Raw genomic sequence first — 144179 nt, 5'->3', positions numbered from 1 at the left:
AAATGTTGATGCATTTAAACGAGTATAAACTTGAACAGGTTTTTTTGTATCTTCATTTTGTATTTTTGCAACAAACCTACATGCAGTGAAAACCCAGTGAAAAACACTCTTTACTCTCGGTATACCCCAAAATTAACACTACCCGCAGGACAAAGTCAATGCAAACAACAGGCAGGAACAAGTCATATTCTTCATTATAAACGCATCATAGATGTGCAAGCAGTACAGCAGTATTTCCGTGGCGGCTCCAGGAATTCATAACTGGTGGGCATGACCGTAAAAAAACGATATGTATAACGCTCCAAGTGATTTAATTGTGAGGGTATCAATATAAGGTTGAAAATAAACATATGTCTGCAGACTGGGAAGATGTGGAGTTTGGGGGACGGGCCCTTGAGTCCCAGCTTGGTCCTCCACTGTAGTCCATACTACTGACATTACAAGTTTCATTGGGATGTGAAATCAAATAAAATAGTGCGTCATTATGTACGTGTAATTACGCGTCTTTTAAGTGATTAGCGGTAATGTACATACTTATATGATTAGAAGTACTTATTTTGACCCGGTAGGTCGTATTCGAACTTTCTTTAATATTGCATATATTTTGATTTTTACTATCCTAGCGATCGTGAAAGATCAAACAACGCTCGGATCAAAACGCAGGAGTTCTATTGACGGCCCTTATATATTGCTCGATTAGTAAAAATGACTCGAACCGCACTGTAGCAATCGTTGCTGTAGACTTTCTTCCTATGTAATTTATTATTAAAATTTGTCTAAAACATAACAAATGATTCCGTCCATACAAATTTTTACAAAGATCTACATGAAACAGTACCGGAATGTATTTCCTGTTTACTCTGACGTTAAATACCACAGCCTTCCTCCAGTCTCCGGAATCATTAAAACCAATTACAGCGGCCGCACAATTGAAATGCGCTTTATCCAAGCCTATTGTTCGGATTACTGCAGTTATGGCAAATTAAAGAAGACAAATCACTCCTGTCGGCATAAGAACAAAATGCCTCTAAACTCCATCCAACAGACGGCCCAAAACGACAAAACTGTTCACTATCATAGCCAATAAATACAACGATTTCCAATTAAAACTATTACCTCTTCTAGCGTGGTGTAATTTGGGTGCCAAGCAAAAGTCTTCTAGTCATTATTTTGGAGATTTCCATCTGGTTTTGATCAATATTGTGTATCGCTTATCCAGTAATAATAACGCAGCCTTATTTAGGCGGACATATCGCATTTATCTTGAGTATAAGTGCGGGAAAAGTAAGACGGAGTAGTCTCGTTCATGAAAATCTCTCAATATACGCAAGAAAGCAAAACTCCAATCTTTGTTAGGTTTTTCAAACTATTGTTAGAATATGTTATTGGTCATTTGTACGTCGTAGTGAGAATAAAACGTTTTAAGCGCAGCTAGGCGAACGTTTAATTTTCAAAATGACCTCCAAATAACTGATAACGAATTTAATGGTTTGAATAATTCTTGTTTACTGACAAGGCACGCCCCTTTCAAACCAACACGTTTCCCCCCTGCCGCTGAAATATATACGCGTAAAAAACGGAATAAATATGAATACATGCAGGTACTATGTTTTATCTGTTCAAATCAAAGCACTAAAAGTGCTGAACGGCGTGGAGCGATGATAAGATATTCATAATAGTTCATATGTTTGATAGCATGGCACTCGCTCGCTCGCTCGCCACCACCAAATCCACCATCACCATCAACACCGCCACTGAAACATAGTGCTATATACAGTGAAATGATATACCGAATATTTTATGCAAACACATCAATTTGTTAAATGAAAAAAGCTATTATCTTGTGAACATCTGCATTTATGGTGACAGATCATCCTATCATACTAAGCATTGTATATATTTTAAGACATAGATGTTAAAGACATTATCAATACAAATATATTCTGTTTGACCATGAGCAGCAGAGTTAAACGGACAGCATATCAAAACGTGGTATTCATATTCAACCATACATGTGTTATTATGTTATGCATACCAACTTGTAAACAATACTGTTCCCATTCTGATCATAGCGTTAACACAGAAAGTATTAAAACAAATTTCAAAATGTACATCAGACGCGTAGCTGACTGTACGCAAATACGCAGTTGCTTAGTGAAATTTTGAAAGGTCAAAGTTGTTGTCATAACAAAACCCCCAATAATTAAATTAAAGGGTTGACGGGGTTAGGCATCGATCGGCGTAATCTCAAATTTGGCCTAGCTACGCGCCTGTACATATATAGACCAATTATTCGTAACAATGTAATAAGGAAAAAATAATCGTTAAATGTTCATTAGCATAAGACTTACATACGCAAGGGATACTTTTTAAATTTAAACATTATACATAGCAATGCAGAGGAAAATGATTCTGGTTAAATTTCGTCCATTCAGCTAAATCCTCTGCTAGAGCAGTGCAGAAGGACGAAAACCGCATTGAATTAATTATGTATTGTATATCTGAATGCCCTCCTCTGAAGTATCTTATTTACCCAAATATTATGCAAAATAGTTAAATATATAAAACCAGAGCTACAAGGAGTTTTCCAGTTATAGGAATATCCCTTTCATATCCGTGTTTTACAAGTATTTTTACTCTTAATATATTCAAACTATTACACATTCTTACTTCTGAATACACATGAATTCATTTTGTAAATCAAACATTATTCAAGGTATGTTTCTCAAACTGATTTTCATTTCAATATTGTACTTTCGAGTATGATTTTCAACTCCACATGGACTCAGCTGAATCTTGTGGTCCATTACTGACGTCCTGAGCTTAACCTCAAGCATAAGCACCTTAAGTAATTAACATGTTGATTTCTTCTTTGTTAACTAAGCTTTAGTAATAATTATGTCATTGAAATAAATTTTGTTTTAGATTAAATGTCCTATACTGCATTTAAGATGATGGTGATGATGTTTTTGTTGTTGTTGTTTTTGTTGGTTATTCTTCTCAAGAAATTATCCGAAGCTTGACTTCCATGAATACCAGCCACGGTGGCGTTAAACTTTGTTGTCATGAAACGATGCTGAACACTAATTTATGCAGTTAAGACCACTCCAGAATTTTAAAGACTGACGATACCCTCTTCATTGTTTAATTATACAGTAACAGGCCAGTACATGTTGAATTGTGTCCTTGATTAACGGACGGATGATTTCATCCGCAAGCAAAGCTCTTGTTTTGTGATGATGCACACGTATTATTAAAACTCAGTTTCACAACAAAACGAATTTTGCCTTTTAAAACAGTGTGTGATATAAGCAGAACCACACATACCCGCGTATTTTATTCGGCACTGATAAAGAAGTTTGCTGTTTACGTCCAAACTACATTGTATTGTGTTTGAAACTGACTGTGAACGGCCATGGCGCATTAACCAATTTGTACGGTACGTCAAACGTTCATCAATATGGAATTTAAAAGTCATATATTGCCATCTGAGTTGTTTCAAAAATGAATGACCATTGTAATCGAAGTTCAATGTTGTGTTGTTTGGTAAATCAGAGCTTCCATTAAAGGATCTTTGGAAGTATATAACTGCCTAGAAATGGGTTAAAACTTCCAAAATTGATTCCTTGGAAGTACAAAAACTTCCATTATTTTTAAGAAAACTTCCAAAGTTGAGCTTGGACGTTTAAAATATCAAAACTATTTGTCCATATTACTTTTGTGGTCATAATTTTAATCAGTCTTTAAGTAAAATGATTTTATAATAATGAAGTGAATAAGGCAAGTTAAAGTTGCAAATAATTTCATTTTGAACATACATGTTGAAAAATAGTTGAAAAAGATATTGTATTTGGGAGACTTAAACTCCCTCATTTCAGTGAAAAACTTGATGGACAGGAAGTTCATACTTCCAGTCTCAGATTCCTAATGGAACCCCTGATAAATGTTTTGGATGTTCTTAGTGTTATCAAAGAGGATAAATGCAATGTGCTGCTTTGATGCTTTATGCGTTTCATCCTCTTGTTCATTTTCATTAAAAGCATTGTAATACGATATTAATATCCTCATAATAACAAAACAATTTTTATGTTCAGTATTCTTAACCGAAATGTCGAACGTTCTAATAAGTCATTTATCTAGCGAAGGCTAAACGCCTTAAAGATTCACTCTTACTCCCAAATAAGATTTAACACAATTAGTACAAATGTTTAAATATACCAAAAATGAAAACAATAGTTCTTAAGAAAGATAGCGAGTTTAATTTAAAATAAAGATAAGGAAAACACGGTATTTCTTCCTAATGAGACGATAGTAAATCACCATAAATATTTTAGCACTCACCAATCATTTAATATTTTTGCGTGTTAAGCTATTAAATACTTGGTTACAATCGTGTTATCAGTAATTTATATTTTTCATAAATGCATTATTTAGTAAGTAGTTTAAGTTTTATTACTCAAAATATATGTTTGTTAGTCATGTGTATGTATTGATTTTGAATAAGAGTGCCACATAAAGCAGCTCAATTGCTCATTTTACATGGTCAGATATGAAACAAAATAAAATTCTTGTGAAATGTGACCAGAAAGATATTATAAAATATGATGTTGTTAAAACCATTTAAAATATGACAGAAAATGGTCAGTTTTGCCGGTCAGTATAGTTATTGGAATTTAAATTATTTAAGCCTTGTATTGTTAGTTGGTGTGTCTTCATAAAAGTGACCAAAACATTCAATATCAGCAATGTTTAAAACAAAATTCATTGCCGATATACAATGTGTACACGAATCAGTTTAAACAATATTATTTCAGGTTTAATAATCAACAAGCACGAGTACAAATGTGTTTCAAACCTTTTACGACTTTACGATCAGCCGCCTATTTTACATTTAACATTGACTGTTCGAACTCTTTACACCACAGTCGTACTGAATCATTGTAATTAATGAGAGTTTCCCACCCAAAGATTGATGTAAAGACGGTCTCACTTGACATACAGAAGCCAACAGACTGGGACGCTGCAGTATTCGTGGCTTCGACCTGTTAACTTTTTCAAGCAGTTAAACTTTTTGAAAAGGTTCTAAATGTCAGATTAAACGATTCAATTGAACCAGTGTGTCAGGTTTAACGAATCAGTCTGAACCAATCTGTCAAGTTTAACGCTTTCATTCTTCTTAGACAGGAAATACAAAATAAACTGTCGCCAAATTAGACGAAGAATTTGATATTAATGATGAAAGTTTTAATGGTTATTCAAAACCAAACGCTTGACAAACGCTCGTGTTTTTATATCTTCGTTTGATGAACATAAAGGGTATAATATTAGTATGGTATTTGTGGAAATGGTATGCATAGTGTTCATTTTGATTAAGCAACACGTACAACAACAGCAACAATGACGACGGCAGCATCAGTTTATTATTTCAATAATACTACATGTAAGCTTACAAAAGGTATTATATCCAGAGGAAGTTGTGTGTTATCATTAGTTGGTCGTGCTGGTTGTTTGTTTGTCTGTCATTTGACTTTTGTAGAGAAAGGTCCGTGTGCTACTGAGTGGATTGTGTTGGTAGTTTTTTTTTTCATTTGCCTTTTTGTAGAGGAAGCAATGTGTCGTCATTACCTGGTCTTGTTGGCTGTTTGTTTGCATTGTTTGTAGCCCGGGTGGTTGAGTGCTGTCTTTAATGCGTCTTGTTGGTGGTTTCTTGGTGAGGTGGATTTTGATGTCTGTGTAACATAACAAGACCACGTTTATATTAAGTTGATGGCCTTTTCGATGTAGCTTACATGTGTTGTTTTTTTGGTTTCGACAACAAGGACCCCTCATAACTCCAACTAATACACAAAACACGATAATGTTACCGCGGATATGGTATTGGTGGTTTTAACGTCGTCTGTGGGTTTTACAAACCTTTTTCAGGCAGACAGTAACGCTTTTCACTCTTTTTTCCAGAAGCTTTGAAATGCAACACACGTAAATGCATGATAACCGCGAAGAGATTTATGTGGGGACATTCTTACTAAATACTGGCATAGAGCGTGAAAGCGGGATAAATATATTTAAAATATCACCATATTCACTCGTCTAGCTTACTTGCTACTAATCCTGCACATGTAGCATGGTTTTTGGATTTATTTATTTGTGACAAAATATGTGAGAAACACTCAACATGTTCGAATAGTCAATTTTATGTTAACATATGCCGAAAAGAACTAGTGATATTTACATGGAGAATATACAGTGTACTTTTGTACACGGCTCATTTGGTCTTTCTTCAATCTCGAATTCACCCTAGCTAAATTCACGGCCTCTAAACGACAGCTCCACCACTTTACGGTGGTGCAAAGAAAAATAGCTGTCGACACTTCCGTGGTGGAGCTGTGCCCTATGTTTACATGAACAAACGTGAGTATGATTTATATTTTATTTGATAATTTCATTTAACGGACATATTTCGAAAATCGGAGAATGTGGTACCGTGTAAGAACACTTCTACTGTAGGCTGGTTACTATTTCGTTTCAATATTGTGCAAACTGTGGTGTCAGGAGCTTTTCTCCTGAATCGGACTTGTGCATATTTTGAGATCTGATTGCATAGCAAGTACATTTCGGTGCTTACACACTCCGTAAGAACATTCTCACGCATGCAAACATAACTGTTATGTATAGTACCTATGCCGGAACACAACAAAACTGATAATCACTATTTAAAAAGGAAAAATGCACATTTTTATAAAAGTGGTGGCGCTGTTGCCCTAGTGGTGGCGCTATCGAGTATGTTTTGCGCTTGAAGTAATATAAAAAGTTAACGCTTTTGAATGTCCGTTAAATGAAATAATCAAATAAAATATAAATAATACTCACGTTTGTTCATGTAAACATAGGGCACAGCTCCACCACGGAAGTGTCGACAGCTCTTTTTCTTTGCACCACCGTAAAGTGGTGGAGCTGTCGTTTAGAGGCCGTGAAATTGCTACTATATGATCTGAGTAAACACTTGCCTATTTCAATACTAGTGAAAACTTTGGCACATGACAGACTACAGGCCAAGCAAAATAAACACTTACCGCTTTCAATAATAGCGAAAACTTTAATAACGAATTCATATTATTGTTATTATAAATACTATTTTGTTTGCGGTACAGGTCAGGTTATGGACCAAATAAGATATACACTGCGCAAGAACATGTTATTTATAAAAATAGCAATGTTTTGTCAAATGAAACTACCGTATTCAGCGATCAAGTCCAGTTGCAACAAAAAGGAAGCACATATATGTTTGTAATGAATTGATTCTCAATACACATCTAGGTTATCGAGGTTAATGCTTAAACTAGACCTACCCTAATAAATTAAGTCGGCTTAAACAAGACCTGCCCTATTTGGTCAGCTTGAACTCGACCCGCCCTATTTGGTCGGCTTAAACTAGACTTGCACTATTTAGTCGGCCTAAACAAGACCTGCCCTATTTGGTTGGCTTAAACTGCACTTGCACTATTTGGTCGGCTTAAACAAGACCTGCCCTATTTGGTCGGCTTAAACTAGACCTACCCTATTTGGACGGCTTAAACAAGACCTACCCTATTTGGTCGGCTTAAACTAGACCTAACCTATTTAGTCGGCTTAAACTAGACTTGCACTAATCGGTCGGCTTAAATTAGACCTGCCCTATTTGGTCGGCTAAAATGACACTTGCACTATTCGATCTGCTTAAACTGGACCTGCCCTATTAGGTCGGCTTAACTAGATCTGCCCTATTTGGTCGGCTTTAACTACACCTGCCCTATTTTGACGGCTTAAACTAGACCTGCCCTATTTGGATGGCTTGAACAAGACCTGCCCTATTTGGTCTGCTTAAACTAGACCTGCCCTATTTGGTTGGCTTAAACTAGACCTGCTCTATTTGGTCGGCTGAAACTAGACCTGCCCTATTTGGTCTGCTTAAACTAGATCTGCCATATTTGGTCGGCTTAAACTAGACCTGTCCTATTTGGACGGCTTAAACTAGACCTGCCCTATTTGGTCTGCTTAAACTAGACCTGCCCTATTTGGTCTGCTTAAACTAGACCTGCCCTATTTGGTCGGCTTAAACTAGACCTGCCCTATTTGGACGGCTTAAACTAGACCTGTCCTATTTGGTCGGCTGAAACTAGACCTGCCCTATTAGTTCGTCTTAAACTAGATCTGCCCTCTTTGGACGGCTTAAACTAGACCTGCCCTATTTGATCGGCTTAAACTAGACCTGTCCTATATGGCCGGGCTGTGTAAGCAAACAAAACGAAATCAAAGCTGGTGCAACTTTTAGATGAACGTGTTAGTCATTGCTGGACTTCATTTCGGTAATCTAGCCCATGCAGTAATATCTCGTAATCTACCTCGTAGTGGTCTCTAGCATTGCTCACGTCATACATTGGAACCGAAAAAGTACTACTAAGTATGATGTTCATAAGGACACGAACCTTTGTTGCCAACCCAGTCACTAAAAATAAGAACGCATTTTTTATTCACCTATTTAAAATTGACCTCCGCAGGACAAACGCAATGTATTTGAATTTCAAGTTAAAGTAGCGCGATTTTTTCCTACCACAAAAGGTGAACCAAGCACCGGTCTAAATGCGCACATCATTATCACGAATATGATGATATTTAGTATTGATAACGAATGACTTCCAAATCTGTATTTAGAAACTTTCCTAAATCCGGGTCACAACTTTAACCCCTGGTGCTTGGTAACATTCGCAATTCAAAAGCATTCATAATTTATGTTCCCCTTTATATCCAAATCTCAGGCATGTTTTGTACTTATCTCATGTCTGAAATATGTTTTACGTCCTTATATGTTTTTTTTTTGTTCATTGAGTGAAATGCGTCATACAGCCTCTATCAGCATGGTACATGCCAGCAATTACATCCTTGTTATGAATCATTAAACGAAAAGATGAGAATAGTTATTCTTAAAAGCATTTCATATTGTCAAAATCATTGCATTTTCATGGGAACCCGAACGTTTCGCACTCGTACGCTCTTAACAATACATATATTCATTCTTTTTTAAATGAAATCATTAACTCCGGATCTTCCATTATGTATTGAAATGTATTTGATTAGATGGATGGATGGATGGATGGATGGATGGATGGATGGATGGATGGATGGATGGATGGATGGATGGATGGATGGATGGATGGATGGATGGATGGATGGATGGATGGATGGATGGATGGATGGATGGATGGATGGATGGATGGATGGATGGATGATGGATGGATGGATGGATGGATGGATGGATGGATGGATGGATGGATGGATGGATGGATGGATGGATGGATGGATGGATGGATGGATGGATGGATGGATGGATGGATGGATGGATGGATGGATGGATGGATGGATGGATGGATGGATGGATGGATGGATGGATGGATGGATGGATGGATGGATGGATGGATGGATGGATGGATGATGGATGGATGGATGGATGGATGGATGGATGGATGGATGGATGGATGGATGGATGGATGGATGGATGGATGGATGGATGGATGGATGGATGGATGGATGGATGGATGGATGGATGGATGGATGGATGGATGGATGGATGGATGGATGGATGGATGGATGGATGGATGGATGGATGGATGGATGGATGGATGGATGGATGATGGATGGATGGATGGATGGATGGATGGATGGATGGATGGATGGATGGATGGATGGATGGATGGATGGATGGATGGATGGATGGATGGATGGATGGATGGATGGATGGATGGATGGATGGATGGATGGATGGATGGATGGATGGATGGATGGATGGATGGATGGATGGATGGATGGATGGATGGATGGATGGATGGATGGATGGATGGATGGATGGATGGATGGATGGATGGATGGATGGATGGATGGATGGATGGATGGATGGATGGATGGATGGATGGATGGATGGATGGATGGATGGATGGATGGATGGATGGATGGATGGATGGATGGATGGATGGATGGATGGATGGATGGATGGATGGATGGATGGATGGATGGATGGATGGATGGATGGATGGATGGATGGATGGATGGATGGATGGATGGATGGATGGATGGATGGATGGATGGATGGATGGATGGATGGATGGATGGATGGATGGATGGATGGATGGATGGATGGATGGATGGATGGATGGATGGATGGATGGATGGATGGATGGATGGATGGATGGATGGATGGATGGATGGATGGATGGATGGATGGATGGATGGATGGATGGATGGATGGATGGATGGATGGATGGATGGATGGATGGATGGATGGATGGATGGATGGATGGATGGATGGATGGATGGATGGATGGATGGATGGATGGATGGATGGATGGATGGATGGATGGATGGATGGATGGATGGATGGATGGATGGATGGATGGATGGATGGATGGATGGATGGATGGATGGATGGATGGATGGATGGATGGATGGATGGATGGATGGATGGATGGATGGATGGATGGATGGATGGATGGATGGATGGATGGATGGATGGATGGATGGATGGATGGATGGATGGATGGATGGATGGATGGATGGATGGATGGATGGATGGATGGATGGATGGATGGATGGATGGATGGATGGATGGATGGATGGATGGATGGATGGATGGATGGATGGATGGATGGATGGATGGATGGATGGATGGATGGATGGATGGATGGATGGATGGATGGATGGATGGATGGATGGATGGATGGATGGATGGATGGATGGATGGATGGATGGATGGATGGATGGATGGATGGATGGATGGATGGATGGATGGATGGATGGATGGATGGATGGATGGATGGATGGATGGATGGATGGATGGATGGATGGATGGATGGATGGATGGATGGATGGATGGATGGATGGATGGATGGATGGATGGATGGATGGATGGATGGATGGATGGATGGATGGATGGATGGATGGATGGATGGATGGATGGATGGATGGATGGATGGATGGATGGATGGATGGATGGATGGATGGATGGATGGATGGATGGATGGATGGATGGATGGATGGATGGATGGATGGATGGATGGATGGATGGATGGATGGATGGATGGATGGATGGATGGATGGATGGATGGATGGATGGATGGATGGATGGATGGATGGATGGATGGATGATGGATGGATGGATGGATGGATGGATGGATGGATGGATGGATGGATGGATGGATGGATGGATGGATGGATGGATGGATGGATGGATGGATGGATGGATGGATGGATGGATGGATGGATGGATGGATGGATGGATGGATGGATGGATGGATGGATGGATGGATGGATGGATGGATGGATGGATGGATGGATGGATGGATGGATGGATGGATGGATGGATGGATGGATGGATGGATGGATGGATGGATGGATGGATGGATGGATGGATGGATGGATGGATGGATGGATGGATGGATGGATGGATGGATGGATGGATGGATGGATGGATGGATGGATGGATGGATGGATGGATGGATGGATGGATGGATGGATGGATGGATGGATGGATGGATGGATGGATGGATGGATGGATGGATGGATGGATGGATGGATGGATGGATGGATGGATGGATGGATGGATGGATGGATGGATGGATGGATGGATGGATGGATGGATGGATGGATGGATGGATGGATGGATGGATGGATGGATGGATGGATGGATGGATGGATGGATGGATGGATGGATGGATGGATGGATGGATGGATGGATGGATGGATGGATGGATGGATGGATGGATGGATGGATGGATGGATGGATGGATGGATGGATGGATGGATGGATGGATGGATGGATGGATGGATGGATGGATGGATGGATGGATGGATGGATGGATGGATGGATGGATGGATGGATGGATGGATGGATGGATGGATGGATGGATGGATGGATGGATGGATGGATGGATGGATGGATGGATGGATGGATGGATGGATGGATGGATGGATGGATGGATGGATGGATGGATGGATGGATGGATGGATGGATGGATGGATGGATGGATGGATGGATGGATGGATGGATGGATGGATGGATGGATGGATGGATGGATGGATGGATGGATGGATGGATGGATGGATGGATGGATGGACTCTTTATTAGATACAGCCATTATAATGAGATGCTTACATTATTTTGAGGAGAAGAGTATGAATGTCAACTGTAGGAAACACCTTAGAAAAATAACAAAACAAATACATATTTGATTTACCACTTTTATCATCTTCTCGTATGGCATAAATACCACTAGTACAACCATAAAATTCCTGACACATGACCCCATAAACAGCGGATGGGTGCCTTTAAATATGGTTTAAACACTTTCTATATCATGTCGCGGCTTTAGAAAACTCGGTCTTAAGGTGTGCAGCGACACGTGTAATCTACTTTAAGCCAAGAACACATGATCAATAGAGTTAATTGGACTTAAAATTGGACTATCATCCATCTGCAAGATTGTCGAAAATTGCTTTTAAAAGCAATTAGTTTCAAAAGCTCGTGTAAAATGACAATGCTGATGATAGTCACTGACAGTTGTTAACATTTGGATGAGTACATTGCAGTCAGATAGATAATAAGCAATAATGTAGGAAATTAGTAACGACTTAATTTGAAAATAGAAGTTTTATTAAAGATATGATTATATCAAAATGTATTGAAGTATATTTATCTGTTTTTGAAACATGTTTGTGACGTCATCCATTGTTCTTTTTGTACTTTATATGGGTTATTGGACTGCGTTCCGTACTTTATTTCTACTAAACTGTACATTTTATGAAGAATTAAAAGTTAAATATTTTAAACAGTAGTATGGTGTTGTTAAAATACAATAGCATCATGACGTATGTTGACAAACTTTTATGTAAATGCTATTTATATTGGATAGATCTATGCACTACTTTGAAGAAAAATAACAACATTTAGGTTTTTCATTTAAAATCTTGCATGAATTGCAGGTTTTACATTAACAGAAGTGTATTTTTACGAAATCTCTTTAAACATTTAAGATCACATATTTAGGACATTTAACAAAACATTACTGCACTTTGTTGAAAAAAAAAAAAAGTTAGACATTTTTGGCTTTTGCTTGAAGAGTTCAAACAAATATACCACTCGCTCAAATCTCGTAAATTGCGAAATTCACCGAATATGTTTGAACCAGCTCGTCGTCGGATATTTCCGAGGAGGCAAGAGTGTCGTTAATTCCATTATTGTCATTTTCCTTGCCAGCGTCAACACCAAGAAAACCACTTAAGATACTGTCTATATCACAAAAAATAACGTGCTCACGATATTTAGACAGTGCGATGCAGAAATATTGTTATCCGACATGTAATAAACAATTATCAAAATATTATTTTTTCATAAAATAAATCCTTAAAGAGTTACAAACAATCACGAAGTTTCCGTGTAAGGCAAATATTGTAAAATGATAACACAATTTGAACGTGCTATACATTCAAAGAAGTTTCATTTAAAAAAAATGTGTGTCCCTCGTCGAGTGTCTTGTATTTCTAGATAATAACCATAATAATTATTCACAATTTTTATATATTAATTGTATATATAATCAGCGCAAAATTATTTTGTTTTTCTTATGAGATTCACTCGGATTTGTATCTTTTCAATGGGCTGTTCAGTGTCCAATAAATTGACAATAACGCTATGACATTCATAATTTGGACCTCCCATTTTTACATGTTTTAAGGAAGCGAAACGCCTCAAACTGTCCATGATGACTGCGTTCTTTCTCTGACATAATGAACAGTTTTCGGTATTTCACCCTTTCTTAAATGATGCCACATAATGCAATTTACGATTTCAGCATTCACTTGAATATTGGTAACTTTTTTATGCTTTAAAATTTCTTTAAGTTTAGGCTAATAACCGCCCACGGTAGCCTTCTGATTTATTTTGTTTCCCTGTTGCATCGTAGCACATAAACTTCAAGCGGGTAACCAAATCGTAAACGTAAGCCTTAAACACCTAAAAAACAGGGCATTTAAAATGAAAGATTAATTTATATTATCAGAGAAATTGTAAACGCCAACGTCTAGATGTGATAGAGACTTGATTGGAGGCAACCGTGAGTTTGATATACATTTGGGACAGTACTTTGGCAGCAATGGCGAGAAAGATAGAGACAGTACTTTGGCGGCAATGGTGAGAAAGATAGAGACTACTTTGGCGGCAATGGCGAGAAAGATAAATACTGTACTTTGGCGGCAATGGTGTGAAAGATAGAGACTGTACTTTGGCAGCAATGGCGAGAAAAATAGAGACTACTTTGGCGGCAATAGCGAGAAAGATAGATACTGTACTTTGGCGGCAATGGTGAGAAAGATAGAGACTGTACTTTGGCAGCAATGGCGAGTGCGATAGAGACTGTACTTTGGCAGCAATGGCGAGTGCGATAGAGATTGTACTTTGGCAGCAATGGCGAGTGCGATAGAGACTGTCCTTTGGCAGCAATGGCGAGTACGATAGAGACTGTACTTTTGCAGCAATGGCGAGTGCGATAGAGACTGTACTTTTGCAGCAATGGCGAGTGCGATAGAGATTGTACTTTGGCAGCAATGGCGAGTGCGATAGAGACTGTCCTTTGGCAGCAATAGCGAGAACGATAGAGATTGTACTTTGGCAGCAATGGCGAGTGCGATAGAGACTGTAATTTTGCAGCAATGGCGAGTACGATAGAGACTGTACTTTTGCAGCAATGGCAAGTGCGATAGAGACTGTACTTTGGCAGCAATGGCGAGTGCGATAGAGACTGTACTTTGGCGGCAATGGTGAGAAAGATAGAGACTGTACTTTGGCAGAAATGGCGAGTGCTATAGAGACTGTACTTTTGCAGAAATGGCGGGTGCGATAGAGACTGTACTTTGGCAGCAATGGCGAGTGCGATAGAGACTGTACTTTGGCGGCAATGGTGAGAAAGATAGAGACTTTACTTTGGCAGCAATGGCGAGAAAGATAGGCACTGTACATTGGTTGCAATGGTGAGTGCGATAGAGACTGTAAATTGGTGGCAATGGTGAGTGCGATAGAGACTGTACTTTGGATGCAATGGTGAGTGCGAGAGAGACTGTACTTTGGCAGCAATGGCGAGAAAGATAGAGACTGTACTTTGGCAGCAATGGCGAGAAAGATAGAGACTGTACATTGGTGGCAATGGTGAGTGCCATGGTTGTTATTGTTAGAAATAAGCTGCTCCTATACGCCGATGATTCCGCAATTTTAGTGTCAGGCAAAAGTACAGAAGATTTAGAGTCTAGCCTTTCTGAAGAATTAGAACTTGTTAGTGAGTGGCTTATCTGTAATAAGCTATCTCTGCATTTGGGTAAAACAGAAACTATTTTATTCAGGTCAAAACAGAGGCTTAAATCTAAAGGCAATCTAAACGTGACTTGCAAAGGTTTGCCAATTGAATGTAAAACTTCAGTAAAATATTTAGGCGCAACCATTGATAATTGCTTATCTTTTGAGGACATGGCTAAGTCGGTCATGAAAAAGGCAAATACAAGGTTAAAATTCTTATTTAGGAAGCGTGAGTACCTTACCCAGCACACAAAAAGGTTACTGGTCATGTCCCTTATTCAGTGCCATCTAGACTTTGCCTCTACCATCTGGTTTTATTCTGTTAACCAAGACTTGCGTAATAAGCTTCAGGTCACACAAAACAAACTAATGAGATTTGTTTTAAATTTAGAATCTAGGTCCCACATTGGAAAATCTCAGTTTAATTGTCTTAACTGGTTACCTGTGGACAAAAGGGTTGATTTTATAACTCTTTGTCATGTTTTTAAGATTCATTCCAAATTGGCCCCTTCATATCTAAGTGAACATTTTAACCCCGTTAGTGTGGCACACAATTATAAAACTAGATTCAGAATGTCCGCTACATCTCAGGGCACTGATTTTATGGATAGTAGGCGTTTTTCATATCCAAAGGTCAATAGTTTTGGTAAGAAATCCTTTGCTTACCGAGGATGCTCACTATGGAATGATCTCCCTAAGGAAATAAGGTTCAGCAAGTCTTTGAAGTCTTTTAAATCTTCCCTTAAAACATATTTGTTGGACTAGGGCTGTTCATATATCATGTATTTTATATTGTAATAGATAGGTTCATGTCCAAGGTAATCTTACATTTTTAATTTAGCATACCTATTATTCATGGATATTTATGTCTTGTTTTATTGTCCATTGTTGAATACATTCTGTTAATCTAGTATTTGAACAGCACTTCAATTGTGATACACTGTGATATTTCTTATTTTACCTAACATATTATTATTTATATTTAAACATGCAATACAATTAATACATAATCAGTCTTCAACTGTGATATTTTTTTTTATTTTTATTTTTAATTATAATTTCTTAATAGCATGTCTTCCTATGTCAACTAGTTTGTTATATAAGGACCACAATGGAAATAAGGGATTATCAATCCCTTTTTTGTGTTATCCTTAGATATATAATGTAGTTAACATGGATATATTTTATTCCTGATATTATTTATCATGTGTTTAATTCCATGCTATGTACATTTTATGCTGAAATAAATCTATCTATCTTTCTATCTAGTGCGATAGAGACTGTGCCTTGGCGCCAATGGTTAGTGCGATAGAGACTATGCCTTGGCGCCAATGGTTAGTGCGATAGAGACTGTGCTTTGGCGCCAATTGTTAGTGAGATAGAGACTGTGCCTTGGCTCAAATGATGAGTGCGATAGAGACTGTGCCTTGGCGCCAATGGTTAGTGCGATAGAGACTGTGCTTTGGCGCTAATTGTTAGTGAGATAGAGACTGTGCCTTGGCGCCAATGGTTAGTGCGATAGAGACTGTATCTTGGTGGCAATGGTGAGTGTGATAGAGACTCTACATTGGCGCCAATGGTGATTGCGATAGAGACTGTGCCTTGGCGGCAATGGTGAGTGTGATAGAGATTGTTCATAAGTGACAATGGTGAGTGCGTTAGAGACTGTACATTTGCACCAATGGTTAGTGCGATAGAGGCTGTGCCTTGGTGGCAATGGTGAGTGCAATAGCGACTGTACATTTATGGCAATGGTGAGTGCGATAGAGACTGTACATTTGCACCAAAGGTAAATGCGATAGGGACTGTGCCTTGGTGGCAATGGTGATTGCAATAGCGAATGTACATTGATGGCAATGGTGAGTGCGATAGAGACTGTATCTAGGTGGCAATGGTGAGTGCAATAGCGACTGTACATTGGTTGCAATGGTCAGTGCCAAAGAGACTGTACCTTGGGGGCAATGGTGAGTGCGATAGAAACTATGCCTTGGTGGTAATGGTGAGTGTGATAGACACTGTGACTTGGTCGTTATGGTGAGTGTGATAGAGACTGTGCATTGGTGGCAATGGTGAGAGCGATAGAGACTGTACATTGCGGCAATGGTGAGAGCGATAGAGACTGTACATTAGTGATATTGGTGAGTGCAATAGCGATTGTACTTGGGAGGCAATGGTTAGAGCGATAGAGACTGTAAATTGGTAGCAATGGCGTGAACAACAGAGACTGTACATGGGTGGCAATGGTTAGAGTGATAAAGACTGTACCTTGCGGGCAATTGCGACTGCGATAGAGACTGTACTTTGGTGGAAATGGTGAGCGCGATAGAGACTGTACACTGGGGAAATGGTGAGTGCTATAGACACTGTACATTGGTGGCAATGGTCAGAGCGATAGAGACTGTGCCTTGGCGGCAATGGTGAGTGCAATAGAGACTGTACATTGGTGGCAATGGTGAATGCGATAGAGACTGTACACTGGGGAAATGGTGAGTGCGATAGAGACTGTACCTTGGTGGTAATGGTTAGAGTGATAAAGACTGTACCTTGCGGGCAATTGCGACTGCGATAGAGACTGTACACTGGTGGAAATGGTGAGCGCGATAGAGACTGTACACTGGTGGCAATGGTGAGTGCGATAGAGACTGTGCCTTGGCGGCAATGGTTAGAGTGATAAAGACTGTACCTTGCGGGCAATTGCGACTGCGATAGAGACTGTACACTGGTGGAAATGGTGAGCGCGATAGAGACTGACACTGGGGAAATGGTGAGAGCGATAGAGACTGTACATTGGTGTCAATGGTGAGAGCGATAGAGACTGTGCCTTGGCGGCAATGGTGAGTGCAATAGAGACTGTTTATTGGTGGCAATGGTCAGAGCGATAGAGACTTAGCCTTGGCGAATATAGTCAGAGCGATAGAGACTGTACATTGGCGGCAATGGTGAGTGCGATAGAGACTGTAAATTGGCGGCAATGGTGAGTGCGATAGAGACTGTATATTGGCGGCAACGGTGAGTGCGAAAGAGACTGTATATTGGCGGCAACGGTGAATGCGATAGAGACTGTACATTGATGGCAACTGTGAGAGCGATAGAGACTGTACATTGGCGAAAACGATAAGTGCGATGGCGACTGTACTTTAACGGCAATGGTGAGTGCGATAGAGGCTATACTTTGGCAACAATGGTGGGTGCGATAGAGTTTGTACACTGGTGGCAATGGTGTGTGCGATAGTGACTGTGCCTTAGCGGCAATGGTGGGTGCGATAGAGTTTGTGCACTGGTGGCAATGGTGTGTGCGATAGAGACTGTGCCTTAGTGGCAATGGTGGGTGCGATAGAGTTTGTACACTGGTGGCAATGGTGTGTGTGGTAAAGAATGTGCCTTAGCGGCAATGGTGGGTGCGATAGAGTTTGTACACTGGTGGCAATGGTGTGTGTGGTAAAGACTTGCCTTCGCGACAATGGTGGGTGCGATAGAGACTGTGCCTTCGTGGCGATGGTGGGTGCGATAGAGACTGTTCCTTAGCGACAATGGTGGGTGCGATAGGGACTGTGCCTTCGCGGCAATGGTGGGTGCGATATAGACTGTACCTTGGCGGCAATGTTGGGTGCGATAGAGTTTGTACACTGGTGGCAATGGTGTGTGTGGTAAAGACTGTGCCTTAGCGACAATGGTGGGTGCGATTGAGACTGTGCCTTCGCGGCAATGGTGGGTGCGATAGAGACTATGTCTTGATTGCAATGGTGGGTGCGACTGAGGCTGTACATTTGCGGCAATGGTGAGTGAGATAGATACTGTATATCGGCGGCAATGGTGAGAGCTATAGAGGCTGTCTATTGGCGGCATTGTTGGGTGCGATAGAGGCTGTACATTGGCGGCAATGGTGAGTGAGATAGATACTATATATCGGCGGCAATGGTGAGGGCTATAAAGGCTGTCTATTGGCGGCAATGGGGGGTGCGATAGAGGCTGTACATTGGCGGCAATGGTCAGTGCGATAGAGACTGTACGTTGTCGGCAATGGTAAGTGCGATAGAGACTTACATTGGCGGCAACGTTGAGTGCAATAGCGACTTACCTTGGTGGCAATGGTGAGTGCGATTTAGACTGTACATTGGCGCCAATGGTGATTGCGATAGAGACTTACCTTGGTGACAATGGTGTGTGCGATAACGACTGTACATTGGTGGCAATGTTGAGTGCGATCGAGACTTTCCTTGGCGGCAATGGTAAGTGCGATAGAGACTGTTCATTGGCGGCAACGGTGAGTGACATAGAGACTGTGCCTTGGTGGCAATGGTAAGAGCGATATAGGCTGTAAGGCGGCAATGGTGAGTGCGATAGAGGATGTGCTTTGATGGCAATGGTGAGAGCGATAGAAGCTATGCTTTAATGGCAATGGTGAGTGCAATAGAGACTGTACTTTGATGGCAATGGTGAGTGCGATAGAGACTTACATTGGCGGCAACGGTGAGTGCAATAGCGACTTACCTTGGTGGCAATGGTGAGTGCGATAGAGACTGTACATTGGCGGCAATGGTAAGAGCGATATAGGCTTTAAGGCGGCAATGGTGAGTGCGATAGAGGATGTGCTTTGGCGTTAATGTCGATAGCGATTGAGATTGTATATTGGTGACAATGGTGAGTGCGATAGAGACTTACATTGGCGGCAACGGTGAGTGCAATAGCCACTTACCTTGGTGGCAATGGTGAGTGCGATAGAGACTGTACATTGGCGGCAATGGTAAGAGCGATATAGGCTGAAAGGCGGCAATGGTGAGTGCGATAGAGGATGTGCTTTGGCGTAAATGTCGATAGCGATTGAGACTGTATATTGGTGACAATGGCGAGTGCGATATAGGCTGTACTTTGGTGAAAATGGCGAGTGCGATAGAGACTGTTAACTGGTGGCAATAGTGCGTGCGATAGAGGCTGTACTTTGGCGGCAATTGTAATTGTGATAGATAATGTGCCTTGACGGCAACGGTAGGTGCAAAAGAGGCTGAACTTTCGTGGCAATGGTTGGTGCGATAGAGAATGTGCCTTGGCGGCAACGTTGTTTTTGATAGCGACTTTACTTTGGCGGCAATGTTGAGTGCGATAGAGGCTGTACTTTTGCAACAACGGTGAGTGCGATAAAGGCTGTACTTTTGCGACAATGATAAGAGCGAGAGAGTCTGTAAGGCGGCAATGGTTATTGCGATAGATGCTTAACTTTGGCGTAAATGATGAAAGCGATATAGACTGTACATAGGCGGCAATAGTCACCATAATAACCATAATGATGGTGAGTGTGATAGAGATTGTGCCTTGGTGGTAATGGTGAGTGCGATAGAGATGTGCCTTGGTGGTAATGGTGAGTGCGATAGAGACTGTACCTTGGTGGCAATGGTCAATGCGATAGAGACTGTGGTTTTGTGGCAATGATGAGTGGGATAGAGACTGTGCCTTTGTGGAAATGGTGGTTGCGATAAAGACTGTGCCTTGGTCGTAATGGTGAGTGCGATAGAGAGTTTACTTTAACGGCAATTGTGAGTGCGATAGAGACTGTACCTTGGCGGCAATGGTGAGTGCGATAGAGAATGTACCTTGGGGACAATGGTAAGAGTGATAAAGGCTGTATATTGGCGGCAATGATAAGTGCGATAGAGACTGTAATTTGGCGGCAATGGTGAGTGCGATAGAGACTCTACCTTGGCGGCAAAGTGACTGCGAAAGAGACTGTACATTTGTGTGTATAGTGAGTGCGATAGAAACTGTACCTTGGCTGCAATGGTGAGTGCGATAGAGAATCTACCTTGGCGGCAATGGTGAGTGCGATAAAGACTATGCCTTACCTGCAATGGTGAGTGCGATAGAGTCTCTACCTTGGTGACAATGGTGAGTGCGATGGAGACTTACATTGGCGGCAACGATGAGAGTAGTAAAGACTGTACATTGGTGGCAATGGTAAATGCGACAGAGACTGTACTTTGGCGGCAATGGTGGGTGCGATAGAGACTGTGCCTTGGTGGCAATGGTGGGTGCGATGGAGACTGTACATTGGCGGCAATGGTGAGTGCGATAGAAAATGAACATTGGCGGAAATTTTGAGTGCGATATGGTCTTATCTTGGTGGCAATTGTAGGTGCGATAGAGACTGTATTTTGGCGGCAATGTTGAGTGCGATAAAGACTATAACTTGGTGGCAATGGTGGGTGCGATAGAGACTGTACTTTGGCGGCAATGTTGAGTGCGATAGAGACTGTACTTTGGCGGCAATGTTGAGTGCGATAGAGACTGTACTTTGGCGGCAATGTTGAGTGCGATAGAGACTGTACTTTGGCGGCAATGTTGAGTGCGATAGAGACTGTACTTTGGCGGCAATGTTGAGTGCGATAGAGATTGTACTTTGGTGGCAATGTTTAGTGCGATAGAGACTGTACTTTGGAGGCAATGGTGAGTGCGATAGCGACTGTGCCTTGGTGGCAATGGTGAGTGCGATAGAGACTGTACATTTGCGGCAATGGTGAGAGCGATAGAGACTGTACATTGGCAGTAATTTTGAGTGCGATAGTGACTGTATCTAGGTGGCAATGGTGAGTGCCATAGAGACTGTACTTTTGCTGAAATGTTGAGTGCGATAGAGACTGTACTTTGGCGGCAATGTTGAGTGCGATAGAGACTGTACTTTGACGACAATGGTGAGCGATAGCGACTGTATCTTGGTGGCAATGGCGGGTGCGATAGAGACTTTACATTGGTGGCAATGGCGAATGCGATAGAGATTGTACTTTGGCAGCAATGGTGAGTGCGATAGAGACTTATTTTGGAGGCAATGGTGAGTGCGATAGAGACTGTAGTTTGGCGGCAATGGCGAGTGCGATAGAGAGTGTAAATTGGCGGCAATGTTGAGAGCGATAGAGATTGTACTTTGGCGGCAATGTTGAGTGCGATAGAGACTGTACTTTGGTGGCAATGTTGAGTGCGATATAGACTGTACTTTGGAGGCAATGTTGAGTGCGATAGAGACTGTACTTTGGTGGCAATGTTGAGTGCGATAGAGACTTTACTTTGGAGGCAATGGTGAGTGCGATAGCGACTGTGCCTTGGTGGCAATGGTGAGTGCGATAGAGACTGTACATTGGCGGCAATGGTGAGAGCGATAGAGACTGTACATTGGCGGAAATTTTGATTGCGATAGTGACTGTATCTAGTGGACAATGGTGAGTGCGATAGAGACTGTATTTTTGCGGAAATGTTGAGTGCGATAGAGACTGTACTTTGGCGGCAATGCTGAGTGCGATAGAGACTGTACTTTGGCGGCAATGGTGAGTGCGATAGCGACTGTGCCTTGGTGGCAATGGTGAGTGCGATATAAACTGTACATTGGCAGCAATGATGAGTGCGATAGAGACTGTATATTGGCGGCAATGTTGATTGCGATAGAGACTGTACTTTGGCGGCAATGATGAGTGCGATAGAGACTGTACATTGGCAGAAGTTTTGAGTACGATAGTGACTGCATCTAGGTGGCATTGGTGATTGCGATAGAGACTGTACATTAGCGGCAATGGTGAGTGCGATAGAGACTGTACTTTGGCGGCAATGTTGAGTGCGATAGAGACTTTACTTTGGAGGCAATGGTGAGTGCGATAGAGACTGTACTTTGGCGGCAATGTTGAGTGCGATAGAGACTGTACTTTGGCGGCAATGGTGAGTGCGATAGAGACTGTACATTGGCGGCAATGGTGAGTGCGATATAGACTGTACATTGGCGGAAATGTTGAGTGGGATAGAGACTGTGCCTTGGTGGCAATGGTGAGTGCGATAGAGACTGTACATTGGCGGAAATTTTGAGTGCGACAGAGACTGTATCTATGTGACAATGGTGAGTGCGATAGAGACTGTACAGTAGTGGCAATGTTGAGTGCGATAGAGACTGTACTTTGGCAACAATGGCGAGAAAGATAGAGACTTTTCTTTGGAGGCAATGGTGAGGGCGATAGAAATTGTACTTGGCGGCAATGTTGAGTGCGATAGAGACTGTTCTTTGGCGGCAATGTTGAGTGCGATAGAGACTGTAAATTGGCGGCAATTGATAGAGCAACCCTGCAAACCCTCTCCTATTAACCTGACCCTTTTTTACGTTCACAATTAAACACATGTTTAGAAATCTGATTTGTTTTCATCGACTTAAGAAAGTTTTTAAAGTATTCTCGTTTAAAGACATCATTTTATTTACATCATTGTTTTTATTCTATTTATTATATATATATTATTTTAACGTAAGCTTATGAGTAATTGCATTGCAAAGATGCGATTTAAAAAAAAGATCTGTAGATCACATGAATGAATAAACTGCGAGTGTTACCCCGGTGCATTAAGGAGACCAAAAAGCAGTTTATGATACCAGGTAGGAACAGTCAAATCGTCAACTTGACAGTCTTGTATCTTTCATTGCTGTCAATGAATATATTCAGTAAAACCTAGTCTTCATATGGATATCTCGTATAAGATATATTTAGCTTACGTACTGCATTATAATAAGGTTACGTATAATAACTCTACAATTGAACTCATTATTGGTTCATTACAATTATTATTTAAGGTTAATATGTACCATGTGTCGTTAAAATTGATAAAGGTATGTTCAAGTATAATGGGGCAAGATTATATCAAAGCAGTGGCATATTTGAATGTAATTTACTGCCCTGGCACATGGAGGTTTTGTTGATCAACATTGCACGATACTTTATACAAATTCAGTTCCATTTTAAAGTCAACTAGTAGTGATAAAGTCCGTCTTGAGCCTAAACCTATAATTACGAACAGACTCAATGATGAATAGAGACTCAGACTCAGAAAACGCATTTTTTGATGACATTTTTGTCCATTTCCTTTTACAAAATATATGTCAAAAAAGGAAACACTGTCAAATAGCAATACAATTTAGCCAAGTTTATCATGGATGTACTGCTAGAAAAGAAATTAGAAAGAAATGAAGACTAACATATTTTTAGTCATGAGTGGGAACTCAGACATGAGAGTCTGTCCGTAAACATTGGTGTGTTCTGATATTCCAAAATAACAAATTTTCCTATATAAGCGGAGTAACAGACGTCTATATCTCTAGGCCTCTATAACCTTATACATATCCATAAAATTATCCATGTTCAAGTGAAATGAAACATTATATTTCAATTATCAGTGGGCGAAGGGATTGGCAATGCATCGTCACCAATCTTTAAGAATCATTTATTTACTTGTTTGATCATAATTCAATAATTAGTGCGAGGTTATTTCATACTTAGCAGAATAATCGATGATCTGTATAATGTACAAATAACACATAACCTTGTGAATTAATGCGTTTTTGACGACTACAATATACGAATGATTCAGATAAAAGTGTCAAGTGGCTTTGAAATTCATAGTTGAGATTGTTGACTAACGCTTTATTTTAAATTCATTTTTGACTTTTCGAGAAAAAGACGATGTTTACTTATATGTTAAACAACGACGTAGGTAGGTAGTAAGCAGTTGTTGTAGTAGTAGAAGTAGTAGTAGTAGTAGAAGTAGTAGTAGTAGTAGTAGTAGTAGTAGTAGTAGTAGTAGTAGTAGTAGTAGTAGTAGTAGTAGTAGTAGTAGTAGTTGTAGTTGTAGTAGTAGTAGTAGTAGTAGTAGTAGTAGTAGTAGTAGTAGTAGAAGCAGTAGTAGTAGAAGCAGTAGCAGTAGAAGTAGCAGTAGCAGCGGCAGCAGCAGCAGAAGCAGTAGCAGCAACAGCAGACGCAGCGGCAGCGGCAGAAGTAGCGGCAGCAGCAGTAGCAATAGTAGTAGCAGTAACAGCAGCAACAGAAGCAGTAGCAGCAACAGCCGCATCAGTAGCAGTAGCAGTAGTAAAGGTAGCAGTAGTAGTAGTAATAGAAACAGCAGCAGCAGCAGCAGCAGGAACAGGAGCAGGAGCAACAGCAGCAGTAATAGTGATAGCGGTAGCGGTACAAGCAGTAGCAGCAGCAGGAACAGTAGAAGCAGCAGCAGCAGCAGTAGCAATAGCAGTAGTAATAGGAGTAGTAGTAGTAGTAGTAGTAGTAGTAGTAGTAGTAGTAGTAGTAGTAGTAGTAGTAGTAGTAGTAGTAGTTGTTGTAGTAGTTAGTAGTAGGGGTAGCGTTCACTTATGTTTGCTTGCTTGTCGCCTTTAACCCAATACACTTGCTTCTCGCTCCAAAGACTGGCGGTATTCAATGACAATACGGTGATCTCGCTATCGTAGAAAACCACAGCCGCGCGTCTTAAATTGAAAAATCACTCACAAACACCTTAGAGCGCTTAAGCGTATAACTTCTCGTACAGTGCATGCTTACAATGCATGGAAAGATATGTATTTTATGCGATAATAAAATATGGCGAATTATGAGCAAAGATGAACTTGAAAGTGACAAGATGAAGCAGGGAGAATAATTAAACTTGCAACATGTTCTGGTGATTTTATTTAAAATCTTTATTAATTTTTTGATGAAAAACAAAATGCTCACATAATGAAGAGTTATCAATGGGGTTGGTATAACGTAGCGAAGTGTTCTTTCAAGTATTTGTCTCTTTTATGAGAGACAAAAAGGTTCGTTCTATTTGATTTTTGTTTAAAGACATATTGGAATGGGAGTTTGCTGAATGACAAATTACGAATGACAAGATACTTAAAATCACCGTGCTGAAACAATACCCAGGGTGTTAGTGGGTTTTGTTAACAAGGAGTATTGTTACTAATTTACGGGCCCTGGCAGTCAATTACGGGCGATTGTTATCATGTACAAATAGGTTTTTAATTGTATAGCAAATCTAGAAGTCATGGACTCTGTCATTGCTACTTATATATGACGATGTTAGGCTAAACACGATTATAACTCTGAAAATCTGGATTTTATCAACTTTCTATGTACGTGAATTTTGCGCTTTCGTTATTTACATTTATCGTTACGTAATTTAAGTCGCGTCGAAAAGTTAATAGTAAACCCTATCTCGTGAGTGGGAATATATTTAAAGAATTAAAAGAAATGTAGCTCAGTGTGAAACTGTGGTTTTGAGGATTTGGTCGCAAGAGTTTGTGGTTAACCATATATGTAAGTTTAAAGCCATATATTGAGGAATGTCACATAATGCTTGAAACTAAGGTTCGAACCTAGCCCTGGATAGACCATTGGATTTTAAAAGAAGTATGCAAACCTGAAAGGTTAAACGTTTGGAAGCGTTCTAGAAGAGAGGAACGAAATGGCAGTTTCGGATCTAATACACCTGCACGTGCAAAGAGTCTTTCACGTGGGACTCGTGTTATTAATCTGTCACGTGGGACATACCTGGATCTTTGCGCAGGAATTGCAGCCTGGAATGTGAGTACAGCTTTCTTATTTTAATTCAAAACGTACAGGTGTATACATGTGTATAAACAATGATTGAGATAATGTTCGTTTGAATACCATTTGAGCGCGAGATATATTTCGTATAATAATATTAAATATATCGACGTAATCATGTATTCATTGCACGATACGGCTAAGCTATTAAAGTTTTTTGAAAGACCTCGAAGTGTACATTTCCTGAGAAAAGATTGTACGAATGTTAGCAAAGTGAACAATGATCGATTAAGAAAGTATTTTGGTAATAAGCGCACAATAAGTCCTACGTTCGACTAACTTATGGAATAATCAAAACGGCTGAATGGTTTTTATTATATGGTTACAGGTGATTTATAGAGATTTTTCACTGAATTTAATTGATATTTCACTGAAAAAAAAACAAATACCGCGCACAGGACTGCGACAAAATTTCATGGACGTCAATTCCGAAACGACGTTACGTTCACGTACAATTTGGCGTGCTTTTCTGAACATTTACAATGAACTGTTATTTCGTGTCTTTGTTTTAGCATATTATAGAATGAAAAATTGTTTGTTTCAGTGCAAAATATTATATAACTTGCTTGCGAACACCGAAACTAAATGTAGCTTTTGGTGTTTTCTCGGCGAAATATATTGCAATCTTACACTATAACAAACTAGAATCCTCTATTAACAGACGACGCGATATTAACTGTTGAATGGACATGGTTTTGAAAATGAAGTGCATATGGCTAGAAACATGTTAAAAGCAAATGTGTGTTTCAATCTCAAAACTCTCTTTAAACTTCGCGGCCTCCGAAACTAACTCGGAACCAATCCATACAAATGTATCATTAACTCTGAAACTGCTGTTTATATCTTTGTTGAAGATTTATTTTTGTTGTAAAATTTGCAAACGTGTTATTACAACAACGGAATGCCCTTATCTTTATTCTATCAGCAGACTTGCATTTCGTAAGAAAAGTGTTTACTTAGAAGAAAAAATAACTATGTTGTTGATAACGCTGTTCAAACTGTTCATATTGAGAAGAAAGGAAGTTCTGCCTTTTATCTCAATTGCTGTGTAATCTAATGTTCTTTTCACACAGAACTAAATACCAATCTTTCAAAAACAAAATCAAACATAACAAGCTTTATTATATTTTTTTCATTGAGCTTAATTACTTAATTAAATTTTATTTTTTTGAGAAAAAATATTATTTATTTTGATTATCATAAAGATAATTTCCTTAAAATGACACAGACTCTTCAAAATGAGCAAAACAGTACACTAACTAAACCAAAAGTATTGTGCTTAGCTTTATCCTGTTTTAAGGAATTTGAGAAAGCTCCGATCTCAATAGCTGCAACACGCTTTTTTATTATTTCTTCTTTGGTGAGGTATTCGTGTATTTTTAGTAAGCTACAGCAGTACACTAACTATAAATTTTGACTTACTACTAATATTCAATTATTTACATATCTTCGCGCATAATCGCATAAAGTCCCCTTGATTTAACCGATCGGTGTCTACAGGTGTGACACCTTGAGAAATATAAATCTCTTTTGAAATGATATGGGTAAAAAATAAGGCAAAGAATATTCCATTTATCGCTGTTAAATTACAGGTTTACATCGTTCGAATTCTTAAGTCATTTTTTATTCTACGTTTACTTAAAAATGTGTTTTGTTTGTTTTTCTTTCGTGATCAATTTGCAATGCTGTCCTTGTACGAGAGTTGTCTTAACGTTATGTAAATATTGCACTCGTCTGCATCTAAGTAGGCATTATGTGCTGTCAAAATGCTTATTAAATTTATGATTGAGATTATACACTTCGTTTTATGTATGAATTTTATACAGCCACTTGCTTTATTATTGCTGAATGACTATTTGACTGTAAAAAAACACACAGTAGTTTTGTATTTCACAATACAGTAATCACCGTGTTTATATTTAGGGTGCACGATAGTGGATTTGTTTGAGATTTTATCAAATTTAGCAAATACACAACATGTACATTGCGCCTTTTATATGATGAAATTTACATCCGGGGCATATATGTGCATTTAAACGCAGATACTGATTGGGGCTAGTTGACCCTCGGGGTCAGATTTGCCCCGTGTCTGAGGCTTGGGTAAATTTGTCCCGCGTGGGTATTTCCTGTCATATAAACGCAAAATCCTGCGTGGGTATTTCGATATGTGCAGAGGGTTTTCCCTGGTTGTCCACCATATCTGCAAAATCAGTAGGCAGAAAATTAGTATAAATAAATATCAATTTATTAATTATTATCCAAATCCTTGTCGAAAATGTTTTCTAAAAAGCGACTGATATTTTGGGGTTTAGCTTTTGGGTCTCGTTTGAGGTTTGATACGAAATTGAGTGCGAAAACCTTTCAATATACATTAAGTTTAAAGCTACCGCTCTCCATTCAAGATATACATTGAACAAGTTGTCTGACACTATTACAATAATTGCATGAGAGAACACAGTATATCTTAATATTTTTAGCTGTATTTTTTTCATATCAGCATATATCATTACGTATTGTAATAATTGTATATTTGATTATACTCAGACATTTGAAATCTGCAATTGACGACAAAAAGGTTTTTGTTTTATTGAAATTGACTTGAATAAAAAAGACTTGTTGTATGAGTCCAAACCATAGGTAAATGTGCTAGTTAATTGTTAGAACAAAGTGTTGTTATTCGTCGTAATAAAAACATAGCGACATGGCCACTTGCCTAAAATGTTACCAATATAGTGTTTGAGGCACAAAGTGCAAAAGTCATACAAACATTATAAAACAAAGCATATGGACTGTTTCCCAACTAAAAAAACAAACAAACAAAAAATGATCTAAATGCAGCTTACAAGCCAGAAACCATGCATTTATTCAAAGCCACAAAGTAAAGGTCTTAAATACTCTTAACAGGAGATACATTACGTCACAAAACAAGACGCTAGACATAGTATCAGCTTCAGGCTTCCTCCTCATTTCTGTCATGATTGTTTTGTTTTGTTCATATATCACTTGTCTATATTCACATATTATTACCATAGTAAATCATTCAAATGTGCGTTAACTTTGAATATCTTAAAAAAATAATGACATAAATTTTGCTTAAACCAAAACAAGGACGACAGTCTAGAGATACAACAATCTGCTTTATTGATGGAGACATTTTGTTCCATCGTCGACAAGTCATTTCGTTCCAACGTCAACAAGTCATTTCGTCCCATCGTCAACGATTCATTTCGTTCCATTGTCACAGACTCTTCGTTCCATCGTCAAAAAGTCAATTCGTTCTATCGCCAACGAGTCAATTCGTTCCACCGCCAACGAGTCATTTCGTTCTACCATCAACAAATCATTTCGTTCCATCGCCAACAAGTCATTTCGTTCTACCATCAACAAATCATTTCGTTCCATCGTCAACAAGTCATTTCGTTCTACCATCAACAAATCATTTCGTTCCATCGCCAATGAGTCATTTCTTTCCACCGTCAGCAAGTCATTTTGTTCTATTGCCAACGACTTTCCGTTCATCGTCTACAAGTCCTTTCTTTCCATCGTGAACGAGTCATTGCGTTCTATCGTCATTAAGGCATTTCGTTCCATCGTCAACGAGTCATTTCATTCCATCGTCATTAAGGCATTTCGTTCCATCGTCAACAAGTCATTTCGTTCCATCGTCATTAAGGCAGCTCGTTCCATCGTCAACGAGACATTTCGTTCCATCGTCATTAAGGTATTTCGTTCCATCGTCAACGAGTCATTTCGTTCCATCGTCAACAAGTCATTTCGTTACATCGTCAACAAATCATTTCGTTACATCGTCAACTAGTCATTCGTTTCATCGTCAACAAATAATTTCGTTACATCGTTAACAAGTGAGTTATTCTGTTCTTTGGTCGCTGTTTAATATAATTTAATCTAACACTCGGACCAGACATGTAATGTTGTACAGACCAAAGTGATCTGCAATGCAGAATCGCGAATGATATGGGTAATTAATAATTGGTGCACTTCCAACGTTCAGATACAAAATAGACACACGTGTGATCGGATTTAGTCTTCTGGAATCAGATTAAAAATTTTATGCCAATACATTCCAATACAACACAATACAATAGTAGTTTAATTCGCAAAAAAGCTAACAAAGTTTAAAGCGATAACAAACATGATGGTAATGAAAATATAACATTTTCAAAGGAATACGAAGAGCTGCGTTTAGCATGTGTAAGATTTATTACCATAACATATTTATATTTATTAATAAACTGACTATAATCCTGTGTTTTTGTATTTGATTGACACATTTATTGACTGACTGATGTACACCAAGCTTATTGACCAGACTTACCGCTGGAATTACAAATAAAAACAATTTCTATTTAATAATATAAACGACAAATGAATTAGATTATTAAAAGCTGTTTTGCATAGATGTAATTGACTAGTATGTAACAACACTAATAAGAATACACGTCTGATTTTGTGTTGAAAATGTTTCAGCCAATGAGATTGTTTTCTAAGTCAGTTAGGTGATCTGAAGTAATATTTTAATGATAGAGAAGGGCTCGTACGCTACGCTCACTCCACCCATTCATAATCATTAAGAAATTACTTCATGTTATCTAAATATTACATATAATTTCAAGATATTGTAGATTTTTCAAGAACCGCGTCAAGTTGCGTTCGGGCGAACTTAACGTCAGATCGGTATACGGCGTCGTTGAATGTTGTACCAGCACTTTGCACACAAACATTTTATTTGAACTTAAAAGCGGCTAAATTTTCAAAACAGTGAAAAATCGTTTATATTTCACCGATGATTTTCTATAAATCTGCCCTAAACACATATAATTAACATTTCTATTTTATTGGCCATAATGGCACCTGGTTAGTAATTAGCAAGTGGCAACGTCTGATAAAAATAGAGATTGTTCCTTTATCGATAGTAATGTCGCTGTGTGTTCTAACCAATTAAGATGTTGCCAATGATTATTGCATCATAGTTTCGTGGGCGGAGAACAAAGTTTAATTACGTACTTCGAAAAGGTAAAAAAGTTTCAATGAATATGATGACGAAAAGAAATTATTTAGAAAACAGCTGTGAGGTTTAAAATGATAAAGAATACTGAAATGTAATTAACATTTTAAACAGTCATGATTTGGCTCATTTTTAAGATCTAATGATTTTAATCATACATCTCCGTGTTACGAAATGTTTTTTTTTTGTATTATATACCATTGATTAATTATAGATATATAAACATATTTTACCCAGATATATTCATCACAAACTTCAAAGGTCAGGGTTAATGGTTTTAATTGAAACCTTATCCCGATTTCAGCCAATTATTTGATCATAAATTGAATTATTGATAGTCGTATTGATACTTTTGGTCTGATTGAAATATGTGACTTGCAACAGATATTATTCATTACCTTTAATATTGATATAGTTATTTGAAGGGAGATCATTAATAGGTATTTGATGATAGTTCATTGATCAACTATCCACACGTATTGATTACGTGTTGTATTTTGGGTTGCTACATGTACTCGGGTTTTGGTTGAAACAGTAATTATTATTTTTTTATCAGGATTCACACAGTTATGGCATAATCAATAATTAATGGTTTTCTGGGGTAGTAATACATGAAAGGTTAACAATTGATATATGCATGAAACAAAATAGTTTCGACAGGATTGAGAAGAAAGCTTGGTGGCTTATGCTATGCCTTTTCTACTCGAGCTTTGTAAATGTGGACAAGATTTCGGCTGGTAGTCAGTAAAGGGTATGTCTTCAATGTAAATGTTAAAACCATGTCGTGTTTCGTAGCATTATATACTATACAGTTCGTGTTTCCATTTGCCACCATGCAAGTTCAACCGTATAACACGTACGATTTTAGCGAAGTCATACAGGCTTGAAAAGTACCTTGATATAACCATGAATGATAAATTTTGAATGTCACTATCTAGATGACGATAACATGCGCATTAGAAGTTGGAACATATGGAACTACTGATATTGTTGTATCTAGATACCACGTTATGTTATATTTTCCATTTTACTCTCAATAATCCATACAATACAACATATCACCATTAAGCAATACATTGAATACATATGTGTTGATAAAATCAATAAGAAAAATATTATTTAACTATAAGATGTTCATCTAAGTATATTTGCAATGCTATGTAAGGACGTTCCATCAGCATTGTAACAGTTGCTTCGAGGTTTATATGAAATAGTCCACGACATATGTCGTTTTATATACATGCATTGTTTTCTTGTCAAGAGTATTTTGGGTTATTCACCTTTACAGTTTGTATTCATCTCATTCTATATGTTTTGCTCATGGCAAAGGTTTGCGTATTGCCGATATTGCCAAATACTACTTGAAACATGGTAAAGACGTTTTGTATCTCCTTATTCACCATGTATGAAAACATGAAAGGTGTACCACTAATAAACACATAGTTGAAAATGTATGAAACGTTTAGCACGCATGTGAGAACCATTTAATAGATAGGAGTCATACATTAAACACATTTTGGCAACATTTTATACACACAAAAAACATCTTGATACACACAAAGGTCTTGATGACCACCATGTCAGTGGTGTGACCTTAAACTTATCTCATAATTCTGATTCTATTCAGACGTTGTCAATTGTCAGTGATACATAGTGCCTTGGCTGTCCTCTGGATAAAACACGAACAGGTGCATGCAACTTCAGAGATAATACCAGTACCAGAGGTTTTACCGTTGGTTAGCTTAGTAATACCAAGAATGAAAAGCTAGCAGTTGAACCTGTTTCAAAATACAACGTTTGATTGATATACAATAGCATGGTAAAATTTGTATCTGAGTGCAATTTGTTAACGCAGGTGCGCCTTTTGACACAAACAAGCAACAATGTCTGCCTATACATTGCTTTAACTATTTACTATTCTATAAAGAAAGTACATTTTCTACAGTTTCATAAACAGTTGACAAATTAACAAATGTCCATGTTTATTTCCTACCGTATTTGTGGTGAAACCCTTAAGTTCCGGTTAAAGTTCATACTCTCACTTCATTGGAAAACATTAGTTTAAATTGTACAACCGTCTTACATTTGATTGGTGAAACCCAGGTCAGAAAAGTGGTGAGTACATCAAGGCCTATGTTATGAATTGACTCAGTCGCGAGCACCAATAACCAAATACTCGACACTGATTAACCTGTCTATAGCGATGGAATATAAATCTCTCTTTAAGACGGCAAGTCACTTAACTTTGGAACACAAGTTGTTGTTCTTAATTTTACACATCCGAATGGCAGTTTGTGATCAAGGTCACTCGCACGTGCAAAGAGTCTTTCACGTGGGACTCGTGGTATTAATTTGTCACGTGGGATAAATTGTAACACGGAATGTGCGTAAAGCTCACTGATTGTAATTGAAGTGTTCAAGTGTATCACAACAATGATTGAGATCAGCGATGTTTATTTGCACTTTATTTGAGCACGTGATGTACATTGTAATGATCAAATCAGAAGTTTATTTCGACTCATGCAACAAGCATCTCGTCGAACAACGTAGACACATTTTTTACATGTGATTATCGTGACAAGGAAGTCAATTATAATAACGATTTAAGTTTAGTTATGGAATATAGAGAACGTTCATCTATGACAATATTGTTATTACAAAAACAATGTATAGATAGTTAATGGAAATGCGGCTGGTTAATTGCTATGATAATTGGTATACAATTAAAACTTAAACAAAATCACCGATTTAAAGGATTTTTCTTCTATTTGCCAGTCACAAGAATTTACGTAAAGTTACATCAGTTGATTTGTTAATACCACTCACATGCCCAATAAATATAAACATGTAATGATCATGTTGCATTTAGCGACACAACCATGCAAGCATTAAACGAGACTGCATTTAGCGACACAACCATGCAAGAATTACACGAGACTGCATTTAGCGACACAACCATGCAAGCATCACACGAGACTGCATTTAGCGACACAATCATGCCAGCTTCACACGAGACTGCATATAGCGACACAATTATGCCAGCATCACACGAGACTGCATTTAGCGACACAATCATGCAAGCATTACACGAGACTGCATTTAGCGACACAACCATGCAAGCTTTACACGAGACTGCATTTAGCGACACAACCATGCAAGCTTTACACGAGACTGCATTTAGCGACACAATCATGCCAGCATCACACGAGACTGCATTTAGCGACACAACCATGCAAGCATTACACGAGACTGCGTTTAGCGACACAATCATGCCAGCATCACACGAGACTGCATTTAGCGACACAACCATGCAATCAATTCACGAGAATGCGCTTAGCGACACAATCATGCCAGCATCATACGAGACTGCATTTAGCGACACAACCATGCAATCATTACACGAGACAGCATTTAGCGACACAACCATGGAGAATTACACGAGTCTGCATTTAGCGACACAACCATGCAAAAAAATACACGAGACTGCATTTAGGGACACAATCTTTCAATATTTACACAACACTGCATTTAGCGACACAATCTTGCAAGCATTACACAAGACTGCATTTAGCGACACAACCATGCAAGAATTACACGAGACTGCATATAGCGACTCAATCATGCAAGCATTACACGACACTGCATTTGGCGACACAACCATGCAAGCATTATACGATGGCACAGTCATGCAAGCATTACACGAGACTGCATTTAGCGATACAATCTTGCAAGCATTACACGAGACTGCATTTAGCGACACAATCATGCCAGCATCACACGAGACTGCATATAGCGACACCATCTTGCAAGCATTACACGAGACTGCATTTAGCGACACAATCATGCCAGCATCATACGAGACTGCATTTAGCGACACAACCATGCAATCATTACACGAGACAGCATTTAGCGACACAACCATGGAGAATTACACGAGTCTGCATTTAGCGACACAACCATGCAAAAAATACACGAGACTGCATTTAGGGACACAATCTTTCAATATTTACACAACACTGCATTTAGCGACACAATCTTGCAAGCATTACACAAGACTGCATTTAGCGACACAACCATGCAAGAATTACACGAGACTGCATTTAGCGACTCAATCATGCAAGCATTACACGACACTGCATTTGGCGACACAACCATGCAAGCATTACACGATGGCACAGTCATGCAAGCATTACACGAGACTGCATTTAGCGATACAATCTTGCAAGCATTACACGAGACTGCATTTAGCGACACAATCATGCCAGCATCACACGAGACTGCATATAGCGACACCATCTTGCAAGCATTACACGAGACTGCATTTAGTGACACAATCATGCCAGCTTCACACGAGACTGCATATAGCGACACAATCTTGCAAGCATTACACGAAACTGCATATAGCGACACAATCTTGCAAGCATTACACGAGACTGCATTTAGCGACACAATCTTGCAAGCATTACACGAGACTGCATTTAGTGACACAAACTTACAAGCATTACACGAGACTGCATATAGCTACAAAAACTTGCAAGCATTACACGAGACTGCATATAGCGACAAAATCTTGCAAGCATTACACGAGACTGCATATAGCGACACAATCTTGCAAGCATTACACGAGACTGCATATAGCGACACAATCTTGCAAGCATTACACGAGACTGCATTTAGTGACACAATCATGCCAGCATTACACGAGACTGCATACAGCGACACAAACTTGCAAGCATTACACGAGACTGCATTTAGCGACACAATCTTGCAAGCTTTACACGAGATTGCATTTACTGACACAATCATGCAAGCATTACACGAGACTGCATATAGCGACACAACCATGCAAGCATTACACGAGACTGCATTTAGTGACACAACCATGCAAGCATTACACGAGACTGCATTTAGCGACACAAACTTGCAAGCATTACACGAGACTGCATTTAGTGACACAATCATGCCAGCATTACACGAGATTGCATTTAGTGACACAAACTTGCAAGCATTACACGAAACTGCATATAGCGACACAATCTTGCAAGCATTACACGAGACTGCATTTAGTGACACAATCATGCAAGCATTACACGAGACTGCATTTAGCGACACAATCTTGCAAGCATTACACGAGACTGCATTTAGTGACACAATCATGCAAGCATTACACGAGACTGCATTTAGCGACACAATCATGCAAGCATTACACGAGACTGCATATAGCGACACAATCTTGCAAGCATTACACGAGACTGCATATAGCGACACAATCTTGCAAGCATTACACGAGACTGCATTTAGTGACACAATCATGCAAGCATTACACGAGACTGCATATAGCGACACAATCATGCCAGCATCACACGAGACTGCATTTAGTGACACAATCATGCCAGCTTCACACGAGACTGCATTTAGCGACACAATCTTGCAAGTATTACACGAGAATGCATTTAGTGACACAATCTTGCAAGCATTACACGAGACTGCATATAGCGACATAATCTTGCAATCATTACACGAGACTGCATATAGCGACACAATCTTGCAATCATTACACGAGACTGCATTTAGCGACACAACCATGCAATCATTACACGAGAATGCGCTTAGCGACACAATCATGCCAGCTTAACACGAGACTGCATTTAGTGACACAATCATGCAAGCATTACACGAGACTGCATTTAGCGACACAATCTTGCAAGCATTACACGAGACTGCATTTAGTGACACAATCTTGCAAGCATTACATGAGACTGCATATAGCGACACAACCATGCAAGCATTACACGAGACTACATTTAGTGACACAATCATGCAAGCATTACACGAGACTGCATATAGCGACACAATCTTGCAAGCATTACACGAGATTGCATTTAGCGACACAATCTTGCAAGCATTCGGCTTGGGTGGTTTGCTTAATTTGATGAATGTTCTTAATTGTTTGTTTTTCTGCAAAAAGATGACAATATCAATGCTGACAAAATGAACAATAATAACATGATCGATTGGCAAAATATTTTCGTATTTATCGCGCACAAAGTCACACGCTCGACTTTTTATATGTAATAATCAAAATAGTTTAAATTAACGGACGACGTGATATGAACGTTTTAGCGTGGTTGAGAATTGAAGTGCATATCGCTAGAAACATGTCAAACTAAAGTGCATATCGCTAGAAACATGCCAAACTAAAGTGCATATCGCTAGAAGCATGTAAAACTAAAGTGCATATCGCTAGAAACATGTAAAACTAAAGTGCATATGGCTAGAAACATGTTAAAAGCAAATGTGTGTTTCAATCTCAAAACTCTTTAAACTTCGCGGCCTCCGAAACTAACTCGGAACCAATCCATACAAATGTATCATTAAATCTGAAACTGCTGTTTATATCTTTGTTCAAGATTTATTTTTGTTGTAAAATTTGCAAACGTGTCTTTACGACATCGGAATGTCCTTATCTTCATTCTATCAGCAGACTTGCATTTTGTTAGAAAAGCGTTCACATTATTAATAGAAGAAATAACTACCAAAATATGTCGATGATAACGTTGCTCGTATTGAGAATAAATCGAACTCAAAATAAAAACAACAACATATTTTGTTTTGGTTTTAAGATGTGGTGTTATGGTGTTTCAAACTTTCTGAGTAACTGACCTAAACCTTAAAGAACTGGACAAACAGTTACGGCTGCTGTATCATTAAAATGATTAAAAACAAAAAATGCAAATAATTAATGACTTTTTATTTTGGCCTTTTTTGTAATTTAGTAGGCTACTGCAGTACACTCGTTAATCACTTATATTTCATGATTCACATTTCTTCGCTCGTAATCACATGCAGTCCTCTTGATTAAAATGATCAACGTATACAGGTGTCGTCCTTGCTTTGATCAATATAGATTTCTTTTGAAATTATATAAGTTAACTATGAGGCAAAGAATATTGCCATTATTAAGGTTTACATCGTTCGATGACTTGTGTTCAATTTTGTTTCGCTCGAGGTTTAATCAATGTGTTTGTTTGTTTTTTTCTTTCGTGATCCGTTATCCATAGCCTTGAGCGAGATATGTCTTAATGTAATGTAATGCAATGTAAATATTGCACTCGTCTGCATCTAACTATTGATTATGTGCTGTTAAATTGCTTATCAGACCTTTAATTGAGATTATACACTTCGTTTTATACAAACACTTGCTTCTTCATTGCAAAATGGTTGTTCAAACTGTCAGTTTGTTACAGTGAAGTTATTACACCGCTTTATATTTGAGAGATCCTATTTAAATTTCATCGACATCGACGTGATAAGAGATACTTTGTAGATTGTGTCATTTTCAATGAATATATGTCTATATTTCTTTTTATAGTAGTAAAGTATATCATGTAAGCGTTGTATTTTGTATTTTTTCCAAAAAAAAAATAAAAAAAAAATAATAATAAAAACTTTTATTTAATAAAAAAGTAATAATTGGGAGTCCAAATCATGGTTTTTTATAATTACATGATCTAGTATAAATAGACCGTCCATGATTGGACGAAGAAATAATGCATTTCATATAATAATTATTATCTTGAATACAACAATGGAAACAGGCACAAGGTCAACTAACACTAAACGAGGGACACATAACGTCGGCCCTGTTTAGAGGCACAAGGTAAACTAACACTAAGCGAGGGACACATAACGTCGGCCCTGTTTAGAGGCACAAGGTTAACTAACACTAAGCGAGGGACACATAACGTCGGCCCTGTTTACAGGCACAAGGTTAACTAACACTAAGCGAGGGACACATAACGACGGCCCTGTTTAGAGGCACAAGGTTAACAAACACTAAGCGAGGGACACATAACGTCGGCCCTGTTTAGAGGCACAAGGTTAACTAACACTAAGCGAGGGACACATAACGTCGGCCCTGTTTAGAGGCACAAGGTTAACAAACACTAAACGAGGGACACATAACGACGGCCCTGTTTAGAGGCACAAGGTAAACTAACACTAAGCGAGGGACACATAACGTCGGCCCTGTTTAGAGGCACAAGGTTAACAAACACTAAGCGAGGGACACATAACGTCGGCCCTGTTTAGAGGCACAAAGTCAACAAACACTAAACGAGGGACACATAACGTCGGCCCTGTTTACAGGCACAAGGTTAACTAACACTAAGCGAGGGACACATAACGTCGGCCCTGTTTAGAGGCACAAAGTCAACAAACACTAAACGAGGGACACATAACGTCCGCCCTGTTTAGAGGCACAAAGTCAACAAACACTAAACGAGGGACACATAACGTCGGCCCTGTTTAGAGGCACAAAGTCAACAAACACTAAACGAGGGACACATAACGTCGGCCCTGTTTACAGGCACAAGGTTAACTAACACTAAACGAGGGACACATAACGTCGGCCCTGTTTAGAGGCACAAAGTCTGCAAACACTAAACGAGGGACACACAATGTCGGGCCTGTTTACAGGCACAAGGTTAACTAACACTAAACGAGGGACACACAACGTCGGCTCTGTTTAAAAGCACTAAACGAGGGACACATAACGTCGGGCCTGTTTACAGGCACAAGGTTAACTAACACTAAACGAGGGACACATAACCTTTAAGCACAAAACAAGAAAGAAATAATTTCTTTACCATATTTTTATTAATCAATTTTAGGGTGAGACTATGTGTTTCGTAAGCCCAGTCATTTCTTTCCACTATCGTTGTTTAAATTGTCTTCATGCACCTGAATGTACAATTTAACTTTTGAACACGATAAGCCATAAATACTCAGACTGGGTAATCCAATCAGACATGTAATGGTCTACATACCAAAGCAATTTGCAATACACTGTTGAAAATGATATGGGCAATTAATTATTGGTGCACTTCCAACATTGAGATACGAAATCGACATAGATGTGATCGAATGTAGTTGTTTTAGACTCATGTCAATTAATTACCATAACAGATGATTAATTAGTATAATGACTATATATTTGTGTCTGAATGACATAAATAGCCTTATTGATTGCTGTCTGTCTTAAACATTGCTTGCTATTTTGATTGATTGGTTTTTATTTGATGGATTGATTGATTGACTTATTGATTGGTTGGTTGATGGATGAATTTATTGATTAATTTATTGATTGATTTATAGTTTGTTTGATTGATCGATGAATGATTGATTGATTGATTGACCAATTGATTGATTGATTTTGATTGTATAATCGATCAATTGATGATGGATGGATCGATCAATTGATTGATTGATTGATTGATTGATTGATTGATTGATTGATTGATTGATTGATTGATTGATTGATTGATTGATTGATTATTGACTTATGTATTGATTGATTCATTCATAGATTTAATTTTGTATTTATTAATACATTTATACATGTGTTTCCAAAATCATTCATCGATCTTTAATATGTATTCTTTGATTGATTAATTTAGTTTATTATTAAATTATTGATACATTCAAACAGATTTTTTATATCCTTATTTTTTCAAATTCACTAAATTTATGAACACAGACGCACGTTAATACTCATGAGTATGGATTGTTGAAGGAAAAGAAAATTATCAATGCGGGAATAATAGTTTATGAAATCGGGTACACGTTGCATTAGTTTCCACCAAAATAGATACATATATAAGATAAAGCAACTTAACATGGAACCGGATTATTGTCTAATCACGTGGTTTTCATGACTATTTCGTGAATAATACGAGTTTAAGGATGATCCGGATAAGTGTCTAATTACGAGGCTAGGTTTCCAATGGCAATCAGAAATCATGTTTTAATGGAAGTTAGAAGTGCATTGTTTGCGAATTCCTATTGATGTAAATTACCTTTTCTGCATGTTGACTGACATGTTTGCTAAAACCTTTAGTGAAACTGAATATCACATCGTATAAACTGCACTATATTTGAATATGGAATGCAAAAAGAATATTTAAAAAATCACACCGATAAAGTATTTTGCTAAATCATCTTTCCTAAAGTTTATATTACCAATCGTTTTGACAAGCAAACCAAACAAGTCTCATATCAAACATTTAACGTTCCGTTTAACATGCTCATAGCTATAAACCGGATTACTTTACGACTTGAAATTGTCTGTACTTCATGTTTCATCCGTCTAGCTCAAAAGCAAAAAGTCAAAATTATGTTTTGCTATTTAAGAAAACTATAATTTTATGCCATTTTTAATACCAAGTGTCGTACTATTATTTACCTCCATGACTATACCTGACTGATGTTAAACGTCTGTCTACACTCGGTAATATACGACAAGAGATAGGTCTTAAATAGTTTTAATGTGAATGCTATTCAACTTACCTTACACATTTTGATATCATTTATACGTCTTTACAATTAACATGACTGGCGGAGGCAGGTGGTTTGATTTACGGCCTACGACTAGTATTGCATACATAAGATTAGTTAAATGTGTTACGCCTCAATTTCAGATGTTAAACTACGCATTTCTTTTTTAAATATGCCTACTACATGCTTTAGAACGACACGAATGATGGATTCTAATAAGGAAATCAATCGGAAGCATGTAATGAATCCAACGGATGGAGAAAGCAGTCTCAGTTTGACAAAAAATGTTCATTGACAGTTATGATAAGCCCAGCGCTTTTATCATCCTCTAACACCGAATTTTTTTGCAAAGGCTTTTAAACGGTATTCTATTTCAAAAAATCATCAAGACATGTTAAATGGTCCTAAACAACCTCTCCATGAAAAGAAGAGAAGAGGCGACAAATACAAGTAGCGGCCACATTTCCTGTTTGCCAAATGGAGTTATTAATTATGTAATATAGTTTCTGTCAGTACAAAATACACCCCGTGCACCAAAAAAAGCAGTCGTGTGGAGACTTTAAACTGAAAACATAGAGATCAGTTCAGCAGCGCCCAGCAGCGCAATGAGTTCTTTATAATATTAAATATATGGCAGTTCAATCAAACATGTGTATCAAGTATTCATGTAGGGAGTACTCGAAAAACACCATGTGAGTTCATTGACCCTGGGCGGTAGCTGCGTCCTACTGATGTGATTGCGGAAGTTGTCTTGTGGGTAGCATGTGGTTCTGTTTTGCTGTTTGCGAACGTAACGTCATTGTGGAAATGACGTCGTTGAAACTGTGTCCCAGCCCTGTGCGCGCTGTCGTTTGATTTGGAAGTGAGAGCGGGATAATTATATAAGACAGCGAAAAATACATAACTGTTATTTCACTGTTTGTGAAATGTAATTTTATCTCACTGATAATTCTTTTTCAACCACTGGAAAGCATATAATGAAATATGTATTTAATTATATAATTGCTGGACTTGCCCTTGCGTCATCTTATGCATACTCAACACAGGCTTATCAACGCACGACTCAAATTAAGTAATATAGTAGTAGACGCATTGGCTTAGGCATATCTCAACCTGTCCACGTTAGAAGACAAGCACGTGAATATCATGTCATCTTGCATATTAATTATCGTCTGTATTTAAGCAAGAAGAATAGTCATTTAGAAAGAGTAAAAAAAGTAAAAATAATTAAAAGGCCAAAATGGTTAACATGACAGAATAGCTGACAAGTTAACAAGCTGAAACAGTTGCATCATTTGTATTAGCAAATTACTGGCGTCGACTCAATGCGTTAGTTAATTAATGAAGACAATCCTAGTGTATCTCGGATTTACTGTACAAATAGAATTTTACATTGAAAAGATGTTGTTTTAAAATGTAAACAAAATATCCATTAGGGGCTTTGATTTAGTAGACTGACAGTGAAACTTAACACGTTTATACACGTTACCGTCATTTATAACATACAATGTGTCAAGTGACATCTCGTTTGATTTAAAATAGCTTCAAGTATCCTGAAATGGTTTTGACTGCGATTGTAATTGAAAAGTTGTGTCACAACCTAAATAAACCTATATTTTGAAGTTATGATATGAGATGCTTGAAGTAAACAACCAAGAGGGCATTCATGTTAGCTTTTAAAGTAGTTCCTTTATACACCAGTCATTTGTAACCACGCACCCCAGGTCCGGGGAGTAGCGGAGACTTTGACTTTTGGTCCAGCCAAGCCCGGCTAAAATCCCCACCTTGCGGTGACGATCTGCTGGTAAAACCCCCGCCAAATGCCCCCGCACCCCAGGGACCCTAGATAAGGCCAATTTTGCGCTATATTTGGCATAAGTATAAAACCACCGCAGTCACCCGGCACTGCGGGGCCACCTTCCAGGTAAAAACACGGCCCATTTCCCCGCCTATCCCCGGTATACCCCCGGACCTGGGAAGGGGGGAGCGTGGTTACAATTGACTGGTACATTACCTATGCCCTAAATTAGCAAACACATTTACAAAAGACTAAACATATGCAATTTTCTCTATAGCACGTACTGTCCTGAAACCCATACGTTTCATATCTTTAGTCGGTATATGTCCTACTTAATCCGAGACTTCTTGTTGTCGTTCCAACGTTACATGTAAGTTTATGAATAAAAATATGGCATTAAACACACACCACTCTTTATTGCCACATTTTATTTTTTACGACACTGAACGTACACTTCCATGTCACTAAGCAGTTCCTAAGTTGAAAAACGTGTACACTAACTTTTTTAATTGACGTCAGCTTTCAACTATCCCCGTCCAACATTTAACATAGCGTGATAAACATTTACATATACTCCGCCTCCGTGGTCAGGGAGTCCACTTATGGAGCGGGAGAATCATGGTTCGAGCCCTAAACGCGGACCCAGCAAGTGTAGCATACGGGTAACCGTTTGCCTCCCTGCCAGGTAGCCGGCAGATAGGAAAGCAAAAGGCAGTAAAGATGTTCGATAATCTGGTGTCTCCGACTAATTGGTCTTTAATTGAGAGGGTTGACACTTTAATACACACTCACTTGTCTTACTTGCTAAATAGAAAGTATCCTGTTTTAAGCGTGGATGTTCTATTGGACACTTTCCTTGAGTAAGAACTGTCTGGAAGGGTTTATACCATCACACGGTGGGTGTTCTATTGGACACTTTCCTTGAGTAAGAACTGTCTGGAAGGGTTTATACCATCACACGGTGGGTGTTCTATTGGACACTTTCCTTGAGTAAGAACTGTCAGGAAGGGTTTATACCATCACACGGTGGGTGTTCTATTGGACACTTTCCTTGAGTAAGAACTGTCTGGAAGGGTTTATACCATCACACGGTGGGTGTTCTATTGGACACTTTCCTTGAGTAAGAACTGTCAGGAAGGGTTTATACCATCACACGGTGGGTGTTCTATTGGACACTTTCCTTGAGTAAGAACTGTCTGGAAGGGTTTATACCATCACACGGTGGGTGTTCTATTGGACACTTTCCTTGAGTAAGAACTGTCTGGAAGGGTTTATACCATCACACGGTGGGTGTTCTATTGGACACTTTCCTTGAGAAAGAACTGTCTGGAAGGGTTTATACCATCACACGGTGGGTGTTCTATTGGACACTTTCCTTGAGTAAGAACTGTCTGGAAGGGTTTATACCATCACACGGTGGGTGTTCTATTGGACACTTTCCTTGAGTAAGAACTGTCTGGAAGGGTTTATACCATCACACGGTGGGTGTTCTATTGGACACTTTCCTTGAGTAAGAACTGTCTGGAAGGGTTTATACCATCACACGGTGGGTGTTCTATTGGACACTTTCCTTGAGTAAGAACTGTCTGGAAGGGTTTATACCATCACACGGTGGGTGTTCTATTGGACACTTTCCTTGAGAAAGAACTGTCTGGAAGGGTTTATACCATCACACGGTGGGTGTTCTATTGGACACTTTCCTTGAGAAAGAACTGTCTGGAAGGGTTTATACCATCACACGGTGGGTGTTCAATTGGACACTTTCCTTGAGAAAGAACTGTCTGGAAGGGTTTATACCATCACACGGTGGGTGTTCTATTGGACACTTTCCTTGAGTAAGAACTGTCTGGAAGGGTTTATACCATCACACGGTGGGTGTTCTATTGGACACTTTCCTTGAGTAAGAACTGTCTGGAAGGGTTTATACCATCACACGGTGGGTGTTCTATTGAACACTTTCCTTGAGTAAGAACTGTCAGGAAGGGTTTATACCATCACACGGTGGGTGTTCTATTGGACACTTTCCTTGAGTAAGAACTGTCAGGAAGGGTTTATACCATCACACGGTGGGTGTTCAATTGGACACTTTCCTTGAGTAAGAACTGTCTGGAAGGGTTTATACCATCACACGGTGGGTGTTCAATTGGACACTTTCCTTGAGTAAGAACTGTCTGGAAGGGTTTATACCATCACACGGTGGGTGTTCTATTGGACACTTTCCTTGAGTAAGAACTGTCAGGAAGGGTTTATACCATCACACGGTGGGTGTTCTATTGGACACTTTCCTTGAGTAAGAACTGTCTGGAAGGGTTTATACCATCACACGGTGGGTGTTCAATTCGACACTTTCCTTGAGTAAGAACTGTCTGGAAGGGTTTATACCATCACACGGCGGGTGTTCTATTGGACACTTTCCTTGAGTAAGAACTGTCAGGAAGGGTTTATACCATCACACGGTGGGTGTTCTATTGGACACTTTCCTTGAGTAAGAACTGTCTGGAAGGGTTTATACCATCACACGGTGGGTGTTCTATTGGACACTTTCCTTGAGAAAGAACTGTCAGGAAGGGTTTATACCATCACACGGTGGGTGTTCTATTGGACACTTTCCTTGAGTAAGAACTGTCAGGAAGGGTTTATACCATCACACGGTGGGTGTTCTATTGGACACTTTCCTTGAGAAAGAACTGTCTGGAAGGGTTTATACCATCACACGGTGGGTGTTCTATTGGACACTTTCCTTGAGTAAGAACTGTCAGGAAGGGTTTATACCATCACACGGTGGGTGTTCTATTGGACACTTTCCTTGAGCAAGAACTGTCAGGAAGGGTTTATACCATCACACGGTGGGTGTTCTATTGGACACTTTCCTTGAGCAAGAACTGTCTGGAAGGGTTTATACCATCACACGGTGGGTGTTCTATTGGACACTTTCCTTGAGTAAGAACTGTCTGGAAGGGTTTATACCATCACACGGTGGGTGTTCTATTGGACACTTTCCTTGAGTAAGAACTGTCAGGAAGGGTTTATACCATCACACGGTGGGTGTTCAATTGGACACTTTCCTTGAGAAAGAACTGTCAGGAAGGGTTTATACCATCACACGGTGGGTGTTCTATTGGAAACTTTCCTTGAGAAAGAACTGTCTGGAAGGGTTTATACCATCACACGGTGGGTGTTCTATTGGACACTTTCCTTGAGAAAGAACTGTCTGGAAGGGTTTATACCATCACACGGTGGGTGTTCTATTGGACACTTTCCTTGAGAAAGAACTGTCTGGAAGGGTTTATACCATCACACGGTGGATGTTCTATTGGACACTTTCCTTGAGTAAGAACTGTCTGGAAGGGTTTATACCATCACACGGTGGGTGTTCTATTGGACACTTTCCTTGAGAAAGAACTGTCAGGAAGGGTTTATACCATCACACGGTGGGTGTTCTATTTAACACTTTCCTTGAGTAAGAACTGTCAGGAAGGGTTTATACCATCACACGGTGGGTGTTCTATTGGACACTTTCCTTGAGAAAGAACTGTCAGGAAGGGTTTATACCATCACACGGTGGGTGTTCAATTGGACACTTTCCTTGAGAAAGAACTGTCTGGAAGGGTTTATACCATCACACGGTGGGTGTTCTATTGGACACTTTCCTTGAGAAAGAACTGTCTGGAAGGGTTTATACCATCACACGGTGGGTGTTCAATTGGACACTTTCCTTGAGAAAGAACTGTCTGGAAGGGTTTATACCATCACACGGTGGGTGTTCTATTGGACACTTTCCTTGAGTAAGAACTGTCTGGAAGGGTTTATACCATCACACGGTGGGTGTTCTATTGGACACTTTCCTTGAGTAAGAACTGTCTGGAAGGGTTTATACCATCACACGGTGGGTGTTCTATTGGACACTTTCCTTGAGAAAGAACTGTCTGGAAGGGTTTATACCATCACACGGTGGGTGTTCTATTGGACACTTTCCTTGAGAAAGAACTGTCTGGAAGGGTTTATACCATCACACGGTGGGTGTTCTATTGGACACTTTCCTTGAGAAAGAACTGTCTGGAAGGGTTTATACCATCACACGGTGGGTGTTCTATTGGACACTTTCCTTGAGTAAGAACTGTCTGGAAGGGTTTATACCATCACACGGTGGGTGTTCTATTGGACACTTTCCTTGAGAAAGAACTGTCAGGAAGGGTTTATACCATCACACGGTGGGTGTTCTATTGAACACTTTCCTTGAGTAAGAACTGTCAGGAAGGGTTTATACCATCACACGGTGGGTGTTCTATTGGACACTTTCCTTGAGAAAGAACTGTCAGGAAGGGTTTATACCATCACACGGTGGGTGTTCTATTGAACACTTTCCTTGAGTAAGAACTGTCAGGAAGGGTTTATACCATCACACGGTGGGTGTTCTATTGGACACTTTCCTTGAGAAAGAACTGTCTGGAAGGGTTTATACCATCACACGGTGGGTGTTCTATTGGGCACTTTCCTTGAGTAAGAACTGTCTGGAAGGGTTTATACCATCACACGGTGGGTGTTCTATTGGGCACTTTCCTTGAGTAAGAACTGTCTGGAAGGGTTTATACCATCACACGGTGGGTGTTCTATTGAACACTTTCCTTGAGTAAGAACTGTCTGGAAGGGTTTATACCATCACACGGTGGGTGTTCAATTGGACACTTTCCTTGAGTAAGAACTGTCTGGAAGGGTTTATACCATCACACGGTGGGTGTTCTATTGGAGACTTTCCTTGAGTAAGAACTGTCAGGAAGGGTTTATACCATCACACGGTGGGTGTTCTATTGGAGACTTTCCTTGAGCAAGAACTGTCAGGAAGGGTTTATACCATCACACGGTGGGTGTTCTATTGGAGACTTTCCTTGAGTAAGAACTGTCAGGAAGGGTTTATACCATCATACGGTGGGTGTTCTATTGGAGACTTTCCTTGAGTAAGAACTGTCAGGAAGGGTTTATACCATCACACGGTGGGTGTTCTATTGGACACTTTCCTTGAGCAAGAACTGTCAGGAAGGGTTTATACCATCACACGGTGGGTGTTCTATTGGGCACTTTCCTTGAGTAAGAACTGTCAGGAAGGGTTTATACCATCACACGGTGGGTGTTCTATTGGAGACTTTCCTTGAGCAAGAACTGTCAGGAAGGGTTTATACCATCACACGGTGGGTGTTCTATTGGACACTTTCCTTGAGCAAGAACTGTCAGGAAGGGTTTATACCATCACACGGTGGGTGTTCTATTGGAGACTTTCCTTGAGCAAGAACTGTCAGGAAGGGTTTATACCATCACACGGTGGGTGTTCTATTGGAGACTTTCCTTGAGCAAGAACTGTCAGGAAGGGTTTATACCATCACACGGTGGGTGTTCTATTGGAGACTTTCCTTGAGTAAGAACTGTCAGGAAGGGTTTATACCATCACACGGTGGGTGTTCTATTGGACACTTTCCTTGAGTAAGAACTGTCAGGAAGGGTTTATACCATCACACGGTGGGTGTTCTATTGGAGACTTTCCTTGAGCAAGAACTGTCAGGAAGGGTTTATACCATCACACGGTGGGTGTTCTATTGGACACTTTTCTTGAGCAAGAACTGTCAGGAAGGGTTTATACCATCACACGGTGGGTGTTCTATTGGACACTTTCCTTGAGCAAGAACTGTCAGGAAGGGTTTATACCATCACACGGTGGGTGTTCTATTGGACACTTTCCTTGAGCAAGAACTGTCTGGAAGGGTTTATACCATCACACGGTGGGTGTTCTATTGGACACTTTCCTTGAGCAAGAACTGTCAGGAAGGGTTTATACCATCACACGGTGGGTGTTCTATTGGACACTTTCCTTGAGTAAGAACTGTCAGGAAGGGTTTATACCATCACACGGTGGGTGTTCTATTGGACACTTTCCTTGAGTAAGAACAGTCTGGAAGGGTTTATACCATCACACGGTGGGTGTTCTATTGGACACTTTCCTTGAGTAAGAACTGTCTGGAAGGGTTTATACCATCACACGGTGGGTGTTCTATTGGACACTTTCCTTGAGAAAGAACTGTCTGGAAGGGTTTATACCATCACACGGTGGGTGTTCTATTGGGCACTTTCCTTGAGTAAGAACTGTCTGGAAGGGTTTATACCATCACACGGTGGGTGTTCTATTGGACACTTTCCTTGAGTAAGAACTGTCAGGAAGGGTTTATACCATCACACGGTGGGTGTTCTATTGGACACTTTTCTTGAGCAAGAACTGTCAGGAAGGGTTTATACCATCACACGGTGGGTGTTCTATTGGAGACTTTCCTTGAGCAAGAACTGTCAGGAAGGGTTTATACCATCACACGGTGGGTGTTCTATTGGAGACTTTCCTTGAGCAAGAACTGTCAGGAAGGGTTTATACCATCACACGGTGGGTGTTCTATTGGACACTTTCCTTGAGTAAGAACTGTCAGGAAGGGTTTATACCATCACACGGTGGGTGTTCTATTGGACACTTTCCTTGAGCAAGAACTGTCAGGAAGGGTTTATACCATCACACGGTGAATGTTCTATTGGACACTTTCCTTGAGTAAGAACTGTCAGGAAGGGTTTATACCATCACACGGCGGGTGTTCTATTGGACACTTTCCTTGAGTAAGAACTGTCAGGAAGGGTTTATACCATCACACGGTGGGTGTTCTATTGGACACTTTCCTTGAGTAAGAACTGTCTGGAAGGGTTTATACCATCACACGGTGGGTGTTCTATTGGACACTTTCCTTGAGTAAGAACTGTCTGGAAGGGTTTATACCATCACACGGTGGGTGTTCTATTGGGCACTTTCCTTGAGTAAGAACTGTCAGGAAGGGTTTATACCATCATACGGTGGGTGTTCTATTGGACACTTTCCTTGAGTAAGAACTGTCAGGAAGGGTTTATACCATCACACGGTGGGTGTTCTATTGGACACTTTCCTTGAGCAAGAACTGTCAGGAAGGGTTTATACCATCACACGGTGAATGTTCTATTGGACACTTTCCTTGAGTAAGAACTGTCAGGAAGGGTTTATACCATCACACGGTGGGTGTTCTATTGGACACTTTCCTTGAGCAAGAACTGTCAGGAAGGGTTTATACCATCACACGGTGAATGTTCTATTGGACACTTTCCTTGAGTAAGAACTGTCAGGAAGGGTTTATACCATCACACGGTGGGTGTTCTATTGGACACTTTCCTTGAGTAAGAACTGTCAGGAAGGGTTTATACCATCACACGGTGAGTGTTCTTTAGGCAGTTTAATCTGTAAAAATAATACCAGGCAAGCCTGCATGTGTTAACATTTCAATTGTAAATAATCTTCTTGATTTATTTTAAAGTGAGCTAATTTGAAAATTAGAAACCTTTAACTCCATGTTAATCTGTATTGATATAACGTATAGTACATTTACTGATTTAGCACATGTTTGTAATGTTACTTCGTACGCTTATTACTGTTCATTCACGTCCAAGGTAGGGACAGCATTTGTTCGTTGTTTTTTGCAGAAAACACGGTATTTCTACCTTATGAGATTGTAGATCACAATAAATCTTTTAGCACTCACCAATCATTTAATATTTGTATGTCTTCATCTATTAAATACACGGTTACAATCGTGTTATAAGTAATTAATATTTTCCATACATGCACTATAAGGTAAGTAGTTGAAGGTTTATCACTTAATATCTATGTTTGTTATTCATGTGTATGTATTGATTTTGAATAAGAGTGCCACTTTATGTCAAAGGACAGAAACTAAAGACACTATTTAGTGATCTCAGTGTCGCTTGTTTTGGCGATTTTGGAATCTTCTCAGCCGACAGATACGATTGAATAATTTAATCATTAATTTGGTAGACAGAATTGTTTTATAGCCCCAGAGCTGATGGGAGTATACCAACCTACATTAATACACGTTTCAGTTACGAACCGTGCAAAATTTAAAACTGAGACTATAAATACTAGACACTTCAGATTAATTTTCTAGGATAATTAACTTTGCAATGTAATTATTGTGCAATATTCATATGGGCCCATTGGTTATACGGATTTTAATACAATTAATAATCCTACCCACCTACGTTCTCATATTAGATGGAGTAATTTATTAAAGAAGCGAAAGAAACTTAGGATTAGTTGATATAACTTTCTTGACAATATTTTATTGTTGTACAATAAAAAAAGATTGCACTTTTTGTATAGAAGTATATTACATGTGTTTCAGGGTAGTATTTCAAATGTCACACGATCATAAAAAGACCAATATTGCCAATATCAATTGCACATGGGGCTCTTAATAAAGACAGCTGGCCCGAATTTCTAGAAAGTTCTTAAGCGTTACAAGCTTAAGTAGCTGATTTCGTTCAGCAAGATTTCTTACTTAATCTTCATATAATAATTATAAGTTAGTGCATCGGATTTGACATTAAGATAATTTATTTTTAACGACCAAAAGCTCTTAGTATTACACAAATCAAACCAAAGCAAAAATAGTGATCTTAGCTTTAATCCTGGTATTAGGCACTTAATGCGTTTCTATAAACTGAGGCCAGAATTGCATATACACATGTATATTTTGAAACAAACTGGAATAGAAAAAGTGCTGGGACCAAGAGGCTGGGTTATGTCAACCCATGGTTAATACTCGACATTGTCCCCAGGTTAGGTTGATAATATGCTATCTTAACTCGGTTGTGAATAACGTTGTTGATCGAAGACTTTATATTGGTAACAGCATACATCGATTTAGTCATACCCGATTATTGAAAATCTAATAAAATTGTGTCAAAATACCGTCAAATACAGTTGATATTACATTAATCGAGTCTATATCTGGAAAAGACAGTAAAAAGCTGTGGTTCTTCCAAAATCCATTTGAAGTGAATTAAGCAGGATAATCAATGTGTTACAAATGCCACACAATACAAGGAAAACGCCAATATCATCCGACATTAACCGTCACTGTAAAGGCTGACGGGCCAGTATAGATATCAGTTTTACATTATAGGTTTAGTATAAAAACTCCACATTAGCCATCATTAGCTGCAATGACCTATCCAATGTTATCGTTTTAGATATTAATATCTTTCTTCGATATATAGTAGCGGAGTAAGAGACTGTGCATGCAGATATATATAAGCTCTGAAATAATCCCAGGAATAGCAATATTTAGAGATGTCTTAATTCTGTAGATTGGCACATGTTTTTAGGTAGTTCCTCTCTGTTTTACAGTTATAATTATGTCAGTAAATATCAGGCAATCATCAAAACGTTGTATGAGTTTCTAGAATTTCAATGTATGCACAGTTTCCCTCATACTGCTAGTATATGTTATGTTTTGCAGTAAAAACTACACATGTGTCACTGAACACAGCAACATATCAACAACCCAACCTATTGTTAGACTACAAAGTGTAAATAAACGACACTGAGTGACAAGATAATAACTTATGAGATTACACTTTTTTATCAAACCAAAATCAAAGTAAAAACACTAGATTCAGTTATTTCCTGAATATTTAAAGAACGTCTTATCGTCTACTTAAAAGGATAGAATACCTACTCACACTGTCAGATATATTTTTTTCTAATTGCCGTATAAAACAGCATAAAACACCCAGTCCTTCCCCTAGGTGAACGCGGAACCTTCATGCCGTTTGATTCCGTTTTTAAACATTCCTTCCTCACAATTACCTGTAATCGAAGACATCCTTATCATAGGAACGATCGTGGGATTGGCAACCATCAATACGCTCTCATGCACCTAGTAGATTTTTTGGAAAACACTTTACATAGTAATTTTGTGTGTGTTTTGAGTTAAGAAACCAATTTAAACTTATTGGAAATCGCAGCCTGACTTACCTTCAGGGACAACACTTAGCCCCCATAGAAAACTAGCGGAGCTATTTTTGTCTACTCCATCGATATTAGTGAATATGTCTTAATTATTCTTGAAAGAAGAATACCAGTGAAGCCGATGCTGAGGGACGTTAACCGTGTTGCACTCGGCTTCAATGTCATTGAATGGACACTGTTTGTTAGAATCGTAGAAACTATTGTTTAACTAGAAAACATATGTAGTTGTTAGATTACATGAAATACACTCTTTATGATTAAGAATGGGCGGAGTGAGGGTAACGAACGAACCTTTCTTAATCAAGCGAACGAACCTTCCTTAATCATTAAGATATTTCTTCAAGTCATCTAACTGACTTAGAATACAATCTCATTGGCTGACACATTGTCAACGCTCAGCCTGACGCAGTTTCGTATGAGTGACAGTAGGCATACCTTTTCGCGCGAAACTTGAAATTCTTAATGGATAAGCCTAGTACTGAATGATTGCCTATCTGCAATTTAATTTGCTGAGAAAGTGGGTTGTTTTCTAAAAGACAGTTATACTACACTGAAGTAATATCTTCTACGATACTTGATGAACGACCTCTTGATTGCGTGGTTTGAAAGAGTGCTGTTGTGTGTGTATTTTGAACATCCGAATGGTCTCCCTTCGGGAAAGAATAATAATTTTAAAATATAATAACTAAACCCAAAACTTTTTATAGAAATTATATAATAGAAAAAATATGAAAAATTACAATAATATTGAAACTTCTTAGAAGCTTTTCCCTACATCTTCTGGCTAATAACGGAACTACCAAATACTCTATCCACATACGATTCCCCTTTCTAATAATACATTAACCATCACTTTGTTAAATGTCTTATTTTATTATTGCGTGATGGCTAAAACCAGACCCGTCTTAGCGTTGTCGATTTTCTTGGTTTCTAGAAACAAAACGGTTTGTTGGTAATTTGTATGCGTGATAAAACGCCTGAAACGTCCAAGGTAACCGTAATGAATTTGGCAAATGACACAGAAAGAAGTTATGCTGCAGAGGAAAACGACAAGTAGTGCTAACCATGATACATACTTTACGCGGTAGGTGTCATGTCTGGAGCACATTTCTTAAAGAATTTTAGTCGTAACTGTAATTATCTTAAATATGATTCAACATAAAAAATGGCATCACATCGATGTTGCTTTTTTTTTCCTTAATTGTGTTATTGTTTTCGATACATTCCACTCAAATATGTAGCAGAATAATGACCACATCGATTTTGCTTTTTTTCCTTAATTGTGTTATTATTTTCGATACATTCCACTCATATATGTAGCAGAATAATGAAACTAACATGTTTTCTATTAACGACTTAAATCGTCTTAGATCTTTACCTGAAACGGCATCAAGCCACTTTTGTTTGGTGACAATATTGTTTTCCTGTGGAAAGCGACATAAAGAGATGTGTACAGTAAAGACAAAACGTTAAACACTTCTATAGCGTTCAAGCAACCCACGTGAGTTCGTCTTTGAGCTGTTATAAGTACGTTATAACATGTTGCCCTTCACCAGTTTTAAGTGCACCAGCTTTTAACTAGCTACAAAATCTCAACATTTGCTGTTATTAATAGCATGCAAGTTGTTAGTGTCGACAATTAACTTGGGTTTTTAAATGCATGAATTGCAACTCCAGCTGTAGGGTGTATCGCAATGTCTACTCCCTCGTTGTTTACTATTTGTATCAAAGTGCGCCTATCAGAACATTAATGCGCTACTTGTTTCAAGTATGTGCGCCGTCTAATTGCGTAAGTTTTCCCCCCAAATTATGTTGTATTGTACATATAAAATAACTGTTAAATTGAAATTCTTCTGGTGAACAAAATCTTTCGAAAATAAACGTAATATACGTCCATACTAAGAGCTTCTAACCCATTAATTAAAGATGAGAGTGGTTGCGGGTTCGACCCCCTCTAGGTGCACCTTCTCATTGAATTTCGTGTATTGAAATCAGTAATGAATCGAAAGTGATTATTTAGACCGCCACAACCGAGCGAAAACATTTAGTTTAATCTTTACAAAACAATAAACATGAAAAGCAGTATCGGATAATTGATACTGATACTTGGGTTCGATCCCGCCAGGGTGTTAGTGGTATGGAGGAATCGGTGTATGCCTCTCACCGAACAGGTTATTGGTTCGATCCCCACCGCGGTGAGAGTGGTAAAGTGGTATAGGTATATACTCCTCACCAAAGATATATAGTTACGGGTTCGATCCCCACCAGCGTCAGATTGGTATAGTAGTATATGTGTCCACCTTCCACCCAAACGGATGTGGGTTCTAATCACAACATTCTCATGGCTTGAAAACATGTCTGGTAGTACAGTTTATACAGAGATTCAATAAACTACCAACAACATTAAGAAATTAGTATAAACTAGTAAGTATTGGGTAGGTCAGTGCAAAACTCACTCTGTGCGTTAATTTGTGCTCAGAACTTTTAGTGATCCTAATTTTCCTTTATTTTATCCTAATCTTTAAAACATAGTCAGGCAAGCTCTACGGAAAATGATATCTTTCCTGTAAGACTGTGATGTCATTCGTACTGATCTTAGCCCAATGATACTGACATCTTAAGTAGGCAATCTTCCCTCCGCCTGACTGTTATTGTTCCGCATAATTGGTTTATGAATCTTGTTAAGAATAAACAATGACTCGGTTGTTTTCTAAACGCGACAGATATGGATGTTTCGATTCTTAACGTGATCCTATTGTAAAACATGCGATTGATTTCGGATGTCAAGACATGCGTGCTTTTGATTCAAACAGATCGTTGCTTTAATAAGTGCACTGTGATAGCGGATATCAAAAGTACTGACACTTCCAGCTTAAGAACCACTAAATGTTTGCTACAAATAGTGTTGAACTGTGTATTTTTAAGTACTAGAACGTGATTATTTTAAAATGTGAGTGTTTAAATAACATACAATCTTACTCTCCGTTAAGAGGTTTATGTATTTTTCAAGTTTTATTACACATTGTCACTCATCGGCCTAACTATAACTTTGGTTAAGTAATATAACCAGACATAAAGCGGCCATTATCATCAAAGGCATGAATGAACGGCCATTAAGTGATCATACGAATTGCCTCAGAGTGCTTGCTTCGAGAGAATCCTGTACATTACAGGATGATATGGAGGTATATTGTGCAATTATACGGTGAAATGAATCCGTCTGAATCTTTCTATATCCATTTAAACAGTAACTTGTTGCTACAATGTTACATTACACACACTTGCAATTTCGAAAAAAATCATATCTTTGAATATGTTTAAGATTAACGATGTCTGTAATCCTTGGTGTCATATTCTTCGTTAACCCGAACCTCATCCCCATAGAGTCACGTGTCCCTGAACTTAGAAGCTTCTATGGAGCTAACTACTTTCACAGTTTAAGAGTGATTGTTCTGATACATTGTGCATACTATCTCCACCACGTGTACTTAGGCCTGGCGTTTTAGTGAGCAACTGCAAAGTCATGAGCTACGTGCTCTTGGCTGAAGACTATACAACTCGGCTATTTATAAGTCATTTATTTGTCATTGAACTTTGATCATGTACTAATTGTATATATTGCACCATTGACTTGCATATGCACGTTGCTTGGTCATCTTTGGTGTTGTGTGTCCTTGAACTTTGATCTTGTACTAATTTTATACATTGCACCATTGACTTGTATATGCACGTTGGATTATATATTGCCGACGATGTACTTTGTACAAGCCTTAATAAACATGTTTGTTCTGTTCTGTTATGTATCAAGATTGAGATTACAGACATTGGTCGTAATCTATTACCTGCTGTTTACGATTTCAAACAACTAATAAACAACAGTTTACCATGCATCATCTCTCAAAGTAGATAGAGACGAAACTGATACATACTGACTTACTTTGAACTCTTTATTTAAGCCATAGTTATTAACAAATAACCTTTTAAATTTGCCTGCGAAAAATTTCTTTCAAATTGCATAAGACAATTGTCAATCATACAATTAATGGACCAGAAATAGGAGGATATTTTGTAAATAAATACAAGTTTTTTTAAATGGAGTCTTGAGCAAAGACAATAATTCCGGAACCCTGATTCGTCTCTATACTGCGCATTGACTGTAATGATAGGCGCAAACTTATCAGCACCAAAAAACCCCATTACCTTGTCTTAAGCATGATCATATTCGCAAAAAAAATGAAAAACGAGAAAATAAATGTATGAGTGAATAACTACAATGTGATCTGTACATTTTCAACCTGAATCGAACGTGTTCTACCTCTGACCATTCCTTTTACCATTATCTTTATTATGTTATAGCATTCAAAAAACAGTCGGCACGCCGGGAAAACGCCGGACAAAATTAATGCTTGTTATCTAATAAACTAGCGCGAACTGTCTATATACACGCAAGTGCGCATGCGAGCATCGCTGGACAACCCACTTATGCCTTAATATAACTCTGTAGGGTGTTTTAGTCGAAATCATCCTAAGCAATAAAAACAGTCTCAATCAGGCTATCCCCTTCAGCGAACAATAATTAGTTAAACAATATCATAATTATCGTTAATAGAGTATTGTAAGGAAATATACATAAGTTCTGATTCCTTATTGCTAGAAATAATTAAACTTACAAATCAGCCCCCTTTGTGATGAATGTACCTCAAGTAACACCTTTGCAAATTGGCGTATAAACTATGCAACTAAATACACCGTGTATTTCCCGAAGGTATACTATATCAAAAAGAGGAGGATTCTTTGTCTATTCTGAACATTTCATCAAAACAGTAACGTGACATCATAGACATGCTTATCATTCAAGCGATCATGGAATTGGCAACCTTCAATACTAAATCTAGCCTGATTCCAGTATTTCGGGAAAGCACTTGACATCTCAGGTCGACCTAGTCTGCTTTGGAATTATCATTTTATACAAGTAATTGCCATTGTCTGGAAAATGTATATGCATGTACATACACATGTGCACAACATTGTGTTGAAACACATGTGTTATGGCAAGTATAAATGCTGGAGAGGACTGAGGTAAAAAAAATCTTTTTTAAATATGTGTCGGGCCTGGTAAGTCTTTCATAACCGTTCTACAGTTTCCTCAGGCTCAATATGTGTTCAGCATTTAAGAAACAAACACGAATTCAACCTTGTCCGTGTTCGTAGTTTCAGAGATGGCGGTTGTTTGGTAATTTGTACGCGTCGTTACAAATGTTAATACTATTCAACCATAGCTGTAATGAATTAGGCATACAGACGTGGAAACCAGTCTGATACGGAGGGCTTCCGAAAGCATACACTACTCGTTTATTCAATGTTCTTGTATAAAGTTTGTGATTGAATTGACAGATATTATGCAGTAAAAGGGCAGCTCCGTACACGCACCTAGCACAAGTGAGTCGCAATCAGTCAACACATACGGTCGAACCCCGTTGGCTCGAATTCCAATGGACCGGCGAAAATACCTCGAACATAGGATAATTCGAGCCAAGCGGGAACGCTTACCTTCATTACATAGAAATCGGTCCTGAACATCCAGTTCGAGCAAACGAGGAATTCGAGCCAAGCGATTTTGAGCCAGCGGTGTTCGATTAAATCTAAAATCAGTAATATTGAGTTTAACTGGTCAATGTGTATGCCCATCCATTTCCGGGGGCGGTAGGAGCATGTAGATTTCTCCTTTCCGTCCCTTCAGGAAGCCTAAGCGTCATCTTAAAACTGTTCATGGACAATAATGATAAGCGCCACACCGCTAATGCCACACGCCTGTTTAAGCTTAACTGTGTGCAAAGTATGGGGAGATACGATTAACCAAGGCGTCGATATCCATCAAATGTCTCATATTTCTTGATACTCCAGGCAAAAAACAAGGAAGCCATTTTATGGTGAATCCGTATAAACATTTCATGTTTTTAAGCAAGACTTAACAAATGTACCCCAAAATGATATGACAATGCGTTGTGTGTCTTGTTTACAATCTGCTTCAGTATAATATAGTAAAGAACGAATATCCGAATATACGATTTCGCATTATTTGTTTAATGAAAAGAAATGCAAATGAAGGCACCACTTAACAATATGTTATGGCATGATTGATATGTCAAAAGACATAAATAAGTTTCTTAATTGAAAGTTGACAATGCAGACAAAACCGCATGTTTAAACTTTCGTATATTTACAAACATAATTTTATGTGAATTTTAAACACATTTATAGCTCCAAACTGATATAATGATGTGGTTTATTTTCATTGTATTGAAATATGAATCATTTTATATGACACACACCCGCTTTACACGGGAACATAAACGCTGTTGACAATAGGCGTTACTAGCAATATATGGTAAACGCACTTTAAAGCTTTATTCGCTTTGTATAGAAACACTATCAAGTAGCCGGACTTAAAGGTGTATCCGCTACGTATCGAACACTATCTAGTAGCCGGACTTTAAGGTGTATCCGCTACGTATCGAACACTATCTAGTAGCTGGATTTTAAGATGTACCCGCTACGTATCGAGCACTATCTAGTAGCTGGACTTAAAGGTGTATCCGCTACGTATCGAACACTATCTAGTAGCCGGACTTTAAGGTGTATCCGCTTCGTATCGAACACTATCAAGTAGCCGGACTTAAAGGTGTATCCGCTACGTATCGAACACTATCAAGTAGCCGGACTTTAAGGTGTATCCGCTACGTATCGAACACTATCAAGTAGCCGGACTTTAAGGTGTATCCGCTACGTATCGAACACTATCTAGTAGCCGGACTTTAAGGTGTACCCGCTACGTATCGAACACTATCTAGTAGCCGGACTTTAAGGTGTATCCGCTACGTATCGAACACTATCAAGTAGCCGGACTTTAAGGTGTATCCGCTACGTATCGAACACTATCTAGTAGATGAACTTTAGGTGTACCCGCTACGTATCGAACACTATGTAGTAGATGGACTTTAAGGTGTACCCGCTACGTATCTAACAGTATCTAGTAGCCGGACTTTAAGGTGTATCCGCTACGTATCGAGCACTATCAAGTAGCCGGACTTTAAGGTGTATCCGCTACGTATCGAGCACTATCTAGTAGCCGGACTTTAAGGTGTACCCGCTACGTATCGAGCACTATCTAGTAGCTGGACTTAAAGGTGTACACGCTACGTATCGAACACTATCTAGTAGCCGGACTTTAAGGTGTATCCGCTACGTATCGAGCACTATCTAGTAGCCGGACTTTAAGGTGTATCCGCTACGTATCGAACACTATCTAGTAGCCGGACTTTAAGGTGTACCCGCTACGTATCGAACACTATCTAGTAGCCGGACTTTAAGGTGTATCCGTTACGTATCGAACACTATCTAGTAGCCGGACTTTAAGGTGTACCCGCTACGTATCGAACACTATCTAGTAGCCGGACTTTAAGGTGTACCCGCTACGTATCGAACACTATCTAGTAGCCGGACTTTAAGGTGTATCCGCTACGTATCGAACACTATCTAGTAGCCGGACTTTAAGGTGTACCCGCTACGTATCGAACACTATCTAGTAGCCGGACTTTAAGGTGTACCCGCTACGTATCGAACACTATCAAGTAGCCGGACTTTAAGGTGTATCCGCTACGTATCGAACACTATCTAGTAGATGAACTTTAGGTGTACCCGCTACGTATCGAACACTATGTAGTAGATGGACTTTAAGGTGTACCCGCTACGTATCGAACAGTATCTAGTAGATGGACGTTAAGGTGTATCCGCTATGTAACGAACACTATCTAGTAGATGGACTTTAAGGTGTATCCGCTACGTATCGAACACTATCTAGTAGATGAACTTTAGGTGTACCCGTTACGTATCGAACACTATGTAGTAGATGGACTTTAAGGTGTGCCCGCTATGTACCGAACACAATCTAGTAGATGCACTTTAAGGTGTATCCACAATGTTATAAATCAGAAGTAAGTTGTACAACCTTAGAAGCTTCGAACTGATTTTTTATATCTCATAAAATTAGAATAAATAAATTGTATGGGTTTTTAGATCACTGACATGTTGACATAGTTAACGATATCACTTTTAAAAAGAAAACGTATTTAAAGTTGAGTAGTATTCGGACAGAATCAAACTGTATTGTGTTTTATATTTTATCGTAAGATATAGTTTAGTGAGTTAATGAAAAATCGGGACTCACAACAGCGAAACGTCATTGCCTTTGAGATATAAATTAATAAAGCTGCCCTTAAATTTTAGATAACAATGTAACATGATAGGCATATATGGTGTCAGTTATTGAAATATGATCATCAATTAAACATAATATGATACAGCCCGACGACGTGTAGGTAGATTTTGATTTAGTATGAATTCAATTAATAATGAACATTTTAATATGACAGGCATGGGCAGTTCTTCATAATCTATGAGATTGTTATTATTTTTGATTACTCTAGTTTCTGTAAGTGGTAAGGATCTAATAGCGATAATCATAGGTATAGTCCAGTAGTCCAGCCACTATTTGTACCTGAGCCGGGTAATTAAGCCTTCATGTGCGATTTTACATAAAAGGAAAAAGGATCAGCAATCGTAAAAATGGAACAAGCTCGAATACAAGACGATGATTAGTATAGTATAGTATGGGCGTTTCTGTATGTTATTGTATGTGTACGTGTTGAAAGAAGAAAGCGCATCTAATTAATGGGTTTTTGGTCACGTCTCAAACAGGTATGGAAGGTAGATCGACAGTCTTCGTTTGTAGAACAACAAAAACACTAAATACAACTTTCGTAGACATGCAGGACTGTCCCATTTCTAAATGCGCGTGTTTAAGTCCAATAGAGGCTACAAGGACAAGTCCAGAAGCAGAACAAAGTTACGATAACCCAGTGTCGAGGCTCTTTGAGAGGCACATAACATCACTATACGAAGGGGTATGGCAAAGCCTCTATACAAAAAATAAATGAGCGAGAAGTATGAAGTAAAACAACAAATAAAAACATTGATTTTTTTGTAATTTTACACGCTTATCAAATCTTTTTTTGCGAAGAGCTTGTTGTCAATTTAAGCGAAGGCATGATAAACTTCAGTTTAATATTGGCGTTTTAAACTGATGTAAAACGTGCATTGTAAAAAAATATAAACATAACAATAAAAGAAAGACAAATTACGAGACGTGCGCGCAATAATTTCATTGTCTGTTTCCACCACAAAGTGACACTTACATTTTACGTGAATGTCGCGTGTTTTAATTATTGCATAAATTATTTATTTCGCAGGTGCATCCCTTTATCTAAGATGGGTTTTTTCTCTTTGCATATATTTTGCATATTTATCATTTTACTGTCAAGCAATTAATTGTTGTAAATGCAGCATTAGAATGCAATACACAGCTATTAAACATAAATAGCTTTATAATGGTAGGTTAAAATGATTTAGTAGACTTTATACACATTGCTCTAAACAGCATATTTCTAAATTAATAAAATGTTATTTCAGTGATCAGATTTCTCGCAAATTGATGGAATATAATACATTTATTTTTCTTTTAATCATGATATATACAGAACAAAACAGCCAACAACAATGGTCAGTGGTTTAACTGACTGTTTCATTGCGGTAACCCCAGTAAGACCCTTTACCGGTTGAGAAGCTGTTGTCATGATTGTATGAGTTGTCTTGTGTTGGGGTCAATATCCAGCCATTGGATGTGTGTTGTGTTGTCTTGTGTGGGGTCAATATCCAGCCATTGGATGTGTGTTGTGTTGTCTTGTGTGGGGTCAATAAACAGCCATTGGATGTGTGTTGTGTTGTCTTGTGTGGGGTCAATATCCAGCCATTGGATGTGTGTTGTGTTGTCTTGTGTGGGGTCAATATCCAGCCATTGGATGTGTGTTGTGTTGTCTTGTGTGGGGTCAATAAACAGCCATTGGATGTGTGTTGTGTTGTCTTGTGTGGGGTCAATAAACAGCCATTAGTTGTGTATTGTGATGTCTTGTGTGGGGTCAATATCCAGCCATTGGATGTGTGTTGTGTTGTCTTGTGTGGGGTCAATAAACAGCCATTGGATGTGTGTTGTGTTGTCTTGTGTGGGGTCAATAAACAGCCATTAGTTGTGTGTTGTGATGTCTTGTGTGGGGTCAATATCCAGCCATTGGATGTGTGTTGTGTTGTCTTGTGTGGGGTCAATAAACAGCCATTGGATGTGTGTTGTGTTATCTTGTGTGGGGTCAATAAACAGCCGTTAGTTGTGTGTTGTGATGTCTTGTGTGGGGTCAATATCCAGCCATTGGATGTGTGTTGTGTTGTCTTGTGTGGGGTCAATAAACAGCCATTAGTTGTGTGTTGTGATGTCTTGTGTGGGGTCAATATCCAGCCATTGGATGTGTGTTGTGTTGTCTTGTGTGGGGTCAATATCCAGCCATTGGATGTGTGTTGTGTTGTCTTGTGTGTGGTCAATAAACAGCCATTGGATGTGTGCTGTGTTATCTTGTGTTGGGTCAATATACAGCCGTTGGATGTGTGTTGTGTTGTCTTGTGTGGGGTCAATATCCAGCCATTGGATGTGTGTTGTGATGTCTTGTGTGGGGTCAATATCCAGCCATTGGATGTGTGTTGTGTTGTCTTGTGTGGGGTCAATAAACAGCCATTAGTTGTGTGTTGTGATGTCTTGTGTGGGGTCAATATCCAGCCATTGGATGTGTGTTGTGTTGTCTTGTGTGGGGTCAATAAACAGCCATTGGATGTGTGCTGTGTTATCTTGTGTGGGGTCAATATACAGCCGTTGGATGTGTGTTGTGTTGTCTTGTGTGGGGTCAATATCCAGCCATTGGATGTGTGTTGTGTTGTCTTGTGAGGGGTCAATAAACAGCCATTGGATGTGTGTTGTGTTATCTTGTGTGGGGTCAATGAACAGCCGTTGGATGTGTGTTGTGTTGTCTTGTGTGGGGTCAATAAACAGCCGTTGGACGTGTGTTGTGTTATCTTGTGTGGGGTCAATAAACAGCCGTTGGATGTGTGTTGTGTTGTCTTGTGTGGGGTCAATATACAGCCGTTGGTTGTGTCTTGTGTTGTCTTGTGTGGGGTCAATAAACAGGGATCAGCTGTGTTGTGATATCTTGTGTGGGGTCAATAAACAGCCGTTGGATGTGTGTTGTGTTGTCTTGTGTGGGGTCAATATACAGAGATCGGATGTGTGTTGTGTTGTCTTGTGTGGGGTCAATAAACAGCCGTTGGATGTGTGTTGTGTTGTCTTGTGTGGGGTCAATATACAGCCGTTGGATGTGTGTTGTGTTGTCTTGTGTGGGGTCAATATACAGCCGTTGGTTGTGTGTTGTGTTGTCTTGTGTGGGGTCAATATACAGCCGTTGGTTGTGTGTTGTGTTGTCTTGTGTGGGGTCAATATACAGGGATCGGATGTGTGTTGTGTTGTCTTGTGTGGGGTCAATATACAGGGATCGGATGTGTGTTGTGTTGTCTTGTGTGGGGTCAATAAACAGCCGTTGGTTGTGTCTTGTGTTGTCTTGTGTGGGGTCAGTATACATGGATCGGATGTGTGTTGTTTTGTCTTGTGTGGGGTCAATATACAGCCATTGGACGACTGAAAATGAACATTCTCTGTCAAACCGAGACTGCTGTCAGTCCGTCACTTTGACAGTGAAGCACAATCCAATGATGTCAATGAGCAATCTCAATCTCATCGAAGCTGCTGTTAGCCGGTCATTACGGGCGTTGACAAAGCTGCACCTTCCATTGTTGTCAATGAACAGTCTCAATCAAACCGAGACTGCTGTTAACAGATTTTAGTATACAACACAGTTTTTCAGCAGGATTAATAGATTAACAATTTATTTTCTTGCTATACATGTTACATGAGTTGCAGCATACGTAAACAATATAAAAAATATACGGCATGTGGCACTTCCGATATGTTGATGAATGGAAGCGAATTACAATTATATCTTTCACACACAATTAACGAGAGGAAACATAGTATTATCTTGGTTAAGTTTACAGTCCTGGTCTAGTCCCTGTTATTTACATACTCGTATTATTTGTTTTTACGGGAGCTAGATAGTTGGGATATATAAAGCGCATGCGCGATTGAATAGGTGCAGAGACGGAAATAATTATTCCTGATTGCATGTTCAATTTGCGTGTTAAAACAACCCGCACAGTGTTGTTCCCTTCAAATCCATTTCAAGTAAATTTAGCAGGCCGATCGATGTGTTACTTACGCCACAGGACAGTAAAAAGGCCAATATTGTCCAACAATAACAGCCAGTGGAAAGGAAAATGGACCAATAAAGACATCAGCCTTTCCATTACAGCTTTATTACTAGATTTCCACATCCGTAGCAAAGTGAAGAGTCGTTATCAATCGAACTACTCTGTTTATCAACTTTATGACTGCTTGATATGTCGCAGTGTTGTCATTGCATGTTCAAACGTGCACTTACACTGTCCTAGTACCTTGTTTGAAATGATTTCCTTATTCACGTGAATCTGTTTGCGTGTAAGAAACTGACAAAATGCGATATTCACGGTTTGAATTAGCAGGCAATAATGTTGAAAGTATTTCAACTACATAACAAATGGATAACAACTCAGGGTGATATTTTTATATTTACAGGGGATTCCATGTAATACAACTACACATAAATCTATTTCTATTGATTTTGGGAGCACAAACGCGACGACTTGGCTACTCCTGAGGTTATAAGTTGGAGGCCAACCAGGGCCTCCTCAAAGAAGCAATCGAGACTTCATTTGACCAAGAACATTGTATTGACTTCATGATTCACTTCAACTCATGCATTTGTATTTACTCAATATGCATTAGAAATAAGTATTTAGTAAAATACAGGTTAGGATTTTCGACCTCACCACTGACGTATTGACACGTGAATTATCATGTTTCAATGAATTAAAAAAGCAGATCGGTTTTCGGACAATGTCCAATTTAAATTTTGTTTCATATTTCATCAAGTAGAGAATTTTTTATTTGAATGACAACCTTGTGACACACAAAGGTGAAATGTCACTGGAATTGATGACACAAATTAATAAAATTGCCTTTAAATCATTGAAAACATAGTAAGCTAATAGGCATATATAGTTTCTTTTCATTGAAATATAATAACCAATACCACATAATGTGAAACAGTCCACCAAGGTTGGATGGGTCTCCATTGTGAATGGACTTTATGAATGATAGTCATTTGGTGGACAATACCCCGCAACCCAGATGTTCAATCACTGCGCGGTTAAATATAAAATTTATTTTTTCAGAGGACTTTGACATGGTTACTTAGTATATTTATGGATGTAAAAATCAGATTGATCATATAGGGTTATTATGTATCGACGACTTCCGATAGTAAAACGAACTGAGTTTAATATTATTCATTCGTAATCTTATCAGAGTTTAATTGATCAACACCACGTGACCAAACAGCGAAGATGAGAAAAGGCAAAATTATGAACTTAACTCTTATTAGAAACTTAGTTAGCAGGCTATAACACGTTATAAATAAATACCGTTTGACCATTGAAATGTGTATATATTGAAAGAAAATGTCTATGTTGTTACACTCTTGAATATCACTTTTTACTAAAATGTCAATTGTATGCTAAACTACGCAAAATGAATAGCAACCCATATTACTTTAAAAGACGGAATATGTTTAAGTTTATTAAGTTGATGACCTCTCAAAAAGCTTTTGTTAATAGAAATGTGTTTTATGAGTAAAAAACATATCATTTCGCTGTCAATACATCCTGTCTTGCGACTTATGACTTATTTGTATAACAATGTACCTTTTATTATGTGTATACTCATGGACATATTGTCTAATGTATTATAAAATAAATCTAAACTTAAATATTATATTTAAGAAGCATTAATGATAACATAATTTTGCCGGGACTAAGTTAAAAAATATGTCGATGATAATCACAATACATTACAGAAACAGTTTGAATATACCACACTTATGCCACACAATGATACATTTTTAGTTTAATTGGAATATGTCCAGAGACGGAGTTGACATGTGTCCGGAGATAATACGCATTATATTAATATACGTATTGTAAAATGCTCTGATTGACACTGATAGAGATAACGTCCCAACTAGTAACGTCTCCTGTGAGGAGTAAACAATACATGCGGGTTTCATCATTGTGTTAGTACGCAACTATCAGTGCGTCCTTTGTAATGTGGTAAAGAACAGTATGATATGTATCATATGGAACGAATACTGTACAAAACACATTAATAAGAATTTCAACCAAGAAGTCATCCTTTTGCACACACGTTTGGTAATAAAGACATAAAAACTTGTGAATTGGGTTTTCTTAAAAGCGCTCCACTACCTACATATCCTTCTATTTTGTTTAGAAATTGAACGTAGGTATTGTGGAGACACGTGGTTCATTAATGTATTTACAAACTTGTAGGAAATGTTTATTAATCTTGAAGAACAGGCGAAAAATGCAGGTAAACTCGCAATGTCTCGGTCGTGTTCAAGTGCAGAGTGCAGACCTACCTGACGAGGTAGACACTGTGATAATATTTGTTCAATTTGCATTTTAATGAAAGACATAACTTAAGCCAATTTTCTGCATGTTTTAGCAGACGTTAAGGCATTCAATCGTGCTAATCAAACATATAAACTGCGACTGTCGGCAGGGTTTACAATATCATAAGATGATACTACTGTCGGTTAACAAAGTCAATCTATACAATTAAATTGTTGAAGAGCAGGATAGCGAAAGAGAAGTTTTCTCTGTCATAACAGTTAAAGGTTCAACTTATATGTTTGGGGTAAAATCCCCGAGGAAACAATACATACAAAAACAAATACCTCAAGTGAACTGACACACATGTCAAAAGTTACTCGTATCATTTGAGATAAAAGTGAAATAAAAACTCAGAACAGTAACATTTCTTTCAGTGTGTACCTTTTATAAACAAGTCATGACTCTCTGTCAGTCTGTACTAATGAGATATCGGATGTCGAAATAGAATTAAATGGATTGTATTAAAACTGGGTTTTGATCGTCCTATTGTACTTTGAAGAGATAAAAACTATCGTGTGTCAAAATATATCTACGAATGACAAATAACGCGAAATAAGATACAACGGTCTACATTGGGTTTGAAAAGGACTATACCTCGACTAATTTAACTGTTATTGTGTTGTTGAAATGAAACGTGCCCAATATTGAAAGCTGCAAATGTGCAGTATTTGCAACAAAGAACCGTATAAATACGAACGCCTGCCTTTGATATAGACACAGATTATACTGTTTTGAAGCAGAGATAAGATTTATCACAATTATTTTGAATGCTTTTATGATTGACATTTTCTTACAACAATGGGATATGACGGGATACTAAATAGACATGCATGAGTGACATGTTTCTTCAGACATGCATGCGTGATATTTTATTACTACAATGTGACATAACGGAAAACCATATTGACATGGAGATTGTTAAAGAATCACTTTCTTCTCTCACAGCTGCAGAGGTGTCACTCTGATGCTTGGCACAGGTTATTACCATGACCTGGCGTAGTTTCTTGACTTACGGTAACCATTGTGTCCTTTTATATGCATTTTACACCTTTTTCTATATTGGTGTTTGTGGAGCGATTCTTTCCCACAGTTTTAGTGGTATCACTAAAGTTCTTCGCATACACTCCAAACGCACTAGTAACAGGTTGATCTTAAATTGTCAACCCTTTTTGAGTATTGTGCCCTTGGACATCATATTTAATTATTGCCTGCATTGTAACAAATAATACTTAATAAATTTACTTTTGCTCTTTAAAATTTGGAACTCATCGCTTTGCATGAAAACGTGATACTTTCCTAATAAGTGCTAGTAACAATATAAGGCTTGCTATCAATAGTTTGTTTAGAGTCGGTACTCCATTAATTGTCAAATGTTTGGGTGATGGCTGGTCCGCTATTGTTGTTGTGTTTAAACATGTGAGCGTGTACGTGATGTTCAGGGTAAGCCTAGTTTGCATGTTCTGTTTTTGTGTCCAAATGGCCATTCTGAGGCATGCTTGTCGCTGTACCCACTCGTGATTCAAATCTAACTTGATGATGTGTTGTCTCGAATTTATAGGTATTGTTTCATAACTGTTATGTTGCCATATTATAACATTAACTATGTGACGCATTGTATGCAAGGTTATTTAGTTTCTGGCTATTTGACTAGCCACTGCGATTTCCATGCCAGTAGTGTATGCAATGAATGCCACTGGGCGTCATTAGTGACGACTCAGCGATAATTAAACAAGCAGAAAGTAACATATTATTTTAACCTAAAACAAATGTGTCGCACTGATGTCAAATTAAACCAACGTTGTTTCATGGACTACATTCAAATACAGACATGAAGATTTGCCAGGAGAATGTCGCAGTTGGACAATAAATTAATTTACAACGATAGCCAAGACAATGCGTTGTGTCAAAATTGACAAGTGTCAATAGGAGCACTGATTGGGTGTTCCGTCCTGGCTTGGTTAATTAATTTCCGACAATCATTAGACAGCCACTTGGTGGTCAAATTATTCCACTCTTTAGATGTATTATAAGGCCTGATTTACAAAACCCTAGTCGTTTTCATTTATGTTTAAGGTAGACAGGACAGGTCTTATGATCAATACATGTAACATAGCAGCGTAAACAAGTGTGGCCGTACAGTAGCTATTAGCACCCAAAGCTCTGTGTACAACTATTCGAATATTCTATATATTTACTGTTTACCTAAATGCGTATATAAACGGTGAATTTTTCAAGATACCATGTATCATTTACCGATATCTGCAGTGTTCCTAAATCAATAATAGAAAACATAAATTTATTCTTAAGTTATATTACAAATCGTGTCATTTCGTGAAGTATATTTATGATGCAATTAAGTTTTCTGGTGTGCGTTACACACTCGCTACAAACGCCCAATGCTGTATTGTGTCAAACCTTTAAATGCATCAAAGGCTTTGTAATTATTTAAGCGCACTTTGGCGTGCTCGTACACGCAGACATGGGTATCATGTTTAAGTGCACATTTATTTATGTGCGTTAAACTGCTTTCCATAAGCGAATTGCTAATTACATCTTGTAAGTTTCAATGCATTTGTAAATAAGATGTAGATACTATAAACACATAATGCAATTTACTGAAATACCCATCGTTTATGCAAGAGTTTGTGAATGCAAACAGTTAACATAATAGCACTTCCTGACATACTTCTGCCTGTGGCAAAAGACGTATTTATCCATAAGCGTGTGGTATCTTTGGGAAAACACGCTCCGAAACTAGTTCTGCTGTCTGTCTGTCTCTTTGTCTTTAATTATGTCTGTCTGTCTGTCATAACATTAGTCTTTGTACTTTTTGAGCCAGTGACAATCGGTGTGTTTTTTCAAATTTTCTGTTCATCAATTTGTCATTAATCGATTCTCATGGATGCTTTAACAAACACCGAATACGTTTGGGTTAAGTTTTGACGATCTACAGAAAATAGTGCCAGCTATCGCGGCCTGTAGATTGCCGCAACTGAACTGCTAGCATTTACAAAGAAGTGTAAAGCAGGTGCTCATGCACTTTTTATATGGTAAAACATCGATTGCTTTTTGTTTCGTTTGAAATGAGAGCGAATTGCTTGTAACAGTAAAAAAACATCCCGCAAAGTCCAAGCTTTTTTTATCTTTATTGAAAATTGTGACAAAATAATGAAGATATGCTATTTCTTGCCGAAAAGCATTAACAACGCTTTCAAAAATGAACTATTTTGGCTTAATTTTACAATAGTGTGAGTATATATCGTTTGCTGCCATCGTAACTTGTTTAGACGAAAATATTTAAAACCGTGAAAATACAAATGAGAAGCAATGTTAGGTTATAACGCCGCAAAACAAGGGGGTGCCGTTAGGAGTGTTCACCGCTAACAGACAGTACACATCGGTTATATATCACTGTTTTTGGTTTAAAAAGTATTAAACAGTACACATACAAGTAACGGATTGAGGAGAAAGCAAAAGGTTTATATGTAACCCCTTTCCAGCATGCTTTTATAAGGGTTAAATACGTATACTTTTTATATAAGATTTTCACAATAGCAAAGGCCTGACGAACGACTATGAATCAAGCTGATTTACTAACCCTTCATAATTTACACATCTCACCATAATAAAGATGACACTGTGCTACACCGTACACAATCCATTCCATCAACTCAAGTATCAAGATATTAATATTCATGCTATATCAAATTACTTTTCATTTTTCACCTCCAATGTCAATCTTTCTGATTATTCATACAGGCTTTCGGACGTTGCATTAAAGCGTGCTATCACTGGTAAAAATATAAAAGCCAAAACCGATTTAGATGAAACAAGATAATGGTTGTTAGCGATTCTGATTTCATAATAATTTATTATACCAATATCCAGATATGATTTATAACGTTATTAATCTACAGCTGCTTTCTATATTTCGATAATACATATTAAAATTTCAGAGTTATCGAGGGCAAGTGTATAAAAATCCCATACATTAGTATCAAAATCCACCTGAGAGGTCGCCCCAATTAAAAGTCGAATGTTCACCGTGTTAACAGAAAGACCAGACCCTACATTACATGAATAAATGGAATCACATAATTACGAATTAGCATTCTTAATAAATTAATCAAACACGTGTGTTGCATGTTTTGACAACAATATAATTGTTTCTATTAATATAATGATATTTGTGTATAAGTTTCTTTTTTTACTTTCTTTACCAGAACAAGTAGAGAAAGACCACATTCCCTCGCTACATGCATTGCAGAGATGTAGATCATTAAGTATTTAAATAATTTACTTCTAAGGTATTTCGCATAGCCTATTGTTTCCACAAAACAAGCATTATTACCATTCATGATAAAAGTAGCACTCGATTGTATTCCTTTCAAAGTCTTTAAGCCATAATAACGTTCAGCGGAACCACAAGGGCAACAGCGCCACCACTTGTACCACATACGTGCATGTTTGCTTTTTATTTAGGTTATTCGCGTATCTACAAATAAATAAAAAGCATAGCTGCACCAAGGATGTGTCGACAGCTCATTTTCTTTGTATCACAGATAAGGGTTAGATACAGCGTTTAGTAGGTGTGTGATAGGTTTGATGTAAAATTATATTCTTTATTGAAATAAATATTTATTTAAAACCAAGATGCATATGAGAAATAATGGTGCTACTTGCTGAAATATTACCAATAAAGCAAATTGTGTTACAACAGAAGTTCAGCAATGCTGTATTACACATGTGTAATACAGAGAAACACATTTTGGTCATATAAAACCGGAAACAAGGTATTCAATGTATGTGTTTCAAAAGTTTTGTTGCATATATAAATATGTATCAAAGTGCATTTCAAAGGTCGTTAAATGCAAAGCAATGTGTATGGAGCGTGCCTGATTACGTGCCGTAGTTTAAGTCAACATTGTAAAACCCGAACATATGACAAATTACCGCACACATTCGCGCCGTCAAAACATTGCTATCAAAGTGGATCTGAATGCAGATGCAGCCAAGCTCCTACTTCCTACAACGTTATCATTGCGATATCTTTCACTGTTTGTCCTTGATATGTTTGCTCGTGGGAAACTAGCATATCTCAATGAAAATATAAGAGCCTTACATATTCCAAATAGTTGTAGGACAAAGTTCTAGAGAGATCTGCTTATTGCCTATTAGTAAATAATCCTGCTTTTATAATATACATTTTTATTTCAAATATAGAAAAATATCAGGAACGATAACAATTCTTCAATCCATCTAGTAAAGCAACAGGGACATGATTAAAGCCGGTCAAGTAAAACACTTTACACAATAACACAACTAAAATTAAAATAAACACTTTATTTAAGTACGAAACATATAAAATATTGATTACGCAAGGCAAGTGATCGTGCAGCATATTTTATAATCATTATGATTCAACAGTGGTAAGGTTAAGAGATAAAAATGGCTAGACCTACAGGTTTTGGCAATCGCAGGACTATTAAATTGAAGTTCAATACATCAGATTGAGTCATTTGATATCATGAATGTCGCTTATAAAGCTGGTTGTTGGGGTGTTGTCAGTGTTAATCCTATATCAATACACTCAATGAAATGTCTCATGATAAGTCAATAACACTTTGAAAACTACAGGGACAACCCCGGTAGTCAAAAGAATTAGTTTGCGAGAGGCTCAACGTATGAGCACAATCCACGCAGACCGAGAGGCTCAACGTATGAGCACAATCCACGCAGACCGAGAGGCTCAACGTATGAGCACAATCCACGCAGACCGAGAGGCTCAACGTATGAGCACAATCCACGCAGACCGAGAGGCTCAACGTATGAGCACAATCCACGCAGACCGAGAGGCTCAACGTATGAGCACAATCCACGCAGACCGAGAGGCTCAACGTATGAGCACAATCCACGCAGACCGAGAGGCTCAACGTATGAGCACAATCCACGCAGACCGAGAGGCTCAACGTATGAGCACAATCGACGCAGACCGAGAGGCTCAACGTATGAGCACAATCCACGCAGACCGAGAGGCTCAACGTATGAGCACAATCGACGCAGACCGAGAGGCTCAACGTATGAGCACAATCGACGCAGACCGAGAGGCTCAACGTATGAGCACAATCGACGCAGACCGAGAGGCTCAGCGTATGAGCACAATCCACGCAGACCGAGAGGCTCAACGTATGAACACAATCCACGCAGACCGAGAGACACAAACGTATAAACATCATGAACAGACCACTCCCGCATCACAATAGCTTTACCAATAGGATTATAGCATTGGCACGGTCAGTTAAACTCGAGTCCATTGGAACACCGGCTTACATATGGGTTACACTAGTTTATAATATAGTTTTACTCTATACGGACCATGAACACCATTGTCTTACTCTAGATACATGTAGTTTGTATTTCTTGGGGATTTCGAAGTCTCCGTTTCTCGAAAGGTCTTAAACGTATACGTAACACACATAAGTAGCATGTTTCTTTAAGCAATATTTCTCACTTAATATTGATTTTATTGTTCACAAATTAGTTTATTACGTTTATCATAAAGATACATTCCTTTGAAAGTTTAATAACTCCAAAGAATGCAAATATTATACAAAAACAATTGTGAGTTTAGCTTAATTCGGTCTTATGTTGTGTAAAGAGACTCTAGATATTTGAGAAATTAGGTTCTGCATGTATTCATCCCGCTTAGAAACAATAATAAGTTATTTGTATTCTTAAAAGATATGACTCATTATCAGTTTGACACATTCAATTGAAGAAAAATAAATGCAAGTTCCAGGATAAAATTTTTGTTTATATAACTTGAATGAAACGATGAAAATATTCATCAGCCTTTAGAAATGACAATCTTGGTAACAGGTGGTTTCCATACAAAGCGTACTTGCTGACAACACGAAGCCTGACTAAAATCTGAAGATTAATGTAATCTACTATAATCTTATCATTTTAGTATAAGTCAGCTTTATAACAACAATATCAAGGTGGAAAATGCAATGAAGTTGTCGGGATTGTCAATACATGTATTGCGAGTACTTACATTCTGGGGAAATGATGTCTGGGTGTGTCTTCCTTCCTTGCGACAGTTGGCTGTAGGTAACAGGAAATTGATATACGAGGGCATAGCCAAAAGTTCGTGGAAAAGCTTGAAAAAAATGAAAATCGTATAGCAATTGGCTATACCCTCGTATGTAGATATTTGACTTAGATTGCCAGTTTAGCTTCGTGTTTGGTAAGTGTCAAGCGGGTTATTTACGAATTATATTAAAAACATCATTACTATTATAATTTTGTACAAAACGTACAATGGCTGTCCCACTCTTCAGAACCTCGCTCGAGTCTATATAATTTGCATTTACAAATCTGGTACGTGTTCTATTACAGACGTCCTCTATAATGCCGTCATTATAGCTTAACGGGGCTTTCAGATGGCCCTCTCAGACACATTCAACGACATTCCATTTTTTTCAGGTTGGTATAAGCTATAATGTCTGGATACTAAAGACGATAGTAATGTTGCACTAACCCACAATTAAAATACATTTTGAGGGACAGAGCTTGTTTATTCATTTGTGTTTTTTTTCTTCCTGACAACTTTTATTCGTAATGTAAAAAACAAACTAAAGCATATATAAAATCTAAGACCTTCAGTGAGGCTTATAAAGCTCTCGGGTCGCGTTTGTTTTTTTGTGAATCGGTTGTGATATATTTTGCTAGAATACTGCAAAAGTTGCCTCGGGCAATCAAAATGGGAATGATTTGCGCAAGGAATCATGTGTGTTTCATGATAGTATTAGCAATTAAAGCACGATAATTTGTTTAAATCACACTCAACTCCAATATGTTACTCGAACATGGTTTCAAGTGAACTCCTGCTGGGCTTACCGCTCATAGGCGGTAATTCCGACATGTTTAACACCTATACTTTGAAGCATGTGTGGTATGTGTATTTGTTTGGTGACGTTTTTGACTCTTATTTCTGAAAGGCCTTATTCAGGTGCCTCCAAACCGAGTAATCGTTAAATATCTGGCTACTGAGCTTGTCCCTGTAGTGACCATTAGACAATTTACTCCTGGAGGGAGTTATTCATGGTAGTAATAGTGTTGTTGATTATTCTTGTATTGTGTGCTTAGAATGAGATGTTTTGTTCCAACGTTGTCTGATTAAGAAACAACACCGGTTATGTTTAATAAATGTCTCTGGTTTGTATTTATTAAAACGTTAGGCTTAATTGGCAATTATGAATTAACACTAGTTCAAGATTCCAATCAATTACATTTTAAATGTTTCTTGCTTGGAATATATAGCCATAGTTGACATGTAATTAAGAAAACAAAAACACTTTTAATCAAATTTACCTAGATTTTGTAAAACACTTCAGTTAAGATCCTTTCAACAGTTTAGCTAAGTATGTAATGTGTTCAAAGCAATCTAGCCTCTTGGCTGTTCTCAATACTTGATTCTGACATTTATTCACTTGTGGTTGAGTTGGATGGAGACGTATCAACATCTTAAGGAGATATACGATTGGAAATTATTCACTTTTATGCGTTTTTAACAAGCATGAAGCCAGGAAAAGCTCGAAGAGCCGTAAAACAGAATTTACAATCATTGTAAACCTAATAATGTTCTGATCAGTGTCGAATACTTATACCCCGGACCTCATTAACTCTTCAATAACAATGAAAGAGTAAAAATCTTTGAAATTATAAGATGTTAAGTCAACTATGCTATGTTTTGTTGGAAAACGCGGTGTCATTTGTTTATAGGACATGCTTTGAAGTAACAGATGATTCTAACGATATATATATTTTAGAACTTAACCGGAATAATTTTTGCTCAGAATCTTATTAAATTGGTTTTATTGGGAAAACATATACAGTAGGCATAAGCCCATGAGTACAGTATACAAATACAATGGTTAGTGCATTCATATGGTTGGCGATGAGTAGTATGTACATGTAGTAAGATACAGCGAAAGGAGAGTAACTTGCAATACAATAAATAAATATAAATATATATAGTACTAATTGTAAAAAAGTAAATTTCTTGCAGCAAATGCTTTATGACAAAATGTTGCTATTTTTTTCAAAACAATACAACTTTCTGATTGTAATAAATCTTTGAACGTTATTACATTAGCGTTGGTATGGTAATATCTGTTTATTAGTGTTTGTCTTAGTTCTATGAGTCATTCACATTCGAAAAAGTGAAATTCATCTTCTAAAGAGTTACAAAATAAACAGACTCTTTCATTAACTGGAATAGGTGTAGGTTTGTTTCGACCTGTTTCTATACAAAGTCTATGTGACGAAACACGTAATTTAGTTAGTGAGATTCTATATTTTTCAATGCTAACAATATCTAAATATGGTTGAAATTTAAAATCAGCAAACAGTCTATACGTTAATGCTCTACTTTAACTTTCTATATCTGCATTCCATTCTTGCTTATATTGGTCACTTATTCTTTGTTTAACATTAAATAAATAAAAAATTACATTTCCTACGGTCTGGAACAACCAAGCATCGTTAAGTCCTAATCGTTGTAATATGTTTCTCTATTAAATAAGTTGCAGTTCTCACATGTATACATATACTAAGCAGCTTGCGCTTCATCGATGATAGTACCGGTTATCAATCACTAAATGATTCTGAAATACAGGAGCAAAGCATAATAACTATATACCAGTATATATATATCCGTCATTAAACGCAACAACTAAAAACAACGTTATGGCGACATGATACATAATTCCTGTAATCAAGCCAGTGGATGACATTAATAGTATGTATCAATAGCCCAACTTCAATATGCTGATTGTTCCCACTTTCAGGCAAAATGTGTGCCAGTACCAGGAGGTCAAGATGGATGCAGTCCGCAAGCCGTGTGTTCAAGCCTTTACCCGATTTGTGAAAGTGTGGAGACCAAACTGTAGCGACAATAGACGATGGTGTACAGGGTATGAAAGAAGGTACGTTTATAGTGTTATAAACATAGTGGAACCCCGCTGGCTCAAGCTCCTAGGGACACAATCACATGTGTCTATTGTAACACTATGAGTGTCCATCATCTTTATATCATCATCACGCAGAAATACATCTGTTCTTTTGTGTTAACCATTTCAGCAAATGAACAGATGATGTTTTAGTGCCCAGTCAAGTATATTTGTACTTGTAATATGGTAGCAGTTGTTAGCCTGTATGGACATTATCAACAGGTCTGTATAGTCTTAGAAGATGCATAGAGACGTATCCTATTGTTTTATCCATTTGTGTGTCCCGTTGCGAAATCATTTTGAGTGAAATCAGTGTCAATGTGTTAAGAAGTATAAGTTAAACAAATACTTATTGAATCAGGCCTGTAAAATGTATCAAACTTTACAAATGTATGTATCGTTGGGGAAAATGGTATCATTGGGAGAATGAATATATTAACATGTTTAAAAGAAGGAACGTTTGCATTCTAACTTATATCAGCAGTACCCGCTACCAATGACACGAGTGCGAGTTAACCACTGTGTAAGCACTATGAATACACATGATGATGGACAGACACATGTGTTTGTGAAAATAGTCAGTAATAGTCAAAATACAATGTTTACAACCAACACACTATATCTCTCAAATGACTAGGAGCTTTATGGGCCTTGAAACATTATTTTCCATAATGTTTATATTCTTTCTCTAAATACAAACTGCAATTATTTAACTATACAAGTTTGACCAATAGGCTGGTCAGACGTTTTTTATCGAGTGAACGAGTCATTCTTAATCATTAAGAAATTAATTCAGGCCATCTAACTGATTTAGAAAACAACATCATTAGTTGATACAACATAAACATGAAACACATTACAAAATGTTTGAGTAAAATAGTAAATATATATTTTGGAAATGTTTTAGATAATAGTACTTCAAGGCTAAATATTTGAAGGGCTGTTACATCAGCAAAGACTAAATCGGATGTGGGAACTACTTCCTCGGCGTCGTAAATAATTCCCACATTAAAGACATAGTAAACAACAACAGCAACTTCCCCCAGCCTCCATGTCTGGTAGCTCTGCTTGAAACATGTCATTATTTTCAATGTTAACATTAAATTCTTAAGAGCTCTGAATAACAATGACTGTATAGACTGGGAGTTTTAAACTGGGATGAAACATGATATCCCATTTGAAAATGACTAGTATTAAGATGTTCTTTTTTTATCAAATGTTGTTTTTGCTATTAAAAATGATTTCCCGTAGCAAGCTGCATTAAAGTCGGTTAACGAGATTTTCGTAAAGAGGTTCCCTTAATCCTGCAAGTGATATTTGCACCACCAGTAAATTCTGTAAGAGGATGAGGTATTTATTAGCCACTTAGAGTTGTAAAATGTTGTAGATTCAATCCCAAGTAAGATTACTATATCATGGTTTTTCAAAACTGTCACCAAATTATTCTATAATATACAATATTATATACATTTTATGATAGAATTTAAAGTATAATACATACAATATACAATGTATATTGCAAAATATACGTTATATGATCTCAAATGTACAACATATATATTGTTATTTATACACTATGCATACAATGCGTAATTAGTTATTACTAATTAATACTAAATAAAAATAAAACAATTTAAGATTCGGTTATTGTAAACCTTAGTTTAGTATACACATGTAGAAATACAAGTATCATATTATAAATAAAGGACTTTCGCCACAATACACACTGTACAAAAATGCAGTGGACGCTACACACCAAGTAGCAAATGTTAACACATACCCTGTTTAAAGATCACGAGACCTAAAACACTGAACGAGATATACACATCGTCCAAACCAAAGCAGAAATACAAGATATTCATCAACATCTCTTCACCAATATGCCTATTAATTACCGTATTTAGACAAGATAGTATATAAATAACTCAATTGCCCCATAGTGTTTGCAAATGTAAATACTTTATCTCTTGTTTCAGTATGTTCTGCGTTTATAACTTACAAAGAAAATTAAATTGAAAGGGTCGTTTGTATATTTCCTATAGAAATGTGTTCATGGCGTCATTTTTACTTCAGTTCATTTGTTACTAGCGTATTCACAATGCAATGAATGTATCCAACAATGATTGTCCAGTCAAATTTTATTTCATAAAGGTAGCTTTCGATATCAATTAACACATATATCATTAAGTGGTTTATATTAAATAATTTGATCAGATATTTAGTTCACACTCACTGAAAATTCCTTCACATTCACTTACACATCTTCAAGTTCATGTTTTTCTGTTTAGTTGAGATGGGGGCTCAGTACTAGCCGAATAAAGAGACTATGTATGCAAATATTTTCCAGTTATGAAATGACCTCAGAAATAGCAGTCTCAAAATAATTTATTCTGATTTTTACAGGTGTTGAGGTAATACTTCTCTGTTTCACATAAACCTTTATGGCTTAGATAGTTAAGGGAAACATGAAGTAGTCGTCGAACGGCCTGACGGTACTAGTCACCTTTCGTAACATTATAGTTTCTTGTTCCCACCATTCACTTAGCTGAGGACGCAATACATCGTTATTTTCACGACGTTCTTTACATCGTTATTTTCATGACGTTCTTTACATCGTTATTTTCACGACGTACTTTACATCCGTAGTTTTTTTACAGGACCTACTATTATACAACGTTCAGGGACCAGTATCAACCCAGACATATTACAAAATACAAATGTTGTCATGGATGGAGACAAAGATCGGGAGAAGTCAGTTGTATGCTTAGTAAGTATGAACAATTATTACTATCACACATTTTTGAATTCACAAATCTGATTGGATCAAAACGTGGTCACATGATGTGCGATACTTCAAACGACATCTCTTGCTTCTAAACGCATTCAACGTGCATTCATTTGCACGGTAGCGGCAAGGTAGTATCTGCTAATACAATAATGGTTTATTTTCACTTTTGTTTGGCTGTTTTCTGTCAAAATGATTCATGGGTATCTATTCTTATACTTCAACCTCAGGGAGTTCTATCTCCTCAAACAGAGTTCATGCATGTATCGTTATCTAAGATAATACATTATTTCATTCTTGCTCGAAATGATGATACATTATTTCATTCTTGCTCGAAACATAACATTCTTTTAAAATGTTAACTTAACTCTTTTTTTCAGTTGTTGTTTTGTAGAAATTAGATTGTAAAAATTCTTTTAGAAAGTATGGGAATGAAAGCAATTTTCCTTTCCATTTTCCTTTTCACCATTTAACTATCCTCTTATTTCACCAGCAATCAGCTGTTTAATTGATCATCTTTAAAATAATTATCTTAATGTTTATAAACGCTGTTTATTTAACTTTAAATTTTATAAAGTCTCGTTGTTTTAAGAATCGTAACACAAACGGTTCAAAACGGCAACAAAATACAAATAATAGCTTTCCGTTTTGAATACAGGTACACACTTGAACACATGTTATTGAAGGACTTGTGATCATTGTAATCGTCAATAGTTTCAATATCTAGAATGTAAAAACGTGGCCATGCTTCTTCTGTACCTTCTATGATTTTCGAAGTGTTGTTATTTGCCACGTCCTGCATGTCGATGTCGTCGTCTCCGGTCGCGGTATTGTATTCATGGCCGTTGGCAATGTTTAAACACTTAAATTTTGAAATAAGTATACTCCATTTAAACCAGTCGTGGAACTTGGTATGGATGTTTAAAAAAGCGCTGTACATGAGTATAGCAAGTACAAGTTCAGCTTAAGACAAATTGAACCCACTTACTTTATATACTTTGGCTTAAATGGAAAATTTAGTTATGCTCCCTTGTCGATTAGCGCTAGCACCCATTTAATGTGTTCTTTCTAATAAAAACTATTGAGTATGAGTGCTGTACAATAATCACATTCTAAGTTATATGGAAGTTAATGAAAGTCAGTTGTCAAAACCAAAATAGCAATCCTTCTCCCAGTGTTCATTCATAACAAATGATTTAAGACAAACCAATGAAAGTGTTCTTCTCTTCATATGTAAAATCAAACATCAACTACTTATAGCAGAAAGAAATCACTGGGGTTGAGTGAAAAAATAGACAACCCATGAATCATTTTGAAAGAAAACAGCCAAAAAGAAAGTAAAAATAAACCATTATTAGATAAACAGACACATTACCTTGCCGCGACGGTGCACAGGAATGCATTTGATTAAGATCTCTTACTTGAAATCAGAGGAATTCAATTTCATATCCAGGTATCTACTGGTACGGCCCTTTTTCAAAGCATATGGGTTACATTATCTCTCTATCAATATACGAATATGATCTTAATTTAAAATGCATTCTGCATTAGTTTCGGGTACCTAGTTTATGTTTATCTGATTAAGTTTTTAATATAACAATACTCGGTTTTGGTAACAGGTGTTTCATGTTATCGTCCCCATTATAACATCATTTGAAGTGATATCACGTAGCAATTAGTTCAATGCATTTCAAGAATTGACTTATTTTATGATTGTAAATGCGTTAATTTTTGGATGCACATACATGATCTGATAGTACGAACCTAAGCAGTCTTTGTTTGATTAAGACTATTCGTTGACATTTATTTGTAAGTAAACGCAAAAACCAGATCTTCAGTGATGTTGATTTTTGTAGCATTGTTCTAGCTCTTATTATGCTCCACGTTCCCTACCTCACAGACGCTTGTGTGAGGCATATAAAGTTTCTCGCATCCGTCTGTCCGTACGTTCATCAGTGCGTCCGTCCAGAAATATTGCTTATTTTTAGAGCAATTGAAGATTTGCTGTCAGGCTTCATGTGTAAAAGGTAGTAAGCGATGGAGCTTGTTGTGACCAGCAACATGACTCTTTCATTCGTCCCTTTGATGAACAGGATCTCGGCCATTTGCTTTGTCTCTGAATGATATTGAGTATATGAACATATAGTATGTGTCGAATGCTCCTTAACAATTTCAATGTTTCTGACTTTGTCACAAATCAACATTGAAGCGGAATTTATGTGACAAAAATACTTAGCGTGATCATCGTTGCATCCGCGTCTTATGGAAACATTGCTAGTTACTACATACACTTCTTGCCATATATAGGCGTTGATAATTTCAGTACGACTTTTGCATAAGAAAGGCTTGCTCTATATAATATTATGATTATGATATACAGATCTCTACTCAAAGAGAGCGAATGTTTACTTATAAAAGGGAATTATTCTGTTGTGGTTTTATTTGTATTTTTTTTTCTTTCAAGATGATGATAAATACGTTAAAACAGTTTTCTAATATATTTTTATTTTCTTTACTTTTTTTCCACAAGTGCTTTAGAGCGCTATGTCTGGACGAAGAGGGTCTACTCAGTTTTGCATATTTCGTAGTGTTGTAGCACATCTTCTTAATGGATAGAAACAGGGATATCCCGTTTAATATTTGTACTATCTATACATCAGGGGAGTGCAACAAAGCGCTGTGCTTGAACGGGGGCGAGTGCAGTTCCTCGACTGGGAACAGATGTAACTGTCCTGCAGGCTTCCAGGGTGCGCGCTGCGAATACGGTAAGATGGGCCCAGGGGAATAGGATAAACTGATATCATCGAGGTGATCGATTATATTTTAAGATTGTATATAATTATACCAGCAAAGTCGTTGATTTGGTCGATTGTAGTTTCATAACAACAGATTCAGTTCAGTGATAATGGGGTTTTGATATAAAGTTTTCTTTATTCAACTCCTTTGAATGTTTTGAAACTTTTCTTATTCTTGATACATATTCTGTGTGGTCTTAAATTGTCGAGTTACGTACATGTGAAGCTAGACTGGCACAATTACAATTATGGAATTGACAGCCTTTATGAGTCTATATCCATTAAATCATAGCACATAAAAGAGTTTTCCAGATGACTAGCTACCCTAAAGACCCATTTAAATGTATGAGGTGCACATAAAGATTGTGCAGATTGGTGACTTATACAGTAATTTATACTTTCCTTATATATACTTACCCATAAAGTGTTACATTTATAAAGAATAATTACACGCCCGTGTCGTAATGTGTTGTGATTATAGGTGTCGGATGTACAGTTTGGGGTGTATAATTTCAGAAAAAACACATTAATTTGTAGCAAACACCCAGATTGTTTTACCCAAATCGTTGACACCCTAACACCTATAATATTTGATATCGGCCTTTATATAAACACATAATTGTCTGTTATTAAATGCAAATGAACACAGTTCAACCCTAATACATTCATTTGGAAAGAGCTATCTGTAGAAAATAAATGGAATTTGCGGAAAGACTTATTTTAGTAATAAAAAAAGCTTTTTATATAGACCATCTTTTTTAATGCCGACTCCGTAAATGATACTGTCAATAATAACATCGATTTGTTTAGAATATGAATATGATCTAGAGTTTTGGCCGTCCTTTGAGTATTTGCAATAAGTCAGCGTAATGCAGTTTAAATTGTTTTTCCATATTGGTTAGGACAACATACCGGTTGATGTTTGTTACCTGATCGAACAAAAGTAATGTTCTATATTTTTAAAACAATTATAACACATCTTGTGTTCTAGTTTGAGAACTCTTTTGAAGTATATTTGAAAACGTTAATGTAGAATCTATGTTTCTTGTTATCCCTGATCTAAGAATTTGTGGCACTAGCGTTGGCAATAGCACCAAAGGGTACATGCCGGTAGAGAAACGCCAGAATATGTCGTAAAAGGAAAGTAATCAATACACTCCGTGGTCTTAATCCTCAATACTAGTGTGAAGGGGCTTGTCTTGGAAATTAATTACTGAACGGAAGCTTACTGCGTTTAAACTTTAAATTGTTAAAGTGCGTTTGAGGAGGACACGATGTATAGAAGTAAAATACTGTTGGTGATAATTATTTGTGTTTTCTCCTTAATATATTGCCATCATTAAAATGACAAAGGTAAAAATAATTAGAAAGATTGCTTTTAATTTCTGCAATCAAATACCAAGTCTTCTTTAAATCAATTATATAACCCTATCCAAAAAAACAAGCACACACAAATCAATCCCATCCACAGCATTTTACAAATAGAAACTTTAAATGCCACACCATCTGTCTCATTATTTATTGATGGAGTAACAAAATTCCCGTACCTGCTGTGTACTATATTGGGATATGGAGGCTTCCCCCGACACTATCAGACACTTAAACAGCGGGAAGTCCTCCACCAGCAATCAGTGATATTTCTACTTTCCAATTTTCGTAAGAAACCGGATTCCGAACCTAATAGTCTGTTTGGGGAAAATCTATAGACGACTTGACATGATAGTATTTCTGCGTATTTAATTTGTTGTTTATGGCCATTTAGTGAACATTGTGGCAACCGCGCATGCAAGCTCTGCCATGTTGTAAAAATGGTCATCAATCACAGACTACCTAGCTTCCGCCTTAGCACGAAATGGCTGTGCCATTTTTTGGATTTCCCCAAGAAATACTTACTTTTTTGGAAAGAAGATTTCCTGTTCTTCCCAAAGCCTTTGTATTTCTTGTATCGACAAAACAGTTGGTTAATGTTCTCCCACTGACATTATTGAAAATAGTAGTGTTACTACCAGGATCATATCTACATCATAATTACTGGGATAAGCTCAATAGCAGAACATTCAAATACGAACATATAGTAAGGGCCGAAACGACACTGGACGAGGTACACAAACGTACAAACACTACATACAGACCACACACGCATCAAATAGCTCTACCGGTACATGCTAACTAGACTTACCTCACCATTACGGGAGGCTGCTCTGCCTTTGTACAGCCAAGGAACCACCATAACTTCGAAAATACATTCCGATAGGAACATGTATGTGTTGTTCCTATTGAAAGTGCAGCAATTGGACCTGTCTATGTGTACTGATTGTACTACATTGGTGCAATGACAACACCGAACGGGGTATTTTTATTTTTTCTAGAAATGCGTCAATCATTTGAAAATTGTTTTTGTTTCAGATTATACTAAAACTAATACTAAGACATTGCTTTCTTTTAAATTTAAATGTCTTCGTTAGCCTCTTTACTCGTATGATGTTTAACACAGTTGAATCGACATTCCCTGATATTGGTATTTCTGTTTCTTTATTTTGTGAAAGATTCCTTTGCAGAAATTTGGTTTGTCTGTATAATAACGACCATTTACCGGCTTTTGCTATAAGTACATACTGCCAAAGTTGGAATTGCGTACACGCGTACTTTGTAATAACATTCAGTTAGTTATTCATATGTATAAGAACAGCCCATTAGGTACAATTATTCGAGACCAATTGGTTACCCTATTGTACCCAACATAGCGCTTTCGATAAAAAAGGAAATGATATTTATGACAATAATTATGAATAATTCCTGATATACTTTAACATTGTTACAGTAAGTATATGAATCAAATTTAATAATAACTTCTTTAACCTCTCTTTTAAGACCAGAGTGCGAAACCTTTGATTCCAATTTGTTCGGTATTTCTTTGATTGCGTTCAAATTGATATCCGTGATGTCAAGGGCCAATATTTTACTTAAAATCTAATTGAGTAACCGTTAATGACCGTACTTACCCGTTTGTGTAATCAAAGGCAAACATTCTTTGTAGTGTACCCTTCCTAGATAAATCATAATTGGAAAATAAGTTTTGGCAACCTGACCTGAAAAATCCTAATCAAACAACAAGTCATCCAAAACAAGTTTTAGACAGAGAAAACGCTTATCCTCAGGTGGTGCTTTTTGTGAACATGTTTGTTAATAGTATATTCTACAATGTTGTAGGCATTTCATTTTTTATTAACATGTTAACGATATGTTAAGCGGCGTTGACAGTAAAAATGTGTAGAGAAAAAAAAAAGATCGATCTTATCTTATTAAAACGACAAAACATAAATAGTTGCAATTATGAAATTCAAATATCGAACTTCGAAGTGCCAAATTCACTAGTAAATTACACGCCGTTTGTATAATAATAATTCCCCAAAAGATATGACATCACGAGCTTGCTGCTTGTAAACCTATCTTAATTTATGTTCTATAGATCGCCGTTTGCACAATTATTTGCGATAACCCACGTTAATGAAAAAATACACTGTACAGAAATTCATGATAATTTTTTGCGCGCCTTTTTGCACAAAAACAACTCATAGCACTGTATCATATAAGGCTCCTAAGTCTCAAAATTATTATTCTCAATATAATACAATTCCAAACAAATTCATAATAGTTACCGCAACTTTGCACCAATGAATGTCTCCTTAAAAATTATTCAACTTAATGCATTTAAAAGATGGTCATGTTCTTCTTTATTTAAGACGTCAATGAATGCAACGACAACAATGGCGGATGTGATCACGAATGCTGCAATACGATTGGTTCATACGTCTGCAAATGTCCCCCGGGTTACCAGCTTGGTAGCGATGGAAGGGCATGTCTTGGTAAGAGATAGAATCCGTTGAAGGATTTATAAAATTTGCAAATATTGTAGTTTTAACATCAACGAGAAGTTGCTAAAATGTTCCACTTATTCGGTGCATTTGTTTTCTAAATTAATATAAGCATGTTTATTTTGTCTGCTCCCACCGACATAGATTTAAACAAATATCTGATGCCTGAAAGGATCATTATAATATAAGTTTGAAGTGTCCGCATACATTTAGATATACCTCGGATTAGTCCCTAGCAATACAAAGTAATCGTTAATCTCAGTACGAATGATTGACCCAGCAAAACTTTTCGTTTAAAATCGACTGATTTAGTTTTACATACCTGAGCTAGATACCTTACAGATAGGAGAATTCTTTGGCATATGAAGTTGTAATTTTGTAGGTTAACGTTTACAAAATGTGCTTATATCACAAGTTAATAATTGTCATAAAAGTCATTGCGAAATCTAATTTAAATGTGATTTTTATTGTACAAAAACATCTTTCACTTAACTTTATTCTATAGATATAGACGAATGCATATCTAACAACGGAGGATGCCAGCACAAATGTGTGAACGAGAACGGCAGTTACAGGTGTGAGTGCCCAGCTGGTAGAAGGATTCATGCAGATGGTCGGTCCTGTATAGGTGAGCATAAAACCATAAATAATGAAAATGTATGAGTGAGGACGGCAGTTACAGGTGTGAGTGCCCAGCTGGTAGAAATATTCATGCAGATGGTCGATCCGGTTTAGGTGAGCATAAATCCATAACAATACAAATGTGTGAACGGGGGCGGCAGTTACAGGTGTGAGTGCAATGCTCACAGAAAGCTGCATGCAGATGGTCGATCCTATACAGGTGAGCATAAATCAATACAAATAATACCAATGTGTGAACAAGAACGACAATTAAAGTTGTCAGTGCCCTGCTGACAGAAGGCTGCATGCAGATGTGAACGGGAATGGCAGTTATAGGTGTGAACACCCTGCTGGCAGGGTGAGGCATGCAGATGGTCGATCATGTACAGTTGAGTGCAGTCTTAGGTAAATAGTTAATTATTTAGTACAATAATACATAACCACATCAGAATCGTCGAGTGCAAGTATATGTGTATTGATAGAGAGGGTAGTCATGGATGGGCGTGGGTGCCCGGTGGTAAAAGACTTTAGGCAAATGAGAGATCATGTTATCATCGACATTTGTGTTCTTGTCAAACATTTGACAATATGCATATGAGCTGAAATTGCAGAATGATGCATGCCTATGTATGATATGTATGTGAGTACATATATGGCGCAATATATACGTATGTTTACCTAGACTATGCATGTCTGCAAAATAATGCACTGCTTACTAACAGAGAATTCAATGATATTTTATTAGACATGAACTGCAATAACTTTGAATTATATTGCATATACCATCTGAAGTCTTTGCGGTCCATAAAATCTATAGATCTCACTTACACACATTATATAGCATAGTTATATGTGTATGGTTTCCATTAAACGTTATTCAATTAATGTATTTACAGACAGCAACTCCAGAATGGAACTAAAAGAATACAATAGTAATAGCTCACTACTCACTAACATAATACCAGCAGTGCAAGATTCGGATACTAACATCCACATCAATTTTACTAACCCTTATTCTGATGTCGATATCATGTTGAAAACAAATGAATTAATAGATAATACACACATACCTTATAATGAAGAATTAGATGACGATATTAGTATGAATACAAAAGGTCAAGCAGATAGAACACATTTGGAATTTACTACTAACGATGATATAATAGTTTTAGACCAGGCTAGTTCAGAGAGCACTGCAACAAAAACTACTTCTTTCAATACTAATCATGAAGTGCTGGATTCTACAACACATACTTTTCACCAAATGGTAATTGATTCTACTGAATCCTTTCAAAAGACTAGTAATCTCAGAAAGGCTAGGCATCTTGCCCAACAAACAGAAACAGGTGATATAATTACTGTTAGAAAAAAACAGTCAGATGAGCATGAAGAAAACACAAACGAAAATCACGATTCTTTTAACAAAATAAGCAACACAAAAGATGATAATCAAGAGGACAGTCATGGAAGAACAGTTTTAAGCCAATGGGAAAAGCTTAACGGCAAACAACCAGTAGCAAGACTGTTGACCAATCAGCACAAAGCACGCTCATACAACGATGTGTTTGATGGTAACATCAATGTTGTCTATCAAAAGAGTAGCATTTTTTCGTTTACTTTAGTTCAAAGTGAGTTATGTTTTACACTCATGTAGTTAACCCTTGTTTTCAGTATGGTTCGGAAACAACACATAATGGGTCGATTGTTTAAAGCTTTGTTCAGATTAAGAACGTTGTTAACAGCATCGTTGTTACGTTTACATGGCAAACTTTAATGATACATGCTCTTATATTTACATAACACACACTTCGAGATCGAGAAAGTTGTCTCGAACCTTTTTAGAAATACTGCAAATCACAAGTATGTCTATTTAAATCCCACAAGAGTAAAGATTTGAATGTAAACAACGATGACTTAAACAGTGTTAATAACTTTTACAATGTTCTGAACAACCGATCCAATGTTTCGTTTTGTTGTGAATGTGTTTTCTGTTCGTTTTTGGCCCTTGTAATGAAAGATTCTGATTATTCATACTTAGTCTGTTTAAAGTGAAGTAAAATAAATATACCTCTAAAATGGTGTGTATTCACCTTTACGACTAAATTAAAATGAATTAAGCTGGTTTAACAGCATAATTACTACCATAATCATGTTACAAAGTGCATCGCAAATCATTTTTTACGTATGATTAAATTTGAAAAATGCATGATTTGTGAAATAGCATGTCTGTGTCTGTTTGATGTGTGTGTGCGGTGCAATAAAGTTTGTTTTTGGTGTGTCATTTGTTAAAATGCTGAGGCTTCATAATACTGTGCGTATGAGCATGGAATGTTAATTTGTCAGTTTTTGTATCATTACAATGTGTGTTTCTTTTCAATTTAAGGTGTTTACTCTTAGTTTGAATGTTTAACATTATAATGGCTGTTCTAGAATTGATATATTACATAATACAACAAGAGAGTAATCATTCCTGCTGAATAATTAGAAAGTGTATGATGCTCCGTGGAGTTCTAGAAATACACTTTTGTAGGGAAGACAGTATTTGAAATATATATTCCACCACTATTTTGTACTTTTTTGTATTTGGGGCCGGAGGCCTTGTATTACAATAAATAGTATATTATGTTATGATCAATCAGAGAAAACATTTTCCTAAAATAGTAAAACGAAATATAGGAGAAACAATCCTTTACTGTTAATACCATTCAATGTGATCATACAAGCCATTAGCGTTTACATGGTAAAAAAAAGAGGAAATATTTTCAGTATTGTCGTAAGGTGCGCCTTGAAAGAAAGGAAGAAATCATTGTTGTATTGGATCTCATACACGTATATCGATGGGTTAATCTCGAAAGTACCAGCACCTTCTATGCTTAAAAGCCGACTGGTACATTCATGCATTAACCCATGAATAATTTTGTCAGAGGTGATGGTGTTTGTGTGAATGTTTCATTTGGTTGTGTATCTTTTGTGCACATGTCGTTTTTTACATTTACCTATATTGTTAGAAACTATTATGTGGAAACCTTATCGATTGCAATTGTTTACTGTGTTTTAGCTTTTCGTAAAACAGGATCCATTTGAAAGCTTATTATGCCATTTAGAACAGTAATAACGTCGTTTTAAGTATTAGAATCTACTGTTTTCGGGAGAGTTTCCTGAAATATTCAACAAAATGATACACACTACCATATGTTCTTACCTAGCAATATAGTAAAGTGTCAGTCTTTATCTTAACATTATGAATACCATCTTCGGAATTTAAATAAATGTCCCAGATAAAAATGTGTTACCTGTTGACATTTTTGTGACATTTTCGACGAACAGTGCGTTATCCACACAAAAAAACATAGTTATCTTAGCTTTTTAGGTGGCTTTGTTATACAAATACCATTCCTGATGTTGCAATCAAACGTAAGGTCTTACAGTTTTTCTATTTTAATAACATTGTAGACAGCAACCCGTGTTTGCATGACAGAGGCGGGTGTGAGCATGACTGCATCAACGACAATGGACGGGCCTCCTGTAGATGCTATACAGGCTACAGGCTGAACGCGGACCTCAGGACCTGTGATGGTAAGTCTTAGAAATATATATAACCTTGTTGACTAGCATATCGAAACAGTGGCCGAGCCGAGAGAAGCTTCGATGGAACACAATATAAAATCAGCGTCAAAAATACATGTTAAATGATGTAACTAGTATACATTGTAGGAATATCATGGTTACTCAATCATAAACAGTGATAGAAAAAATCTGCAAGTTGGTAGGCGAAGCATTCCTTGCATTTAAACTGATAATTATTTTAGTATATTAATTGAAACAATTAAGTTGATGGTCTTTCTCCTGTCGACAATATACAAAAGATACAGAACTCATGAACACTGGGAGTCTGTGGGTTAATAAAATGAAAGTCATTTCGACATAAAACCTTTGTGGGTGTTGTTTGAATCATATATGAAGCAGAATTGGACCAATCATAGCTATTGTGAAGCTCAGTCATTTGATGCTTCATGTAGACCTAATGTGATCTATCATATGAACGTAGACACTAACACATTAAAATGATAAATCTGAAATGCAATGGAAACGGCACGAACAAGCACATAATGTAACTGTAGTCTTGGACACACCAATGATCAGATTCTTATTTAAATATATTTTGTTCCACATACATATCACACATCAGATTGCAACATTATATGTCATACGATTTCATACACGATACATCATAACGGATGGAAGCAAAAGCAGAGATTACCATAGTTACCTCAACATGATGTCTTAACTCAACACAAACCCTTCACACAACCGTTTATTAAAATTATATCAGTTTTATAATTTGTCTTTATATAAACAAGTATCATTGTATGAAATAAAACATTAATGATGTGGTTAATGTAAGAAGTTAGCAAAACCTACTATTTTTAATGTCGATTGGATCGTTCTGGTGTTTACCCCATGAGTTGTAAGTATAGTCGTGTACCATTCATTTAGTCAACGACAACTCAAACCCCATTTTAAAGAGCTCATACGCAAAGCATGTCCTGATTCAAAACCACGTGTCCTGATGCCATTGCCCATGGACTGGTTATTTGGAGTATACCGAGAACAATATTTATATGAAAAACTACAGAAACATGTCCAGTAGTCGAACGTTTAAACATAAGCCCCGTTTAACGTCAAAGGGTGAACGACAATGACATAGAACATAAAACAAATAATCACAAACAAGAAACATGGAACAACAACACGAAACTCCATAAACAACACATTACATATTTGATATATGTATATAAAACAAGTGGTGTTTATCAAGGCACTTCTCGCTCATAATTGACTAAGCCAGAGCATTGAAGGTTGCTGAAAGCCCCACTCTCTGTGTCGACCTCTGATTTGTTTATACTTAAAAGAAAACAAGAAATAAATTACTGGTTGCACAAAACATCTTGTTTCTTCTGCCTGATAGCAAAAAGTGTCGACAAAGAAGATAACTTTGATCGAAGTATGTTCATACAGCCGAGAAGTAAATCATAAACATTTCAATGCACTTTAGCTGCACTGTTTACAAATACCGCTGCAAATGATTAAGTGTACGAAGTTGTTTCATCTAACCATAAAATTTATCGACCATGGACATTGTTGTCACTCATTATTACATTTATTACATTGAGTTGTTGTTGTTTTTTCACCAAAGCAGGAGCTTATGGGAATTTAACTTAAGTGGTTAAGTGGTTACCAAATAAAACTTATCAATTAATAAGATTATAATATTTTTATTTCAAGACGAACGCCACACTAAAAGGGGTGTCTATTGTACTGCACAAATGGCCGACATGCATAAACTGTTTATGTTTTTTCTTTTTCTTTTGTCTCTAGACATAGACGAATGTGCGAAGAGTAAAGGTGGATGCACACAGGCGTGTATTAACACCCCGGGGTCCTTCACGTGTACTTGTACACCCGGCTACCAGTTGGGGACGGACGGCAGACAGTGTTATCGTAAGTATGATACAAAATGCCAGAATCTTTATTCAAACTCTGGTATATGCTATAATAAAACCTTAGCTCAATAAGCTATTTTCCGACATAAATAACAAACATACGTACCGTATCATTACATAAAAATGAGCTGATGAGCTGGAAATAAAAGCATATAGTTTTAATCAGGTCCAATATCCAATTTTGGAACAAGTATTTACAAAAGCCGTGTTTTATTATATATTCATGCATACAATTACAAAAAGTAAGATGGAGAAGAATATCGTATTCAGACATAAGATCAACTAGTCTTCCCGGCCGTACGGCATGTCCACACGCGCACGGTTCCTCTAGTTGACATACCACTGTAAAATGGTTAGATTCTTTCAATAAAATGCGGATAATCGTATACATTTAAAACAGCAAATTCTAAGTAGCATTAAGTACATGGGAATTACAGCATGGTAAAGTGATGAGTAGAGGGCAAAAATGTTTAATGATTAATTTTGCTTCCTATAAAAAATCTTTGGAGGAGGAACTTAATTCATCATGGAATTTAAATACTACTTGAGTTTGCTGATATGATCAGAAACAGTGGCATACAAAGTCTGCTCCAATAATTTGGTCAATCCTAGTTCAATCCTGGGTCAGACATTGCGTAATTGTTTTATTAATAACGTCCGTTTTCAAATACGAAAGTCGAGATACCGTCATAGCATCTACATACCTCAGTGCATCTACATACCTCAGTGCATCTACATACCTCAGTGCATCTACATACCTCAGTGCATCTACATACCTCAGTGCATCTACATACCTCAGTGCATCTACATACCTCGGTGCATCTACATACCTCAGTGCATCTACATACCTCGGTGCATCTACATACCTCGGTGCATCTACATACCTCGGTGCATCTACATACCTCAGTGCATCTACATACTGCAGTGCATCTACATACCTCGGTGCATCTACATACCTCAGTGCATCTACATACCTCAGTGCATCTACATACCTCGGTGCATCTACATACCTCATTGCATCTATATTGCATCTACATACCTCAGTGCATATACATACCTCGGTGCATCTACATACCTCAGTGCATCTACGTACCTCGTTGCATCTACATACCTCGGTGCATCTACATACCTCGTTGCATCTACATACCTCAGTGCGTTTACATACCTCGTTGCATCTACATACCTCAGTGCATCTACATACCTCGGTGCATCTACATACCTCGTTGCATCTACATACCTCGGTGCATCTACATACCTCAGTGCATCTACATACCTCGTTGCATCTACATACCTCAGTGCATCTTCATACCTCGGTGCATCTACATACCTCAGTGCATCTACATACCTCAGTGCATCTACATACCTCGTTGCATCTACATACCTCGTTGCATCTACATACCTCGTTGCATCTACATACCTCAGTGCATCTACATACCTCGTTGCATCTACATACCTCAGTGCATCTACATACCTCAGTGCATCTACATACCTCAGTGCATCTACATACCTCAGTGCATCTACATACCTCGGTGCATCTACATCCCTCGGTGCATCTACATATCTCAGTGCATATACATACCTCAGTGCATATACATACCTCAGTGCATCTACATACCTCAGTGCATCTACATACCTCAGTGCATATAACTCGGTTTACATAACATAGTAAGAAGTAGAACGAAACTGACCATTTAAAGAAACTATGATTTAGGTACTTTGCTCATGAACTTTGTCCGTAGAATGAGCGTTTATATGTCCATAGTCATAATTGTATTCCGTAAATAAATGAATAAATGTCATGCCTTTTCTCTTGTCAGTTAAAAAGTAGCTTTGTTAATTTATATTAAGAGTGCTTGTAACTTTGGAGACTGAATTCTAGGATTATTTTGAAACGTACTGGCAGTCCGCGATTGTGATCTTTCCCATATCGAAATTAAAGAACATTAATCTTCTGGCACTGATTTTTTCCTTCTTAATTTTCAAGAAATATGTGAAGCGTCTGATATAATGGTCCATCTGATATATGCCGAACAAAGCTTGCACTCCGGTGCATACTTGAGAAGACATTCTTTGAACAGACATACAGTAAATTGACCGAGGTATCTGAAACAGTTATGCCATCAATTAAGTGTAATACGCGATAACGACTACGTGTTTATATTAACGCCTATTGTTGAACGTCTGCGGAATAATGAACAACTCCCAGGCGTTTCGAGATATTGAAAGACGTGGTATATGCTTGCGGTATTGGAGCGTCAAACGTATTGTTTGAGTTCCTAGTCAGTTATGACAAGTTTCGGCAATCTTGCGCGAGAAATTGATTACAATCTAACAATATAATTCACTTTATGCCGGAGAAGGGAAATCAAAGATAATCGTAGAAATTATGATCCTTGTCATTCTCGTTAATAAAAATGATTGAGCGGAAAATGAACAATATTGCCGGGGTCTTCGCGTCCTGTGACGCCTATCCATTTATGGGAGGCAGGAATGCCGTGATTTCTTGTGGGAATTCTGGGATGGTTTTAATGGTTTCTTGCGTTCGTCGGAGTCAATAGAATAGCGAACATTATATGAAACATGCAATCGAACAGATTTTAAAGAGAATTTAGATTTACGTTCAGTGAATTTCTAGACACTTTGCTTAACTTGCAGTTTTGTCTTAACAATGATCGAAACAGATATTTGTACAGTACTTATTAAAGTTAGTAAAATGCACGAATGCCATTTGAGCTAGCCATCGAATTTGCATGAACATTACCGCTGATTATTACAGGGTTTGTATCAGGGTACTGAATTGATGTTGCTGTTTTTTTGTTGTTGTTTTTTCAATTTGTTCGTTGCTTGCATAATTCAACAGTTAATGCCATAGAAGTCCTCAACTAAATCAAGAGGTTGCAGGTAGAGCACCTCCAAAACCGCAACACATTGCCGTTGCTTTCACGTATATGTTAAAGTTCACATTGGCAATCTACCGGAAACTAAGTGAGCGCAGCAAGGCCGCAGGCCAGGAAAGCTCGTACCATTTGCTGTAGATCGCCAAAATGAACTCAATGTTATTTGGTGTTTGCCCTTACCTGACCCTCTATCTCCGCCCTTTATGTAGTCACGTGGTATTTGATTGGTTGTATATTATGAAAAGCATAATGAAGGAAGAAACGTAAACCCTTAATTTTTATCAAATAGTGTCACAAACATATTTTGATCATGAACTTAACAATTGGCAACACGACTTGATAGCCGTTTACACATCTATTAAAATTTGGCTTCATGACGAAAGCTAAACGGTCTCCAGACAACCCCCGCTTTAACTGTCAATCACAGTTACTTCGCACAAGCGGAGAGGACAGAGCGATCTTTGAAAAATATACGACTGTACCAAGTCACGTAGACCAACTATTTGTATTCACCGTCAACACTGTTATTTGTATTCACCGTCATCACTGTTATTTGTATTCACCGTCAACACTGTTATTTGTATTCACCGTCAACACTGTTATTTGTATTCACCGTCAACACTGTTATTTGTATTTACCGTCAACACTGTTATTTGTATTCACCGTCAACACTGTTTTATTTGATACGGAGCTACAGTGAATGGTGTAAATCCTCCATTGCCGTTGGATCACAAATACATAAGATCACAAAATAACATTATGAATACCTGGACTACAAACAGATTGACTATATCGTGACTCAAGTTAGCTCAAAGATCTTGACTCATAATGTTCGTATAAACTAAACTAACTAAGGTACCTTTCGTTCAGCCCTGTAGCGAAACATTCTTGCGATCAGCTTTCAGTTCTGATAATTTTTATTCATTTTTAAATGCATCTTAAACTGCATAAAAAAATAATAATGATAAACATACTGCTGTCTTGACAATATTTGAGTACAAGTATCCTATGTACAAATTTATTTTCATTTAATTATGCCATTAGCCATAATGATACATTTAGATGCCTAGTAACCCCATGTAATGTAATTGTGGTATCATTTAGAATGGTCTTGCTTCTTGACTACTAATGTCTACATCGATGACCGAACGTACGTTACAGATAACAGTATTGCAGTTTGTGTTTTTGTTCTTTACCTCTACCAATATTTCGATAGCTCTATGTCAAACATCGTGTTTGCAACATTTTTACGGAATATTATGTACATTTTCTCTGCATATTAACGCCTTTCAAATTATATTAAAACAATATAGGGTCACCAGGCAACAACCATTCACATTATTGCACATCAGAAACATTAATAACTTTTATCTGATGATAGGCATTAAGAGCTATAATCTAAAAATCTCCTTCATTCTATCGTTAGACATTAAGAGCTATAATCTAAAAGTATCCTTCATTCTATCGTTACACATTAAGAGCTATAATCTAAAAGTATCCTTCATTCTATCGTTACACATCAAGAACGACAATCTAATGGTATCATTCATTCAATTCAATTCAACTCAATACAATTCAATAATCTTTGCATTTACAATAATATGTCATCCTTGATTCTATTGTTAGACATTAAGACCGGCACTATAATGTTAGCCTTCATTGCAATACATTAAGAACACTTTATAATGTTATCGTTTGTTCTTTTACAACATAACACAATATAGCATGTAAGTGTATGCTCAGGGTATTCAGCTCAAAACACATATGGTCTTTTTATGGTAAATAGCATATTAATCATAGAACAAAAACATGTCCAATATTCGCATAATGACATTGCATATTGATCTGTTGTAAAACATAACAGTCTACAACATAATGGTATTGTTCCTTCTATTGCTAAGCTGCCTGTGTATACGGTAGGTTTGCATGACTGGCTAGTTTTGTGATACAACTTTTGGTTGGTACTGTTAATGCATGTTCCTTGATGTTGTACAATTTCAAATATGCGTATATTATTATTTGTGTTATCTGTTGCATCGCTCCGTATCAAACATTCATAATATACACAAACGTAAATGATGTTAAATACAAACATGTGTGCATACAAGTAATGGTTTAAAATCAATTGTCAATATTTTAATACATCAGGAGTTTATGAAAAAGAATATTTTCATTTAAAAATTGTTGCTATCTTTACAAATAATCTGACGTAATCATATCGTTAACAATATCTTATCAGTGTGCAATTTTCTGAAGATAGAAAGCCAATGTATATAACTGGTAAAACTTTCTTACTAGGCATATAAACAACAATTTATTGTATGCAAGGTAGCTAGCTAAATACTATACTGAAAATTTCCAGATATCCGATTGTTAATACAATTATTCTGTTCTATTATTGCAATCAGAAGTTGTGCGTTTAGAACACCAGACAAAACCAGACGGTAAATATGTATGTAGTGTATTAGACATACAAAGGTAGACAACACGTACTGTTCGAAACATTCAGAGAACACAGGGTAGTCGGTAGTAGGAAGCGCAAACTCTACTTCTTAACGCATCGTTATACAGTGTTTGCATGTTGAACTTTCAGTACTCATCGCTCTAGTATAAAGAAAGCAACTTTATTGTTGGTAAATACAATTGTAACAATAAATACTAACGTTGCAGATAGTTTGTTACCGGCAGATGGTACTGGTACATCAATTCGGAATCCGGTTGAGCATATGTTTGTACAGCATGTATGTCTATTTAGCCTTTGATATAAATACATAAACGAGACAACGTTTTATTTTTTTTAATCATTCTAGGTATTGAACTCGAGGTGATCGATGGGTGTGCGGTAAATAATGGCGGATGTCACCACAAATGTTTGCACAAGAGCGGCCAGACCACTTGTGCTTGTAGAGGAGGCTATGTGCTTAAAGTAAGATTTGTATCAAGGCAACTGTTTCGTTCTTTGAATGACTTGTTCATCATTTTGATAGACCACAAGACGCTTGCATAAACTGTATTCCTTCACAAACGCATATACCATTACCAATAACGCTGAGACCGAATACTGGCCTATATTTACGGTAGAAAGCTTCACTCATATGTTATTTTGGAGTATTTCATTTGCGAAATATGTTTAGAGTTAGTCCAACTGACCCGTGAATTTCGGATTTGATAAAAAAAATAACACAGACGAGACCCCAGCGTTTTCATACAAATAAATTAAGTTTGCTAAGTACGGAATTTGCAAACAGAATGTGGAGGTCGTTAAATTATGAAAGGAGCGTTTTTTTCTCATATCGGTTTCGCTGTATGACATTAGACATATGAATCATGTGAGGCAGACGAGGATTGCCTTTGATGCACTCCATTGTACGAGATAATAATACTTATATTTACAACTCGGCAGACTGATAACAAGACCTGTGAAGACGTGAATGAATGTGAAAGTGGCGACTCCTGCTGTCCCCACATATGCCACAACAACCAGGGAGGCTACACGTGTGAATGTAGGGAAGGATTCCAACAGCATGTCCTCGATGGCTGTATTTGTCTAGGTGAAGTGTCATATAATCTATAGACATTCAACTATAAGCCTGCTGTCTTCATGTCAGACATATATTATTTAAGCAGTATATTCGTAAATACAATGTATGTAGTGAATGATCACAACAAAACCATATTTTATTATGATTATTTCCAATAAAAGTCTAAACACTATATAAAAGAGGGAATTACACATTAAAACCAACACAAAATTACTGAGTTTCGCTTTTGTCTGTTATTAAACACTTAAGAATGTTTAAAAAATGTCTTAGACTACGATTTACTTTAGGTTAACTATCTATTACTTTGTTACTTTCGAATTTCGAATGATTCTTTGACATGATTATATTGTTCCACCAACTAAATGCCCATATACAGATGTGGACGAGTGTTTGGCCAATAACGGCGGGTGTAAGCAGCTGTGTGTCAACAACGAGGGGTCGTTCAGCTGTGCGTGCCGACCGGGCTTCTATCTCGCTTCTGATAGGAACACTTGTCAGGGTATGAATACTGTTGTCAATTGAATGGTCCTGTTTTCTTATTTCGTAAAACCTCTATTAAGTTCATTCATGGTGTGAAGTACATGAACACGGTTATCGATAAAGGGATCTCACATACATGGCAGAATTTAATTAGATATCGTTTCATATTTTGTTGTCTGTGAATATGGTTTCATGTTGTTTGTTTTATACCCGTGTGTTCTGTTTTATTTTAAGCACAATTCTTACAATGTATCGATATTTATAGATATTGTATTGCCTGTCATATTTTAGTTATATATATTGTGACAATGTTTCCTCTTAATTTGTTAAACTGTTTTTCAGGTTTTTAAAAATTGTTATTTATGGTGTTGTCATATTTTGTCTATATAATTTAGAAATCCGTAGTGCGCACCGCGGTCGCACCTCTACCCGACCGGGTAGAGGCGAGATCCCTTACCTCCGATATGACACAACTCCCATCCCCATTATTCCAGTAGATGATTATAATATACAGCTGCCTCACGAGCAGAAAGATCAGAAATCCATTTATGGTAAGAAACCCCGAGTTCATAACTAACATTTCCAACTGACTTACATACTTAATATACTTGTCATGGCATGCACCATGTGTTCACTGAGGATGCAAATGCCGTGTAATCCCGAAAAATCTCTTTTCCAGAATGTATTATTAATACCTTATATAATGTTAGACATCCAAAGTTACAAATAGATTGTAATGCATGTGCTGTAATGAAGTTTATTAATTATTAAGTAGGTATGACATTATTCATTGGTATAAGTCTTTGAAAGCATGTTTATTCTAATCATATCCTCTGTTTTAGCAAACCTATGTTACAATAAGCATGTATCTATTTTGATATTTGTATTTATTCCTTGCTAACCCACGACCTATGAAGTATGACCTTTGAAATGGCTGTGCTACACAACTGTAGTGATCGAAACTAAATAAAAACGAAATAATATCAGCAAAGTGCCAATACATGTTCAAAAGCATATTTCTAGTTGACTAGTGTAATGCTTTTCAATAAGCCATTGAAATAATTGTTGTGTGAACCTCCAGATATTGAAATTATGCCAGTTGTTACAGGTAAGTGTCGGCTACATGTACTCTAGACCCCGCCATTGCTTTACCCCATAGGATGTCCAACATGCACCGCCTATATAACTATAATGATATGAATAGTTACGCGCACCCCCTATTTCTCGAAACATTTCTCGTATCATTTGATATAGTTAAGCTAAGTGCTTTTGTCTTGGTATAAGTTTTTGAAATATTTACATTCTTAAGAGTGATTCGGCTTTAAAAGAACTTATCTTGATAATTTATGACAATCATGATAAACAAATTCTTTTTTTTTAGCTTGTTACTTTCGAGAAATAGGGGCCTCGATAGGGGCCTGGTGCGGTATTTAATAACCAACTAAGATTGAACTTCGTCTTGACGCTTAATTGTTTCATTGCACTTTCTAATAAAGTAAGCCAGATAACAGTATTTAGTAAAAGAGCTCTTGGAAAAGAGAAGGCAGTGTTTTGGACTCTAATTCAAATATGCACACGTAGTTAGAAAACCATCCGCAATATAAGCTGAATAAATATTAGCTATTTCATTGAGCTTGACAGGTTAATTTGGTCAAGGGTTACTCTATATTTAAATTATAATATGTCTTAAATATTATTTTTAAAAAAAACACTGAATGCGCACTACAGAAAGCTTTTTTAAAAACCGGGTACGATATGCGTTATGCTTATGCTAAAGAAATTAATTTGAATATCCGTACAATTATAGATAGGTGAAATATAGCACTAAGTATAGGGCGTTATATATTTACTTTCGGTGTTCACGAGGTGAAACATTATTATGGTCTTGCACTGCAACAACCATATAACCTCCATGTAAAATAGCGTTCTACACCAAGCGCTAAAGATATCATACGTCAATTAATTATAGTAGTTCAGAAAACGCCACAAAGTGTATGCAAATGCAGTCATTTCGGAAACGTGTCATTGAAACGGGCTGGAATTTAATAAAAATAAATGAAACTAAACTGCTATTTTAATTCATTTCACTGTAAAATCTATATAAACCACCGCAAAGCATATAATAAATAATGTATTCTTATTTATGAAATATTTATATATTTTCTAATCTCGCACGCAAAACTGTTATTCCAGAATGCATACCTGGCCGTTTCGGTGAAGAGTGCATCTACACATGCGCCGACTGTCTTCATGGAGGATACTGCAACACCAAGAGAAATGGTTGCCTGTGTGCAGCCGGATGGCAGGGCCTCATATGTAACGAAACATGCCATGAGGTAATCTTTTATGTTACATGGTATGCTTTGTATCTTTACCCTGGTCCTGTTTTCTGCGAAAAATAATTTAGTCTGCGTAAAATACATACTTGGAATAAAGGTCCCAGGCACTGGACGTGGCAAACGGAATGAGAAAAAACAAATTCAAATCTGCCTTTGCTTTAAAACGTCATTCGATATGTAGAAACTTGTAAAATGGCGGAATGTACATGAGTTACTATATATCTATAATGTATTTTTCATCATTTAAAAGATATATATTAAATTGTAATAAATATTGTGTATACCTAAGAATGGCAATTCTTACTTAAACAAAGTTTACGATAAACTTATCATTTCATCAGGGTACTTACGGCAGCAATTGTAACAGCATCTGTACCTGCGAAAATGGCGGCACATGTGATCACGTGACCGGAAAATGCAAATGTCCTCCCGGAGTTAAGGGAGAGAAGTGTGAAGACGGTTGTCCTCCAGGATTCTACGGTGATATTTGTGATAAACCTTGTCCGAAAGTGTGTCCCACCGGGTACTGTGACAGAATGTTTGGATTTTGTGAATGTCTTCCTGGATATTTCGGGCCTTCTTGCAATATTCCTTGTCCAGAATTTACCTTCGGTGCAAACTGCAATCAACACTGCGACTGTGAAAAAGACAAGACCTCAAAATGTAACCCTAAAGTAAGAAACTGTTTCTGTCCAATTTAATGAAATAAGAAGCTTGCGAAATAGTTGTGATAATATGAAAATATATTTTAAACTTTGTACTTACCGCAGTTTTGTTTTCTCTGGGCAATATTTTCTTTCAAGTAATAAATAAAATATTAAGGCCCAACTACGAAAAAAATATGCCGTATACAAATACTAAAAATACGATTTCTAACCAAGAAATGACGTAGAAAACGATACTGCCTTTTATTATTTGACCTGCATTTGCATTAAGTCGCTGTTATTGTTTTTTAGGAATGATAAATTAGACGTATAAACCAATACCCTTTTTGTATAAGCCCGTTTACGGAACGTCCCAATAATAGAACGGCCCGTTTTATAGTTTCACCTGTTGCGTACAGGAGGGCGGTGTCCAGTATGTTGTCCGATCTATATCTTAAGAAGCCTTTGTCCAAAAATCACCATATTGGTGCATTGTATGTCGGACAATTCCGTTTCCGAGCCATATCGCTCTAGTTCAAATATATATATATGGAAATGATTTTTAATTCAGACAGGCCAGTGCATTTGCAAACCTGGCTACCATGGTGACAGGTGCAAGAAAGGTTGTCCAAAAGGTTTCTATGGAACTGGGTGCGCAATGACGTGCAAGTGTGAAGACAATATGGAATGTGACCACGTGACCGGTGAATGCATAAAAAATTGCCCTGCCGGAAGTATGGGCAGGAAGTGTAATCTACGTAAGCCGTTTTGTTTACATACTTAGCTGTTTAAAAAATAAGGCTTTTTTTAGCACGTGTACTTTTGCATGCTTTGAGCCTTTTATTTCTTATGTTATAAAAAAGTGTTTCCGTTTACTTCCATATGAAAGTATTACTCTAGTTTCGACCTTCTTTGCTTTTTCAAACACGTCTTATGTTCTTATAATTTTCCAATGCTATGTTTTGTTATGTTTCATAGCACATTTTTTTTTTTTTTTGGTATATAAGGGATGTTTGTTTGCTCGCAGCCAGTCGTTTATACATATATATATATATAATTGCTGCTAGTCTAGTCACCTTTCTTTGCTTGCTCTGCCCCTCACCAGCTTGTTCCCAAGGGCGGTTCGGCAAAAATTGTGCCCGGAAGTGCCGATGCACGGGCAGTCAGTGTGACCCAGTCACGGGCAAGTGCAGCTGTAAGGCCGGGCGGAAGGGGCGGAGGTGTAAACGTTGTAAGAGTATTATTTATATTTTTGCTTTTTTGCACGAACAAAGTATACTTTATTTATTTGGTTTATCTGTTTCATTTCATATCTTGCTATTTTCGCAGAACTATATTGTATTATGTTACCTGAAGCATTCTCTTTGTCATTTACTTTTTAATAAAGATTCAGTGCAGAGCTATTAAAATATTAAATAAACAGATTGTTCTAAAGTTTACGATACTCAAATGTTGTAATGTTTTGTACATTTGGCATATCCTTACTGTAACTCGTGTCGTGCATGAACACGTCCTTTCGGTATTCCTAGTTGTCTAGAGGACTGGCATTGGTGTCGGTTATGGTCATAGAAATCGTAGATTTTCGCCTAACCAAGGGAACGTTCCCTTCCTTTTACAAAAGGATACCAGTTCTAGTTTCTGCAGAGAAAATTAATTCGAAAGTGAATTGTTACAGATGGATAGATAGATTATTTTATTCCTCCAAAATTGAAGAGCCTTTAGCCTATTCCTATACGTACGATTTATTTTACGTGTATACTTTTTTCTGAACGCAGCATGTCCACCTGGGTATTTCGGCATTAATTGTCGGAACGAGTGTGGTTGTCAGAACGACGCGGGTTGTGACCCAGTTACGGGGGAATGCTTGTGTTTACCTGGTTACTATGGCGACAGGTGCGCCCAAGGTAACTCTAAATATATTCCATTATTATTTTTCATTTCTTTATTTTCTATAATTAACTTTATATGTATAATGACCTTTCTTGGACAGATAATTACTCATTTAAATAGAAAAGTTCGGAAAACATGGCCGAACTAACTGTATTCCCTCTGATATCATAGCGCCTGCTATACAGGGTTTGACTTGAGAGGTTTTGTACAGAATTATATATAATCTCTCTAATATGGTTTGAACACTGCTTGTCCTAGTGGCAACTTTACTCTAGATGTGGCGTACTGAACTATCAATAATCTCTCTAATAAGGTTTAAACAATGCTTGTCCTAGTGGCAACTTTACTCTAGAGGTGGCGTACTGAACTATCAATAATCTCCCTATAATAAGGTTAAAACACTGCTTGTCCTAGTGGCAACTATACTCTAGAGGTGGCGTACTGAACTATCTATAATCTCTCTAATATAGTTTGAACACTGTTTGTCCCAGTGGCAACTTTACTCTAGAGGTGGCGTACTGAACTATCTATAATCTCTCTAATATGGTTTGAACACTGTTTGTCCTAGCGGCAACTATACTCTAGAGGTGGCGTACTGAACTATCTATAATCTCTCTAATATGGTTTGAACACTGTTTGTCCTAGCGGCAACTATACTCTAGAGGTGGCGTACTGAACTATCTATAATCTCTCTAATATGGTTTAAACACTGAAAACACTGTTTATCCTAGCGGCAACCTATACTCTAGAGGTGGCGTACTGAACTATCAATAATCTCCCTATAATAAGGTTTAAACACTGCTTGTCCTAGCGGCAACTATACTCTAGAGGTGGCGTACTGAACTATCTATAATCTCTCTAATATGGTTTAAACACTGCCTGTCCTAGTGGCAACTATACTCTAGAGGTGGCGTACTGAACTATCTATAATCTCTCTAATATGGTTTAAACACTGCCTGTCCTAGTGGCAACTATACTTCAGAGGTGGCGTACTGAACTATCCATAATCTCTCCAATATGGTTTGAACACTGCTTGTCCTAGTGGCAACTTTACTCTAGAGGTGGCGTACTGAACTATCAATGATCTCTCTAATAAGGTTTAAACAATGCTTGTCCTAGTGGCAACTTAACTCTAGAGGTGGCGTACTGAACTATCAATAATCTCCCTATAATAAGGTTAAAACACTGCTTGTCCTAGTGGCAACTATACTCAAGAGGTGGCGTACTGAACTATCTATAATCTCTCTAATATGGTTTGAACACTGTTTGTCCTAGTGGCAACTTTACTCTAGAGGTGGCGTACTGAACTATCTATAATCTTTCTAATATGGTTTGAACACTGTTTGTCCTAGCGGCAACTATACTCTAGAGGTGGCGTACTGAACTATCTATAATCTCTCTAATATGGTTTGAACACTGTTTGTCCTAGCGGCAACTATACTCTAGAGGTGGCGTACTGAACTATCTATAATCTCTCTAATATGGTTGAAACACTGAAAACACTGTTTATCCTAGCGGCAACCTATACTCTAGAGGTGGCGTACTGAACTATCAATAATCTCCCTATAATAAGGTTTAAACACTGTTTGTCCTAGAGGCAACCTATACTCTAGAGGTGGCGTACTGAACTATCAATAATCTCCCTATAATAAGGTTTAAACACTGCTTGTCCTAGCGGCAACTATACTCTAGAGGTGGCGTACTGAACTATCTATAATCTCTCTAATATGGTTTAAACACTGCTTGTCCTAGCGGCAACTATACTCTAGAGGTGGCGTACTGAACTATCTATAATCTCTCTAATATGGTTTAAACACTGCTTGTCCTAGCGGCAACAATACTCTAGAGGTGGCGTACTGAACTATATGTAATCTCTCTAATATGGTTTAAACACTGCTTGTCCTAGCGGCAACCTATGCTCTAGAGGTGGCGTACTGAACTATCTATAATCTCTCTTATAAGGTTTAAACACTGTTTGTCATAGCGGCAACCTATACTCTAGAGGTGGCGTACTGACCTATCTATAATCTCTCTAATAAGGTTTAAACAATGCTTGTCCTAGTGGCAACTTTACTCTAGAGGTGGCGTACTGAACTATCTATAATCTCTCTAATATGGTTTAAACACTGCTTGTCCTAGTGGCAACTTTACTCTAGAGGTGGCGTACTGAACTATCTATAATCTCTCTAATATGGTTTGAACACTGCTTGTCCTAGCGGCAACTATACTCTAGAGGTGGCGTACTGAACTATCTATAATCTCTCTAATATGGTTTAAACACTGCTTGTCCTAGCGGCAACTATACTCTAGAGGTGGCGTACTGAACTATCTATAATCTCTCTAATATGGTTTAAACACTGCTGTTCCTGTAATGGTTTGAATATGAGGATAACAATCTAATATGTTTGTAATTGCATCTGGTAATCAAATGACATTAAGCGTGAACATTAGTTGTTAAAGCGAAGATTGCAGTTCTTCTATTTACGAAATGAGCCTCCGCTGCAAAACACCATAAAATCACATATTGACAATGATTGACTACAAACGAATGCTTTCTTAATATCATGCTTTTGTCCACGTTGTTTGCAGTGTGCCCACAGGGACGATATGGACAGGATTGCATGCAACAGTGCTTGTGTGAGAACGAGGCTCATTGTCATCCACAGAACGGCCAGTGCACGTGTACTTTGGGATTTGTTGGAGAAATGTGTGAGAGAGGTATATATCTGTAAACATTATTCAAATTGGCCTATTTTGGACCTGATTCCTAATGTTGAAACATACATATCTCCCAAATGTGAAAATAAATTTTCAAAGTTTAAATATTCAAAGAATCCAATGAGTTGACCATTAATTTCGGTAAACATTTGTTACACCTAATAAATGTTCAAGTGATTGAGGTTTTTAATGGGGAAACGCTATCGTAGACGTAAACCTTCTTCAGACTATGTATTTTTGGAAGGAAATAGGAATTCCCCAAATCTAGTCGAAACGGCACATTTTCTTAATCGGAAAGGCCCATACTTCTTTCCAATTATGGATGTAAACACTGGTTTAGCCTATTTATGCTTATACAAATGCACCTTATGTTCAGAAAATGAAGCACGGAAACTATTGTATTTTTCTACTAGTTTTTCATCTGATGAAATTGATAACTTTAACTGATATTTTATTTATAAACATTGTCTTTTGTTGAATGGGCATACTCTTTTGTATCACATGGTCATGGGTATGTCCATTTCAAGTAGAGACAAACAGTTTATAATTAAAAATATCTTAACCATTTATGTTATGCTAGGTTATTTTGGGGGCTTTTATAGAAGAAGACAATATATAGCAACACATCGGGGAAAATGTACACCAAAATACAAAATACTGCACGCACCATTGAGTACATGAAAATATTTAACAAAATACTGCACCGCACTATTGAGTAAATGAAAATGTACAACAAAATACTGCATGGCACCATTGAGTAAATGAAAATGTACAAAAAAGTACTTCACCGCACAATAGAGAAACTTGCATTGATTGCCCTTTACAGCCTGTGAGCCCGGAATGTATGGCGCAGGGTGCTCGGAGGTCTGTGAATGTGAGAACAACGCCGAGTGTGACCATAAAACAGGAGACTGTCTGTGCCCCCCGGGCTGGATTGGCAGGCATTGTAATCAAAGTAAGTGACGGTGAAAGTCTCATTAGTGTTGAACATAATTGACATGTGACGTAATGAATATTAAAGGTATCAATTGCCATTCAATGTTTTATACCGGACAATGAAAACTACTGGAACAGCCCAATAGTCATATAACCCTGTTAAGAAGCACACTGTGAATGAAAACTGATTGATAGGACTTGAGAAAACGGTTCATGCTATTTTATTTTATACATAATCTTCGATTTATTGTCTTAGAATGTTCGAACAACACGTTCGGTCCTGGTTGTCTACAAACGTGTGAATGCAGGAACAACGCCACCTGTGATCACGTGTCCGGTGTGTGTTGGTGCAAACCGGGCTGGAGAGGTCGACAGTGCAGCAAAGGTGACCTTGTTTATAAATTGTATCCTCGTTTATTACATCCAATTTAAGATTGATCATGATCACAAGAGGGAATATTTGTCAGCCTGTTCAGTCGACTTTGCCGAAAATACTACTAGTATTAGCCATTTAAGACAAATATTTCAAGATTTGGAAAGTGTGTCTTTTTGGAAGCCCGGTGGCAGGTCCAAAATTCCCGCCACCCAAAGTCATGTTGCTGCCACTAGAAAGTATTACAATGAATTGGTCCTCTCTTACCTCTAACGAAATATAGAACATGCATGTTTGCAATGTGAAAAAAGATAACAACACCATCATATGATCAAGTCGAAAACATTTGTTTTGAATATATGATTATTTGTTAAATGTACATATTTGATTTTATCGCATGGACAAACTTAATCCACGCCAAAGTTATACTCCTCCTATCCATTTGAAGGTTGTCCTGCCGGATTTTTTGGTCAAGACTGCCAGGGAATATGTAGCTGCGCAAACGGGGCCCTCTGTAATCACATGACCGGGGAATGTAAATGCGCTTCCGGTTTTACCGGAGTGAACTGCAACGAGAAATGTCCTGCCGTAAGTGTCATTATTAACATTTTGATAATTCATAGTACATAACACTGTTTGATACTATTATGTGCACCACATACTGTACCACCAAGGTTTTTATGTTAAAACAGTTTTTTTATTCATAAGTTATCGAAATTGGCAGACATGGGTCAAACCTGATCCTTACCCCGGCTTCATGTCAAACAACAGTTTTGATTATATGCAAAGGTTTCAAGCTATAGCTAAAAGAACAACTTGTTTAAAGAAATGAAAAAAAAATACATTTTCCGTTATGTTTAAGATATTACGCATTAAGGTTGTGCCAATGTATTTTACATGTGAACTGTTCTTACTCCTTCAATGTTGAACAGTGTGCGTTAATTTAAATGAAATGTAAGGAAATGTCAAATAATGGATGAACATTTATGTTGAGTTGAGTTGCATTTAAATTCATATCTTCTAAAATTCCTATCACATTTATTGTCCATATCTGCGAGGTCATACAGTTTAATTAAACATATTTATTGAGAAAAGGTTCGCATCGGTTATAGCAACACTGTGCACGTGTAAACAGCCTAGGATTTGAAAACATGCGTCATAGACACTTATATGAATTCCTTCCATACAGTTCAAAAATATATTTGATAGATTCAATCACATTAAATTTATGTTCGAGCAGTTGTTTTCGTCTGTGATTTGTATTGTACGATAGCAAATATTCAGACATTCAGTTTCAAGACTCGAGATCAAGAAAACGTTTGAAAAACAGAATACTAATAACCATTTTTGAAATATACTTAAAGTTATGTTATATAATGCTTATTCGATTGAATTAAATCAATTGATCACTCGAGGTTTACTTTCGATACAAGTAAAGATGAACGTGAATACCTCAAACTACCTCTCGCTCGATGACAACTCGTCAGGATGGCCGAGCTGTCTAAGGCGCTGCGTTCAGGTCGCAGTCTGGTTCTCCAGGCGTGGGTTCGAATCCCACTTCTGACACATTGTTTTTGCTACTTGAATATGGTCATACTAGTTTTACAAGTATAACGTTTTGCGTCGAAGGATTTTTAAATTTACGCAAAATAATCGGTTTAAGAATTGTTACTCGAAAGGTGTGATAATACTCAATATTAAATATACTATACACAAGCATGTATTGTTGATAAAATATGTATTCAAATCATTTTGCTATTAAGTTGAACAGTTTATGAACAGAAATTTAGATTATAATTTCGTAAAAGCGGCATTTGCTGTATTGTTGAATATTGTTCATTTGTAAGCATTGCATTTGTCTTATGTCCGACGAAAAATATCCAATTCTTAAACCAGTAACGTTTGGTGTGTATTTTGATTTAAGGAATAAACACTTTTAATACGTATTGAAACGATAAACGTGATGCAAAACTTTCGATCATTAAATATTTCTATATTATTCTATCGCCTGAGGTTAAAATTCGATACAAGTAAACTTCAAGATCCATAATTCGAACTACCTCTTCATGAATTACAACTCGTCAGGATGGCCGAGCGGTCTAAGGCGCTGCGTTCAGGTCGACGGCTGTTTCTCCAGGCTTTGGTTCGAATCATAGATTTTTGAATCTTGAATATCGTCAAATATTATTTTTACCAAGCACACGCTTTGAGTTAAAAAAAAAACAAGTTAATATCTGGAAATTATCCAGTTAATTGTTAGTAAGACGAAAAGTATATTAATACGCGACAATAAACATACTATACATATTCATGTTATCTTCATTAAATATTAATTCAAATCATTTTGTTATTTTAATTTAACAGTTTATGAAGGAGATATTACATTATAATAAGTAAACAGCAACATTCGCCGAATTGTTTAATACAATTCGTTTGTAAGCATTGCCAATGGCTTATATTAGACGACAGCTTTATAATTCTTAAACCAGGAATTATTTGTGTTTATTATGATGAAATGAATAAACCATTTTAATACATATCAAAATCATAAACGTGTTGCAAAAGTACGCGGTTCTCAAATACTGTCAAATCATTTAATCGCTCGAGGTTTAAATTCGATATAAGTAAACTTCTAGGTCAATAAGTCAAGCTACCTCTCGCTTGATTACAACTCGTCAGGATGGCCGAGCGGTCTAAGGCGCTGCGTTCAGGTCGCAGTCTGGTTCTCCAGGCGTGGGTTCGAATCCCACTTCTGACACATAGGTTTTGCCTTCTTATATTTTTATTCGTTTAACGGAGGTAAAGTTTTGCGTGGAAGGAATAGTTTATGTTTTGTACTGAATGAAACATGAGGTATATGAGGCATATTTCTACTTAAAGGGGAAGGCGGTCGGTTGTATAACTGCAACATTTTAGTGTAATGAATCGCTTTAAGGCCTTATGCTGGGAAGATCGCTAACAGAAAGTCCGAGTAGACAACATTTTAACGACGTCCTTGAGTCTTAGGGTTATAGCCCTTTCAAGTAACTGCATATGAATAGCAGTGTGGCTTTCAGTTAATTGCGTGTGTATGTCTCACATGGAACACCACATACATTGTTTGTGTTTGGTAAATTGCGTTTAAACAAAGCACTTAACATTTCTAGGGTCGTTATGGGGAAAAATGTGAGCGTTTCTGCGAATGTTTGAACGGCGGTACATGTGACCCAGTGACTGGAATGTGCGTCTGTCTGCCTGGCTGGCATGGAGCCCTCTGTGAGGAAGGTTGGTGATAATTCATACCGGTTATAGTCTTTAATAGTCGAATGCATGATCGTTGACGCTATTTTTTCTAGAGTGTGGCATCTTGATTGGCATAATGTGTATATTTCAGAGTGTGAGGTCGGTCGTTATGGCATCATGTGTTACCAGAGGTGCTTCTGTAGCGGACATCCGTGTAACAGAGTTACCGGGGAGTGCAACTGCACGGCGGGCTACATGGGTATAGCCTGTGAGAAGAGTATGACATTTATGATAACAATAGAATGAATTGTTGCATGCATTAATGTATAATACTGTTGTTTTCTCGATTTATGTCTTTTGGGGGAAAATATTCTTTGTAAGTCTATTCTTCGTATTGCAATTAATTAATTACATACTATATGATTAATGTAAAGTGTTCTTTGTTCCTGCAGAACACAACACAGAACATAGATGTAAACTCATAATGTTCTTCATTCTCATACCATGCGTCTACGTATTGCGTAGAAACAATAATACAATATCTCATAACGAACTTTTATACATTCGTATCAAATCTATAGCTTGTCCAGAGGGCCGATACGGGGCTAACTGTGCAAAGTCCTGCGCGTGTAAGAACAGCGACTCGTGTAACAAAGAGACGGGCAGGTGTCATTGTCTGCCAGGCTATATCGGGGAAGAATGTGATGAAGGTACGTGAGGCAACTGTGCAAATCATTCGAGTTTGTCAACCTGATTGATAATGCATGCATCAGAAAGTTGTGCTGATAAGCAATAATTATGTTGATCAATATATTCCCATTAGAAGTCATGTTTTGCTGCATACAAATCATTTTCATGTACGAATGAATCTGTTTGTTTGGAATGGTGTTCATCTTATTCAGTCTGTGTACAAGGATTTTATGGACAAGATTGCTTAGAAAGGTGTGACTGCGCAAATGACGGGACTTGTACAGCGGACACTGGGACATGTATCTGCAAGTCCGGTTGGTGGGGAAAACGGTGCCAGAAACGTGAGTGACACACATAGTGGATTTGCTTGACTATTAATAATGTGTGAAGGACAGTTTTTGGACAACCACAACAAGAAAATGCGCGTTTTATTTTTGTTTCTTATGTCATTAACAGATACATGCTAATTATTAAATATTGGTTCAAAGTACAACAGTCCAATAATATTTTATTAAATTTATTATACCGTAAATCAGTTGATTTAAGCGAGGAAGGCCTTACAACTTGGGCATCTAACGTTAAATGTTTACTTGAGGAGAATGGGTTTTTAGATGTCTGGGTTAATCCGGGGAATTGTAATGTCAAACTCTTTGCTCAAGTCTTTAAACAACGTTTAATCGATAGTTTTCTACAAAAGTGGCGTGCTGATATTGAAAACAGTGCGAAACTTAATATTCTATACTTGCATCTGCACAGTACGTTTGGTATGGCTGAATACCTTAATTTACTATTTAACAAAACTAATAGAAAATACCTCACTCAATTACGTGTATCAGCTCACAGATAACGTATTGAAACTGGCAGGTACGGACAAAACAGACTGCCAAGAAATGAAAGATTATGTTTATTATTCCATACACAGGAAATTGAGGATGAATTTCATTTTGTTTTAAAATGTAACTGTTTCGATGACAGTTTTATTAAAAAGTATTTTTATGTAAAACCCAGCATGTTTATATTTACTCAACTAGTTAGTAGTAATAACAAAACAACTATTGTAAATTTATGTAAATTTTTGGTACAGGCAAATAATAGAAGAAACCTTTTAATCAATGATATTGTTTAAGTCGTAACCGTACAATCAATGTCGTGACCACTAATCATCTGCATTTCCATAATGTATCTTAATAACTTGATAAACAGCTTCTTATATCTATTATTATTAATATTGTTATACATGGACATTCTCCATATTTCTTGAGCTATCTTGAATTGTTATTGATATTGGCTACCTTGTAACGATGATCACACCATGAATATTTTGTTTAATTGTATAATTATATTTGTTTGACGAGATGCTGTGTTACATAAGTCGAAATAAACTTCTGTTCTGTTCATTAAACATTTTTGCAGTTATACACCGTTAAATTATTCGATTAAGGTTTGGGAATTTTCCATAAACTTTGCAAATAAATGGATTAACTAATTCAATTTTAATGTTCTTGTTTATATAAACCGCTTGCACTTGCAATTAAAGGAGTTTGGGATGAGGTTTGTTGTGAAAGAAATTATAACTTTCTCGCAATATCATTTTATTTCCAGCATGCCTTCCCGGCACATACGGCGATCGATGTGAGCAGCCATGTCAGTGTAAAGAGAATCAGCCTTGCTATCACGTGACTGGCGAGTGCGCATGCCCGCCAGGATATACAGGCCCGGCATGTGAACAGCGTAAGCGATCGTCTTGATATTTTAATTTTAACTTAATTAAATAAATATCAAACTTTGTTACATCCACTTATCAATCGAGTATGTGTTTTTCAAGTCCTTAGGGACAAGTATTTTGGAGGGACTAGTGTTGAAGCTAAGGAGTGATCTGTATTAAATTTAGTCTTGCATATCCTCGGCACATTCAGGTCGGATCGTTGCGGATGTAAGGCCGCCTTATATTCTTTACTATCCACGCCTATTGACTATCAACTCCAGCCGATTGTATTGTCCCGAAACCCTTTGAACAGTAGCAATTTGAGTTGTGCCTACTTATTACAGCTATTATTATAGAACAGTATGTATAAAAACATTTTGTACACGAATAGTTTAGCAAAATTACGGTGAAAGTCGTTCGTCCAGTCGTCTCGCCAGCTTCCCTTGTTGTACATTGATAATTCCTGTCCCATCTCTATTTGTAGAAACAATATTTCGGTGTGTTACGACTTGATAGTTTAGTTTGGTTTCGTCTTGATCAATATTGTGAAAGTTTAAGATGTCAGTTTCAGCATGCCGGTATGTAGTTTAATATCATTTAGATATCAAATCGAATTCTACTTCAGAAATAAAAGGTGAAATAATATGTTTTGTATCAACAGAGTGTTCCGAAGGCACATTTGGGCCTGACTGTCAGGGATCGTGCACGTGTAATAGGAACCAGAACTGTGATCACGTGACCGGAGATTGTGTTTGTAAACCCGGACAGAAGGGAAAAAATTGCCAAAAAGGTGTGTTTTCTGCCGCATTCAATGATTTATTTCTTTAGCTATATACCGAACTAGTAATTGATATTGATTGTGTGTCTCAATTTGTTATCTGTTTGTTCGGCTTTAATATTGATTCTTGTTTTCAGTGAGTGATTTTTTTCAATATTTTTTTACATGTATCTTAAGTGGCAAGGGTAATAAATAATATTGACTTTCAAAAAATGTTTGGTTTAAGGCCTTTCATTGATTACTTTTTAGGAGGAAGAATTCCATAATTTCTTATATTTTTGTTTATTTAATGCTTAGAAAACGATCAAGGTATGTCTAGCACTGAAACGCTAAAAGTAGCAACACAGTAGATAATAATCTTAGAAGTATAAATGTTTATAAACAACATAATGTCTTAGCGTAGTTGACTATGTTAAGTTGATGGGGAATACTATTAAGAATGTAGGTACACAGCGATTTACTTGTCGTTTTATTACAGTAGAATAATATTAGTTAGACGAAGTAACAGCTTAATTGAAAGCACCTGGTAATAATCATCACATACTCAAGCGGTGTTATAATAAGTACTAATTTCTATCACAATGCCATAAAAATATGTATAATAAGTCTAAAATTTATTGAAAAATATGCGCCCTTTCTGAAAGGTGCATTTATTTAATTGCGCTGCTTGTAAAACCAAACGCTTATGGCATTTAATGCTTGCTAAATATACAACACTCATAATGCTTGCTTTACATAACGAGCTAACCATTATCCTTGCACGGGCTTTAGCGAAAGGTCGTCGGGTAAAGGAGCTTCGTGGTGGCAGGGTGAGGTCAAAGTTCTGGCAAGACCTGTATGCGAAGAAGCTTGTTGCAGGTGCGTATTCACCGACTGAATTCACTTGTTGATGGTATCTGAAGTTGTTAAAATGTGTTCTCAACTGTCAACGGAACATCATATATAGTTGATAGTTTTGTTAACACGTTTGTTTACTGTTCGTTCTAATTGTTTATTTATGAACGAAGAGTTCACTCAACGTAGATAAGATTCGCTCTCCGTGGATCTGTTTTACAAATGTTTTTTCCACTCAATATGTTGACAATAGAAATTCACTAAACATATTTATTTTGATAAAAGAAATTCAATCAATACATGTATATATTTTGACAACAGAAGTCCACTCAACGAACGAGTTTTGACAAAAACAATTTCACTCAGAATCAATATTTTGGCAAAGAAAATTCACACAACGTAAATATTTTGAACATTGTTATTTACTCTTCGAAGACACTTTCGTGTATATGTTTCTCATTAAATTCCTCGCTTGAGATTTAAGAGTTGATGATGCCGATCCGGGTAAACCTTTTGAATCAAAACACATTTTAGAGGCATTCATCATTTAATACTGAGTGTAAACGGTATATTGACTAAAACAAACAAATAGATGAAAGTAATGAAAAACTTGTGAACACAGTCGGAATGCAATGTCTTGCATTAACGCTTTGTACGTTCATTCTACTAACTCCGTGTAACGATTATGTTAGTATTTCGACTACTCACTATCAGTAGATATATGCTTATTTTACTATTATGTAACAAAGAATATAGAAATTAACATTTTTAAATAGTTTTCCCTGTATTCTTGTAATATGCTGATATCTTAACATCATATGAATACATACTGTTTAAACCAAATAGTTTAATAACAGTAGTTATTAATTATTTGTTTTTCACTCTTTATGTGAATCTAATACTATGCTTCTTGTTATATTTTCAACTAACAGAGGACTTGACGCTAGGTAGTAAATATACGTGAATATTGTGTATTGTAGTGTTGAATGACCGTTCTATTTTCTAATTTGCTTGTTTGATATTTGTTACTCTTGTTTTTTACCTTGTGAAAATGTTATTATATGGCAAAGTGTACAACTCAATATTCTGTTATGTTGAATGTTCCATGTTGTTTTTTAAGTTTGGATTAACTCCAACTTGTATGTATATGCATATCAATTAACCTTTATCCTTTTTGAAACTGTTTAACCATGAAATATTTTTTTATTATTGTTTTCGATTGTCAGTTGTATCACATAATTGTATTTATTTTGTATCGTAGCGGAAACACTTACCATTCAAAAGTTGATAGATTGTGTTTTGATAGCCGTAAGTGTTTTCACAGAGATTGAACGGTTTGACGGTCAATAGTCTAAACTATATGCCCGAGGTCGGGGAAGGAACAATTAATATTGCCAGAGTCTTAGGGCTGTAGTTTACTTGGTCCATCCCCGACCGAGTGCAAATGGTTTTGACTTCAGACCGACAAGTCATTCAAAAAGTGTTTATTAAACGAAATCGCTGCATATTGAATAAGTATTTTAAACAAAAACAATGTTTGTTAGTGTTATCGAGTAGCTAAAAATGTGGTGACAATAAGTGAAGTACATTATGTTTCCGAGTGCCCTCGCCTTGTTTCTAGAAAAAAACGTAAACAAACATGTTTCAAAACATTAAAGTTTAAGCCGTGTAATATTTAAGCACACGCTCGAGTTGAAACCGGAATTTTAAGAAGCACATTTATACATGAATATACTATTGTATCGACCGTCAATTAAAAGATTTTAAAGTCATAAAATGGATTTGTACAAGAAATTTCTCTGATCATTTGGCTGCTGAATATAATGAAACCAAACAAAGAAAATATTTTAACACCAACAAGAAAATTCATAACTATTTGAACGCCTACTGTCGTTTTCTGAACCCATACTTGCACACACTGCGTTTATATCGAATATGCTGAAAATTTGACGTGTGAAAACTGCAGACACTTTGGATAACAGTACATACAGTGTTAATCAATGGCGGCATTTTGCGTTAGGACCTGAACAAAATTGATGTTTGTTTATGGGCGCCACTTACAGATTCATTCCTAGCAAAGTACTTTCAAGCAAGTTATTCTCTAAATTAAACTATGCAATGTTGTACAATTAATAATAAAAGAATATAAAATACGATAGGATGTTGTTCTGATAAACTGTATCACTTCTCGGTAGTTAAATAATTACACGCCGAACCTTTGTTATATCCTTTATATATCTCATATAAAAGCAGCATATTACCAGCATGCCCCTCACTCACCCATATATATATATATATATATATAAAATATAAATAGTTTCGCCGAAAGAATATAGTATGGTTATTTAATTTGTATTCTCTTTAATTCATCAGGGTGTAATGATGGGGAATACGGACCTAGTTGCGAACGCACGTGCGAGTGTGAATATGGCGGTCTTTGTGACGTCATGAACGGACGGTGCTTCTGTAGGCATGGTTACATAGGTGAGATCTCTCATAATTTGTTGTTGTTGTTTTTAAAACCCAAAATGTGTATACTATTGATGATTTAGTGATGCAAATATAAGTAACAATACATTAATAACTTTTTATAGAGCTGCAAGTGTTCCTTGCTCACTAAATGGTTTCTAACAGGATATTGTTTTTCTAGCCTCTCAAAATCGATAACAATACTGGATATTACACAGAAATTGGACTCTGTACTGTTCTCTAAGTGCTTGGGCATATTTTGCTTATGTCGATGCCGCTACAACCGCTGTACTCTTAGTCATTGTGTTTCCTGTGCTAACGAAACTAATCGTCTGCACCTTATCCTTAAAGTCCTCATAGGTCGTTTGATTATAGCGTTGTTTCCGACTGTAATCACTGTCCTTGTGCTAATGGTGCTAGACCTACTGTATTCTCAGTGTCCTTAGTCCTTGAGTGTCTTGTTCTTATGACACTAGACCGACTGTACTCTAAGATTTTGGGGTTCCCGTGCTTATGAATCTAGACCGACTTGTGTGTCCTTATATTATAGCGCTAGACCGACTGTGTTTATAGTTCTTGGTCGTCCTTTGCCTATAGCGCTAGACCGACTATATTTATAGTTCTTGGTCGTCCTTTGCCTATAGCGCTAGACCGACTGTATTTATAGTTCTTGGTCGTCCTTTGCCTATAGCGCTAGACAGACTGTACTTATAGTCCTTGGGCGTCCTTTGCTTATGGCGTTAGACTGACTGTACTCTTAGTCTAAGGGTGTCGTTAGCTTATAGCATTAGACCGACTGTACTTATAGTCCTTGGGCGTCCTTTGCTTATGGCGTTAGACTGACTGTACTCTTAGTCTAAGGGTGTCCTTAGCTTATAGCGCTAGACTGACTGTACTTATGGTCCTAGTTTGTTCACTTCTTTTGGCGCTATACCCACTGTACTTATAGTCCTAGGGTGTCGTTTGCTTATGGCGTTAGACCGACTGTACTCGTAGTCATTGGGCGTCCTTTGCTTATGGGGCTAGACCTACTGTACTTAAAGTCCTAGGGTGGCCTTTGCTGATTGTACGCATAGTTCTTGGGTGTCTTTACTTATGGCGTTAGACTGACTGTACTTCCTTTCCTTTGGTGTCCCTTTGCTTATGGCGTTAGACGGACTGTACTCTCAGATCTTGGGTGTCCTTTGCTTATGGCGTTAGACCGACTTTACTCTCAGATCTTGGGTGTCCTTTGCTTATGGCGTTAGACGGACTGTACTCTCAGATCTTGGGTGTCCTTTACTTATGGCGTTAGACGGACTGTACTCTCAGATCTTTGGTGTCCTTTGCTTATGGCGTTAGACGGACTGTACTCTCAGATCTTTGGTGTCCCTTTGCTTATGGCGTTAGACGGACTGTACTCTCAGAACTTTGGTGTCCTTTGCTTATGGCGTTAGACGGACTGTACTCTCAGATCTTTGGTGTCCTTTGCTGATGGCGTTAGACCGACTGTACTCTCATATCTTTGGTGTCCTTTGCTTATGGCGTTAGACCGACTGTACTCTCAGATCTTTGGTGTCCTTTGCTGATGGCGTTAGACCGACTGTACTCTCATATCTTTGGTGTCCTTTGCTTATGGCGTTAGACGGACTGTACTCTCAGATCTTTGGTGTCCTTTGCTGATGGCGTTAGACGGACTGTACTCTCAGATCTTGGGTGTCCTTTGCTTATGGCGTTAGACCGACTGTACTCTCAGTCCATGGGTGTCCTTTGTTGAAGACGCTAGACCGCTTGTATTCCCAGTTCTGTGGTCATTGACTGTCTGTACTGTATGACTGTACTATCAGTCATTGGGTGTCCTTTGCTTATGACGTTAGACGGACTGTACTCTTAATTCTTGGGTCTCCTTTGCTGATGGCGTTAGACCGACTGTACTCTCATATCTTTGGTGTCCTTTGCTTATGGCGTTAGACGGACTGTACTCTCAGATCTTTGGTGTCCTTTGCTGATGGCGTTAGACCGACTGTACTCTCATATCTTTGGTGTCCTTTGCTTATGGCGTTAGACGGACTGTACTCTCAGATCTTTGGTGTCCTTTGCTGATGGCGTTAGACGGACTGTACTCTCAGATCTTGGGTGTCCTTTGCTTATGGCGTTAGACCGACTGTACTCTCATATCTTGGGTGTCCTTTGCTTATGGGGTTAGACCGACTGTACTCTCAGATCTTGGGTGTCCTTTGCTTATGGGGTTAGACCGACTGTACTCTCAGATCTTGGGTGTCCTTTGCTTATGGCGTTAGACCGACTGTACTCTCAGATCTTGGGTGTCCTTTGCTTATGGGGTTAGACCGACTGTACTCTCAGTCCATGGGTGTCCTTTGTTGAAGACGCTAGACCGCTTGTATTCCCAGTTCTGTGGTCATTGACTGTCTGTACTGTATGACTGTACTATCAGTCATTGGGTGTCCTTTGCTTATGACGTTAGACGGACTGTACTCTTAATTCTTGGGTCTCCTTTGCTTATGGTGTTAGACCGACTGTACTTATAGTCCTAGGGTGTCGTTTGCTTATGGCATTAGACCGACTGTACTCTCAGTCATTGGGCGTCCTTTGCTTATGGGGCTAGACCTACTGTACTTAAAGTCCTAGGGTGGCCTTTGCTGATTGTACGCATAGTTCTTGGGTGTCTTTACTTATTGCGTTAGACTGACTGTACTTCATTTCCTTTGGTGTCCCTTTGCTTATGGCGTTAGACGGACTGTACTCTCAGATCTTGGGTGTCCTTTGCTTATGGCGTTAGACCGACTTTACTCTCAGATCTTGGGTGTCCTTTGCTTATGGCGTTAGACGGACTGTACTCTCAGATCTTGGGTGTCCTTTACTTATGGCGTTAGACGGACTGTACTCTCAGATCTTTGGTGTCCTTTGCTTATGGCGTTAGACGGACTGTACTCTCAGATATTTGGTGTCCCTTTGCTTATGGCGTTAGACGGACTGTACTCTCAGAACTTTGGTGTCATTTGCTTATGGCGTTAGACGGACTGTACTCTCAGATCTTTGGTGTCCTTTGCTTATGGCGTTAGACCGACTGTACTCTCATATCTTTGGTGTCCTTTGCTTATGGCGTTGGACGGACTGTACTCTCAGATCTTTGGTGTCCTTTGCTGATGGCGTTAGACCGACTGTACTCTCATATCTTTGGTGTCCTTTGCTTATGGCGTTAGACGGACTGTACTCTCAGATCTTTGGTGTCCTTTGCTGATGGCGTTAGACGGACTGTACTCTCAGATCTTGGGTGTCCTTTGCTTATGGCGTTAGACCGACTGTACTCTCAGTCCATGGGTGTCCTTTGTTGAAGACGCTAGACCGCTTGTATTCCCAGTTCTGTGGTCATTGACTGTCTGTACTGTATGACTGTACTATCAGTCATTGGGTGTCCTTTGCTTATGACGTTAGACGGACTGTACTCTTAATTCTTGGGTCTCCTTTGCTGATGGCGTTAGACCGACTGTACTCTCATATCTTTGGTGTCCTTTGCTTATGGCGTTAGACGGACTGTACTCTCAGATCTTTGGTGTCCTTTGCTGATGGCGTTAGACCGACTGTACTCTCATATCTTTGGTGTCCTTTGCTTATGGCGTTAGACGGACTGTACTCTCAGATCTTTGGTGTCCTTTGCTGATGGCGTTAGACGGACTGTACTCTCAGATCTTGGGTGTCCTTTGCTTATGGCGTTAGACCGACTGTACTCTCATATCTTGGGTGTCCTTTGCTTATGGGGTTAGACCGACTGTACTCTCAGATCTTGGGTGTCCTTTGCTTATGGGGTTAGACCGACTGTACTCTCAGATCTTGGGTGTCCTTTGCTTATGGCGTTAGACCGACTGTACTCTCAGATCTTGGGTGTCCTTTGCTTATGGCGTTAGACCGACTGTACTCTCAGTCCATGGGTGTCCTTTGTTGAAGACGCTAGACCGCTTGTATTCCCAGTTCTGTGGTCATTGACTGTCTGTACTGTATGACTGTACTATCAGTCATTGGGTGTCCTTTGCTTATGACGTTAAACGGACTGTACTCTTAATTCTTGGGTCTCCTTTGCTTATGGTGTTAGACCGACTGTACTTATAGTACTAGGGTGTCATTTGTTTATGGCATTAGACCGAATGTACTCTCAGTCCTAGGGTGTCTTTTACTTAAGGCGTTAGACCGACTGTATTCTCAGTTCTTGGGTGTCCTTCTCTGAAGGCGTTAGACCGACTGTTCTCTAGTCATTAGCTGTCCTTTGCTTATGGCGGTAGACCGACTGTACTCTTAGCCATTGGGTGTCTTTTGCTTATCGCGTTAGACCGACTGTTCTCTTAGTCATTGGGTGTCCCTTGCTTGTGGCGCTTGACCAACTGTACTCTTAGTAATTGGGTGTCATTTGCTTATGACGCTATGTTCCTTCTGTTTTGTTTGCGTTCAAGCGCAAACACAGCACCAAATACACTAGTAAACGTTTGTTTACACCTCATAGAGGCCGAGAACAAATCGTTGACAAAGAGTATAATTATTTTCAACTCTGTACAATGTATAACAAGATCAATACTGTACACGCCTCAAAGCGGTAAAGGGTTCAACGATGCCCAATCAACATTCCAATTCTGCTATTGATTTTAGGTTCCACTTGTCAGCATATGTGCCCCGAGGGCCGGTGGGGTGAGAACTGTACTGAGTTGTGTGAGTGTATGGACAGTGCGCACTGTGGCCGGATAGCTGGGAAATGCAAGTGTCCGCCTGGCTTCACAGGGCATAGCTGTGACAAAAGTACTTTGTATTTTTAATATGTGTTTCTCAAGTAGACCATCAGTTAATGAAAACTACGTTTTGCCTCAACGCTATGTAATAGCTTCCAACTACATATATTTATTTTGAAAATATATGGAATATGGCTTACAATACAGTTCAATTAGCATTGTTTTAATTTTGATCACGCACCTTTTTGATAGCAACGCAATATCCTAATATTGAGATACCATATGAATTGATATTAAACACTTCTTCAACTATAAAAAGCTTTACCTGATTTTGAAAATAATTGTTTCTGTTTTTAGCTTGTGAAGAAGGCTTTTTCGGTATAGATTGTGAAGAAGAGTGTGAGTGTGGACCAAAAGGTCACTGTGATCCTATATCCGGTAGTTGCATGTGTGACCTTGGTTGGCATGGAGATACGTGTGAGGATGAGTGCCCGGATGGCAAATTTGGGCCTGAATGTATTCACACTTGTAGGTGTGATAATGGTGCCTCTTGTGACTCAGTTACGGGATGTTGTAAATGTAAACCAGGATATTATGGCCAGTCCTGTGAATACGGTGCGTGTCTTTATTTTTTATCTTTTCCAAATAAAACCAAAAAGAAGTGTTTGTTTAATTACGCTTGCCACATATTTGTTTAAATACGAGTAGATTTTGCGCAAGTAATCTTATTCAAGGTTGGATCAGGTCAAGATCGCACAATTTACCGTAACTATATGCATCTGCTGATATCATCATTTTATGATATCCGAACAATTGTTTCAGATGTCAACTGTTGCCATTCAAACATCGGTAAAGTCAAATGAAGAATTGTTTATTATGTCTTAAAAATACAGTGCATGTATTGTAACTTTTGGAATTTTCAGAATGCCCAAAGGGAACGCACGGTGATTACTGCAGTGAAAGATGTGACTGTAAAAACGAGGCCAGTTGTGATCACGTGACTGGATCATGTGACTGTAAACCGGGTTATACCGGCTTATCCTGTCAGGAAAGTAAGATACATTTGAATGTGAATTCTTGTGTAAGGAGAAAACGTTATTTTGGTGTTTAAATGTTGTATTTCAAGTCATTTATCTTAAACATATTGCTGCGTGGTTATATACATGCTTTGTTCATTATCTGCACTACGAGTGGATATTTTGGTAGATAAAATTTGCTTTACGTATTTGATTTTTACTAGTATGAAGAACAGATGTGTGTACAGATTAAAAGAAATAACTCAGCAAATTATCACAATAAGTGTTTGATATGGTTATGCAGACTGTACTTGTGGGTACACACACATCAAGAAAAATATTCAAAAAAATGAAAATCGATAAACGATACTTGTAGTTCAAGCCTTTCTTTTTCAGAGTGTTCAAACGAAACATATGGGTTGCGTTGTGCACAGCTGTGCAGCTGTGAGGAGTTTCCGTGTCATCATATTTCAGGCGAATGTATATGTCCGCCTGGCCTAGAGCCGCCCGACTGCCGGAAGCGTAAGTTTAAGCTGTATATTACTCTATTCCTGACTGTTCTTTTAACCAGCATATGGTATAAGCATTAATTAACAAAGATACACGACACATCGTTAACGTAATAACGTTTCTATGTTAAAGCGTGCCAAGCAGGTCGGTACGGGCCTTCCTGCCAATTTCGTTGTGACTGTGATAACGGGGCCACTTGTGACCACGTGACCGGCGCGTGTCTGTGCGTCTATGGTTGGATAGGGCCTAGATGCGAGCACCAACTAAGTGAGTTTCTGATTTGTTTGTTTGTTTTTCATTATGACTTTTATTGAACACAACTGCCTTACTTGATTTTTGAGCTCCTCTATCGAGATAAAGACTATATACAATCTGAGATAACAGCATTGTTTCCTAAAGACAGGCTTAGGGTATTTCACTTGTGATATTTTTGTGTACTGCATAGGCCATTATATGTCCAACACACGAATATTTACAAAAACGATCCATTAACAAATATTTGTTCGCATTTTCTTCTGATCATTTTTGTTTTTTTTATTGATGATTTTTTTTTTTATTGAGGATTTTTATAACTTTAAAGCTTAAACTTTCTGTTTCAAAAGCAGTTCTGTTAATTATTAGCAGAGTCTGTTCTTTTTGAGTTTATCTTTGATGAACGGATTGTTTATTTTAGTTCTTTTAATTGAATCATTTTATATTGCACTTGAGTCAATACTGTTTTTTTCTTTCAATATTAAGAATCAAGAAACGTTCCTTATAAGCGGTAATGGTAAGTGAATGGTTGCATATGTGCACGTATTCTGTAGCGGTGAATAGTATCTATAATTGTTTACATTGCATTCCTATTTTCACTTTCTCTCTTACTTTCACATATGTGTTAGCGAAAGTATAAAAATACCAATTAACAAATTCAACTCTCTTTCTTATTGAAGTTTTTAAGACAATATGGTATAGTTGTTAAGCTTGCAAAATTTGATTTGGATTTTCCCATTTCACATGCTGTACTAAATGTAAACTACCGTTATGAGTGAAGCATTGTTTGCCTGTATATCATATACAATCGACGTAAATATTTGCACGCGTTTGAGGGTGATATAGCGGTATTTTGATTTCGGTCTAAGTTTAGCTTTGTGTTGGTAAATGATGCATGTGACTAAAGTCTTTGTGCATATGATTACTTATTGCATGCTCGTGCTCTTTTTTATCTTATTTTTATTATTTCTATCGCATTTCGTCTTCCATATACAGTATACATTATATACTTCTCACAGACTATAGTTCAAAGAAACAACATCAAAACAACGGGTAGTCGAAATGGTTTCACATTAATTTGTGTTTTATATTTAATCATGGAAAAAGATGGTATTGTATATACGATATATGAGGTAATACTCTAATATTATTAACAACTGTTCCCTTTTAATGCTAATGTATGGATATTTTACTTCTTATGCAATAGTTTTGGAAGAATGTGAAGTTGCTAAACATATATCGCAGATAATACGAATTGTTACTTGTATGTAAACGTGCGAACTACTTTTTCGGAAAAACGTCATCAAAATATGTGTACTGTTTATTTTACGCATGCTCATTAGTATCCGTGTCACCATACGGTCGTTCTCTGTTTCCGTACCATTATAGTACGTTGTGAAGTCTGTGAACTACTTTCGCGTCGTTAAAAATAGCGCGAAAAATATCTGGTAAAACCTGTCGAATTTTGTATACATAGCATTACTTTTTTACACACGCCAGCAGTAGCATGCACATATTCAGGACTTGTATTCAAAGAAACATGAGGATAAGCACGAAGCAGAGAACACTTTCGTTCTATCTAGACAACTAAATGCACATAGTTGTTTCGAAGATCATAAGTTGTAACATTATCATATACATGAGCAGCTCGCTAATACACAAAGACTATTTCGCATCATCGATAGTAATACGGTTGACCCACGATCTTTCTCCAGTTCTGCATATAATGATCGTTGAACATCCTACGAATACTCACTTTTGTTAAACAATGGCCACTTTACGCCTTCAGGAAAAGACGATTTGTTTATGCTCGTAAATAAATACCGTTTAAGTCCGTATTTTTATGCCGTGACATTTCATTATTATTTTCGTATTAGCAGTTGGTTTATTTTGCTGAGCTATAAATCATTTCTTTCTTATTTTGCTCAATAAAGTAATTTATATATTTTCTTACTTTTTTCGCTGGAGTAGCCTCCCTTGACTTCAACAAACAATTTTACGTAACATATTCATACGCGCAAACCATTGCATATTTGGACATTTGACAGCAGTTAATTAAAAAAAATCGTAGCGGTAAATTTAATTCAAATTGAAACAGAAAAAAGGATAGTAAGATTAATACAAAATGGAATATTACGATAAGACGCCTTTCTTATAATCTGCATCACGTCTCGTTTGGTAAGTAAACACGCATCCGTCTCGTTCTGCGGTCTCGACGGATACGTGTTATCATACCAAACTCGACGTGAAACATGTCACTAAAAAGAGTCTTATCATAATATCCCCTATAAGCTCGAGAAGAGCGTCTTATGTGAAGGTACCGGTTGACGTTTGAGAAAACGTTTTCGCCACCGACTTTTGAGGTCAACTGCAACCGAATGGTTGCTTCACGTTCAAGCAGAAGTACATTTTCGGATTCTCTCCTCTTAAAATAGAATCAAAGACTGCAATTAACTTTGAGGCAAACATTGTAAACTCCTTTGTCACATTTTAGTGTGAATGTATGTATAAATAAATACCATTTGTATTTGTAGCAGCAAGTGAGTCGGGTCCAAGACGAGGTGACATACCGTGGGAGTGGAACTACGCTTACAGAAGACGACGAAAATAACTTGTGTAAAAAGACAACAACGGAATTAACGAGGATTTGATATCATGCAAAAGCCATTGAAGCGATGAAGATGTCAACGCAAAAATTATAATGAAAAGTTTTCTATGCATAGACTGAAAAAAGAGAAACATTGAGTTTCAAAAACATACTTTGATTGTGAAGCTCGTTTTCCTAAACATTATAGTTGCGAACACAAGCCAGTGCTGCTGTAAATTAGACATTACACATACATTGTGTCAAGGTACTGCAACATAGTTACTTACGAGTGCAATACATATGTGCGATATGGCTTTGAACTTAAACCATAAGTGGCCGTATGAAATTGGTAACGTTCGCCCATTGATATTGTGAAACACCACTCGAGCGAAGCCAGTCCCAATGGGCAGCTCACTGTGTCGGAGTTTGATAGACTGAAAATAGACAACTTAAACTGTCTGATTCCATATTCCGATTAAGGACGGTGAATGTCATTTAAATGTGTTGTCCATGTACGGATAATTTAGCTGGCCAGTATCTTGAATTTGTTAAAATCAGTGTTGAACAATCATGCGTTTTTGTAGGCTACGCTGCTTAGCAAAATTGTGATTTACACTTTTCTTTTTAGTTTTTAGTATCAAATTAGTTGTTTGAATGAATTGCCAAAGAATTTCAAAGCTTACTGGACACGTTATGTTTGCAATATTTATTTTTACCTATTTCGACTGGTCATGTACATCAGTATGCACTGACTGTATTATAATTGCATGCATGTATAGTATGTAAGTGTATTTGCCTGTACAAAATAATTTCATGTACATTTCAATAATCGTGATCATATCAACACTGTATACACATATAAGCGAAACTTCAATACCGTTTGTGACGTTATTTTAATTCAGAAAACCATCAATTGAAAATAACGCAGATACATACTTATATACATAGAAAATACATGAACAAATAAGCAGAGTAATGGTTGAATCGGTGTATAACAAACTATGGCAATTAATATTGTTTAATTGATTTATTTCATGTTTCGCAACAGTTTCGTTTTACTGCTGATGATTCTTGCTCATTCAGTCGCGTTAGTTCGAAGTCCAGTACACATTGGTGATGAGGAATGTTCAAGAAAGATGGTTTTCAATTAGCTTGGAGTCCAAAACTTTAGAATGTATGCAAATAAATACACTGTGTAAGCTTAACTCTGCTGTCTTCAAATACATGTACCTGTGACCACCCAGTTGCAATACGCATACACAATTCATGTCTTTAATCTCAAATATGTTTACATTATTCAGAACTTTTCTGATCAAAATAGTTTTTCATGAACTTTCTTCAATACAGAACCAGTAAAATTTTGCTGTCAGAAACGTTAAGAGAAGCATGCCGATTTCTAAATATAAAATCGTTTTAAAAACAAGGAGCTGGCTATCAAACTAACCTTTCGATAAGATGCGTCGAAGACCAATATAACGTTGAACTGTTTTACGGGGAAGAGACACAAATGTATAAACAGCACATACACAAATACAAACACCACACACAGACAGCATATGTATCCAAATAGCTTTATCAATAATTGATGGGATCTCCGCCTTGGAACAATCAGCGAAAAATATCAAAGTTTTACTTGTGAATTGATATATGTTTAGCTGAGCTGCAGATATTTCCAGAATGGTATATCTGGTATTGAAAGTGAGCGTCCATCATAGCTTTGGATTCTGAGGTTAATGTTTATGTATATATGACCATCTTGTGGTTTTGGTGACAGTGTTTACAATAATATAGTCTTTGTTAAATTATCAATGAGTTTGTCTGAAGAATTATGTTTTAAAGTGGTTGCAATGTATCATTAATGTTAAATAAAGTATGTTGTGTTACTGTATTTTACAACAAAACCACAACTCAAACGAAATGTCGAGTTGTAAAACAGTGAGTGTATGGACTGTATGGATAACGAAATAAATGAACATCCTGCATTGATGTGCATGCGCTTAGGCAACATTGAAACTTTATGAACATTGCAATTTATCGTTCGTGTTTATTCATATGTAGTTATATTGTTCCATTTATACTGTAAAATTATATGATGTTACCTATTGTATGACTGTTTTGTCAAATAAAATTTCAAGATGTTGTTATTATTGTGTTTGCTATCATTATGTGTTTGTTTTTTTACGACCTTTCGTGGTTATAGTAAAGTTTCCCGGTTTCTGCTATGAACTTGGAGTTAAAACATATTTTATTGCATGACGATACATTTACACATTATACGATTTAGTTTAGTTTAGTTTATTCTGTTTATCCTCCACCTCCAAATGTGAAGAGAAGTATAGTTTATATACACATACACAAATATATACAATACAATACAAAGTATGGAATTAGAAAAATAACAACAAAAAACAAACAAACACACAAACGTTATGGACACATATAAAGCATAAGGTTATTTACAATATATACAAATAATACATTGCCTATGTCATTTGACAGGAACTGACGCTTATCGTTTGATTGAAATAAAGTCCGTTTACAATTGTGTTGTGGTTACAATGGCATTTATTGTCAATTTATATTTTTTGCAAAATTTGACACTACAATAAAGCACTGGATTCGACATTCATCAGTAATGTCAAGATTGGTGAATCCTCTTAACATCTCAACAAGTTGATGGTTCAGATTTAATAAAATCAAGCGTCTAAATTGTTCTTCACCTAAGAGGTTTATAAGTTTGGACCATAGCCGGCATCGTTCATTTTCAAAATATGGACAAAAGAACACCTTATGCAGAACAATTTCATTTGTTACTGCATTACAATGATAGCATGTAATGAAATACTTCCGTGCAAAAAATTTACATAATAAACCGAACATTGAGAAACATTGCTTTTTATAGACTGGGAAGCTTTTTAGAAATCGCCATATCAGACAAAATTCATAATTGGAGTGAAAAAGGGAGAATAGTTTGAGGTTTTCGTCATCGTGTACTTTTCCACGATTTTGTCACATGTTCATCAATGGCTGATTTGCAAATTCTTTTCCAAACGAATTTGTTTGGAAACACGGAAGACTTAGAAAATTCTGTTAAGTATGATGTGAGTTCGTATTTACCTAGAATACTATATATATCAGGGATAAATCCCTGAGCTTTTATAGGTTGTGATATAAACGATAAAAGTCTGTTGACAAAGACTTTTTTAATTTTCATATTTGGATCAGCGTGACATAATTGACATAAGAATGCTAATTTTTTCGAATCAATGAAATTTTGAATTGGTTGGATTCCAAGACAACTGAGTGCAATGTCTGTGCGTGATTCTTTTGGGACCCCTTGGATCCACTTAATGCATTGCCGGTGGATTCTTTCCAAGGGGAGCAACTGGTTCGAAGTGACACCGCTCCAGAGTTCGCTCCCGTATAGAGCGGCTGAGAGAACTTTCGTTTCGTAGATGCGTATTGAAGTGATCGGGTTTAGCCCGTTTTTACCGATTCCACAGTTTGTCACACTGAAAAACGTTTTTCGAAGCTTATGGCAGCTTTCTGATATGTTTTCATTGATATTTAATTGTTTATTACAAAGTATTCCAAGGTGGTTATATGAATCGGATTCATCAATTAAATAATCACCAAGTTTCCATGTCCTAGGGCTCTTTTTATTTTCATTAAATACTAAAACTTTACATTTTGATGGATTATAGTAATACCTTTCCTTGCGTTCGTATAGAAAGGACATGCAATGGGATTTGGCGACGAGTTTTTTCAACATCAGTTACGGCCCTTTCCCGGCCCGGAGTCAATAATACAATGAAAACTTCAGAGACAAGCCTTGTAGTCAATAACTTAAACATTAACGCTGATTAGAGGCATAAGGTCAGTGTATTGAATAAATAAAATAAAGCAACAATACAAAATTATGCTGTCGAATATTCGAAACTGAATTATTCTAACCCTTTACGAATTGTCTCTTAGGCCAAAAAAAACCACATGTGTTTCCGGTAACATGGCGAAAAAAAAGGGTCGGTCGGTCGGGATTTTTTTTTTCCATATCATGCAATTTTCTGTTGAATCAGATGAATTATGTTATATCTAAGCGTATCATAATTGACAAAAAGTCAGAGAAAAACACCATTGTTTAATGTCTGAAATCATTTACTTACCTTCGACTATTGTATTTTCCCGCCAATTTTGCCCATGAAATCTGGTGTTTTTTGTATACAATACTCGGTTTTTAGAACAAATCCAGCACTTCAATTTCTACAAATCTGTGATAATGTTCTACTCAAACAGTCAATTATCAACTAAATTTGTTAATTTGCTTGAGGAAAATCGTCGATTTTCTTGTTATCTGTGAGCTCCTTAAACTAGGTTTTGAAATGGGATAGGTTTAAAACAGAACAAGTAAACGCGGATATGGATTTATTTTACTTATCTTATTTTCGTACAATCAAAGTTTCATTCATATTTATAGTGAATTCAAACATTTCGGTCATTGTTATAAGATTCCCAGACGACGATTATTGATTATTATTTTTTCGATCGAAATCTTGGCAATCAAATGGGATCATACGGTATCCGACTGACCGAATTAAATACAAACCATAGCCACGCGCCTTTGATATTATCACCGCTCGTGCTCTCACGTCACAAATTGTACCGTTTGATCTGCAGCCGACACATTCCAACAAATGTGTCGTTAACTTTCGAAGGTTTTTGTTTTGGTTTCAGTTGATGGGACTTATTAATATAGGGCGAAATAAATAAACATGAATTCGCAAAGCCTAATCGTAAGAAGCATGCATGATATACGCAGAGCTTAATTGTAAAAAAATAAGTTTTATTTTGGACATGAATAAATAACACCGCGGACTATAATCTTAAATATTTTCATTTTAAAGACTGCAAAATGTCTCTTGTGATTAACCACGTGTTTGGACCGTAAACATGCGTTTGCCAATTTGAAGATATCGGACAGGGTTCGCCGCCCTCTGCCATTTTGTTTTCCTGTTGACATAGGGTCTCGGTTATACATCATTAGGAATGAAAGTTTATTCTGCGGGGACATCGAAAGACAAACAACGAAAATAATAACGATATATTTTATTTTTTTACTACTTTTATGTCTAAAAAAAAAGATAAGGGTCGGCGAGGAAAAAATAGGGTCGGTCGGGTTACCGGAAACACAGGTATTATTTTTTTGGCCTTATAATTATACGAGGTGTTATCGACTGGCATCAGTAATTCAAGAACCTGGCCTAAATTTCTCGAAACATCTTAAGCTTAATAGGCTTAAAATTAATTTTGATAAATGAAACATTGTGAATATCATGAACATATTTCCTATTTAATGTCTGAATTCTCTAAAAATAAATAATAACACAAATAATAGGGAAACAAAAATAGTGAGATTAGCTTAATCCTGTTATAAGGGACTTGAGACGTTTCAAGAAATTAGGGCTCTTATGATAATATATGACGGTATCGGCTGGCATCGGTTAAAGCTCTTTCTTATAGGAACGACTATACATGTCTTTACAATCAAACGTATAGTAAAGCAAATAATAATTTCTATAAAGTACACACATAGATTTCTCCACTTAAAGTTTAAAATAGCCATTTCACTAAATATGTGAATTTACATTTTTTTGAATTGCCTCAATGACTTTGATATTGATATATAAACAGAGATGGCATTTGAGCACAATTTGACAATCGTTAGCAAGCAATCAAACTCTTGTTACAAAATCGTGTTTGTTTTATACTGAGAGTAGGTACACAACTATTACACGAACAAAGAACACAAAGATTGCAACGGATTAACGTGTGAAATACATTCAAATAATAGTAATATTCCAAACTAGAAAGCTTTAGTTACCTCACTCATTTAGTCACTTATAGCTGGATCAAGCTATCATCATTTTATTGAGGTATAAATTATGGAATTTCTACTTTTAAAGATTTTTAAGATGTTCAAGGGAAATTGATTTTAAGATATTCACTTTAATTATGACAAGCTTTATAAAGTCAGGTTTAAGGAATTAATTGGGTAAATGAAATATTATACTTAGTCCTGTTCTCCTTAAAAAAATTGCAAGAGTTTGCGGTTAGGGCATGTACAGCAGCATTTAAGGTTACTCTGATCTTGTTTACACATTCAAACACCAAAGCCTAACTCTCAAGCTTAGGAAATATGGACCAATCTCGTTGTAGATCAACAACTTGATGCAGTTGTTTAAGAGCTGAAAGCAAAAACAAAACAGTTTAAATAAAATTATTCTTACTTCGACAATTCACAGAATGTCGGTTATTAAATACCATTAAACCATGGACTATATCTAAAAAGAGGGACATTCAGAATGCACAGCGACCTTAGCTCGTCTGTAATTTAAAGTTAATGCCATGCTTTTATATTTCAATATATCTCAGTTTTAAATGTCTTTTATTCCTACCGAAAGTCAATGTTAAAATTTCAATAACCAGGTAAGTTGTTCCTTCCTTAGATATTTCGATTGAAACATTTATTTAACAGTACGTTTGACTACATTACGATCGTAAGTGAAATGATGTCGAAGATGTTACTCTAAAATGAATGTTGATTTTGCTACTACATGTAAAGCCAATTAAAATCATATAGTTACATCAAGTAGGTTTAATGTTCAGTTCTACGGTTCATCACATAGGAAACACTATTTAAAACACGTGTTGTTGACGATGTATAGTATACAAGTAAACATAAACCGTGTGTCTGTATATCTTCAATGGCGAAATATATTAAAACATGTTTTTTTGCTTTATTCTGTGTTTCATCCTAAATTGACATTTTCCTAATACCATTTTGACTAAACAGGTTAAATACGGATTTATTGTTTATACTTATTCATGGACAGTCTTAAATCTGAATAAGATGCTATTTTTAAAAATATAATGTAGGGTAAGCTTTAAGGTCTAAAGTTATATACCAATTTTTCTTTAATCTACAGGCAATGATAACAGCAACCACAACGACGGCTGCAGCTCCTACTAAACCACCGATCAGACCTCCGTAGCTAGCTACAATATCAAATTAGAACTTTGACAGATAATAAGGCATTCAATTATTCATACGTTGAAACCAGAACGAGCAGTGTTTGTGTCATGCAAATAATAACGACATATCTTTTATCTTTATAGAAATAAAATCTTAATACCTGTCATATCTTCAAATGCAAGGAATTGAGCAAATGCTGATACTGTTTGATCATCTTTTATCCGAGTGTGACACATTGTGACAAGGTTTATTTCATTTTAATCACAATCATTCTAGTCTTATCAATATCATGCTTAAACATTCTGCTGATAACACTATAACACTTGACAGTTGATTGATGCATTTTCAAGTATTCTATATTTATTACATTTTTTTCAAACAAACGATTTGTTTTTAAAACGTAAATAACTAGTCCTAAGCATACTCACTACATTTCGAACCACGAGAGTAGTATCCATGTTTGCAACCGTCCCTACATCTGCCGCTATATTGTAGGCATGCCGTGTTTTCGCAGTTGGTATTACAGGTATTCTGGCATCGCTCACCATAATATCCTTCCAGGCACTTCCCGACGCATGATCCATTTGTGTGACAGAGATTACCAAATTTATCGGGTACGCAAAAAGAGGAACATGAATGTTCGCATTTTGGACCATGGACGTTTTTAATACAACCGCCAAGGCAAACGCCCGATTTGGAATCGCAATTCACACCAAAGCAATCACTATTGCATGTTTCATTACATGGGTTATCATAGTCTTCGACTCCATATAATCCTAATGCACACGATTCACATTTATTACCGATAACGTTCTGATTTATGCAACCATGTAAGCAAATCCCGTTGTCATTACATAATTAATGAAGACAGTTCGGACATTCTTTTTCACAATTTTCTCCGAAGTGATCAGGGACACAAATATTGCAGTTTGGTCCTTGGAAAAACCTTCTACAAATGCACGTGCCGTCCATTTTACATATACCATGAACACAACCCCTACTACAGTGATTTTGACAAAAGGCTGAGCCATAACGTCCAGGTACACAACTCGTGCATGTGTGTGGCCCTTCGCATGTTTTGCATTCTGGATTATAACATTCACAAAAATCACCATTGAACCCAGGCTTACAGTAAAAACAGTGTCCATTTAACTTGTTGCAGATGCCATTACAGTGGATACTGCATTTATTATCGCATTTCGGACCCCAAAATCCATCTTTGCATGTCATTGCGCAGTGTCCATTTTCTTTGTAACAAACAAGACATGATTGTGAATTCATGAAGTAGTCTGTTTGAAAACACATGCATCTGCTAACATTTGTAAATTCCACACACATGTCCCTACAGCTACTTTCGCATGCATAATCGCAAGCATATCGCCACGTGTTACCATTGCAGTAGCAATTTCTTCGTATGTCACACATTCCTTCAGAGCCATAGCTGCATTGATCAACGCAGCGCTCACCCCAAAAGCCATTCCTGCATACACAGTATCCACTGATAGGGTCACATTGCTTGTTCTCGCACCCTATACCGCATATGTTGCGGCAGTCCTGACCCCAGAACCCGGGTCTACAAACAGCATGAACACCTACTGCAAGAGCAATAAGAGTTAAACAGCAATTATTATATATTTCATTCAAGTAAAAAGGAGCCCATCCAAATGACAGCCTATGAGTGCGTTTAAATAAAAGGTTGTATGTAAGTAAATCTATTAAATGAAGCAATTTCCTTGGATAACTTTTGTAAATTAGTTACATCTCTTGTATACCACCTTGCCGTGGACGATGAAATCGAACCCTTTAACGCAAATTGATCAGGGTCAAGGTTTGACGATGTCGTCGAAAACTTAATACATTATTTACTATTTGTATATAATGTATGTTTCAGAGTGAAGCCTTATCCGCGTTGCTACCGCTCCGATATGGAAGGTAATGCATATGGGACTTAACAAAACCAAACACCTTCTTTAACATGTAGGAACAATGTTTGTGTTCGAAAATTTGCTGGAAGTATTTTTCTATTAGCATATCGTCGTTATAATTTTAATCAGGTTGATTGATTATTTTTTAAGAACAGAGGCTGGGTTATTTATACTCTTTCAAAGGTGATTTTTTTTATTTTTATTAAAAGTACAATCAGGAATAAATGCTTTTTACGTTTTTATAACATCTATCTATTGTCCATATTTTTATCCTGTATTGGCGGACTATGGTCAAGGCCAAAATAAACCAATCTCCTGTAATAAAGGACGATGGTAAAGCCAAAATATATCAATTTCCTGTAAGTGCGGACGATGGTCAAGGCCAAAATATACCAATATCCTGCAATAAGGGATGATGGTCAAGGCCAAAATATATCTATATCATGTAATGGCGGACTATGGGCCGGCCAAAATATACCAAAATCCTGTAATAAGGGACGATGGTTAAGGCCAAAATATACAATTATCATGTAATAAGGGACGATGGTCAAGGCCAAAATATACCATTATCATGTAATAAGGGACGATAACCAAGGCGAACTCAACCAATATCCTGTAATAAGAGACGATGTCTATGTTCAATGCCAAACAAAACCAATATCCTGTTATGATGGAATATGGTCACTGCCAAATAGAGACCAAGATCCTGTATGACCCTGGTGATAACACAACAGACATATTGTAAACATATTAGCATGACGTTATTAGTAAAATACTGTGGGGTACCGCTTGAAGGATTTACCATGATCTATGTACTGTAATCATTTACAATAATCTATCAATACCAATGATTTTCTTCAATTTTCCTTTTTAAGCGTTGAATATATAACGCTTCGCCGTAAACACATATTTTATAAAAGAAAATTTCAAACTATCTTTAGCGTTAAAAAATGTCCATATTTTCAAATTTGATATCAATTATTAACAAAATGTGTTCGCCGAAATAGATGCATAATTATTTATGTCCTAGCAAATATAAAAACACTGTTTTATAGTAACACTAATCTTTTCGATGTATGTTAAACAAATGTTATACTAGTATTATTAAAACAATAATAAACTCACCCGTAATAATCAGAAAGTAAAGCAAAAATAGATTGCTATTCATTGTCTTGCAGAAGTTTTTGAAAAGCAATGATTTTGAACAGCTCATCAATGATTCTACTTCCTCAATGATAAAACGAAACCCAGTAGTTAATATCTGATAAGATTGCTACTTGCATAGTGCGGTGAAAATACTTATGGATCAAGAAAAAAATCGTCCGTAATTGATTTCCTATTGGGTAGAAATTCAATAATCAAATAGTGAGAACACTGATATTGATAATAAATGAACGTGTTAAATGCGAATAAACATATATGCGCTGGTTTGCTTACATCGTAGAAGAGATCGGGGGCGAGTTTCTGTAACATAGCACCATTCCACCGAATCCTAGCGTGCTCATCCCGTTCTGGTCATGTTTCCAGTAGACAAAGGAGTGTGGATTGTACATTTCTGTAAACTGTAAATAAAAGAAAATGCTAAATATCCCTTTTTATCATGGGACAGATTGTTCCGAAATTTGTTAAACTTAAGAACCATGCTAACGTCATCGGTATAAACTTTCAAATGTCATCTGCTTTTCAAGTTAACTAGATAAACTTGTGATCTGGAGTATTTCAAACAAGATTTGAGACCACTGTTTCAGCTATACGGTTTTATTTGTTTAAATTATGCCCCTTAGGTAAAGAAATGACCATGCCCCTGGATGACCTGTTTTTCATAGAGATATTATATAAATACCATATGGCAGCATGTGCGACATTGATATAGTCAACCCGAGAGCAGAATGTCACTCGAGGTTTACCGGCTATATTTTATGAAACTTCACAGGAATGTTCCTTAGATTGATTCTTTTTGAAAGATGTTCAAAGAAACGAATTGCATGTAGAAGTCTGATTGCCATGGCAACCGAAATGTAAAACTTTAGAAATCTTCTTGACAAAAACTGTAAGGCCTAGAGCTCAGATATTTAGTGTGAAACGTTGTCTAGTTGCTTAAATGTATATTTCATTCCATTACTATTTTAATCTTAATGTCATTGTTGATCATTACTTCAAAAAGTTTTTAAGTAATATCTATATTATTGTAAGACAATGCTGTTAATTGTAGGACGTTTCACCGTTACTACCATTCCTGTGACTACTTTACAGTTGCATGTTGGTTGTGCAGATGGCATAAGAAATCAAACAAATTGATCTACACTGCCATTCATTTTAATTTAATTTAGCCCGACTGTAACTTTTCGCTCTACTATCATTTAAATTTTTTAAATGATAGTAGAGCGAAAAGTTACAGTCGAGCCCCCACTGAATGTCGAACTCACGACCCCTGGGCACCATTGGACTAAACCATTCCATTAGTATTGGAAGCCACACGGATAATGAAATTAGCCACATTGCTTTGATCCATGAAACAAACCAACAATCTAAATTGCCTGATTTTGTAGATGTCAGTCCAGCCGTTGTGAATGACAGACATAAAAGAACGCAAGAATACTTTGCTACCATCTCCAATCTTACAACACATACAGTTACTTTTTCATCCAATGCAGTTATTGTATACTTCAACCAGTTAAGATAAATAATGGATTACTTGAAGATCAACCAGAGAGTAGCAAGAGGTCAAATGCATTTAACAAGATCAACATGGACACAGACATTTCTTAAGAATAACATCACAGTCTATTGACTACTCTGAACAAACATAAAGCTATTGTCTCATAAGGAGTACAGATATTGGCAATTATATAAAAGAAAAACAAAGAATTAAATAAAAAAAATATTTAAGGAAAAGTACAGACGCATCCCACCAGGAATGTTTGAAGAGTTTCGCAAATACATCGAAGATCGTTTAGCAAGCGGAGTCATACGCACATCAAAATCTCCATTGGCGTCGATCCGTTGTACTTTGTCGTATAAAAACCGTAAAACTTCCTAGTGTGTATTGATTACAGAGGCTAAATCAAAGAACTGTCAAAGATTCCCTCGCATTTCCAAGACCAAAAGAAGTACATGACTGCTTTTATGGAGCAAACGGGTTCACAATCGCAGACATGAAATCTGGATATCATCAAATCGATGTAAAAGGGAGACACAAACAATATGCAGCCTTTACTTTAGGAACACTTGGATTGCACGAGCATAATAAATTACCTTTTGGACTCTGTAATGTACCTTTAGAGTTTAGAAATTAAAGAATAATGGAACGATTATCATTTTAACATGTGTTTCATATACCTAGTCAACTTGATCATGTTCCGTTCAACCTGTGAGAAACATCTTGAGCGTCTGGAAAAGTCCTTTCCGGATTGAAAATGGTATCAAGTTATCAGCTGAGAAGGTAAACATCTTGGATTTTTTGGGGTGAAAATGGGCTTGAAACCGACCAAGAGAAATGTAGGAAAATAAAAAAACTACCCTACACCGAAAAATCCAGACGAGGAGCGTTCCTTTCCAGCACTGGCAGAAAAATTCTACAGAAACTTTGTTGAACATATTAGTAAAGTAACCAAACCTTTATCTGACTTACTGCCACCAACTAGTCCTACAAAAAATAAAACAAACAGCAGGAGAAGAAATCTTGACATTGTGAAAAACAAGAAGACGTTTTTAGAAGATTAAAGATCTGTTAACTTCACCTCCAATATTATCATACTCCCAGTTTTATCAACCATTTCAAGTACATACAATGATGCCTGTGGCATTGGACTAGGCGCGGTACTCTATCAAGAGCAAGAGGGGCAAAAGCAAACTGTGACATACGCTATCAGGTGTCTTTCTTAATATAAAAAACTATTCAGCTTCAACATGGAATTTATATCGCTTAAAAGGGCGATAGCAAACAAGTTTAACGACTATATGATATCAAATAGATTTACTATATATACAGACAATAACTCCTTGACTCATATTCTTTCTAGCGCAAAACTGGACGCGACAGGCAGATGGGTAGCGGCACTCAATGATTATGATTTTAACATCATTTACAGAGAACTAGGAAAAGAACATCGAGAAGACCCCGACATAGGAATCTGGCTAAGAACAGTTATAGATAATTGTTATCCTCAAAGACAGTTAAATGCTAATATCAGACATCATCAAACTATGTATAAAAGGCATTTTTATCAATTCATATTAGTTAGAGGATTACCTTACAGAGAAACGAAACAAAATGGGGATATACATGTAGGCAAGAAAAGAACCTCGTCTCTAGTCCGAGAAAGATTCTACTAGCCGGGATACACAGCAGACGTACGTAGCTGGGTAGATCAGTGTTTAATATGCTTAAAAGAAAGGTCAACCAAAAATGCTACAACCCGTAAGTTAACATCAAGTCTTTATACCCTCTAGATTTTGTCAACACATATTTCTTAAAATTGGATGAATGTAGAGGAGGTATTGGCCATATATTAGTGATAAGAGTGTACTTTACAAAGTTGGCAGTAGCTATCCCAACAAATAACCAAACCGCAAAATCTACAGTAAAAGTTTTATTGAATCATTTATCTACCAATACTGCATTCAATTTAAACTCTTGTCCGAACAAGGACCCATTTTTTGAGCCTGAAATGATAAAGGAACTGTTTGATTGGAATAGAGAATATCAGAACCATTGTATACCATCATAGAAATGGACAGTGGTACCACAGAGTTGAATAATAGAACAAGAAAATGTTCAGATTTATGAACATATGCCCAGTGATTCTTACAACAACAGGACATCGGTCAGTTGATGCATATACAAATGGAGAATAATAGATGCACTACATATTGTTGAGAATAGTGATTAAGTAGCTTATTTCAGATTTTAGGTATTATTTTCAGTCACATTTCTTTCAGAGAATTGAAGACATTTGTATTACAGGTGGATAAAAGATGTTCTCGGAAAATAGGAAAATGCATGCGGAATTTCTTTTGTTTTGTGTGTGTTTTTTCTGTGTTAATATTAATGTTTTTTTTATTGTTTCCCCAGGCTGAAGTTTGTGTGTAGTTTATGTTATATTGATTTATAATTCAATAACACGAATTAATTCATTTTCGCAGAAGGGGAGGAGAACACATTTTTTTTAAATTATTTCAGGAAATAGTTTTGCATAATTTATTTGTATTACATGTTGCGATAAGCTTAGTTAATGTATACTTAAACTTATGTTATGTTTTAACCATGTTATATGAGATAACCTTTTAGACAAGTCGAGACGACTTTTCCGAAGATTGGGATAATGTGACAGGGTGATAAAATCAAAAGTGTTGTGTAACCTTTAGGTATATCTTCCTTGGGTTAAATAAGAGTTGTTTAAGAAAATAATCAGAGATACTTTAGACATTTAAGTCGATTTATATCTGGTTATATATGCATATAAAATAGAGTTGCATTTTTTTAGTGTTTTAACATAACTAATAGATATTCATCTTCTATTAGACAAAAGTTAGTAGAGTGTAGGTTTTGTCTATTTCTGTCTGTCGTCTTTTGTTTGTGATGTTCGACAAGTTTTCCAAAGTAAGTCGGCGCAAAGATCATATTCGAAGATTTATGTGTTAAAAGACACAAATTCGATCACACTTCAACTATTTAAAGCAGTGAATTTAGTAATGTATAATACGACTTACTCTGAAAATACAGAAATAACAATCATAAGCAACATCTAAAGAATTAATACATAGTAAAGCACATGTAGATAATAAGGTAATGACTTCTAAATTGAAGTCCTAACAACTTACTGAATAGTTCAGCTGAGACAATCTAGTTACTTAATACACTGAAAAGTCTAAAACACATAAAACACATAAAACCCAAAACTAACACAGAAACAACACTTTTTACATAACAATTATGGATTTTATATATTTTATATGATGTTATATTTTATGTATATTCACATACTATAACTTTTACCACGTTCATTTATCACTTTTATAAAGATTTGTGGTGTGTTCCTTATATGTATATACTAAGAGTTTCTATGACAGTTCAATATGTTTTAATTAACTTAATTGTACTCTAGTGTTGAATGTTTTAATATTGCTCCTTTTTACTGAACGTTGGTTTGCTTGCTATTGTTACCCTGTTTAAATGTAACCGACGTTAAATAAAGACTCTGTTGGTTACATTGAGGTTGAATTGAAAATTAGTACTGGGTACCAAAAGCAACACCACAGTTTTATCTTGTACCTTACGTTTGACACTTCTTACTCCACAAGCCCCTCTCTCATACTAGGTACCAATATTTTGCAAGACTTCTGGCATGAAGGTAAAGAAAACTTTGGGGCACAATATTTACAAGAAGCTATATTGCATTATTCCACGGAAGCTTAGCTTCAGGAGTATCAGTGTATGTATACCACGTGATAAATTACGTCATATATGCTACGTCGGAAGGCAATATTTTGCTTAAAATAAAGACTTAAATCAAAGATAACTTTTCGCTCACTACACCATTTTAAATGAAACAAAGACCAGTCTATGCCGCTTAAAGAGCCCCATCTTTGTTTTATAACCGGAGTTTGATAAGGTGAT

At 37.2% G+C, this 144179-nt stretch overlaps 1 protein-coding gene and 2 non-coding genes across 11 annotated transcripts; all 3 read left to right on the top strand.

Annotated features, from left to right (window-relative positions):
- The first annotated feature begins 25652 nt into the window (after positions 1 to 25652).
- Positions 25653 to 130745, top strand: LOC128246520 (multiple epidermal growth factor-like domains protein 6). 9 transcript variants are annotated; one of them, XM_052964753.1, is made up of 37 exons: positions 25653 to 26733; positions 78267 to 78404; positions 81086 to 81195; positions 83874 to 83978; positions 87752 to 87874; positions 88389 to 88511; positions 91958 to 92080; positions 93884 to 94006; positions 99716 to 99831; positions 100309 to 100456; positions 100824 to 100946; positions 101323 to 101478; positions 102009 to 102035; positions 103121 to 103263; positions 103608 to 103940; positions 104482 to 104668; positions 105016 to 105141; positions 105686 to 105814; positions 108390 to 108518; positions 109345 to 109473; positions 109711 to 109839; positions 110276 to 110415; positions 112974 to 113091; positions 113201 to 113326; positions 113631 to 113759; positions 113952 to 114080; positions 115342 to 115470; positions 116106 to 116234; positions 116994 to 117080; positions 119430 to 119540; positions 124164 to 124310; positions 124598 to 124855; positions 125164 to 125292; positions 125653 to 125778; positions 125899 to 126033; positions 126505 to 126535; positions 128556 to 130745. In XM_052964753.1, the coding sequence occupies exons 1-36, from the start codon at positions 26615 to 26617 to the stop codon at positions 126531 to 126533; spliced, it is 4761 nt and encodes a 1586-aa protein (XP_052820713.1). In that variant the 5' UTR covers positions 25653 to 26614; the 3' UTR covers positions 126534 to 126535; positions 128556 to 130745. The 9 variants fall into 9 exon arrangements, with proteins under 9 accessions (XP_052820713.1, XP_052820712.1, XP_052820710.1 ...); XM_052964752.1 differs by having other exon boundaries at positions 128553 to 130745; XM_052964750.1 differs by lacking the exon at positions 126505 to 126535 and having other exon boundaries at positions 128553 to 130745.
- Positions 111310 to 111393, top strand: Trnal-cag (transfer RNA leucine (anticodon CAG)). Its single transcript has one exon. It is a non-coding gene; the product is annotated as a tRNA-Leu (tRNA).
- Trnal-cag (transfer RNA leucine (anticodon CAG)) lies at positions 112502 to 112585 on the top strand. Its single transcript has one exon. It is a non-coding gene; the product is annotated as a tRNA-Leu (tRNA).
- Positions 130746 to 144179: the final 13434 nt, after the last annotated feature.

The sequence above is a fragment of the Mya arenaria genome, chromosome 9, assembly GCF_026914265.1.
Source record: "Mya arenaria isolate MELC-2E11 chromosome 9, ASM2691426v1".
Lineage (NCBI taxonomy): Eukaryota > Metazoa > Mollusca > Bivalvia > Myida > Myidae > Mya > Mya arenaria.
This window is presented reverse-complemented; position numbering and strand designations above follow the sequence as displayed.

What these genes read in the sequence shown, in the direction of transcription:
- LOC128246520 (XM_052964750.1), top strand. Translation starts at nt 26,615, where the DNA reads ATGGCAGTTTCGGATCTAATACACCTGCACGTGCAAAGAGTCTTTCAC. An exon ending in GAGGAGGCTATGTGCTTAAA is followed by an intron (nt 99,832 to 100,308) that starts GTAAGATTTGTA and finishes ACAACTCGGCAG; the next exon opens with ACTGATAACAAGACCTGTGA. An exon ending in TGGAGAAATGTGTGAGAGAG is followed by an intron (nt 108,519 to 109,344) that starts GTATATATCTGT and finishes TGCCCTTTACAG; the next exon opens with CCTGTGAGCCCGGAATGTAT.